General features: G+C 49.8%; 6 protein-coding genes across 10 annotated transcripts; 3 read left to right on the top strand and 3 right to left on the bottom strand.

Moving 5' to 3' along the window:
• Positions 1-6216: 6216 nt before the first annotated feature.
• ZNF579 (zinc finger protein 579) lies at positions 6217-9619 on the top strand. The gene is made up of 2 exons (XM_063091850.1): positions 6217-6289; positions 7500-9619. The coding sequence occupies exon 2, from the start codon at positions 7502-7504 to the stop codon at positions 9191-9193; it is 1692 nt and encodes a 563-aa protein (XP_062947920.1). The 5' UTR covers positions 6217-6289; positions 7500-7501; the 3' UTR covers positions 9194-9619.
• Positions 9620-30683: 21064 nt separating this feature from the next.
• On the top strand, positions 30684-38152 carry SBK3 (SH3 domain binding kinase family member 3). The gene is made up of 4 exons (XM_063088594.1): positions 30684-31582; positions 32122-32272; positions 32746-32948; positions 36136-38152. Exons 1-4 carry the CDS (start codon positions 31538-31540, stop codon positions 36820-36822), a joined length of 1086 nt encoding a protein of 361 aa, XP_062944664.1. The 5' UTR covers positions 30684-31537; the 3' UTR covers positions 36823-38152.
• Positions 38153-38931: 779 nt separating this feature from the next.
• Positions 38932-44035, top strand: SBK2 (SH3 domain binding kinase family member 2). 2 transcript variants are annotated; one of them, XM_063089615.1, is made up of 4 exons: positions 38932-39020; positions 39801-40055; positions 41912-42114; positions 42648-44035. In XM_063089615.1, exons 2-4 carry the CDS (start codon positions 39803-39805, stop codon positions 43236-43238), a joined length of 1047 nt encoding a protein of 348 aa, XP_062945685.1. In that variant the 5' UTR covers positions 38932-39020; positions 39801-39802; the 3' UTR covers positions 43239-44035. The 2 variants fall into 2 exon arrangements, with proteins under 2 accessions (XP_062945685.1, XP_062945687.1); XM_063089617.1 differs by having other exon boundaries at positions 38984-39076.
• Positions 44036-51513: 7478 nt separating this feature from the next.
• Positions 51514-83475, bottom strand: SSC5D (scavenger receptor cysteine rich family member with 5 domains). Of its 2 annotated transcripts, XM_063089667.1 has the most exons (14): positions 83213-83475; positions 82659-82685; positions 82008-82316; positions 81626-81736; positions 81279-81392; positions 80570-80878; positions 77718-78035; positions 76934-77113; positions 69639-69956; positions 67668-68204; positions 67268-67582; positions 66892-67056; positions 56648-56812; positions 51514-53713 (listed from the first exon to the last, which is right to left on the bottom strand). In XM_063089667.1, exons 1-14 carry the CDS (start codon positions 83235-83237, stop codon positions 51903-51905), a joined length of 4704 nt encoding a protein of 1567 aa, XP_062945737.1. In that variant the 5' UTR covers positions 83238-83475; the 3' UTR covers positions 51514-51902. The 2 variants fall into 2 exon arrangements, with proteins under 2 accessions (XP_062945737.1, XP_062945738.1); XM_063089668.1 differs by lacking the exon at positions 82659-82685.
• Positions 83476-84252: 777 nt separating this feature from the next.
• On the bottom strand, positions 84253-86991 carry NAT14 (N-acetyltransferase 14 (putative)). Of its 3 annotated transcripts, none has more exons than XM_063090606.1 (3): positions 86791-86991; positions 86283-86403; positions 84253-85523 (listed from the first exon to the last, which is right to left on the bottom strand). In XM_063090606.1, exons 2-3 carry the CDS (start codon positions 86352-86354, stop codon positions 84975-84977), a joined length of 621 nt encoding a protein of 206 aa, XP_062946676.1. In that variant the 5' UTR covers positions 86355-86403; positions 86791-86991; the 3' UTR covers positions 84253-84974. The 3 variants fall into 3 exon arrangements, with proteins under 3 accessions (XP_062946676.1, XP_062946677.1, XP_062946678.1); XM_063090607.1 differs by lacking the exon at positions 86791-86991 and adding an exon at positions 86566-86774; XM_063090608.1 differs by lacking the exon at positions 86791-86991 and adding an exon at positions 86574-86774.
• A 678-nt stretch (positions 86992-87669) lies between these two features.
• On the bottom strand, positions 87670-94767 carry ZNF628 (zinc finger protein 628). Its single transcript, XM_063090589.1, has 2 exons — positions 94606-94767; positions 87670-91015 (listed from the first exon to the last, which is right to left on the bottom strand). Exon 2 carries the CDS (start codon positions 91008-91010, stop codon positions 87747-87749), a length of 3264 nt encoding a protein of 1087 aa, XP_062946659.1. The 5' UTR covers positions 91011-91015; positions 94606-94767; the 3' UTR covers positions 87670-87746.
• Positions 94768-104495: the final 9728 nt, after the last annotated feature.

Below are 104495 nucleotides of genomic sequence, written 5' to 3'. Positions count from 1 at the left end.
CACCCTACGAAAAGTCCCCTCCCCCTAGACTCTACCTCCTGGCAACCTTACACCCTACATCAGACCCCTAGAATAGAACCTGCTCATCAGAGAATGGGTCTGCTTTTCCTGCATGCTAGATTACATTCCTGTACTGAGTGTTTATCCTGTGACAGGCATTGTAACCCCTTCCGGGGATCCAAGAGTGAATGAAATAGATAATTCCTGCCCTCCTGGAATTTATACCGTAATGTGTGGCTGATGGGAGTGGGGAAAAGAGGAATCAAAGAAATGAAGATGATTTCAGATGACTGAGCACTCCGAAGACAATTAGGAAGGTATTAAGAGAATGGCTGTGCTATGCCACCTTAGGTGGGCAGGCTTCTCTGCTGAGGTGGCACTTCATCTGAGCCCAGGGCACAGAAGGAAAGTGAGCCCAGGGAGGAGGGATGAGATGAGGCCGAGAGGCAGGCAGAGGTCAGATCATGCAGAGCCAGGTAAGCCAAGAGAGGCGTTTGACTGTGTTCTCTAGAAGCAAGGTTTTAAGTTGGGAAGGATGTGAGCATCCTTGCACTTTATCAGGATTCTTCTGGCTGCTGAGTGGGAAAGAAACCGGAACACAGAGAGTTGAAGCATTAGAAGGTTACCAGGAGACAACTGAGGGGGCACAGGCCAAAATGATGAAGAGAAATGGATGGATTGAAGACGAATTGTGGAGATCAAATGCAGAGGGCTGGTTGTGTGCATGTGTGTGTTGAATGGGGTGGGGGGAGGGGACATTGGAATAATGGAATAATTGGATAATGGAAAGAGAGGAATCAGGAGTAACTGATTGGGTGGTGGCACTTTGTATTAAGACCAGAAAACTGGAGGACAAGTTTAGGTAGGGGCTTAGGGGAATCAAGTGTTTCTCTTGAGCCTCTTAATAGTATATTGGCAGTCTCTAATGAGATTGAAGATGTGCATATCCTGCAATGCAGTAATTCTATTGCTAGACACAAATCCTATAGTAATTCATGTTCACTTGCACCAGAAGACACGTATGAGAACGTTCACAGCAGCAATATTTACAGCCCTAAACACAGAACAACAGAAATGTCCATCAACAGTACAATGGATAAATAATGGTGCTATATTGTGCAATGGGATACTATAAAGCAACGAAAATGAATGAGCTGCAGATAAACACAACTGCATATATGAAAGTTACAAAGAAGCTACACACATAGAGCATGATTCCATTTAGATAACGTTCAAGAGCAAGCAAAACTAAACTATAATATTGTTTAGTACGCATTGTGGGTGGTAAACCATACAGAAAAGCAAGGAAAAATTTTTCTGTAAAACTCAGAACAGTAGATTGGACGAGTTCAGTTCGGGAGGGGACATCCGGGAAGCTTCTATGGTTGCCAACGGCTGGCACGTTCTCTCTCTGAATCTAGTAATCATTTTATAATTATCTATTGAACTGTGCGTTTGTCTTGTGCACTTTTTATCTGTGCATATTATATTTCACAAGGAAAAAAAGTGTTCAAAGGAAGGAGACATTCTAGGGGGGAAGGCAAGTAAGAGTTTGGCACTCAAGGAGGGCTTCTTGGCTGGAGATCCACAGGTGCCAATTTGAAAAGGCTCCACCCTTGAGAACAAAGTCAGCCCCCCGGGGACGCTAAACTTGAGATATTCTTCTCCACTGCGCAACCGCCACCCAGGAACCAGATTTACTCCTTCTGGGTCAGGAAAAATAAAATCATCTCCCTTAAAGGAACAAGGCCCGCCCCCTTAGGTAAAGGTACCGCCCCCAGGGACGAGGACCGCCCACTCAGAGACCGGCTTAGAGACAGGCGAGGCCTCGGGAGATGAGCGCCTGGTAAAGTGCCAGGGTTGTCATGGAGATGGCCGCCAGCTAGTGAGTACTGAATAGGGACCTCAGGAGGCTGAGGCTCCCACCCACTCACCTCCACCACAATCCTTTATTTTCTGAGACAGTAGTGAAAGGGACTCATACCATTTCCTGAGTCTCCCAAGTGCCAGGCGCTGGGCTGGACGCTGTACATAATTCTTCTCACTGTGGCCCTATTTTATAGATGTGGTCATTGAGGTAAAGGCGGGAGGCGGGGGAGTGAATTCGATCCTGAGGGTAATCTCAACCTCTCCAAAGCATTGATTACTAGCCAGACGCTGGTGACTCCCGTGCCTCTGCTGGAGGAGCAATGAGGCTCTAACTCCTGCATGCAGACCGTTGGAGCCAGCCATCTTCACGTCTACCTCACCTGCTCATCTCCCCACCACCTCAGTCTGCTGCCTTTCAGGGGGCGGCCCCCCATCCCAGTACTCGAAGCTCGAGTATGCCTCACTCGTCCCCATTCTTCACCCCTCTTTATTCAACCACAAATATTTGTTGACTCTCTTATCTGTGCCAGGCATAGTGCTGCAGGCTGAGCAGTTGAGCAAACAGGCAAAACAAGCCCCTGCCCTCATGGAGTTTATATTCTAGCGGGTGGGGGGAGACAGGCAATCAATGAGTGATTCCTAAGCGGCCTAATGTTTATTTGCGATAAGTACAATGTTGAAAATTAAGGCAGGGTAAGGATTTAAGGATGACAGGAGGGCTATCTCATCTAGGGTGGACAGGACGGGTGTCTCTGAGGAGATCTGAAGGAGTGAGGGAAACAAAGGAAGCTTTATGGAGATGTAGAGGAAGAGCGTTCTAGGTAGAGGGAACGGCAAGTGCAAAGGCTCTGAGTCCAGAAAGAGCAAAGAGGGGCGTGTGGCTGGAGTAGATTGAAGCAGAAGGAGAGAGGTAAGAAATGAGAGGGAGACCCCGGAGGGCGGAGGTCCAGACATGTAGGGCCTTGTGGGTGGGGATGCGGGCAGGGATGGAGGTTACAGGGGAGAAGGTCTGGTTTTTATTCCAAGCGAGAAGGAGAGACACTGGAGGGTGTTCGGCTCAGGAGCGACGTGATGATTCCCGGGTGCTGGACGAGAGGGGGGCCGGAAACAGGAGAGCCCATGAGTAGATGGTTGAAGTGAGACTGGCATCCAGGAGTACAGCCCGGAGCCAATCAGCGCCAGGCCCCGCCCCCTGCCTAGGGAACCGCCTTTCCGGCCTGAGGTCGGCGGGGCGCGTACCCCCTCTCTCACCTGGACCTGCGCCCCGCCCCCTCCCCGCTCTGGCCTCGGACTCCGCCGCATCCGGCCCAACCTCCACGCGTGTCCCACAGGAATTTCTCTAAAACATTAATCGGATCATGTGACTCTCCTGCTTAAAGCCTTTTCAGTGGCTTCTCAGTGCACTGGGAATGAGTCCAAGCTCGGCCTGGCCTAGGAGGCCCGGCACAGGCGCTCCGTGCAGCTCTGGCCTCTCTCCACCACACTGGCCGCCTTTGATGCCCCTGCTCAAGACCCCAAATCCTACCCCCAAGTCATAAGCCCCCTTCCACGTGCTGTTCTGTCTGCTTGAAATTTTCTTTACTGTCACCTCGATTCCTGGATATGTTTTTTCTTCTTCTTCTCCTTCTTTTCTTCCTCTTCTTCTTCTCCTTCCTTTTTTAAGAAAAAAATCTTTCAAAGCTTCAAAATTTGGATGATAAAATCACACATGCACACCCCATGTATATACCCAAAAGAACTGAAAACAGCTGTTCAAACAAAAACGTATACACCGATGTTCATAACAGCCCTATTCACAATAGCCAAAAGAGAGAAACAACCAAAATGCCCACCACCAGATGAATGGATAAACATAATGTGGTATACTCATAGAATATTATTCAGCCATAAAAAGGAATGAAGGGCCGATAGGTACCGCAACATGGATGAACTGCCAAAACTTTATGCTAAGTGAAAGAAGCTAGTCACAAAAGACCACAAATTGTATGATTCCATTTATATGAAATGTCCACAATAGGCAAATCCGTAGAGACAGAAAGCTGATTATTGCTTGCCAGGGGCTGGGGGAAGAAAGCGATGGGGAGTGACCATTTAACGGGTACAGAGTTTCTGTTTGGGTTAGTGAAAAAGTTCTGGAACTAGATAGCGGAGACTGTTGCACAATATTGTGAATGCACTTAATGCCACTGAATTGTACACATTAAAATGATTAAAACTGTAAATTTTGTGTTATGTGTGTTTTACCAAATTTAAAAAGTTAGCACGCGCGCACACACACACACACACACACACACACACACACACACACACACACACCCATATACTAACTGCCGGCTCTGAAATATTAGAGATACACCTGATTCCCCATAGACCTCTTTCTCCAAGATCTGATTGTCCTACCCTAAATTTGGTACTTATTTCTATGCATATTTTTGAACTTTTAATCCATATGTATATATCCTTAAAATTATAATATCACTGACCTGGTGCTTTTAAAAATCTTGTTCCTGATCTACTATCATTTCTCCTATCTATTTGTGAAGCTGAAATCTTACCAAGACTCACTAGCTTTGAAACTTCTTACTACCTCACTTTCATTCTCTGTAAAAAGGGGAAAATAATAAGTTTCCCACTTAAGGTAAGGAGGAGTAAATGGGTTCATATTTGTAAAGCACTTACAAAAATAAGCTATTGTTTAGTTTAATTTTATTGATCTCCATTTTTTTCATTTTCCTTTACATTTTTGAGTATATAACACAGTCACATAGTTTCAAATTCAAAAACTACAAAAGGGTAGAGGTTAGTAAGTTTTAGTCCTGGGAGTTAGACGATGTTGCCAATTTCTTCTCTCTTCTTGCAGCTCTTCCCACACAATCCACTGATAAACAAGCACAGATAGAACAGGCTGCAGGCTGTTCTCCACCTTCCTTTTTTTAATCCCCTTCAGGATATCACTTGGAGCCTTTCTGTATTTTCACACAGTGAATTTCTTCCTTCTTTTTTATGGACACACAGTATTCCATTCAGTGGATCAATCATGATTTATTACTCACATCTTCTACAGATGAACATTCAGATCATTTTCAGTCATTTGCGGTGGCAATATTGCAATGATTAACCTGGTACAGAAATCGTTTTGCACGTTTCTGAATAGATCTCTCAAGGATGAATTCCTGCAATTGCTGGCTCATTAAGGCTGTTCCAAATTCTACTTGCCTCAGCCATGTAAGAAAGGACCTATTTGTGCACACTCTTGCCAACAACGTTCGGCATGAATTTAACCTTAAACAAAAAGCATCAAGCTGCAGGTATACTACTGCAACATGCCTTTTCTGCTCCCCATTAGGTTTTTGAGATGTAGCAACGTTGGTTTCTTCCTGCAGGTTTCAGGTGAAACATTATTGCCTCCAGGAAGACTTCGGGAATCATCTCCACTCCCAGTGTGAGCTCAGCTCAATGCCTTATCTGTTCTCTGCATTCCCACAGCATCCAGTTTTCTGCATTAGAGTGCAGGCACACACACACACACACACACACACACACACACACACACACACACACACACACACACACACCAAACACCAGGAGTATAATTGATCTGTCTGCTTCCCCCATCAGATGGTGAGCTCCATGCAGACATGGTCCAATAGCCTCTGTTTTTGCCACTGTCGCTCTAGCACCAAGGACAGAGCTAGCCCATAGTAGGTGCTCAGTAAATACTGGTTGTTTAGGATCAAGTGAATATATATGAGTATATGTAGCAAAATAGATGAAGAGCTGGCCTGTAGTAGGTGCTCAGTAAATACTGGTCGCTTAGGAGCGAATGAATATATGCAAGGGCTTATCACAGAAGGGGAAACTGTGGCTCAAAGAAGACAGTCACTCGCGCATGCAGCCAAGTGAGAGCAGGAGCCAGGTTTTATCCAGAGTGGCTGTACTTTCTGAAGTCTCTTTCATCTCCCTCCCCCGGCCACCCCCCTTACCCAGCACAGTGCCTGGCACAGACAGGACTTGATAAATGTGTATTTGTTGAAGGAATGAATGAACATGTGTGTCTGTTGAGGGGGGAGAGTAGTTGAGCCCAGCCTCCAAGGCCCCCAGCCTCTTCCTCTCTTTGGGAGCCCAGAAGACTGGCCCCCAGTCCCTTCCACTCTCAGGACCCAGGAGTCCAAGCCGACCTCCCTCCCCGCCCGCCCCCTGGGTCTCGTGGACCTCCTGCTTCCGGCTCCCCAGCCAGTCTTTTCTCTTTCTGGCTTCCACGAGAGGCCAGGTTTCCGGGGGGAAGACTTAGGCGGTGACACCGAGCCCAGCCTCCTCCTCCACCCCCCACCACGCTCGGGGGGGCCCCCCTCCCTCCCTGCCAGCACTGTCCGCGTTTGGCCGGCCGCTGGGAAGGAAGAAAGGAGCAAAGGAGGCGGAGGTAAGAACTGGGTGCCCAGCGACCAGAGCCGAGCCCCAGGCCCCAGGCTGAGAAATGGGCAAGGCCTCGACCTACGGCCCCAATTCTGCTGATCATGCCTGCGAGGAACCGCAAGCTGGGCCAAGAAGGAGATCGGTCCCTCTCCAGGACTGACCCCCAGCAGCCTTCCTCCTGGGTCCAGGGGTCTGGCCCTCAGCTTCCTCCTCCTTCCTGGAGATTTTCAGCAGATGGGTCCCCAGCCCACTCTTCCCCCTTGTCTTAGGAGCCCAACCCCCTCCTCCACTGGGACCCAGGAATCTATACCTCCTACACACAGGAGTCTAGATCCCCCATCCCTTCGTGTCCCAGACCAATGAGTCCCAATCCCCAGCTCCCACCTCCCTCAGTCCCATGAGTCCAGGCCCCCAGCCTCCTCCCTATTCAGACCAAGACCCTCCTAACTCCCTGGCCTCTCCCAGCCCCTGGCCTCTCCCAGCCCCTGGCGTCTGGGCACACACGCTCCATTTCCCGGGCCTCCCGACTTTGAATCTCATCCCCTCCACTAGGGCCCCCTGGGCTGTTTCCAGCCCCTCCCAAAACGTTCAACCCCTAGGCCCTGGAGCCAAAGCAGTTTGCTGACTTTGTCTCCCTCTGTGTCTCTTCTCTCTGTATCTGTCCTGTTCTCTTCTCTCTGTCTCCCTGTCTTTTCCTACCTCAACCCTACCATGGTCCTTCTGATCTCTGTGTTTGCACTGTCTCTACCTCTGGGTCTCTAAATCTCTTTGTTTTCTCCTCTGTGTGTCTCTGTCTCTCTCTGCTGGGTGTTTCTCTCTCTCTCTCCGTCCCCCTGCCTCCCTCCCTCCCTCCTTCCCTCCCTCTCCCTCTCCTTTTCTCTCCCTCTGTTCTGTCATTCCCCATCCTTTCTGTTTCTCCTGGTCTCTATCCCTCCATCCCTACTTCTCTGTCTTTCATGTCTGTCTTTTCCTGTCTCTCTTTCCTTCTCTGTCTCTGATCTCTCTCTCTCTCTCTGTTTGTCTCTCCCTCTCTCGCTTCTACGTCTCTGTCTCTCATGTCTGCCTGTCTCATACCTCTCTCCCCACTTTCCCTGCCTGAATATCTGACCCTCTCTCTCTCCATCTCTGCTTGTCTCTGTCTCTGCTTCTTTCTCTACCACACCCCACTCACCTCCCTTATCTCTGCCCCACCGCCCATCTTTCCTTTCTCCCCACAGGCATGGATCCTCAGCCCCCTCCACCTGCCCAGGGCAGCCCGCCTCACCGTGGCCGAGGCCGGGGCCGTGGCCGGGGCCGTGGTCGTGGCCGAGGCCGTGGCAGAGGGGGCGCTGGAGCCCCTCGGGCGCCCCTGCCCTGCCCCATCTGTGGCCGCCTCTTTCGCTTCCCCTACTACCTCTCCCGACACCGGCTGAGCCACTCGGGCCTCCGGCCCCACGCCTGCCCGCTGTGCCCCAAGGCCTTCCGACGGCCTGCCCACCTGTCCCGCCACCTGCGTGGCCACGGGCCCCAGCCTCCGCTGCGCTGTGCCGCCTGTCCCCGCACCTTCCCAGAGCCCGCCCAGCTCAGGCGCCACTTGGCCCAGGAGCATGCAGGTGGCGAGGTCGAGCTGGCCATCGAGAGGGTGGCCAAGGAGACGGCCGAATCCAGCTGGGGCCCGCAGGAAGAGGGCGTGGAGCAGCCCACCACGGCAGCAGCGGGGGCTGCGGAGGATGAGGCGGCGTGGCCCCCGACGTGGCCCACTGGGGAGCCCGCTGCGCCGGCGGCTCCCACGAGCGCTGAGCCCCGGGAGTCAGAGCAGGAGGAGGCCGAGGCAGGGGCCGCGGAGTTGAGGGCCGAGTTGGCGCTGGCGGCCAGAAGGCAGGAGGAGAAGCAGGTCTTGCTCCAGGCCGACTGGACGCTGCTGTGCCTGCGCTGCCGCGAAGCCTTCGCCACCAAGGGTGAGCTCAAAGCGCACCCGTGTCTGCGCCCAGAGGGCGAACAGGAGGGCGACGGGGGGCCCCCGCCACGCCCCAAGCGACACCAGTGCTCCATCTGCCTCAAGGCCTTCGCCAGGCCCTGGTCCCTGTCCCGCCACCGGCTGGTCCACTCCACCAACCGCCCTTTTGTGTGCCCAGACTGCGGCCTGGCTTTCCGCCTGGCCTCCTACCTCCGCCAGCACCGCCGCGTCCACGGTCCGCTCAGCCTGCTGGCCCCGCTGCCCGCAGCCGGGAAGAAGGACGACAAGGCCTCGGCTGGACGGAACTCAGGGAAGGGGCCGGAGGGGGGCGAAGGGGCGGGATGCGGGGCTGGCTCCGAAGGAGGAGGAGGGCAGAATGGAGGGGACGCTGCCCCGGCCCGGCCCCCCGCCGGGGAACCTCGCTTCTGGTGTCCCGAGTGCGGCAAGGGTTTCCGGCGCCGGGCACACCTGCGGCAGCACGGGGTGACCCACTCGGGGGCACGTCCCTTCCAGTGTGTGCGCTGCCAGCGGGAGTTCAAGCGGCTGGCAGACCTGGCCCGCCACGCGCAGGTGCACGCCGGGGGCCCGGCCCCGCACCCGTGCCCGCACTGCCCGCGGCGCTTCTCGCGCGCCTACAGCCTCCTGCGCCACCAGCGCTGCCATCGAGCCGAGCTGGAGAGGGCCGCCGCGGAGAGGGCCGCCGCGCTGCAGGCGCTCCAGGCCCAGGCCCCTCCGTCACCACCGCTGCCTCCACCGCCCCCGAAGGCTGAGCAGGAAGAAGGGGTCCAGTTGCCCATCGTACGCATCAAGGAAGAGCCGCCCTCCCCAGGGACACCACCCCAGTCCCCGCCTGTCCCCCCTGTCTTCCTCAGCGCCTCCTGTTTCGACAGCCAAGACCACTCAGCCTTCGAGATGGAGGAAGAAGAGGTAGACAGCAAAGCTCACCTGCGCGGCTTGGGAGGCCTGGCCTCCTGACCCTCACACCCAGCCTCCGCCGCTCCATCTGAGCTCCCCGGTTTGCAATATGTAGGAGGGAAGTTGAAGGAGAGACACCTCCTCTGTCTACCCGCCCCTCCCCTTCAAGCCCTTGACACTAAGGAGAGGGGAGCCCTGGACCACCCCTCCCTCCCCATGACCCACCCCCAGACCCCCTGATGCTGGTTAGGAACTTCTCACCCCAACATGTGTCTTAAGGCAGAACGACTTGGAAAAGGAGGCGGAGGACAATTGGCCAGAGGGATGGAGACTGGTAGGGACGCCCCTGCCTGCCTATTCCCCCATTATACACACTGGACATCAACACCTCTTTGGAACTGCCAGACCCTGGGGGTCCCCAGTGAGCAAAGGTCTATCCTCGTCCCTTTGTCTGTCTGTGAATAAATGTGAGTTCGTGAAATCCAAGAGAGTGAGGCTGTCTGTGAAGGTTGGGGCTGGTGAGGGAGTCGGGTGAGCTGGGATTTGTCCAACAGGCTCTGAGTTTGGGTTCAGAGCAGGAAGGATACAGATACCCATATCAGGGAACATCGGGCCCTCAAGCAAGCAAGAAGCCCACCTACCTTGGGTTGAGAAGAAACAGGAATGTGAGTAGATTACCATTACAGCTGCCCTATGGAACGTCTCCATGCATTTATTCAGCAAACATGACCATGTTCTTGCTCTGTGCCAGGCACAGTGCTAGGTTCTGGGCATACTGAGGAGAAGAAAACCAATCCCCTTCCCTTTAGGAGCTGGAATTCTAGAGCCGCACTGCCAATAGAACTTTTACAATGATGGAATGTCCTAGATCTTCACTGTCACAGAATCCACTAGCCACACGTGGCTGTTTCTGTTTAAATTCAGAATAAGTAAGTTTAAAATAATTAAAATGAAATAAATTTAAAAGTTCACTTCCTCAGTAAAACAATTTCAAGGGCCAAATAGCCCCATGTGGGTGGTGGCTGCCATATTGGGCTGCACAGATCTAGAACATCCCATTATTACGAAAAGTTCTAACAGACAATGCTGCTCTAGATAATAAACTAATGTACAATATAGCATCTGGGATTGATAAAGGCTACTGAGAGAAAACTGTGAGACACTGATGATAGAACAAGGTTGGGACTGGTAAGGTGACTTTTGATTTGAATGAAGATGAAAGGAACCATTTGCGTGAAGAGAATGCCATGCAGAGAGAACAGCAGGAGCAAAGGCAGTGATGTGGGTACCGCATATCTGAGAAACTGCAAGTAATGAGGAATGGGATGGAGAGTTTCATTTTCTACAAAACTTCTGGATTGATTTTTTTTTTTTTTCCCCGCATTTGTTTAGGCCCTAGGCGTGGAGTGGGGAAGAATATCTCCAGGCCAATTCCTTAAACCCCTTTCTCTTTCTGTTGACATCTTGCCTTCAAGGGCTCTCTTTTGCCCTGTGTAAATAATAACATTGACTACTTAGGTATCTTTGCACCTGCATGGAAAGGCAAGAGAGGGGCAAGATCATCCCCACTTTCTGGGGTGACAAACTGAGGCTCCAAGAAGAAAGGTAGTTCCCCTGGTGTGACAACACCAGATGGAGTGAAGGAGGGCAGAAAGCCAGGAAGATGGTCATTGAAGGTCGAGGTGGGGAGATGATAACCACCCAAAGCTTTGAAGAATTCCCACTGTCAATTATTTAAGACTTCTTGGCTGAGCCCTTAGAAAAGTCTCAGAGCATAGTCAGTGTCAGTATGTGTTAGTTTGTCTGATTATTGCTCTGTTCAAGCCCAGTGCTGGATGTTGAGGTAGAGTGTTGGATGAGACCACTTGGGTACCTGCCCTTGTGAAGATAGTCCACCTCAAGAGATGGGCAATATTATTGGCACAAATAAATTAGGGTTACCAGATGAGGCTGGTTCCCTAAAGTACTAGATCCTATGAGAAGCTGTAACTAAACCTCAAGTGCTGGAGAGAGGGGACCCGGAGTATGCTTTTATTACATCAAGGCCACTCCCTCCCCCAGGAACCTTCAGTAGCTCCCTATTACCATATCCATATCCTATTACCGTTAACAAACCTATGTAGTGAGAGCCTACGATGGCCGGACACCTAATCAGCACAACATCGTGGACAACACCCATCAAGGGAGGGCATTATACATTCCCACTTATAGAAGGGACAAATTGAGGCTTAAAGTGAAGAAGTCATTTGTCCTATTACTTCAGTACTCACTCCCACAAATTGAACCCTTTGTATTAAATGATTTACTTTGGGGGGGCTGGCCAATTAGCTCAGTTAGTTAGAGTGTCATATTGGTTACACCAAAGTCCAGGATAAGGATCCCTGTATTGGCCAGCCACAAAAAGAAAAAAAAAGTTTCTTTGTGGAAAGGGCCAAAGACAGTGCTTGGCAGCTTGGCACCTGGCAAGAAGTCATTGCTGTTGTTGCTTTGTTCTTCTTCTTCTTCCAGGACGGTATATATATGATCTCAGTGAATCCTCACTGCCCCACTGGAAGGTAGGAAACATCCTCCCCATTTTCTCCCTCCCAGAGAGGGAGTCCCTAGTCCAAGATCTCACAGCTACAAAATGGCAGACCTGGGATTCAAACCCAGGCTGACTGGCTCCACATCCTGAACCTTAGTCAGGCCAATATAACCCTCACGATTAGCTCCTACCACAAAACCCACTTTCCAGCCTCCTGCCAACATGCATCCTCAACTGCAGGCCCTGGGAGCCCCATCCCCATCATCTTCCCACCATCTTCCCCTGGGCACCCCATGCACTAACTCTCCTTTAAGGATCTGCTGCTTCTGGAGAAAAACATCCTCAGAACAAAATACGGAACATATGAAGAGGAAAGGGCCTTAGAGAAGGAGCCCAGTTCTTCAATTTTGCAGGTGAAAAAGCTGCATGGGACAGACACAGGAAATTAAGTAGCCAAATGATGATGATGATGATTGAAGTAATAGTAGTGGTTGTGTATTGAACTCTATCACTTATCTTTTGCTGTGCTGAGCATTTTACATAAAGGATCTCAACCACAGTTGTTAATAATAATAATAAAAACACATTTCTTGAGTATTCACCCTATGTCTGTTTCTAAGAGGATTACACAGATGAGCTCATTTAATCCTCACAATAGCCCCATAAAATAGAGATTATGATGGGCTTCCTTTTTGTTGTTGTTGTTGTTGTTGTTTTGTTTTGTTTTGTTTTTCTCAAACAGCTTTATTGAGGTATTTACATACCATAGAACTCACCCACTTTAAGTGTACACTTCAACGATTTTTAATAAATTTACAGAGTTGTATAACTATCACCACAATTTAATTTTAGAACATTTTCATCACCCCAGAAAGATCTGTTGTGCCCATTAATAGTTATTTTCCATTTCCACCCCCAGGTCCTGGCAACCACTAATCTGCTTTATGTCTCTATGGATTTGCCTACTCCGGACATTTCATATAAATGAAATGATGCAGTATGTGGTGTTTATGACTGCTATCTTTCACTTAGCATAATGTCTTCAAGGCCCATCCACACTGTAAATTGTATCAATACTTCATTCCTTTTTATGGCTGGATAATATTTCACTGTATGGATAGAACACATTTTGTTTATCCATTCATGCATTGACCGGTGTCTGGGTTGTTTCCACTCTTTGGCTGTTTGAATAGTGCTGTTTATAACACACATGTCTTGGTGTGGACATATGTTTTCATTTCCCTTGGGTAGATTTCTAGGAGCGGAATTGCTATTATGTATGGGAAGTCAATGATTCACTTTTTAAGAAAGTGCCAGACTGTTTCCCAAAGTGGCTGTACAATTTACAGCCTCTTTAGCAATTGTAAGAGTTCCCTACAGGCATCATTTTTCCGAGAAGGAAACTCAAGTACAGAGATGTGAACCCGCTTAGCCAAGGACACGTGGCTATGAGTAACATTGTTGGATATGACTCCAGGCATTGTGGTTCCAAAGACTGTGCTCTTAACTCTTATACAATGATTCATCCTTACTCCATTCATTCATTCATTCATTCATTCATCTTAAAGTGCTGGACACTGTCCTAGGTGCTACTTATTCATTGGTTAATGAAATAGACAAATCCCTTTCCACACGGGGCTCCCATTCTAGTAAGAGGAGAGAGAAAACATAGCAAACGAGTAAATTTTAAAGCATGTTAGTAGGGGACAAATGCTATGGAGAAAGGTAATACAGGATGAGAGAGGTAGGAACTGCAGGTCTATAGAAGCAGGAGCTGAGGGAGAGCCATGCAGATAACTGGGGACATACCCCAGGGGGAGGACACAGCTGGTGCAAAGGTTCTCAGGTGGGGATGTGACTGGTATGTTCAAGGAGCAGAGAGGTCAACATGGCTGGAGAAGAGTGAGGGAAGGAATGAAGGAGTGGTAGGAGAGGAGATCAGGGAGGTGATGGGTACAAGATTGGATAAGGACTCACAAAGACTCCGGTTTCTACTCAAAGTGAGATGAGAAGCCTTGGAGGGATTCATATAGAGGCTGACAGGATTTGACTTTTCTTTTTCCTTTTAGGGTGTTACTAAGAAATTTTAAAAACATATTAAAAAAATGAAAGAAATGTAGAGCGAACACCTATGTACCCTAGATGGGTACCCTAGAGTCTACAATGAGCATTTTGCTATATTTGCTTAAAAATGAACCTGTCCTCTATGTGTTCATCCATCCATCATCCTCTGCTATCCAACCATTCATCCATCTATCCATCCATTATCCACCCATCCTCCATCATCCATCTATCCACCTACCCATCCATCTCTTTTTTAAATTAATAAGCTTTATTTTTTAGAGCAGTTTTAGATTCACAGCAAAATTGAACAAAATGTACAGAGAGTTCCCATACATCCATCTTTTCTTATTTATTTCAAAGCAACTTGCAAATATCAGTGCACTTCACCCCTAAACACTTCAGTATGCATATTACAACAAGGTCACATATTTAAGCATCTTGTTCCTGGCAAAATTTAGAGTGAAATGCACATATTTTACATGTTAATGCTTGATGAATTTTGACAAATACATACACCTAAGTAGCACAACCCCCCTCAATTGGCTTAACAGATTCTGTCTGGCTTCTGTTTGAAGAATAGTTTGATGGGGAGGGGTGCAAAAGTACTCGTAAGCCCACCCGGTTTTCTTTTTTAAATAACCTTTTTCTTTTAGAAATATTTTAGATTTACAGACAAGTTGCAGTGATAGTAGAGCTCAAATAGACCCCCTCACCCAATTTTCCCTAATGTTATCATTCTCGTTACCACGGTACATCTGTCAAAGCTGAGAAACCAACATGGGTACATTACTATTAACAAAATTCTGCCCTTTATTCAGATCTCACTAATGTCCTCTTTCTGTTCCAGGATCCCACCTGGGATATCACATGGCATTTCATCATCATGTCTCCTTAGTCGCCCCTTGTCTGTGACTGTTTTTCTGCCCCCCCCAACCCTTCCCCCTTTTTTTAATGGCCTTGACAGTTTTGAGGAGTCAGAAGACCACACACAAAGTGCCCTTCTCATCCTGTCCCATCCTATTAGGAGGTACGTGTTAGCCACATAACTTATCACCGATGACGCTAACGTTCATCACCTGGCGGAGGTAGTGTTTGCCAGTCTTCTCCACTGTAAAGTTACCCTGTCTCCCTTTCCAAACTCTACCCTTAGTAAACAAGTCACTAAATGCAGCCTTCAGGAGGAAGTGGGTCGGGGGAAGGAATTGAGTTCCACCTTCTGGAAGTGAAAGTATCTAGACGAATGCTTTGGAATTCTGTAAGGGAGACTTGTCCTTTCTCTCTCCCTTGTGAATTGCTCATTCAGTCGTTTATTTGTATCAGCATGGGCTCACGGATATTTATTTTATACTTTGGGTTATAGTCCAATTTAATGTTATTTATTTCGTTGAAGACCACTTGTTCCCGTGCCAGGAGCTCTCAAGAAGAAAGCAAGCCGTGCTAAAGGAGAAGCAGGACTTAGGAGAGAGATGAGAGATGTGACTTCACCTAGGGTGCAGGAAGAGGGTTTCCGAGTAGGAGTAACGTGAGACTTGATCCAAACGAGGTAGGGAGCTGAGCGGTGAAGCGCGAGACGGGGCACCCCCACTTTCCAGAGATCTGAGGCACCAAGGGGACCGTCGCCTGCCGGCAGACACCCAGCGATGAAGAGCTGCACCTGCAACCCAGCGCCCACGCCGGACGCACGGCGGGGCCACCTGCTTGCCTCGTGCCCGCCCGCCCACCGCCCTGCTGCCGGCCTCCCTCCGGGGCAAGGTGTTTGGAATTCAGCCTCAGAGGCCAAGTCCTGGCACCTCCTCCGGGCCCCTTATCTCGACACGCCCAGCACTGCGCCTGGCACAGACCTGTGCTCCGTAAATATTTGCTGCCACTCGCCCGCCTTCTCCCAGCTTCCCCAACCCCCGCCTCCCTTCATTTCCACCGCTGGGTCTTTGCCCAAGCTGTGTCCTCTCCTAGCAAATCAGCTCTTCGGTCTCAAGGACAGAGGGTGGCATTCATGGAAGCAGATGTGGAATCAGGGAGAGAAAAGGGACCCACCCGAGGTCACCAGGAGATGGAGGGATGGAGAGAAACAGAGATAAAGAGAGAGGGAGGGAGAGACAGAGAGAGACAAAGGGGAAGACAGAGGGAGAGATAGAGAGGAGGAGAGAGAGGAAGTTGGGCCACCTCCAAACTTCTAATAATAGGATAATAATTGTAGTTACTATTTATCGCACTCGCCAGTGCCAGAGACTTCACACACATAATTAGTTTGTTTAATCTCCACAACCCTGTTGGTTCCTAGCACAAGCCACACTCTCCACTCCTCTCACAGCCTTTGACAGGAATGACCTCTTTGCCTGGACTGACACCCCACCCTTCCTTCCCTTCAGCCCTCCCTTTAAATGCCCGCCCCCAGGAGGCCTTCCCTACCCTCTTCTACATCCCATCTCTCTGTATAATCCCTGTTGTAGATGGAATTCTAAGACGGCCCCCAAGACCTTTGATCCTGGGGTGTACATGTCCTTTGTCCCAATTATTCAATCAGATGCTGATCTAGGTGCTGCTGTGAAGGGTTATCACAGGTGGAATTAAGGTTCCAAATCAGCTGACTTTAGAAGGGGAGATAATCTTTGGTAGGCCTGGCCTAATCAGGTGATCCCTCCAAAGGAACAAGACTATTCCTGAAGAGTGAGGGGGATGCAACACAAGGGAGCGTCTTGGATGCTGGCTGTGAAGGTGGAGGGGGCCACATGGCAAGGAATGCAGGCAGCCTCTGAAAACCAAGAAGAGACTCCAGCCAATAGCCAGCAAGGAAATGGAAACCTCAGTCCTACAAACACAGGAACTGAATCCTCCCACAGCGTGAATGAACTTGGAAGAGGACACCGAGATCCAGAAGAGAACCCAGCCCAGCCGACACCTTGATTTCAGCATTGTGAGACCCTGAGCAGAGAACCCAGGCATGCGGTACCAGATTCCTGACCCAACAAAACCTGAGCTAACAAACAGGTGCTTGCAGCTGCTTCATTTGTGGTCATTTGTTACACAGCATAGAAAATGAATACACTCTCCCTGCTTTCTTTCTTTCCTGGCACCCACCATCAAAGTTAGTAGCTTTCTTTCTTTGTTTTTTTTTGTTTTGTTTTGTTTTTTTTAAAGATGACCGGTAAGGGGATCTTAACCCTTGACTTGGTGTTGTCAGCACCACGCTCACCCAGTGAGCAACCGGCCATCCCTATATGGGATCCGAACCTGTGGCCTTGGTGTTATCAGCGCCACACTCTCTCGAGTGAGCCACGGGCTGGCCCAGCTTTCTTTGTTTGTTTAATCAGTTCAAGTCCATCCATCTGTTTTAGTTTCCCAGGGCTGCCGCAACAAAGTGCCACAAACGTGGTGGCTTAAAACAACAGAAATGCATCATCTCATAGTTCCAGAGGCTAGAAGTTTGAGATCAAGTTATTAGGGCCATGCTCGCTCTGAAACCTGTAAGGGAATCCTTCCCTGCCTCTTCCTAGGTTTTGGTGGTTTGCCAGCAATCTTTGGCATTCCTTGGCTTGCAGTTGCATCACCTCAATCTCTACCTTCATTATGACATGCATCCTCCCTGTGTGCATGTCTGTGTCCAAATTTCTTTTCTTTTCTTTTTTTAAAGATGACCAGTAAGGTGATCTTAAACCTTGACTTGGTGTTGTCAGCACCACGCTCTCCCAAGTGAGCTAACCAGCCATCCCTATATAGGGATCTAAACCCTTGGCCTTGGTGTTATTAGCACCACACTCTCCCAAGTGAGCCACAGGCCGGCCCTAAATTTCCTTTTTTTTTTTTTTTTTATATGGACAACAGTCATATTGGAATAGGGCTCATTCTACTCCAGTGTGACCTTAAATAGTTATGTCTAAAATAACTATTTCCAAATAAAGTCACATTCTGAAGTACTGGAGGTTAGGACTTTGCCATATCTCTTGGGAAGACACTAGTCAACCCATAACACCATTCTACCTGCGTGTTCAATTTATCAGGGTGTGAATCTTGGTTGGGTTTTACCATCGGGCTTCTTGACCCTAGAACCGTGCCTGGCCCATAGTACATGCTCAAAAATCTTTCTGTTATATCATCCAATGAGTTATTTTTCTGGGCCTCTTTCTTCATCTGTAAGGGGGGCAAAGCCACTTTCCTCGCTGTTTTCTTCTCATTTACTCATTGGTTTAGTTGATCCATTGGTGGTCCACCACCCCTCACTAGAATGCAAAGGTCCCTGTGTGGTTCACCATCATGACCCCAGTGCCTGGTGCACAGTAAATACATAGAAAATAATTGTTCAACAGATGAGTGAGGTGAAGATCATAACCTATACTACCCCCATTTTAGAGAGTAGAAAACCGAGGCTCAGAAGCATCTCGTGACTTGTTCAAGGTCACAGAGAGAAGTAGTGGAAAGGGTTTTAGTCAGGACTGTCTGACTGTTAACATCAGAGCCTGTTCCAAAAATAATAGCCAAGAGCTGACACTTATATACTACTTACTAGGTGCCTATTAGTGTTCTAAGTCTTTTATATGTTGTAATACACAGCTTCTAACATGGTCCCCAAATGATCCCTGCCTCCTTGACTTCCCCTTCCCTTGTTTACTCCTAATAAATAGAGTAGGGGAAAAGCGATAGAATGTCATTCTCAAGATTAGGTTATAAAAGTCTGTCTTGCTGGTAATATCTCTCTTTCCCCTTCTTGGCTTACTCACTGTGATGAAGCCAGCTGCCATGCTGTGAGCTGACCTATAGAGAAGCCCACATGGCAAGGAACTGAGGGCAGCCTCCAGCCAACAGCCAGAGAAGATCTGAGACCCTCAGTCCACAGCCTGTGAGAACCTGACTCTAGCCAACAAGCACACAAGTGAGCATGGAAGCAGGTCTTCCCCAGTCAAGTCTTCAGAAGAGACCCCAGCCCTAGTCGATGGCTTGATGGCAGCCTTGTGAGACCCAAAACAGAGGACACAGCTAAGTTGTATCCAGCCTCCTAACCTGGAGAAATTATAAGATAGTAAATGTGTGTTGTTTTGAGTCGCGAAGTTTTAGGGAGTAATTTGTTATGCAGCAGTAGAAACGAATATGCATGTATGAGGGGGGTCTTCAAAAGTTCATGGAAAGATTTGAATAACCTTTTGATTCTATTTTCCCACAAACTTTTTGAAGTACCTTTGTATTAACCCATTTAATTTCCATAACAAGCTTACAGGCTACATACTGTTATTCTCTCCATTTTACAGATGAAGAACAAAGAGGTGTAGTTGTTTGCCCAAGGCTAGTAAGTGGTGGGGCTGGGGTATAAAACCAAACAGCCTATGGCTGGCCTGTGGCCCACTTGGGAGAGTGCGGTGCTGATAACACCAAGGCCCAGGGTTCGGATCCTATATAGGGATGGCCGGTTCACTCACTGGCTGAGCGTGGTGCTGACAACACCAAGTCAAGTGTTAAGATCCCCTTACCAGTCATCTTTAAAAAAAAAAAACAGCCTGACTCCAGACTTCATGCTTTTGACCACCACATTGTTGTTGTTGTTGTTGTTGTTGTGTTGTTGTGTTGTTACATTGTTATTAAATAATACCTAACATTTATTGATAGCTTTACCCTTAACCAGTCCCTTTGCAAGGCTCTCTCTCTCCATGCTTCTGGTCTTCATAATCATTCAATGTGATATAACTTACCCAAGTTTAATTTTCTGAGAATCACTCATATTTTTAAATTTCAGTTAGAATTTGAACAGACCAATAACAATAAAGGAGATTGAAGCTGTCATCAGAAGGCTCCCAACAAAGAAAAGCCCAGGACCAGATGGATTCACAGCAGAATTTTACCAAACATTCAAAGAGGAATTGACACCGATTCTTTACAAACTACTCCAAAAGATTGAAACAGACGCAAATCTCTCAAACTCATTCTATGAAGCAAACATCATCCTGATACCAAAACCAGGTAAGGATATAACCAAAAAAGAAAACTACAGGCCGATATCCTTGATGAATATAGATGCAAAAATCCTCACTAAAATACTAGCAAACAGAATACAGCAACACATACGTAAAATTATTCACCACGATCAAGTGGAATTCATCCCCGTGATGCAAGGTTGGTTCAACATATGCAAATCAATAAATGTGATAAACCATATTAATAAAGTCAGACACAAGGACCATATGATCATCTCTATACATGCTGAAAAAGCATTTGATAAAGTTCAGCACTCATTCATGACAAAGACCCTCTATAAGTTAGGTATAGATGGAAAGTATCTCATCATAATTAAAGCCATATATGATAAACCCACTGCCAATATCATCCTGAATGGGGAAAAGCTGAAAGCTTTTCCTTTAAGAACAGGAACTAGACAACGATGCCCATTCTCACCACTCCTATTCAACACAGTGTTGGAAGTACTAGCCAGAGCAATCAGAGAAAAGAAGGAAATAAAGGGCATCCAGATTGGAAAAGAAGAAGTCAAATTGTCCCTGTTTGCAGATGACAGGATCCTGTGTATCGAACAGCCTAAAGCCTCTACGAAAAAACTCTTGGAGTTGATAAATGATTTCAGCACAGTAGCAGGATACAAAATCAATACACAAAAATCAGTAGCATTTCTTTTCTCCAATAGTGAACATGCAGAAAGAGAAATCAAGAAAGCCTGCCCATTTACAATAGCCACCAAAAGATAAAATACTTAGGAATTGAGTTAACCAAGGAGGTGAAAAATCTCTATAATGAGAACTACAAACCACTGCTGAGAGAAATTAGAGAGGATACAAGAAGATGGAAAGGTATCCCATGCTCTTGGATTGGAAGAATCAACATAGTGAAAATGTCCATACTACCCAAAGTGATCTACAAATTCAATGCAATCCCCATCAAAATTCCAATGACATTTTTCTCAGAAATGGAAAGAACTATCCAGACATTTATATGGAACAATAAAAGACCACGCATAGCCAAAGCAATTCTGAGTAAAAAAAAATAAAGCTGGAGGCATAACACTACCTGACTTTAAGCTATACTACAAAGCTATAATAACCAAAACAGTATGGTACTGGCATAAAAACAGACACACTGATCAATGGAATAGAATAGAGAATCCAGAAATCAACCCACACACTTACTGCCATCTGATCTTTGACAAAGGCACCAAGCCTATTCACTGGGGAAGGGACAGGAGAATGAAACTAGTCCCATACCTCTCACCAAATACTAAAATCAACTCAAAATGGGTTAAGGATTTAAATGTACACCCTGAAACAATAAAACTTCTTAAAGAAAACATAGGAGAAACACTTCAGGAAATAGAACTGGACACAGACTTCATGAATATGACCCCAAAAGCACGGGCAACCAAAGGAAAGATAAACAAATGGGATTATATCAAACTAAAAAGCTTCTGCACAGCAAAAGAAACAATTAACAGAGTTAAAAGACAACCAACAGAGTGGGAGAAAATATTTGCAAAATAAACATCTGACAAAGGATTAATATCCAGAATATATAAGGAACTCAAACAACTTTACAAGAAAAAAACAAGCAACCCAATTAAAAAATGGGCAAAAGAGCTAAGGAGGCATTTCTCTAAGGAAGATATACAAATGGCCAACAGACAGATGAAAAAATGCTCAACATCACTCAGCATCCGGGAAATGCAAATCAAAACTACACTGAGACAAGAAGCTCAGTGATCTCCAAGCAGGGTAAATGTAAGCAAAACCACACGTAAGCACATCGTAATCAAACTGCTGAAAACAAAGACAAAGACAAAAATCTTAAAAGTAGCCAAAGAAATATTCACATACCTTCAAAGATGACAACGGACTGCTCAACAGAAATGAAGACAGAAAACAATGGAATGCGAGTAACTGAAAGAAAACTGCCCTCTTATAATTTTTTAAAATCTTAATGATGTTTTATTTAATGCAATATATTAAAAATATCGTGATTTCAACAACAACAACAACAAAATACTACACTGAGATACCATCTAACCCCAGTTAGGATGGCTAAAATCCAAAAGACTCTGAACGATAAATGCTGGCGAGGTTGCGGAGAAAAAGGAACTCTCATACATTGTTGATGGGACTGCAAAATGGTGCAGCCTCTATGGAAAATGGTATGGAGGTTCCTCAAACAATTGCAGATAGACCTGCCATATGACCCAGCTATCCCACTGCTGGGAATATACCCAGAGGAATGGAAATCATCAAGTCGAAGATATACCTGTTCCCCAATGTTCATCGCAGCACTCTTTACAATAGCCAAGAGTTGGAACCAGCCCAAATGTCCATCATCAGATGAGTGGATATGGAAAATGTGGTACATCTACACAATGGAATACTACTCAGCTATAAAAACGAATGAAATACTGCCATTTGCAACAACATGGATGGACCTTGAGAGAATTATATTAAGTGAAACAAGTCAGGCACAGAAAGAGAAATACCACATGTTCTCACTTATTGGTGGGAGCTAAAAATAAATAAATAAATTCACACACACACACACAAAAAAAAAAAAAAAAAAAAACGGGGGCAGGGGAGAAGATATAACAACTGCAATTCCTTGAAGCTGATATGACAAGCAAACAGAAAGGACATTGTTGGGTGGGAGGAGGGCGAGGGAGGAGGGAGGGAGGTTTCGGTGATGGGCCACAATAATCAACCACATTGTATATCGACAAAATAAAATAAAAATTTTTTTTAAAAATTTCAGTTAGATAGTGGCATTATTGGCAGTCCTTGACTCATAGCACATTGTGCTCACAAGTCCTTGCTTCTGCCAAGCTGCAGCCTGACAGGGAGAGAGGTGCACAACCTACTGCCTATCTTCCACCTTCTGATCACCTACAGCAGCCTCCCACTGGCTGAACCCAAATAGAAGCCAGATGGAGTTCCAGTGTCCATACCTTCCAGTCAGAAAGGGTCACCTGGACAGAGAAAAGATGCAGATGGACAAACAGCAAGCAGCCAGCATATCCAGAGTGCCTTCTCCTCCCTCACCACATATGCAATGTGTCGAAGGATTGTTCTTTACATGCCACAGAGACTCGTGGGCTTATCTCTTGGGGCTATACAGCCAGAAGAGGAATCCTCAGCCTTGGGGATTTTATTTCCACTAAGATCTTCCATCTCGTTCACCAGTGTACACTTCCACTCGCAATGGCTAAGAGTCCCCATTTCCCCACATCTTCAACCATGTCCTAATTTCTGCCTATTAGATGGGTGTCAAATGGAATCTCCCTTCAGTGGCTTCCATGTTAGGGGGGGTGGGACAATAGGAGTGGTCTGCCCCAGATACAGGCAATAAAGGGTGCGTGGGCTGCAGAGGATATAAAAACAGTAATAAAATCAAGTAAATGTTTGGTTTGCTTTTCACTTTCTCAATCCACTGGCAATTGTAAAACAGCATTGGTAACAAAATATTCTTCTCTGAAAAAAGCATCGTTTGTTGGTCTAAGTTCTAAATATTTTCTCCTGTTGTTATCATAGAGTTTTAGTTTAGTTTTGTTTTGTTTTTGGAGGCTGGCTGGTAAGGGGATCCAAACCCTTGACCTTGCTGTTATAACACTGCACTCTAACCAGCTGAGTTAACTGGCCAGCCCCCACCATGCAGTTTTAAATATATACATTCATATGTATGTATGTGTGTGTATATAGTTAATGTTTATGTACAGATATAAAAATATATATCCACATACGTGTGTATATGTGTATATGTGCATATATAATTAGAACATTTTTATTATTGTTTATTACTTTTCCTTTAATAAGCATTGTATTGTACACAAAAGTTAATTTAGGAAAATAGTTTTACGGTCGGTCCCAATATACGAAGCTCTGCTACACATATGCATTTTGAGAGTAAGTTCACGAGGGTTAGAATTATTCACATTCACTACATATGCAATTTGTGTCTGCACCACCCATGGCGCTACCTATTCCTGCTTTGTTTAAAATGGTCATTTCGAAATAAACACAGTTATTGTGAAGATGAAGACGAGCTGGAGTAACTGATTCTGTCCTTCTATGTGACAACTGGAATTTGTATTTGTGTATAGAGTTTAAAATGACAAAACAGAGTGCCAACTGTGAGGTGTAAATTTCTTTATTTGGTAAGTGCAAACATCGCACCCCTCATGCCCCTTGCCCCACCACCAAAGCCCCCCCCAATCTGCTTCCTGTCTCTATAGATTTGCCTATGAGAGCTGGTTGTTGGTTTTGCTCCCTGCTTTATCTCCAGAATGTGCCACTCTGCTTGATATATGGTAGATAGGTAGGCACTCGATAGTTATTTAATTAATATCTTTGTTTTAATTTGAATCCAAGCCACGACTGGACTAGCTTCTCTTGCTGTTCTCGTTTACCCATTCACTGAGTCTCTGCTTGGAGACCTCTTCCCTATTATCCCATCAGGACTGTTCAGAGACACTTTCGGGCTCTCCTTTGTCACCTCTGTTAAAGCAGGTACACCCTCTTTTATAATTGCCTGAATCTTTGTCTGTGGCACCTTCCAGACACCTCCGGGCAAGGATAGAATCTGTTTGTCTCCCTGTGCCCAGCCCCAGCTCAGGGCTCAGCATATGGAAGTCCCCAGGAAAAGTGTATTGAGTTTGAATAGAAAACAAGAAAAGTCAGCAACCGTGATCATACATCTGCCCTTAGCTCCTGGCTCACAAACACCTACAAATAGCAGAGTGGTGGAGGGTGTCAAATGCAGAGTCTGATGGCTCGAGTTTGAGTCCCAACTTGGCCATTGACCCGCAGGAGAACACAGGGCAGGAGACTTAATCTCTGCAAGTCTACCTTTCTTCAGCTATGAAATGAAGCTAATAATAGCCTCCCCCCACCCCCAGGGCCACTTGAAGATTAGCACAGGGTCTGGTAATACACAGAGTTCCGTAAATACTAGCTATAATTATTATTAACCACACGGGATTTACAAAGCCATTATAACCCCACTGCATTCGGCCTTCCGTTCATCTCATTCCACACACGTTTCCTGAGAATGACCCCGTGTGTCTCAGGCACTCTGAGTCCTTCTGTGTGACTGGAGTGTTGGGTGATGTAGGACAGGGCTGGAGATAAGACAGAGGAGGTGCCAGCTCCAGAAAGGCTCAGAGGCCAGGCTGGGGAGCTTGGACTCTATCCTGAGGGCAATAGGGAGCCATGGGAAGCTATTGAGGAGAGGGACCAGGTCAGAACTGAGATTTAGAAAGATGCCTTGGGGTGGTGGGTGGGGCACTGCAAGGGAAAGACCGAAGGCCAGGAAGAGGCTCAGGCGATGGTGCACCTGGGACAGAATGAGATCTGGAAAGCAGCCCACTGGGAATGGAGAACGCAATGATTCTTAGCCTGTGGTCTCCAGACTTTTAGAGAGATCCACAGATGGGCTTTAGGGAGGTCTGTAATTCCTGATGCTGCCTGCCAAGTTGCGTGTTTCTCTTTTCACAAAAGTAAAATGAAACGAGGTGAAAATAATCTCCATGATATGTGCTGTTTTACTCAGTACAGTTGTTTCTCCTTACTCGTGGTAGCTGTGTTGCTGAGAACACCAGCCGGCAGGTACTGAACCATTTGCCCATGGGGGAAATACAGGGATAGGTTTCTGCAAGTCTCTGGTCACAACATTTGCATCAGCCAATCAATATATAACTATGTTTATTTGTGTGTTTCTGGTTTTTTTGTTTTGGTTTTTTTGTTTGTTTTTGTTGGTTGGTTGGTTGGTTTTTCGTTATTTTCTGGTTTTGGGGGTTTTTTGTGTGGCTCACTAGTCATGTTTCTGTTTAAAGACACATTTTAAATATATATTGTTGATTCATTGACATTGAACTCACAGCCAACAGAGTTACAACTCTTGTTCCTGAACAAAGCTGATCCAACACACAAATATTCTCCATAAGGCACTTGAGGGCTTAGTGTTCACTAGACGGCATATCAGCACTACGTTTGGGGCCATTTTAAACTGCAAAATCACCAGCAAAAAGCACAAAAATGTGAACATCGTAGCACTAAATAGACCGCGAAATGGACATTTGTTTACAAGAGGAGACTGAAACAAAAAGGTACAGCATCACCTCTTCAACCTCTGCTGAAAACGTGTGCGTCGGCAATGCAAATCTTTTGCAATTCTGTGCATGCCGGCAAGAGAGCTGTGATTTTGTTGCTCCTGTTTTCCTTATTACTATTCATTTATTTATAATTGACAAATAAAATTTCCATATATTTAGGGCATACAACACGATGTCTTGAAATATATATACATTGCGGAATATCTAAATCACACTAACTAACGTATGTATTACTTCATGTATTTATTTGCAGTGAGAACACTTAAAATACTCTCAGCAATTTTTTGTGTACAATTCACTGTTATTAACTGTAGTGCTGTGATGATTAATTTGGGGGTTAGAAATAAACTTTAGCAAGTGGGTGAATTCGCAAATACAGAATCTGTATGATTGACTGTATATCCAGAACATTATCATGTCAACATGTAATTGATATAACAAACATCAAAGAGATAGTTTACATTCTCTTTTTCAAACTTGGAACCTATTTTTCACTTACAGTACATTTCAGTTAGGAATAGCCATGTTTCACGTGCTTAAGAGCCACACGTAGCGAGTGGCTTCTGTATCACACATTGCTACTCACTCTAGCTTTCTTCAGATTCTCAAAGGGATCTATGAAGTAAAAATAAAATAAAATAAAAAGCCAACGCCAGGTACCACCCTGGAGAACAGTGTGGCAATACCTAAGAAAGCTACACATTCTCCTATCTTTCGACCCAGGAGTTTCACTTCAAAGCTGATGCCCCCAGAGAAAATGTGCCATTTAGCAAGGCAACATGTATAAGAATATTCTTTGCACCCCTGGTTGTAAGAGCACAATATTGGAGGAACCTAAAATGTCCATCATCAGAAGAATGGATCTATCAGACAGCATGTCCTTGCACTACAACATTAAATATCTTTGCAAAGGGAAGAACCTAAGCTACCTGTAACAGCAGAGGGGAAACTCACAAACATAGTATTAAGCTGCTGGGTACAAAAGCAAAGTACAGAAGGTCACAGACTATTTATACAACATTAAAAACATGCAAAGAGATACTCTATAGCAGTTGTGGATTTATACATATGTAGCAAATTTTATTCTTAATCAAAGAATAACAAACACTTCATTGGGGATAGAGGTTACTTCTGGGAGGAAAGGAAAGGATTTGGGGAGGGTAGTACACGAAGAATTCTGACTATATTTGGGAAGTTATATTTCTTTAAAAGGACAGTGGGGGCCGAGCCCGTGGCGCACTCGGGAGAGTGCGGCGCTGGGAGCGCAGCGACGCTCCCGCTGCGGGTTCGGATCCTGTATAGGAATGGCGGGTGCGCTCACTGGCTGAGCGCCGGTCACGAAAATGACAAAAAAAAAAAAAAAAGGACAGTGGATATGTGGATACTCATTATACTGTTGACGCTCATTCTTTTGGGGGGGATATTTTTGGTGTGTGTATACATAAAATATGTCATTGCATGGAGAATCACAGCAAAGTTTTGTGCTGTGTGTGAGCTGGTCAGAGATGATAAGAGTTGGCACACGTGGCCCATCTGTGCTCAGAAAATAACATAGATCGTGAAGATTAAATGAGATGGGTATGTGAAGCCCCAAAGCAGTGTCTGACCCGTAGTCACTGCCATAAGAGTATTTGTTAGTAATAAGAACAATAACATTATTAAGCATTCACTCTATACTCAGCGTTATGGTTCATGTTTTCATCCATTAATTTATTTGACAGTATTTCAACGTACATATGAACAAAGGGGTGTCAGGTGCAATAGAGAGAAAATAGCATTTCTACACCGTTTCAAAAACAAGAGTGGAGGCAGCTCAGCTTTCATTGCAAAGGTTGGTTGACTGCACTGGGATGATTGTGAAAGGCCCAGATTTTGATTTACTAGTTTGTAATCTTATTCTTCCTAGAACCACTCGAATCAATTTAATGTTACAACTTCTTTCCTTTTCTTTATCTTTTTATTTATTTATTTATTTATTTATTTTTGCCCTGAGGATGCGATGAGAGGGAGGGTGGGTTAAGCTGTCAACTGCACAATCGTTGAAGGGTAAATTAATCTTTTACAGGATCTTTTTTTTTTTTTTTTTAAAGACGACCGGTAAGGGAATCTCAACCCTTGGCTTGGTGTTGTCAGCACCACGCTCAGCCAGTGAGCCAACCGGCCATCCCTATGTAGGATCCGAACCCGTGGCCTTGGTGTTATCAGCACCTCACTCTCCCGAGTGAGCCACGGGCTGGCCCTACATGACCTTTCAGTACATGTTTTATTCGTTAAATTTATAGTTATATTTATGTATTTTATTCATTAAAATATATACTGTATACATAATCTATATTATACATAAGGCATATACTATAGTACATATAATTTAACATATAATGTGTGGTAGTATATATAAAATCTAATATAATTATATTAGATATAATATCATTGTGATGTATATTATATTATGCATTATAAATAATAAATGTTTCTTTAACAATAATGCTCTGGGTAGAAGCTGTGATTACCTTCATTTCATATAAGGGGAAACTGAGGCACAGAGGCAGTTGGACTCTTGTCAGTGTGCACTCACTTGGCCAAGAGGGGACAAAACCAGGAGAGGGTCACAGGACAAGCCCTTGGGGGCTAGAAGGCAGGAGGCATAGAAGGAGGGAGGCAGGTGGCCCAGAGGCCAGCTTTAAAGAGGGGTGTGTTTGTGCACGTGCGCACGCCTGTGTGTACCCTATGGCCAGGACTGAAACCTCCCCCGCCCGCCCACACCTGTGTGCCGAGGTCACTCTGGGTGACCCCTCAAAGTGGTGTTGCTAAATGGGGAGGTGCAAAGCTCCCTGGATCATCAGGGAGCTTCTGGGGGAGGGCTGGGGAGGCTGAAGGCCTGCAACGTCCCCTCTCACTCTCTTCCCAGGGGACCCAGGTGGCTGGCTCTCTAGCCTGACCTTTCAGCTCTAGAGGAGCAGCTGCTTCTGCATTCCCTAAAGCCTCCTGCACATGCACAGCCAACGCCAGTCCCCAGTGGAGGAACTCAGCTTGAATCAGTCACCCGAGGTCTGTCTCACAGAAGCTGCTGGGCTGGAGACAAAGAGCAGCCTGAAATCCCCAGACCCTCATGGAGTCCCAACTCTGCCTCTCACTGGCCGTGTCTCTATGGCCAATGGCTCTGCTTCTTCATGCCTCAGTTTCCCCATTGATAAATTGGAAACCATCATTCTACTCACCCAAGGTTTGTTGGGAGGACTCCACAAAGCTTTAGGTGAATAAATTAAGAAAGGGAGAGAGAGAGAGAACCTAGGGCCTAGCACCCAGTAAGCATCCAGTAAATAGTCATCATTGCATTATTTATTTCATTATAAACCTTTGAATTAGTAACACATGCTCTTGGGAAATATCCAAATAATACAAAAGGCACACTGATAAGAAGTTTCCTGAAAGCCATGTACAGATAATGATTCCTGACCCAACTAATGCAAATAAAGGACTTTTTTGAAAAAACTGGGAGAAATTGGATGCAAACTAGTTATTAGCTAATTTTAAGGAATTGTTGTTAACTGGAAATTTTCTTTTCTTTTATAGGGATGGACACCTTAGTGTTTGGGCACAATTTATCATGATGCCTGTAGCTTACTTTATGACTTTTAGCTTTTTATGAGGGAAAACTTTAAGCATAACCAAAAATAGCAAGAGAAGTAAAATGAACCCCTCGTTCCTGATTAGTAACACTGTCTCTCCGTTCCCTGCCCCCCCATCTAACCCCTACACACATACTTCTATTTTCTTTCACTGGAGTATTTTAAAGCAAACACCAGACAGCATATCATCTCCACGCACAAAAGATTTCAATACATTATTTATTTTAAAATAATCTGTGCCCCCATGGAAAAAAGATCAAGCGAATATGACAACACTTCTGAGGTCTAGTCCATGGGCCGAAGGGTATTCATGACAGCGTTCTTTCTACTTTTCTGTGAAATTACAACTTTTCCCAATCAAACCTTAGACAAGTCAAAGAGTAAAGGAAGTTCTACCACCTCTCTGCCCCGACTCCAGACCCACCCAGCTCCCCAGGGACAACCACCACAGCCAGTTTCCTGTGGATCCTTCCAGAGCCTCTGAGTAAGTGTTGCTGCTGTGTTTTTATTAATAGCAAGGTTGTAGTAGTAGTGGAAACTCGAGTGGAGCAGGCATCAGGGCTGTGAGTCACACAGACCTGGCCCAGGTCCCAGTCCACTTCTAACCTTGTGTTAGGTAATCCGCCCCTCGGAACCTCAGTTTCCTGCTCTGTAAACTGGGGATAAATCCTGAACCTTTGGGCAGCTGCTGGAAGGATCCACTGTAAAGTCCCCCTGCACAGAGCCAGGCTCAGGACAGGTGTTGAGGGCAGGAGAGCACCTCTTTCCCCAGGGCCTCTCCCAGCTATTTGAGCTTGTGAGTCTTGTGGGAGAAGGGACTGGGGGCCTGGTCTCCTGGGTCTGGAAGAGGAGGATGTGGGTGCAGGAGTCTTGATTTGAGGGAGGAGAGGGCTGGGGTTCTGGGTCTTAGGGAGGAGGAGCTGGGGCCAGAATTCTTGGTATTAAGCAACTAGGCTTTGGGAACAGTCCCCCTGGTTTTGGACACCAGCCCTCCCAGCACCTGGATGGAGGCAGAAGGCACTGAGCTCTGGGTCTGTCATCCCAGCTAAGGTGAGTGGAGGGGTCTGTCCCACCTTTTTCCTATTACTCAGGCCTGGCCCTTGGGGGTTCACAATATGTTTTGTCCCCTCTGTCCTGGGACCAGAGCCCAGAGGCCAAGCTGGTCTAAGTTTGGAAGGGGGAGGGAGGGGGGATGGCTCAGAAGGGGTGAGGGAGGGGTGTGGGGGGACAGGATGTTTCTGTGTCTGAGCTGTCACACACACCCCTGTCCCGGGGCCCAGAGAAAGGGAGGGACAAAAGGCTCTAAGAGAGAGCGTTGGGAACAAAGAAAGGAGCAGAGAGAGACGCAGAGACACTGGGGAGAGGAGCAGAGCCACCCAGACAGGGCCAGAGAGAGAGGAGGAAACAGGCAGAAAGATGGGGGAAGGCAGAAAACATAGTGTGGGGGCACCCCAGTAGACTCAGTGGCCAGACAGTGGGAAGAGTGTGGGGACAAGGGACAGGGGCCGGGCACCAACAGAGACAGGACAGGAAGAGCGACGCCTACGCCGGAGACACAGGGTGATATAGAGGCAGCAACAGGGTGGGTGGTGCAGAGAGACAGAGAGACAGACAGAGAGAGGAGAGAGATATTCATATAGAAGAAAAGAGAGACAGAGAGGAGAAAGATTGAGAGGGAGAGAAGGAGAGAGAAAAGAAGAGAGAAAGACACACAAAGAGACAGAGAGGAGAGAGACAGACTGAGAGACACAGAGAAAGGAGAGAGAGATTGAGAGAAAGGTATTCATATAGAAGGAAAGACTGAGAGGTTAAAGGCAGGGGAGAGAGGGTGTGAGGAAGGAAAATAAATAAACAGGGAAATACAGAGAGGGACACATACCCAGAGGGTGACAGAAAGAGGTGGAGAAGGTCAGAGAAATCTTTTGAGTGAGGCAGCTTCAGACAGACACAGCGTGAGACTGAGGCTGACCCCTTCAGACGAGCTCCCAGACTTTGGCTCTTCGTGGCAAGGACCTGTTGGGGCAGGGGGCGGGGGTGGGTAGGGAACTGGTTGCTTTGGGGGGAGCTCAGACAAGGGGTGCCTTCCCAAGGGCCAGCTGACACCAGGTGACCCTGAGATGGAGCTAAGGGCCTCCAAGATCCCCGAGGATGGAGACCCAGAGGTGAGAGACGGGAGACAAGGAAGGAAGAGAGAGAGAGACCGAGAGGAGCAGAGAAGTGACACAGAGAGCCAGAGGGAGAGAAACAGAAAAAAGGGAAACAGAGAGACCCCAGAGACCCAGACATAGGGAGAGAGAATAATGCAGACCCGAAAAGACACAGCAAGACTGAGGACCCCAGAGAAATGGACTCAGAAACAAGAACTGGACACACAGGAGAGAGGATAAAGGAGACAGAGACGGGAAGGGGGTGTGCACTGAGGATGCAGCCCCCGTTGGGGCTGGGGCTTCTGGTCCACTCTCATGATGGGTGCAGGTGGGGCCCCTGAGACAATGACCCTAACCCTGCCAGGACAGAAAAACAGGTGGCCCAAGACTAGTTTAGTCATTGTGACTCATCCTTCTCTCTGGGGACAGTGACCCTTGTCATGTCTTCCCACACGCACACCTCTGCCCCTGGGCTGGACCTCCAACCTCCCTCCCCTGCTGCTCTCAGTAGACCCCAGACTCACCACCTCCTCACCCCTCCCCCTCTCCTGCAGGAGGACACAGCCACGGCCCTCCAACGGCTGGTGGAGCTGACAGCCACCAGGGTGACACCATTGAGGAGTCTGCGCACCCAGTATCGCCTCATCCGAAAGCTGGGCTCTGGCTCCTATGGCCGTGTGCTCCTCGCCCAGCCTCGCCGAGGGGGTGAGTGCACCCACCCAAGGGTAGACTCCCAAACTTCCCTATAACATGGGTTCTGAGAAGCCACCCAGACAGGGAGCTGTTGGGGACCGTTCTTGATGGGGACTCTCAGAAAGTTGAGTTCTGTGATCTTCTAAGAAACAGAGGTCACCCGGGGAGAGTGAGTGGCTTGCCTCAGATCCCACAGCAAGGCAGGAGTGCAACTTGGATTGGAACCCAAGTCACCACCACGTCCCCTACCTTATGCGAGGAAACTGAGGCCCAGAGAGGGTCAGGCAGTTGTGCAAGGCCTCAGCAGACTGACGCAGAGCAGGAAGGGTCCTCAGGGAAGCTCTGCTCCAACCTACACTTCACAGATGGAGAAACTTATTTTGCCCATGAGAAGTCGAGGCTCAGAGAGGTTAAGCAGCTTGTGTAAGGTCCCACAGCAAGACCAGAGCCCCCTGAGTTCCCCTCTGACCCCATCTCCCTGGCAGGTCCAGCTGTGGCTCTGAAGCTCCTACGTCGGGACTCAGTCCTGAAAACCACCTTCCTGAGAGAGTTCTGTGTGGGCCGCTGCGTCTCCTCACATCCAGGCCTGCTGCAGACTCTGGCAGGACCCCTGCAAACCCCCCGACACTTTGTCTTCGCCCAGGAATATGCGCCCTGTGGGGATCTCAGCGGGATGCTTCAGGAAAGGGTGAGGCAGGCAGGAGACAAAAGTTAGGACTGCTTATTACAGATCTAACTCTGTCCCAAACCTCATTTCTTCTTTTTTTTTTTTTAAAGATGACCAGTGAGGGGATCTTAACCCTTGACTTGGTGTTGTCAGCACCTCGCTCTCCCAAGTGAGCCACGGGCCAGCCCCTCCAAACCTCATTTCTATCTCCAACCCTGACCCCCAAATCAGTACCCAACCCAGCTCTGCCCTGAGCCCTGAATGACCTCCCATTTCTAATTCTCAATGCAGTTCCATGCCTGACCCCAACCAACCTTAATCCATTCAATTATCCAAACAAGCTTGGATGGGCAGAGAGCTGGGACTGGGGTTGAGGATGGATTGAGGATGATGAGGGGGATGAGGATGGACACAGAGTTGGGACTTTAGTTGGCATTGGGATTAGGGATGTGCGCATAGATGGAGTTTGGTGGGTTGAGTTAGGCTGGTAGTGCACATGGAGAAAAGCATGGGTGGGGTTGCAGAGGGAGTCAAAGATGGTTGAGAATGGGTATACAGATTGAGTTGGAGATGGGCTGTCATGGGGTTTCCTCTAGAAAGGAGACCAGGTCGGGACTGAATCCATGAGATTCTAGAGCCTCTTCAGTTTGAAGATTAAAAGGGAAGATATTTTTAGGAATAGACTTTGGGTTTGAGATGGGATTGGAGATAAATGGAAGGAAGGGGAAGGAAAGAAGGAAGGAAGGACGGAGGATGGATGGAGGGATAGATAAATGGATAGAAGGAAAGATGGGTGGATGGATTGCATGGATGAGTGGAAGTATGGAAGTAGAGCGGATGAATGGGTGGATGGAAGGGTGGGTGGATGGAAGGATGGGTGGATGGATTGCATGGATGAGTGGAAGTATGAAAGTATGAGCGGATGGATGGGTGGATGGAAAGATGGGTGGATGGATTGCATGGATGAGTGGAAGTATGGAAGTAGAGCGGATGGACGGGTGGATGGAAAGATGGGTGGATGGATTGCATCGATGAGTGGAAGTATGGAAGTAGAGTGGATGGACAGGTGGATGGAAAGATGGGTGGATGGGTTGCATGGATGAGTAGAAGTATGGAAGTATGAGCGGATGGATGGGTGGATGGAAAGATGGGTGGATGGATTGCATGGATGAGTGGAAGTATGGAAGTATGAGCGGATGAATGGGTGGATGGAAGGGTGGGTGGATGGAAGGATGGGTGGATGGATTGCATGGATGAGTGGAAGTATGAAAGTATGAGCGGATGGATGGGTGGATGGAAAGATGGGTGGATGGATTGCATGGATGAGTGGAAGTATGGAAGTAGAGCGGATGGACGGGTGGATGGAAAGATGGGTGGATGGATTGCATCGATGAGTGGAAGTATGGAAGTAGAGTGGATGGACAGGTGGATGGAAAGATGGGTGGATGGGTTGCATGGATGAGTAGAAGTATGGAAGTATGAGCGGATGGATGGGTGGATGGAAAGATGGGTGGATGGATTGCATGGATGAGTGGAAGTATGGAAGTATGAGTGGATGGATGGGTGGATGGACGGATGGGTGGATGGATTGCATGGATGAGTGGAAGTATGGAAGTATGAGCGGATGAATGGGTGGATGGAAGGATGGGTGGATGGAAGGATGGGTGGATGGATTGCATGGATGAGCAGAAGTATGGAAGTATGAGCGGATGGATGGGTGGATGGATTGCATGGATGAGTGGAAGTATGGAAGTATGAGCAGATGGATGGGTGGATGGATTGCATGGATGAGTGGAAGTATGGAAGTATGAGCGGATGAATGGGTGGATGGAAGGGTGGGTGGATGGAAGGATGGGTGGATGGATTGCATGGATGAGTGGAAGTATGAAAGTATGAGCGGATGGATGGGTGGATGGAAAGATGGGTGGATGGATTGCATGGATGAGTGGAAGTATGGAAGTAGAGCGGATGGACGGGTGGATGGAAAGATGGGTGGATGGATTGCATCGATGAGTGGAAGTATGGAAGTAGAGTGGATGGACAGGTGGATGGAAAGATGGGTGGATGGGTTGCATGGATGAGTAGAAGTATGGAAGTATGAGCGGATGGATGGGTGGATGGAAAGATGGGTGGATGGATTGCATGGATGAGTGGAAGTATGGAAGTATGAGTGGATGGATGGGTGGATGGACGGATGGGTGGATGGATTGCATGGATGAGTGGAAGTATGGAAGTATGAGCGGATGAATGGGTGGATGGAAGGATGGGTGGATGGAAGGATGGGTGGATGGATTGCATGGATGAGCAGAAGTATGGAAGTATGAGCGGATGGATGGGTGGATGGATTGCATGGATGAGTGGAAGTATGGAAGTATGAGCAGATGGATGGGTGGATGGATTGCATGGATGAGTGGAAGTATGGAAGTATGAGCAGATGGATGGGTGGATGGAAGGATGGGTGGATGGATTGCATGGATGAGTGGAAGTATGGAAGTATGAGCGGATGGATAGGTGGATGGAAGGATGGATGGGTGGATGATGAAAAGAAGCAAGGAAAGATAAACAAATGGATGTTGGATATTAAGTAATTGAATAAATTATTGGATTGCTGACCGACTGGTGGAATGGATGTTGGGTGGATACATTGTTGAGTGCTATTTGCTGGACGACTAGTTTCACGGATGGATTGCTGGCTGGCCAGCTAGCTAGCTGAATGGATAGATTTAATCAATTGTTTGATGAAGTAAACTGGGCACGTTAGAACAGGGTCTGAGTTAGAGATGAAATCTAAACTAGTACTGGACTAAGATTAGAGTTAAGTCTGAGTTCTCACCGGAGAGAATCTTGGTGGTCAGTTTAGAGGAAATGTATAAGAAATGTTCTGAGTGGGTTTGAGCGTTAGGGTTAGGAGAATCTTTGAAAGAAGCTAAAAGAAAGAGCTTCTGGTTAGAATTGCAGTTTCAGTGGGAAAAAACATCTGGGATTTGGTCTAGGGGAGTAAGATATGGGTGCCGGTTGTGGCTGAGGATGACCTGGAGAAAGTCTTTGGGAGGGTGTCATATGAACACTGGAGGTAGCCGCTGGCCTGGTGTTCTAGATTCTCGAACCCCAAGAGTCAGAACCTTTAAGGATTAGGAATCTAGAGCCTTTCAGGGTGATTAAGAGATAACTGAGACATCCTGACCTTCTTCTCTTTCCTTGACCTCAGGGCCTCCCAGAGCTACTGGTGAAGCGGGTGGTGGCCCAACTGGCTGGAGCCCTGGACTTCCTCCACAGCCGGGGACTAGTTCATGCAGATGTCAAGCCAGACAATGTGCTGGTCTTCGACCCTGTCTGCAGCCATGTGGCCCTAGGTGACCTGGGTCTGACCAGGCCAGAGGGCAGCCCAACCCCTACCCCACCAGTGCCACTGCCCACAGCGCCACCAGAACTCTGCCTCCTGCTGCCACCCAACACCCTGCCCCTGCGGCCAGCCATGGATTCCTGGGGCCTAGGAGTGCTTCTCTTCTGCGCTGCCACCGCCTGTTTCCCTTGGGATGTGGCACTGGCCCCTGACCCCGAATTTGAAGCCTTTGCCAGCTGGATAACCACCAAGCCCCAGCCATCTCGGCCACCACCACCCTGGGACCAGTTTGCATCCCCAGCTCTGGCCTTGCTCCAGGGGCTTCTGGACCTGGATCCTGAGACTAGGAGCCCCCCACTGGCTGTCCTGGACTTCCTGGGGGATGACTGGGGGTTGGAGGAGAACAGAGAGGGACTTGGGGGTTTGGGGAGTGTGTCCTATGAGGATGAGGAGGAGGGGGAAGAGGGAGGATCGAGCTTGGAGGAGTGGACAGATGAGGAGGAGGATGACAAAGGTGGCGGGAGGATGGGGACAGATGGGGGAACTCCCTGACCAGGTGACTGAGACGGGTGGCCAGAGCCTGGGCCAAAGGCCCCCCCCCCCAGTCCCCATGGCCACCTGGATGGGGAGACAGCTGCTCCCAGGAGGACAGAGAGGACACACACTGCACCTCTCCCTGCTGAAGGCTGGACTCTCTCCCAGCTGAGGACTCAGGAGTCCAGGCCCCCAGCCCCTCCTTCCTCAGGCCCAGGAGTCCTATCCTCCATCAAGGACCCTTCCTCTTCCCTCTGTCCTAAGTGTGTCTTCTTGAAGGAAGGCATTGTTCCCCCTATAGAGAGTTTCTGTACTGTGGGGACATGTTCAATGTTTATCTTGGAGTTCCAATGGGATTACTCCTCTCCTCTAAGACCTAGGGTAGCTCTCACTGTCCATGGCACAAAATCTAAATTGCAGGATCTGACACTATGTAAATCTCACCCTTCACCTCTCCCATCTCTCTGGGCTCTGGGTGACATTATAGGAGTGACTCATCCACTCTAGACCTAAATCTACACATGCACGTGTGCGCGCACACACACACACACACACACACACACACACACACACACACACTTTGCTGATGGCAGATTTTTTTGCATGTCTTGTGGCCTCTACCAAGAGCACATTCCCATCAGCCCTGTGATGCCAGAAAGTGGCCCCAACCCCCAGCTCTGTCTGACCTTCTCAAGAGCTTGTATCAGAGCAATCTATGTTTCTATCTTTTTCGGGATGGGCCTAGTCTCTTTCATTTCTAGATCTTTCCAGGCTCTGGTCCCACAAAGCACAGAAAACCATGATCTGTGATTGTCCAAGCTCCATCTCGTCTGTTTTCCTCAGACCTGTCAATCGTAAGAGCTAGGACTAGTTCTAATGGATCTCGTTATTCACCCGAGCTGGCCTGGGTGTCCTATTGTCCCATGCCACTTCCCTTATAGCACATGGACCCCTCACTTGTGATGGTTCCTGTCTGTAGGATGATGGCCAAGTGGACCTGATTCTGTGACCCCAGCCACCAGTGGAGGGTCAGGAACTGCACTGTTTCGCCCACAGGAATTTATGCTTTCTCGATTTAAAAGTGTACTAACTAAATTCAACATGGTATTCTGGACTGGATCCTGGGACAGAAAAAGGATATTAGTGGAAGTGCTGGTGAAATAGGAACGGTCTGGTGTTTGGCTACTTGTTAACAACTTAGTTTTGACCAACGTACGGTCAGGTGTGTGAGATGCTAACTGTGGGGGAAGATGGGCGAGGGATACACAGGAACTCCCTAAACGATTTTTACAACTGTTCTGTAAATCTAAAATTATTCCAAAATAAAATTTTTATTTCAATTAATAAAGTGAGTTCACATCGGTCATGGTGCTATAAACCTACTGGGTAGGTGCAGCTGTCCCAGAAAAAGGAGGGAACCCATACAAAGTTCCACTGCAGGCCAGGGCTGGGGGACTTTAGGGAGTGACTTAATCCCCCTGTGCATATAGCAGAGAAGTGCTGGGTGGTTCTTATTCCTACTGTACTTGTTCATATTATTTCTATTGTTATTCTTCTCTCGGTATTCAGGAGGACCCCCAGCCTCCCTTAGACCCAGGAGTCCAGAATCCCAGCCCCTCCCCCTCCTTTAGACCCAGGAGTCTGGTCCCCTTGTAGAAGATGAAATCATTTATCTAACCCTCCCCTGCCTTGACCCAACCCAGCTGCCCCCATCAATGTTCCATTGACAGGTCAGACACAAGTGTTAGGAAAGGGGTGTCCAGGGGACCAGACACTGGGGTCCTGTTTGGGGAAAGGATGAGACAATGAGATTCCAGAATGATGCAGTGAGAGATGACCTCAGGCTTGGGGGGGAAGGAGAGAAGCAGGTGGTGCAGCAACTGGGAAGAGAGGGACCCTGTGGGGGAGGGGAGGTCTATATTCAGTGCCTGCAAACTTCAAATGGCCTGGACTCCTGAGTCAGCGGGAAGAGGGCTGAGCTCCTGGGTCCAGTGCATTTGTGTAACCACAGACAGTTCTAGGAGTCAACGCACGATGTCGCTCTGCTCACAGTCGGGGCAGAAGGTGCAGGGCTGGGGCGGGGCCGGGGGCGGGACTTACGACCCCCAAGGTGGGGGCGGGGTCTTGCTCCTGGGCAGGCTCCTGCTGGCATGGGCTCTAAGTGCCGGGCACTGACCACAGCAGGCAGCCGAAGAGTCGGGCAAGCCTTGGAGAAGGTGAGGTTGGAGGTCTGAGCCCTGGTTAGGTGGAGAGCGAGGTTAAATGGCCTGAGGTGGGTAGCGCCTAAGAGTAGAGACAGTCAGGTGGCCAGAGTCCTGGCGTCCCTCAGAGAAGCACAGGTTGCACCTTGAGGCTGTAGAGTGGTTGAATGTCAGGGGAACAAAACGCGGGGTCCCTAGTTGTGTGAGTTGTTTGAGGTTCCAGGAGAAGGGTGAGCTGGGGGTCTGGACCCCTGAAGGAGGAGGGCTGGGCTGTGAGAGTTATACTGCAGGCCTGGGACTGATCCCAAGTGCTTGCTCCCATGGAGGACCCATGTGTCCCAGGCCCTCTTTGCAAAGCCCCACCCTACCAGCCCTTGGGGGCAGAGAGCACCTGTTTGCTCTTAGGAGACAGAAGCTACTCATCCAACCCCAGGGCCCAAGTCTGTTTGCTTTGGAAACAAGATGGGGGTGTCTCCAGTTATATGGTTCATCTTTCACCCTTAGTCCATTGGGTGGCACAGAGATGTGGGGGCAGGGGACATCTGTGAACTCTTGCTTCGCCCCACCTCACACCAGCAACTGGGCTCCCGCTCCTCAGAGACCTTTCACTAGGAGGGAGACTGAGTCACAATGGGAAGTGGCAATGAGCCCCCAACCCCTCCTCACATTCTCAGGAGTCCATCCCCAGCTCCTCCTCCTTCAGACCCAGGAGTCCAGGTCCCCAGCCATCCACCCTTGGGCCCCAGGCCTCTTGAGATCTGAGCCCTGGGCCACCCTCTGTGCCTGTCCTTGCAGAGATGCCCGGTAAGCAGTCAGATGAGGAGCCGGTGGAGGTGGGGGCTGCAGAGGACGGAAGTGAGGAAGGCCTAGGGGGCCTCACCGCGGAGGAGCTTCAGCAGGGCCAGGAGGCCGCCCTGGCACTGGAGGACATGATGACGCTGAGCGCCCAGACCCTGGTCCGAGCTGAGGTGGATGAGCTCTACGAGGAAGTGCGTCCCCTGGGCCAGGGCCGCTTTGGCCGTGTCCTGCTGGTCACCCACCGTCAGAAAGGTAGCAGGGCCTGGGGTCGTGGGGTACAGCTGGGGGCTGGGGATGGACCCAGGGGGAAGTTAGTCAAAGCTGGGAATCTGGTAAACCCGAATCAAGTCTTACCTCTGCCCCTTCCAAGCTGTGTGTTTTGAGGGAACTCCCTTAACCTTTCCGAGCCTCGGCTTCCTCCTTTGAAAATGTGGGTAACAATTCCCACTTGAAAGAACTGCTGATTCTCCGAGCATATATCGATTGTTCTACTTGTTGGGAACAATGGTGGGTAAAACAGTGTCCCCACCCTCGTGGGCCCCACATGTGACTGGTTTAGTGGTCACTGTGGGATAATTCAGAATGCTGCTGTCTGCCAAGTACTTAGCAAAACCAACACAGTGGGTATGCAGGACAAGCTCCCCCCGTCCTCTGGCACCTTTCTGCCAAGCATGAAACCGGGATACTATGGATAAAACTTGGAGTCAATCTCAGTTCAAGACACACCTTCTGAGGTGACCCAGGGGCTCAACCCTGTGCTGGGGGGTTCTGGAGACCCAGAGATGAATCTGAGCCAGTCCCTGCCTTCAAGGAGCTCCCAGAATACATGGGAAGAGAAAGTGTGTACTGATTTGCTAGGGCTGCCATAACAAAGTACCACAGACCAGGTGGCTTCAACCACAGAAATACATTTTCTCATAGTTCTGGAGGCTGGAACGCTGAGGTTAAGGTGTCACAGGGTTGGTTTCTTCCTTTGGTTTGTAGATGGCCATCTTTTCTTTGTGTCTTTACATGGTCTTCCCTCTGTGCGCATCTGTGTCCTAATCTCTTTTTAAAAGGACACCAGTCAATTGGATTAGGGCCCACTCTAAGGAACTCATTTTACCTCTTTAAAGACCCTATCTCCCAATATGATCACATTCTGCAGCACTGGGGGTTAGGACTCCAACATATGAATTTGGGCGGGGGACACAATTCAGCCCATAACAGAGAGATGCAAAGAGAAAGAGAGATCCAGACCTGGGTCCTTGTAGAACATGGAGGCATGACCAATAATGGGGGAACAGAGGCATTATAAATGGGGCCTCATCCACTTGGGTTTCATTGAATGTACATTTTGAGGCCTTCTGAATGCCCGTCCCTGAGCTGGGGGTGCAGGAAAATATAACAGTCTTTGAGGAGCTCATGGTACAGTGGGGAGCACAGATGTGCAGAGATCATTAAAAGAGAGGGTAATGTGTGCTGTTAGGGCAATAATCTAAGACATTGTAGACACTTAGAAAAGGCACTGCCGCATTCAGCTGGAGAGTGGAAGGGGAACGTTGGCATTTTAGGTAAGGAGGTGACCTTCCTCAGTCACACGCAGCCTCATGATGGGCAAAGTTGGGCTCTGGAAGCTGATGGCTAAAAAACCGAAGAAACCAGCTGTTGCTGTCTTTGGGGAGTTTACATTCTAAGAAGTCGTTTCCACACATGACAAAATTCGTAATTCCTTAATTGGATCTATTACCCAGTGCAGGTTATCTTTTCCCCAACTGCCTCAAACATGCCTTTTTGCCTCACGTGTGGATGTACTTTCATCAGGAGCCAAATGAGGTCACTGGAGGTTCTGAGTTCAGTTTTTATGGTATCCCTCCATCTACTCTAAGACAGCCGACTTCTGAGAAAGCAGAGTAAAAACTCACTAAGCGCTATTATTAGTAGAACCACTAGTAAAGCTGTTCAGGTGGGCTTGGTAGGGAAATGGGAACTTGGGGAGGTGGAGATAGGATATGGGGAGGAGAGTCCAGGCTGAGAGGCCAGCGAGGGTACTCACAGGGGAGCAGGCAGCTGGCCCAGGTGACCCCTGGCTCTTGCACACCTCCCACATCTGTCTCTGCTGCCCCTAGGCACGCCCCTGGCACTCAAGCAGCTCCCGAAGCCCTCCACTTCCCTCCGTGGCTTCCTGTATGAGTTTTGTGTGGGCCTCTCGCTGGGTACCCATTCGGCCATCGTAGTGGCCTACGGCATTGGCATCGAGTCAGCCAACTCCTACAGCTTCCTGACAGAGCCCATTCTGCATGGAGACCTCATCACCTTCATCCAGCCCAAGGTGGGTAGGTGGACCCTGAGCATGCCTCCAAGAGCCTCACAGAGATGCCCCGAACAACTTGGACCTCAGGAATCACATTCACTGCATTAGGCCTCACTGGACCTTACCTAGTCCCCCAGATGCCCCTCTTTGGGTCCATAGGACTTGTGGAATTGTTAAACCTCTTTGGAGTTCATTGACATCCCCGAACTAACACTATACCCTGCTGAGATTCACCAGGCCTCACTGGGTGATGCTAGGCTTTACCACGCTGACAGGCCTCTTGGGTCACACAAGACCTCCCAGGGGCTCGCAGGCCCCACGGGGCCACATTGGGCTTCACAGAGACTCATAGGCCTCACGGAATCACAGATGGCCTCATGAGGACTCACATTAGGCCTCACTGGAGCCAACCCATTTTAAGTCCTTCTTACTAGCCTCCTTAATTCTCCCTGAGCCTGCTTCCTCAGGCTGAGGAGAAGATCTATCATCTCGGTGCCCTTCCAGCCCGCAGCCAGGTCGGGAAGTGGACTCTGACCCCCTGTCCTCTGCAGGTGGGCCTCCCACAGCCCGCAGCCCAGCGCTGCGCAGCCCAGCTGGCCTCGGCCCTGGAGCACATTCACTCCCATGGCCTGGTCTACCGGGACCTCAAGCCGGAGAACGTGCTGGTGTGTGATCCGGCCTGCCAGCGTGTCAAGCTGACCGACTTTGGCCACACACGGCCCCGAGGGACCCTGCTCCGCCTGGCTGGGCCGCCCATCCCCTACACAGCCCCTGAGCTCTGTGTACCCCCACCCCTCCCCGAGGGCCTTCCCATCCAACCTGCCCTGGACGCTTGGGCTTTGGGGGTCCTGATCTTCTGCCTCCTCACTGGCTACTTCCCCTGGGACCAGCCCCTCGTGGAGGCTGACCCCTTCTACGAGGACTTCCTCATCTGGAAGGCCTCGGGCCAGCCCCAGGACCGTCCTCAGCCCTGGTTTGGCCTGGCGCCCACGGCAGACGCTCTCCTGGGGGGGCTGCTGGACCCTCACCCCCGAAAGAGGAGCCCTGTGAGCTCTGTCAGGGGATTCTTGGGGCAACCCTGGAAGCAGCAGGATGGGGAGGCTGAAGGGGTGGGAAAGGCGGAAGAGAAGGGCGGACAGTGAGAAGGGCCTGGGGAGGCTCAGAAGAAAAAATGGATCCCACAGGCCGAGACCTCCTCGGCCTGCACTTACTGGCTTTTAATTTCTCCTCTGTCTGTTTTCCTCTCTATCTCTTGTGATCTTCCCTTCTACGTCCTCCTCTCTCTCCTGTCTGCCGTCGGCATCCTTCCCTTGGTCTGCAGGGGTCTCTGAGACCTTGTGTCTCCGTATCTGTATCATCTTCCCCAGGGCCTGTGCATTTGCGGTCCCTTTGCCTGAGATGCTCTGGGCTCATTCCCTTACCTCCTGCATATGGTCAATGTTTCTGTCTCACCTCCCCAGTGAGGCCTTCCGTCACCCCCCAATGTAATACTTCAACCTGCCCCCACCACTCCACTCCTACCCCACACTCTACTCTGTGTTCCTTTGATCTGTGACGCGCATCCTCTTCTAACTGTGATTTATTTCTCGTGCTTGTATTGTGAGCTCCTAGAGGGCAGGGGTCTTCGTCCCTCCTGTTCACTGATGGGCCCCACATACTGGAGTGATGCCTGGCCTGTGGCAGGTGCTCAGAAAATGGTTGTGAAATACACGAAACCATCTGGTTTGCCACCGCCTCCTGTCCGTGTGCCTCTTGGACTCTTTGTCCCTTTCCTCCTGCCCTTGTCTTTCTCTTCTTGTCTCTTGCTGGCTTTCACTCCTGCCTGCCTCTCTCTGCCCTTTTTCTTCCAGCCCTATGCTGGGGCGTTGCCCTCTTTGTGACGTGCTTTACCTTCTCTCACCCCAGCTGCTCTCTGCGAATAAAGTCCATCTGGCACTTACATGCTGGTGATACTGCGAGTCTGTCAGCTTGGGAGAGAGGAGAGTGTGCATGTACATGAGTGGGCATTGAACAGCATGCTGTGGAGGAGAGAGAGAAAGAGAGAGGGAGGGAGAGATGGAGAGAGAGATGCAAAGGAAGAGAGAGACACACAAGAGAGATACAGAAGAAGAGAGAGAGAGACAAAGAAGGAGGGGAGAGAGAGATACAGAGGAAGAAAGAGAAAAGGAGAGAGAGAGAGAGTGAGGGTCTGAATGCACCTCCTGTACATGTGGCCTCTGTATCCATGGGTTCTGTATCCTCAGATTCAACCAATCACGGATCAAAAATATTTGGGGGGGGGGGGGAAGGATGGTTGGGCCTGCACCGAACATGTACAAACTTTTTTTCTTGTCATTATTCCCTAAACAATACAGTATAATCACAGTTTACATGGCATTTATGCTGTATTAGGAATTATAAGTAATCTAGAGATGATTTAAAGTATATGGGAGGATTGCATAGCTTATATGCAAATACTATACCATTTTATATCAGGGACTTGAGCATCCACAGATTTTGGTATCTGTAGAAGGGTTCCAGAACCAGCCTCCTGAAGATACCAAGGGATGACTGATATGTGGATGATAATATGATTTTGTGCGTCTATGAGTACTTGAGCCTGTGTGTGCCGACGTAATTTTGTGTATGTGTATATATGAAGGTACTTTTAAAAGTTCGTGGAAAAATGGAATTAGAAGATAATACAACTCTTCAACTTTTTGAAGTACCTTCATATGTGAGATAAAATGAAAGTTTAAATGTCTCTCACAGTACATGGATGATAATATGATTTTGTGTGTGTATTAGTCCACTTTCTGTTGCTTACAACAGTATATCTGAAACTGGGAAATTTATAAGGAAATGAAATGTATTCCTTATAGTTGTGGGGACTAGGAAGTCCAAGGTCAAGGGGTTGTGTCTGGTGAGGGACTTCTTCCTAGTTAGGACTCTCTGCAGAGTCCCAAGGTGACACAAGGCATCACATAGCAAGAGGGCAGGAGCACGCTCACGTGCTAGCTCAGGTCTCCTGTCTTCTTATAAAGCCACCAGTTCCATTCCCATGATAACCCATTAATCCATTAATCCATTCATGAAGACAGAGACTTCATGATCCAATCACCTCTTAAAGCCCCCCCACTCCCGCTGCCACACTGAGGATTAAGTTTCAACACGAGCTTGGAGGAGACAAACATTTAAACCATAGCAGTGTGTTCACAAGCATTTGAGCTTGCATACGCCTACAAAATTGTTTTTGTATGTGAGAAAGAGAGAGCGAGAATGGGGGTTTGAATACATCTCATTCTGTGTGTGAACATCAGATCTGTGTTTGTGTTTATGAGACCTTGAGTCTGTGTGTGTGATGTGCATGTGTGTGCTGTGTATGTGTAACCAGGGTAAGAAAGGTCATGCAGGCACCACAGCCCGTCACCACCTGGGCCCTCCCTCCTTCACACCTTCCCCCTCTCATCCTGGCCCCTTCTTGGCAGCCGCCCTGTTTGAAAACACTCTGTCTTCCTCTCTGTGCCCTCCTTGGCTGCGGGCCCAGAGCAAGGCTACAACTCAGGGCTGGATCGTGTGTCAGGCTCTCTCTCCCTGGCCCCTGCACACGCACCCAGTGCCCCTGCTGTGGCCACAGAGGTGTTGCTTGGCAGGGGCCAGGATACAGCATGTGTGCCCAAATAGAATGACCCCAAGGACCCTTTGAATCTAGATTCAGCCAGAGAATTAGGGATGTAAGTCCCCATCCTGGGCAATCTGGGTGAGCTTCCTGGAGTAGAGGGTCATTGGACAGAATAAGATGGGGGGCGTTTACAATGGGGCAGGGCGAAGCATGTATCAAGAACTCCTTCCACCTTATCTGTGAATCTGAAATAGCCTGAGCAATTAGGCCAAGAATGTGTCCCAAGAAAGCTGGAGGTGGCTGAGATGAGGGTGGTGCTGACTGAGAGAAGAGAGAAGACAGGCAGGGGGTACGGGGAGGTTGCACAGGGTGCTAATTGGTGGTGGCAGCTGAGGATTAACCAGGAGGTGATAATGACCCAGCAGGGGGCTGAGTAGCAGGTGAGGAGGACACGAAATTCCCAGGAAGGGCCCGAAGAGGGTGGGGGCAACACTAACTTAGTAATGCTTAGTGCTAATAGTATTCTTAGCACTAATTAGATAGTGCACAGGATGCATCTGCTCATGGACATGACTACACTAAAGCAGTCCCTTGGATTCTACCCATTTCACGGATGTGGGGGCTCAGAGCAGCTAAGGGTCTGCCCCAGCTCATACAGCGGGTCAGTGGCAGAGCCAGGATTTGAACCCAGCTTGCTCCTGTGCAGCATCCCTGCTGTTAAACTGAAGGGGTGCCCTGCCATCGTCAGCGGGGGAAGGGGCTTGGGGGGGTTGGGGGTGTGAGTGAGTGTGTGGGTGGGTGTGAGTGTGAGAAAGTGAGGGTGAAAGAGCAAGTGGGGGAGAGTGTGAGAGTGACACAGTGTGAAAGTGTGAGAGTGACTTTGAGAGAGTGTGCGAATGAGAGTTGTGTGTGCACGTGAGTGTGAGAAACTGAATGTGAGAGAGTGGGTGTGAGTGTGAGAGTGTGAAAGTGAGAGAGCGAGTGTATGCTACGGGAGATTAAGTATGAATGAGTGTGAGATTAGTGTATGCGTGTGAGGCTGTGTGTATCAGAGCATGCACGTGTGTGAGAGTGCGTGTGAGGGTGACAGAGTCAGTGTGAGTATGTGTGAGGGTGAGTGTGAGAAGGTAAGTGTAAGGGAGTGTGTGTGTGTGGATACAGGCGAGTATAGAAGTGGGAGAGTGAGGGACGAAGGGCAGTGTGATTGTGTGAGAGCATGTGTGTACATCTGCAGAAGTGTGTTTGAGTGAGTGGGATATGTAAGCATGAGAGTGTGAGTGTGTGGAAGACAGTTGTGTAACACATGACGGTGTGTTGGTGAGGTGGTCATCCCTCCCTTGGACGAAACAAGTTGGGGCGCCTGAATGGCAAAGACAGAAAAGGGAGGCTGCAAAAGCCTTCAGGCCCACCAAACAGCTGCACTCAAAAGACAGACAGCCAGGAGTGCTGGCGAGGATGTGGGGAAGCTGGAACCCTCACACGCTGCGGTGGAAAGTAAACAACGGTGCACCCGCTTTGAAAGACAGTCTGGCAGTCCCTCCACAACACTGAGTTATCATGTGACACAGCAATTCACTCCTAGGGATCTATGCAAGAGAAATGAAAACATGCGTCCACACAAAAAGTTCCGCACAACTGTTCACGGCAACCCTATTCATAGCCAAAGAGTGGAGACAATGTCGTATATCCATACAATGGGATATTATTCAGCAGCAAAAAAGAATGAAATACCAATACATGCTACAACGTGGGTGAATCTTGAAATCATTATGCTGAGTGAAAGAAGCTGCCACAAAGAAGCACATATTGTACGAGTCCATTTACATGAAATGTCCAGAGCAGACAAATCCAGAGAGACAGAAAGTAGATTAGTGGTTGCCAGGATCTGGGGCTGTTGGGCGGAAAATGGGGAGTGACCGCTGATGGGTACAGGCTTTCTTCTTGGAGGACAGTGGTGGAAATGTTCTAAAGTTAGATTGGGGTGAGTGTTGCACAATTCTCTGAATATACTAAAAACCATTGCATTACACACTTAAAACAGATGAATTTCATGGGATATCAATAAGGCTGTTTGTGTGTGTGCGTGTGTGTGTTTGTTTTAAAAAAGTTTCCAGGATAGGTGTTAACAGCTCAGCATTTCCAACATGCTCCCACTCTGACCTTGATCAAGATCTTTTCCTTCCCCAAGCCTCTGAATTCTCATCAAAAAGGAGAGGAGAGGGGAGGGGAGGAGCGGAGACGGGAGAAAAGAAAAGAAAAACGAAAAGAATAAGACAAGAGAGGCTGGTCCACTTAGCTCAGCTGGTAAAAGCACAACCTTGTAACACCAAGGCCAAGAGCTCAGTACCCCATACAGGTCAGCCTCCAAAGACCTTCAAAAAGAAAAAGACCTCCTTCCTTCTAATAGTTCTGAATTCAGGTCCTACTCATCATGAACTAAGCTCTCACACACACAAACTCAAAATTTCTCTTCGCTTTTTACAGAAAAGACCATTGAGACCCACATAGGGAACCTACTCTCTAAAGGTCATAAAGCCAATAGGGGCAGAAGCTGGATTTGGACCCAGCTCTGACCTGATTCCAACGGATTTGCTCTTAACTTGCCACTCAGCATTCCTAAAGTGCACCTGGGCAGGTGATCACTAAGGAAATTCTGGGCTCCCCCTAACGGAGGAACCCCAAGCTTACAAACAAGAAGGGCCGGCTACAAAATTTGTGAGTATCCAGTGCAAAATGTAAATGTGGGGCATCTCGTTAAAAAAAAAAAAAAAAAAAACAGATATGCTTTTTCCTCTCTCTCTCTCTCTGTCGATACCACCACCACCACCAGAACCCATCCAGCGAAGTGGGACTTCACATGAGCCAAAGCTCAAAGCTCCAAGCTCCCCCCCCCCGGCTCACGTTCCACTGTCCCATCAGCCTTCACTTACAGAACGCAAAATCAAAAATTGTGAAAAATGTCAAAACAGCTACCACAGAGCATTAACCCTGTGCAACTGCACCCAGCCCACATCCTGCTTGCAGGAAAGATTTCATCCAAGATCTAGAAAAGGAGACAGGACTTGCAAGACCTCTGTAAACTTGTATCTTTGGCAATAGTTCATTTGCTGTTTGATGAATCACCACCCCATCTCATTAAAATGGAGATTCTGATTTGGTGGGTCTGGGGCAGGCCTGAGATTCTGCTTGTCTAACCAGCTCCCAGGTGAGACCAATGCTGCTGGTCCATGGGTCACATTTTGAGGTGCAAGAAATGAGAGAACATGATTTTAGGGTATTGATCCAGCATTCTGGCTAAATTCTTTTATTATTCTTCGGGCTTTTCTATGTCAACAGTCATAGCACCTATAGAAAATGACAGATGTATGTCTTCCTGTATATCCTTTGTCTGATTAAGGAAGTCCTCTCTGCTCCTACTTTGCTCCGTGTGTGTGTGTGTAAACCGTGAATGGGTGTTGAGTTTTGTCAAGTGTTTCTTTTCTGCATCAGTTGAGCTTGCTAGGCCTATGCAGCTACCACTCTAGGCTTGTTGCAAGCTGGCGGGCAAAGGATCGAGCTCAGCTATCCCATGGGAGGTGTCCAGGGTCAGGGCCTGCAGTGGGTGGGGGCTGGCCACCCATCCTGGCCGTGGGCCCTGGGGCCAGATGTTTGGGCTTAGCTGCCTGGCCAAGCAGGGATAGAGTGACTGGGTAATTAAGCACTCGCTTCTTCAGGGCTGGCAGAAGGTGGCAGGGGGTGGAGGGACTTTGGGCCAAAGTGCCCAACAGCCACCCTTCACCTCTGGTTCGCAGAGAGGGGCCAGGAGCATGAACCCCAAGCTGGGCGCTCTGGTACTTTGTGCGTCGAGGCGGGGGGAGGGATGACCCAGACCTAGGGTTCACCTGCTCTCACTTGGAAATGGAAAAGGTGACTTTTTCTTCCAAGTTGGGTTGCCATACTGTGACCCCTTAACTATCCAGGATAGGAAGTGGCAGGCAGGCAGAAGCTCTCCCTCAGCCCTCCCCAGGGTACCAGTCAGCAGTTATTTAAGTCTCAGGGCTTAATGAGATCTGGGGAACAGAGAATTCTCTGCGTGCTCCTTCGCCTCTTGGCAGAAGCAGACTATCCATCTATCAGGACCCCCAGACATTATCCCTCCCCCACCCCCAAGCAAGTAACTGGACCCTGCTGGCCTTTGCAGGACTGCGGGGGCGCCAGCCTCCATCACCTTCCACGACCTCTGAGCCAAGCTCTGGTCTGGGGAGTGGAGGAAGGGAAGGGAATGGTTTCCTGCCTGAGGTTGCAGGGGCCAGAAATGGAGTGGGGGGACATCTTCCAAGCCAGCCCCCAATTTACAGCCTGGCAAGCTATGGCACAGAGACAGGAAGGGGCCTGCCCAAGGTCACTCAGGGAGGGGCAGTCATGGAAGCCCTAATTCGGAACCCCAAGGCAGGGTTAAAGCAGAAGAATTTGCATTACATTATTCTGGGTTTGAGTCTTGGCTTTGCTGTGTGGGCTTTAGCAAGGGGCCTGTCCTCTCTGAGCCTCAGAGTCCTTTCTGAAATGAGAATCAAGGTTCCTCCCTTGAAGGGCTGTGGTGAGGACTGGATATAGTACATTAAGAGTACCCACAGTGCCAGGCACAGAGTACAGTTGGCGTGGTCATGATCACCCTTGCTAATTGAGCACATACTACATGCAAAGCTCTGTCCTTACACACTCTACTCATTTAATCCTCACAACAGCCCTATGAGGCAGGTGCTATTAGTATATCCAATTTACAGGTGAAAAAATGGAGGCACAGAGAAGGGAGGAAAACTGCCAGAGTTCCACAGCCAGGACGTGACTGAGCCAGGACTTGAACCCAAGTTGGTCTGACAGGCACTGTCTTAAGAGCAAAGGCCCTGGCACCAACCAAAGCTTCACCATATGTTTCCTGAATGATCTGGAGCACATGACCAAACTTCTCTCTGCCTCAATGCCCAGATCTTCAAAACAGGTATAAATATGAGGGTATTTCAAAAAGTTTGTGGAAAATTTGAATTAACAGATATAAAATTAAAATTAGGAGGAATAAGTTCTGGTGTTCTGTTGCACAGTAGGGTGACTATGGTTAACAGTTACGTTTTGTATATTGCATAATAGCTAGAGGAGAGGCTTTTGGATGTTTTCACCACAAAGAAATGATAAATGCATGAGGTGATGAATACATTAACTACCCTGACCTAATCATTAAGCAACATATACATGTATCAAAACATCAGGTTGTACTCCATAAGTATGTGCAATTATAGTGTGTCAATTAAAATACATTTTTTAAAAAGATAATATGAATCCTTCCATGAACTTTTTGAAGACCCCTCATACAATAATCACTTTCACATGATGAACACTTACCAAGAGCCAGACCCTGTGCTAAGTACTCTCATAGGTATTCATTTATCATTTAATCATCACAGAAACCCCATGAGGCATGTACTATTATTATCTCTCTTTATAGTTTGGGAAACTCAGACCAAAAGGTTGAGTAACTGGCTCAGGTTCATTCCCAGCAAGGACTCAAACTCAGGTATCCAAGCTCAAAAGTTTACCCTGCTGTGTGCTGAACTGTGGTAACAGTACCTACCTTAGCAGGCGTTCGCAAAGATGAAATGACATCATGCCTGCAAAGCCCTTAAAACAGAGCCTGACACATAGGAAGCACCCAACAAATATTAGTCATGATGATGATGGTGGTGCACTCATTCATTCAAGATATTTATTGAGTGTGTACTGTGCGTCAGCCTCTGTTCTAAGAGCTGGGCGTACATCCCTGAACAACAAAGGCTCCTGCCCACATGGAGCGCCATCATTGTCATTACGACCCCCATCATAATAATCGCCACTGTGATCTTTATCACCATCATTGCCATCATGTTATCACCATCATAATCGTCACCATCATCACCATCTTCATCACTACCACCACCATCATCACCGCCACCATTATCATCATGACCATCACCATCACTGTCATCGCTATCATGATAATCACCGTAATTACCACCATCATCACCACCACCTTCCACAGCATTTGATATTCACAAATCAAGATCAATCTGTGATTCTCTCTCTCCAGGGTTCTCCTAGTCCCCCAGAAACATCATTCACATCTTGTTTTAATTAGATACTTTGATTTTCTTTTTTTGGCTGGGAATGTCTTAAACACCCCAAATCCTGGAGAGGGTCACACATCTCCCCTGAGAGGCCTCTCCTCCTCCTCTGGGGTGGTGGTGGTTGGCACAGGTGTGCTGAGGGGCCAGGCCACCTCTGCCAGTCTCTTTACAGCCTTGCCCAGCTGCCCCAGACCCCGAGTGGCCTCCACCAGCTGGGTCAACCCCAGTTTCAGGGCTTGGCGCTCCTGCTGGTCCTGTTCTAGGACCTGGGTCAGCCTCTGCAACTGGCTACCCACGTCCCTCACAGCGGCCACCAGCTCCACCAGGGCAGGTGGCTCACAAGTCATGACCCTTATAGGTGGTGCTGGGGCCACACATGGGCCAAAGGAAGCTGGGCTGTGACCAGGGGTTGGTGCTAGGGTGAGGTGGTCAGGGGGAGGTTGATCCAAGGGGTGGGCCATGGAGGAGAGGTGGAGGTCAGGGGTCACAGTAGGGTGGGAGGCTGAGTGTGGGGTCTGGGTAGGTAGAGGTGTAACTTTGGGGCTCTGGCTTCTGGGTGGTTTGAAGTCCTCAGTGGACAGCGGGTCCATGCTTGGGGCTGGAGAGGGCTTGGAGGGGTTGGACTCTGCGGCTGGAGAGGGCTCTAGGGATGTGGAGGTGTGAGCAGCAGGTGCCATGAAGGTCAGTCTGGGCTTGACTGTCTGTGCTGGAGTGGGAGAGGGCAGTTCTATTCCCAAGGAGGTTGCAAAGGACTTAGTAGTGATGATGGGGGTTGAGGTGGGATCAGGAATCATGGTAAATTGAGTAGTGGTGGGTTGAGAAATTGTAGTGGGGTAAGGGGTGGTGGTGTGTTGAGGGGTGGTGGTGTGTTGAGGGGTGGTGGTGTGTTGAGGGGTGCTGGTGGGGTGAGGGGTGCTGGTGTGTTGAGGGGTGGTGGTGTGTTGAGGGGTGCTGGTGGTGTGAGGGGTGCTGGTGTGTTGAGGGGTGCTGGTGGGGTAAGGGGTGGTGGTGTGTTGAGGGCTGGTGGTGTGTTGAGGGGTGCTGGTGGGGTGAGGGGTGGTGGTAGGGTGAGGGGTGCTGGTGTGTTGAGGGGTGCTGGTGTGTTGAGGGGTGCTGGTGGGGTGAGGGGTGCTGGTGGGGTGAGGGGTGCTAGTGTGTTGCAGGGTGGTGGTAGGGTGAGGGGTGATGGTGTGTTGAGGGGTGGTGGTGTGTTGAGGGGTGCTGGTGGGGTGAGGGGTGCTGGTGTGTTGAGGGGTGATGGTGTGTTGAGGGGTGGTGGTGTGTTGAGGGGTGCTGGTGTGTTGAGGGGTGCTGGTGGGGTGAGGGGTGCTGGTGGGGTGAGGGGTGGTGATATGTTGAGGGGTGGGGGGGGACTGAGGAGTGGTTGGGGGGTGAGGGCTTGTGGAAGGGTCTGGGGATCCAGAAAGTTCTGGAACTGTATTGGGGTATGAAGTTGTGTCCAGGTCTGAGGTTGTGTCAGATTCTGGGGTCAGCTTTGAGGTGGGAGAAAGGCTGGTCACCTCTGACGGTGCAGAGGGGTCAGAGGTCAGCTCTTTGGGCAAGGTGGGTGGTCGAGTGGGTGAGAGCTCTGGAAACTCACTGGAGTCAGGGGTGGACAAAGTAAGGTGAGGGGTTGTCAAGGTGAGGTCAGGATTCACCCAGGAGGCAGGGTCTGGGGTGGGTGGCGAAGTGTCAGGAGGGTCAGAGGTTGCCTCCCGCGTTGAAGCTGATTCAGGGATGAGCTGTGGCCTGGAGTCAGAGGTCAGCGGGGGACCTGGGGGCCCTGGAGAAGCCGAGGGATCTGGGGACGAAATGGGGGGTGCTGTCCTGGCTGCGGTGGGTTGCAGGAGCCAGCGCTCGGCCCACGGTTTCCTCTGGGAACCTGGAGGAGGAAGAAAGACGGACGGACGGCCTGAGGTCAGTCTGACCCGCCCACCTCGCGTCCCGCCCCGCCCCTCGAGAATTCGACCAATGAGGAGGCGCGGAGGCTCGTGACGTCATGGGTCGCCGGCAGACTTCACCCGGCCCTAGTGCCCCTCCTTCCCACCTGCTCGAATGACTCCAGGCGCCACCTGGCGTCCGCTACTGCAGGAGGATGTGAGGACGCACAGAAGCCGGGAGGCGGCAGTCGCGGAAGCCAGGGGTGGGGGGGACGTTAGAGGGTGTGGAAGCACGCGGGGTGCTGTGGAGGATGCCGGGATGCGCGGGAAAGCGGGGAGAGGGGGCTGCAGGAAGGTGAGGTGAGGGAAAGATGCAGAAGGAGAATTGCAACAAGGGGGTGGGGCGCTTTGGGATGCGGAAGCGTTAGGGAGTGTTCAGAAAGGTGCAGAATACAGGAGGATTCTCAGACCGCGGGTGGGGCGGGGGATGGGGGAGCAGGGGAGGAGGCAGGGAGATAGGAGAGGGCGTAGAAGGGTAATCTTAGTAATCAAGATAAATATTTTTATGCAACATGGTTAAACTATCAAAATTAATGCAAAGGATCCACGATGAACAAAAAGTTAAAATTTTAACCAAAGGCTAGTTCTGGCCGGGCTGGGATTAGGGTGAGTGAGGTGGGTAGGATCTTGTCTTTAGTTAAAATTTTGATATTTAGTTCAGCGTGGATTTTTTTTTTTTTTGCATTGATTTTGATTGTTAAAAATATTGTTATTACGATATTATTTATTTGATTACTGCGTTTTTGGTGCCCCCTTAAATTTTGGTCCCAAGTAGAGTTAGGAGCCTCAGCCTCTTCTCGGCCTGGCTATTTTATCCCCTTTTTACAGATGAGGGAAATTAGGCCAAGAGGGTAGGTAACTTGCTGAGGTCACAAAGACACAGTTCACAAGTTGCATGGACAAGATCTGAGTCCGAGTTGTTTGTATCCAGAGTCTACAATATGCGCTGATCTGCGCTGTTCAATACGGTAGCCACTGGCCACATGTAGCTTCTGAGTACTTGAAAAGTGGCCAGTGCAAATGAGGAACTAATGTGGCATTTTTCAAAATGTTGATTCGCTTAAATTTAAATAGTCGCTTGTGTTAGTAGCTACCATATTGAACAGCACAGCTACAGAGATTTCCACTTGTTCCTGTAGGGTATTTGAGGCACATCCTTTCCCCTGTCCTTTGAAGGGTTGGAGAAGTGGTTAAGTAAAAGGCTTGGCCTCAAGCTGTCCAGGTTTAAATCCCAGCTCCATCACTTCCTAGCAGGGTGACCATGGGCAAGTTACTTAACTGAATCTCAGTTTCTTCCCCTCCTATAAACCATAGATGATCAATGTATTTCTCTTGTAGAGTTGTCATGAGGACTCAGGGAGATCATGGTTGTAAAAAATACTTAGCACAATGCCTAGCATGTAATAAGCTCTCATGATTATCGATGTTGTCAGTCATTGATGTCTGTGCCTCAATTTCTCTCATCTTTGAAATGGGCATATTGATAGACCTACATCATAGGGCTCATGTAAATGTTATGAGGAGTGTATGTGCTCAATAAATGTTAAATGTTTTTAGTTATTATTTCAAGAATCTTGACTTAGATATTGTAGAGACTCAGATACCTAGAATAGTAATGGTTTTTAATTTTTCAGACTCAAGGTACAGAGAACTACATTAATCTTACTCCTCAGCACATTGTCATCAACAGTCCCTGCAATGTCTCCTTTTGTTTTATTTTATTTTAATTTGAATCTTCTTTATCCCCAATCTCCATCCTCATCACCTTCTCCCATAGGCACATCTGGCCTTAAACATGCATGTGTCCTTATAAAATATACAGTGTTTTATAAGCGTATGTGTGTTTTTGTGTTTGTGCTTTTAGTTTTCTCAAATAACATTCAGCTGGAAATCTCACTTGTTTTTGTGACATTTTTCCCTCAATATTATGTTGTTAACACCCACCCATGTTGCTGTATATACATCTAGTCATTGTTTGAGCTGTAGCATAGAATTCCATTACATTTCTCTTGTGCACTGCCCTAATGTTGGACACTACTTGCCTCCAACTCCCTGATACTTAATTTTACTAAATACTGCTGAATTGTTTTTATTGAATAGCTATACCCAGTGGGAGTGCCTGTCTCCTCATATCCACCCACACTTGGCATTCACTGCCTTTCTATTTTTCTCCATGCTTGTATTTGTTTTAATTTGCATTTTCTGACTCATTATGAGTATAAGCATTTCTTTTTTTTTTTTTTTTTTGTCTTTTTCGTGACCGGCACTCAGCCAGTGAGTGCACGGGCCATTCCTATATTGGATCCGAACCCATGGCGGGAGCATTGCTGCGCTCCCAGCGCCGCACTCTCCCGAGTGTGCCACGGGCTCAGCCCCAGTATAAGCATTTCTACATCTACTCAGCCATGTGGGCTTTCCTTTCGGTAAATCACCTGTTTATATGTTTTGCTCATTCTTGTTTAGGGTTTCCTACCATTTTCTTATTTGTCAGAGTGATTTGCATAGTCTAGGGTAGGGTTTCTCAACCTCAGTACTATTGACATTTTGGTTGGATGATCTTTTGTTGTAGGGAGATGTCCTGTGCACTGCAGGATGTTTAACACCATCCTTGGCCTCTACCCATTAGGTGCCAATGGGTTGCCTCTCTGCTTCCACATGACAATCCAAAATGTCTTCAGACATTGCCAAATGCCCCTGGGGGGCAAAATCGCCCTTAGTTGAGGACCATGGGTTTACATTATAAGCCCTTGTTTGGGGATGTATTTCTGTTGGGTCTTCCTGGGGTAACAGTTGGGTTACCACTAGGGAGTTGGAAGTCCATCTCTCTACCCCACAACACATACTCCCCAGTCCTCCACCCCAGCCACATGTCTCACCTGTGTCCTCATGGATTCTTAGAGCTGGAGAGGGGTGACCTGGGCTCTTGGTGGTGCTAGTGGTAAGAGTGGGTCCAGGTTTGCCTGCGATTGGGGTTCCCTTGACCAGGCCCCGTCCTGAAGGTGTGTCCCACGTCCAGGGAAACTCATAACCATCTTTGTCACCTTGAGAGATAGGGGGAAGAGGGTTGAGTCTTCAACTTCCCTTTGTGTGTGACTCTCGTTGTTCCCACTGGGCCCCAGCCCCAGCTCAGGCATCATCCTGTCTCAACCGGACCATCACTTCTACCTCCTCCCTGTTCTTGCCTCCACCTTAATGATTCACTTGGGATACTCTGAATTACCAATCACAGAAACTGTGATTAAACTAGTTCATAAAATAAGGGCATTTATTATTTAAATTCTGAGGCCCCTGCCCCTACTTCTTCTTTGTTTCTCTAGGGGGGGAAAAGTAATATCTTTCTTAATTAACAGCCTGGAATATTTATATAATATTACTTTTCCTTTTTTTTTTTTTTTGGGATATGCTTGGATAATCTCTATATAGCAACAGTCTTATACAACATAAATTTATAATTATATATACCATTTTATTTTATTTTTACTTTTTTATTTTTATTTTTATTTTTGGCAGCTGGCTGGTATGCACATATACCGTTTTATTCAGGGAGAATGCAGAGACAATTTAGTCTTCTAGCTTGGTTGATCAAAAACCTGATTTTAACAACAGCTTTCTTGAGATATAATTCATATACCCTACAATTTGTTAACAAAGTATGCAATTCAATGGTGTTTAGTATATTCATAAGGCTGTGAGGCCATCACCATAATCAAAATTAAGAACATTTTCTACCATGCTAATGCAACATGATAATAATAAGAGAAACTGTGGGGGTGGGGAGAGGTGTATTGGGACTATCTGCACTTCCTGCTCAATTTCTCTGTAAACCTAAAACTGCTATAAAAATAAAGTCTATTTCTTAGGAAAAAAAATTAAGAACATTTTCATCACCCCAACAAAAAAACTTCATACCCATTACCCTGTCATTCTTACTCACCTGAATGATCAAATCAACTTCCTCTGTGACCTTGTCCCCCCACCCCACCCCAACGCTGTCCTTAGAGGCCTCTTTATAACACACAGACCTGCCCTAAACGTTTTCATGAGTCCTCATTACTTGTAGCATAAAGTCCATATGCCTTATCTTCCTTCAAAAACTTCCCCTGAGGGCTGGCTGGTTAGCTCAGTTGGATAGAGCACAGTGTTAAAACACCAAGGTCAAGGGTTTGGATCCTCACATCAGCCAGCCACAAGAAAAAAAAATCTGCCCCCTACCCACTTCTTCAGCATCATCTCTTACCATTGCCTCATCCCACACATGCTCTTCTCACATGGACGCCTCACCCTGAGATATTCACACCTCTGAGCCTTTTCCCATACTGTCACCCTCACCTGGAATTTCCTTCCCCTCCATTTTCTATCCAAGTAAGCCCATTAAGACATTTTTCTACTTGGCACACAAAGGCAGAGGACAATGTCCAAGATCCCAGGCAAGTTAGTCATGGTCACCTTGAGCTCGGTGGCTAGCCGTCCTAATTACAAAAATCCCTTGCTGTGTTACCTGCTAAAAATATATTACATGCTAATAGAACAAGAGTCAATTTCACTCCGATGCCCAGCATCATGGACACCTCAGTCACACCTTCATATTAACAACCATTCTTAATTAAATACCTTTCCCATTCCTATTAAACACCTTAAGAGGGCTTTCCGGTCAAGATGGCAGAATAGATGGTCCCCAGTGTCACTCTCTCCCACAAATCAACTAATTTACAACTATTAAAAAGCAATGACAGCCAAGCTGGGGCCGCCAGAGCTCAAGAGAAGAGGAGGAGAGACTACGGAGTGCATAAAGGCCAGAGAAGCCACGATGAGAGACAGAAAAAACCTCTCCAACCGATTCGAGCACTGGCCACTTCCCAGCTGGAGCTGCTGAGTGCACAGAGCAGGAGGTGGCAAAAGCCACAGCTATGCCCTTCGGATGAAGCTGCAAGGTGGTGGCAGGGGAAAAGAGGGCCTTAGTGGCCCCCAGGCCAGCAAGACCACTAATAGAGTTCCCGTGGACCCACATAGGAGTGAGGAGCCAGAACAACTGAAAAAAGGAGCCACTCAGAGGCCAGTGAGTCATCGCAAGGGACCAGCATACAGCCCCTTCCACGGGAAGTGTTTGTAGCACGGGTGTTGGGGGAGACAGGCCCACCAGGGGAACACTGGGACACAGCAAGGACAGCTGATCTGCCCCCCAATCAGCATAGGACCACTCAGAGGAGACTGGTCAGGAACATAGAATTGCATGGGGTACATTTTGATGAAGACTGACCCAGACCAGTGTTTCCACACAACCCAGGTGCATTGGATTTCACTAAACCTGGAAGTCCTATAAATTCAACCATTAAAACCTGAGCTGCCCAAAAAGCCTTCCCCGGAGAATCAACAGCAAAGCAGCAATTTAGCTCAACCACAAGGCTCAAGTGCTGGTCCCCACAGCAAGTTGCCCCACTTTAGAAGTAAGCAAAGGATAACAAATTAGTTCCAGTGCAGAGTTTAAGAGGTGGGAACAGCAAATAATCCAACACAGAACTGAAAGAAAAAACAAAGTACTCACAACCAGAGACAAAGTTTGATACTAACTAGTAAAGGTCTCATTTCACCAAAAAATACCTATAACACCTAGAAGGACTGGAAGTCCCCTGGGCTACCAAGCCAGAAAGGGGGGACAACCAGGCACAATGCCAGCACCACGGGGCCTGCCCAGGGTCCAGAGGCATTGACCCTCCTTCCACAACCAGACACACGGCCAGCGCCAAGGAGCAGGCCAAAAACATCACCTCCATGTGGGCGGCCCACCACAGCCACCACAATAACCATGGCTGCCATGAAAGCAGCTAGATGCCACACCCACCATGCAGGTGGTCTACCAGCCACCGGAGTGCATTGACACAAGGAGAGTCAGTAGCCATGACGAAGGATAAGAAGACGATGTCTCTCTCCACAAAGCCCATTCCAGAGTGACAGAGGAAGCATCTGCTCTGCGATAATATTGGGGGAACTGAACTCACCTCTCAGCCTTGGACAGATCATCTAGGCTACAAATTAACAGAGTAACCATTACTATTTCAGGAGAGAAGAAATCTAGGGAAATTAGAGGGGGGAGGGGGAGGGAGAGGGGGGTGGGGCGATACTGGAAAAGGGGCATAAAGAATAAGTACGATTTGTAACGATATATATGCTAGTAATATTAATTTGATCCACATATGTCAACATTGAACCCACAAACTATGTATAATAAATGATGATTCAATACAAATTAAAAATTAATTAATTAATTAAAAATTAAAAACTAAAAAAAAGAAAATACCTTAAGAGGATAGCAATGAAATCCTACCAGATGGTCACACTCATTAAGAAATTTTTAAAACCATTAGTGAGGGGCCAGCCCGTGGCTCACTCGGGAGCGTGTGGTGCTGGTAACACCAAGGCCACGGGTTCGGATCCCATATAGGGATGGCCGGTTAGCTCACTTGGGAGATTGTTGTGCTGACAACACCAAGTCAAGGGTTAAGATCCCCTTACCGGTCATCTTTAAAAAAAAAAACAAAAAACCATTAGTGATACTATTCATTTAAAAAATTAAAAATGAAAAGAAAGTTTAGGAAAAAAAACCTATTAGCGGTAAATCACTAAAGATTTCTTTCCAAGAGTCTGGTTTTTAGGAGAACTCAATAAAGAACACAAATTGAAGCTGTCATCCTGTTAAAACGTCAGCCCACCAATACAGACATCCTCCTGGGTATACTTGAAATGTACTCTAAGATATTGCCACCCGCTCATGGTCCGTATGTGTGAGACTGATTAGATTCTTTTCATTAAAATATACTTCCTCCTGAAAAAAACAAGCAATATTGTATAGTGACAGCCCATGTAAGCGCAATCAGAGGCAGCTGCTGTAGGAAATTTGGCTTATCGTTCTCACACATGTATTTACACCTTAACTATATACATATGGCTCCTTAACACCATACTTTCTACATGTTTTGCTTCCTGTAACTAGTTTAATACTGTGCACATATACATAAGTACTGCGCAGCTTGCTTTTTCCATCCAACCTCATGTTTCTTTTTTTTTTTTTTTAAAGATGACCGGTAAGGGGATCTTAACCCTTGACTTAGTGTTGTCAGCACCACGCTCTCCCAGTGAGCTAACTGGCCATCCCTATATAGGGATCCGAACCCGTGGCCTTGGTGTTATCAGCACCACACTCTCCCGAGTGAGCCACGGGCCAGCCCTCAACCTCATGTTTCTGAGGCTGTAAGACTGCCTGGCTCTGTCCCTTCCTAGCAGGATGAGCAAGTAACTTAACCGCTCCATGACTCTGTTTCCTCATCTGTAAAATGGGTATTATTATGGCATCCAGTTCAGGGGGCTGTAGGGCCTGGCACATGATAAGCTATTCTTTGCATTAAAATACATATAACTCTTGTTCATTCTTTTTTTTTTTTTCTTTTTGGCAGCTGGCCAGTACAAGGATTGGTTCATTCTTTTTAACCTCTAATATTCCATTGTATGAACTTACAACCAGTAATTTATCTACATGCCTGTTGATGGTATTTAGGTTGTTGATGTTATTTTGCTGTTACAAATATGACTACAGTGAACTCCTTGTGCCCATGTCCTCGGGCTCATGAGCAAGACTTTCTCGACACCTAACTGTAGAATTGCTGTGTGGAAGGCAGGTATATCTCCCTAGATATTGACAAACTGCTCTTCTAAGTGGGTACAGATTCTCACTTCTGCCTTTATCCTACATATTTAGTGCTGTCAGACATTTTAACTTTTGCCAGTTAAATGGGGAGAGGGTACCTGGGGAAGCTGCTGATTTGCTACAGATGATCAATCTGAAGTCCAGAGGGGGCAAGGAACTTTCCCAAGATAACACAGATAAGAGGCAGCATCAGGCTTTAGACACAAACAGGTCTACCTGGTTCTAAATGGGGTCCTCTTTCCCTCTAGGTACATATCCCACAAGTCTCACGTCACTCCTTCCCCAGTAAGCTTTTATTCATCCCTTAGGATTTGGTTCAAAGATCATGTCCCCAGGAGCCGCCCCCCCGCCCCTCCCCAAGTGAGATCATGCCTGCTATATGCTCCCTGGATTCTTCAGAACTAATTCTGTCCTTCCCACTCTCTGTGGCTGGAGCAGTTAAAGGTGTGGAATCTGGAGTTTGAATCCAAGCTCTACCTTTTGCTATCCTGACCTCTTTGTACCTCGATTTCCTTATCTGTAAAATGGGTCTAAGGATAGTACTTATCTCAGAAGGTTGTATGGGCAGGAAGGAAGTTAAACCATGTGATGCACTTAGAATGTTGCTGGCAGGGCAGGCTGATTAGCTCAGTTGGTTTGAGTGTGGTGTTATATCACCAAGGTCAAGGGTTCAGATCCCCACACCAGCCACCCATCAAAAAGAAAAAAAAAAAATGTTTTCTGGCACATGGAGCACACTCAATAAATATTACTCTCTAAATATATCATACACAATAAATATTAGCTATATATATATATATATATATATCATATTCCAACCTCTAAACAATGTTGTGTTTAATCTTGGATCCTCTTCTCTCTGCATAACTTCATACAGTGATAACCTACAACAATATTCCAAATACCACAAGTCATCCCACTTCTTCAACTGGATGTGGTGGGAACTACATCAGACATAACTATCTGTGTAGCCTCATCCATTCCCACAGCTTCAAGTTCCATCCCGTTAAGTTATATCCTCAGCCCAGAAGGAGCTCCTTGGAGCTCCAGTATTGCATAGCTAATGTCTCCTGATATTTCCACTCTGGTTCCTCTGCATCCACCCCACAGTGTTCCCTGATCCAGTAAAAAGTGGATCCCCATCCCTTACCTCCCTCTCAACCCCCACCTAACCCATCACCTGACCCTTCATCTCAACCCCCAGGATATGTCTTGAATATATCCACATTTCTCTCAGTCTCCACTGCCAGCCTGATTGGGGCACTGTCACCTCTCCCCTGGACCTCCTGGTCTCCCTGCATCCACTCTTGCCCCTACAGCTTATTCTCATCTCATTGCTGACGATCATCCCTACTTACCACTCCATTCCAGTCCCACTGACCTCATTGCTGTTTCTCAAACCAGCTGAGCATGCTTCCACCTCAGGACCTTTGCAAATGCTGTTCCCTCTATATGGAGCACTCTTCAACCATATATTTGCACGCTTTATCCCTCTCCTCCTTGAGGTCTTCACTTAAATGGCAACTTCTTAGTAAGGTGTCTTTTGACCATCCTATTTTAAATTGTACCCCTCACTTGCTTTGTTCCTTAATGCTATGTTCCCAGTGGTTAGTCCACACACCCACCACACAGTAGGCACCTGACACATGAGTTGATGTCTGTATTTCCAAATTCCATCATCCAGGAAGCCTCAAGAAATGTTGCTTTGAAGAACTGAAAAGTAAAAATCTGAACTCCATAAGCCTCTAGTATCATCTCCTGTACACTCTCTCTAGACTTACACTGTGGTCTCTCATTCATTCATTTATTCATTCACTCAGTGAATATGTGAAAAAGTCTCTACTGATTTTCAAGCATTTCCTAGACCCTGGGGATACAAGACAGATCCTCGGTAGACAGAATAATGCCCCTCCCCAAAGATGTCCATGCCCTAATCCACAGAACCTGTGAATATATTACTTTACATGGCAAAAGGGACTTTGCAGATGTGATTAAGTGTCCAGACCTTGAGATGGCAAGATTATCCTGGATTATTCAAGTGGGCCCAATATAATCACATAAGCCGTTAAGATCAGAAAACCTTTCACAGTTGCAGTGAGAGAGAAAGATGTGAAAACAGAGGAAAAGTCAGAGAGACGCGCAAGGTTGCTGGCTTTGAAAAAGGAGGAAGGCGCCATGAGCTAAGGAATGCAGGTGGGCTCTGAAGCTGGAAAAGAAAAGGAAATGGATTCTCCCATAGATCCTCCGAAGGGAACACAGCCCTGCTGACACTTTAATCTTAGCCCAAGGACTCTTGTCAGACTTCTGACTTACAGAACTGCAAGATAATTCGTTCATGCCACTAAATTGGTGGTGATGTGCTATGGAAGCAATAGAAACTGATACAGTTCCTTTAGAGAGTTTAGAGCTAGCAGAGATTAACAATGCCAATGCAAATTTCTGGCCATGCATATTTCTCCCCTCCAGACTTTGCTCCTTAGAGAATTCCCATCCTTCTTGAGTCTGCTGGTGAAATAAGACCATCTCCTCTGTGAGGTTTTCCTTGATTTCTCTATTATAACCACTCCTTCCCGGTAATCCTGCAGCTGTTGTTCATTTTCAGCAAATAACTATAACAACCAATGTGTTGCAGTTTTAAATATTTCACACATTGCTTCCAACAAGCACAATGTCACCCAGTTAGTTCTAATCCTGGTGAAGCCACCACTGGTGGAGGAGCCAAACCTGGTGGAGGAGCTGGATTCCAGAACTGGTGCTTCTAATTATTTCAGCATACATCGTTCCCAATCCAACAAGCACGTGTGAAACCGTTTAAAACGGATTCCAACTCTGGCTCCTGAGTTAAATTTTAACATCTCTCAGCCTCACTTTTCCCCCCCATCTGAAAGACGGGTGTAGCAATGGGACTTCTGTCACCCGGTTGTTGGAATCGTGCCTGCCTAGCACAGAGTGAGTTCTCCTTGAGTCTTTCCAACAATCCTGGATCCTACCCCCCCCAACACACACACTTTTTCCAGAGGAAGAAACGGGGGCTCAAAGAGGCTGTCATTTTTTCAAGATTATATTTCTACTGAAGATACACGTTCATGCCTGTTGTCTCTCCCAGTCCCCACCCTCGCAACTCCCTCCAAGTCTTCCTGTTATTAAGGTTGTACATATGACTCCCTTGATATTTCCCTCGTGCAGTCTGTAATTCTGCATTCATTTGTGCTCATGTACTGCCTTCTCCCCCACTGGGAGGGATCCCCCAAGGTGGGACTAGGCTGCCTCCTTAGCTGCAGGAGCCCAGCATTTGATTGTCTCTGCCACGAGGGGGCACTATGGGACAGGGAGGCCTCGCTGAGTGACAGAGAACAAAGGTTCTGGAACCCTGGCTACCCTTGAACAAGAAGCATCACCTCGGTTCAGGAAACTGGGATGATGGGACCTAACTCATCACTTGAGTCCCCCCACTCCAAGTCACTGCGCCTCCAGGGCCAGCTCCCTCCTTCCCTTTCCCCTATGGCAAGGCTATTTCCTGAGACTTGGTGCGCTTCTCCCAGCTTTCATTACCATGCCATGGGCCAGCTGGCCAATCAGAAGGCGCAGCATTCTGTGACATCACGAGGAGCGAGGTAGAGGAACGCCTGCCCTGCCACCCCTCGATGCCCGCCTCACCCCGCGTGCGCATGCGTGCTGAACGCCAGTAAAAGGCGGGAAAGGACGCGGGGTCACAAGATCCTCCTAAGGGGATGAGGAAGGGTGAGCCTCTCAGGAGAGAACAGGCAGAGGGGCGCAGAGCAACAAAGGCAGAAACCAGAGCAGATCTAGACAGCGAGCAGGGAGAGAGACCGGAATGGATGGAGAATGTGAGAGAAACAACTAGTGCAATAGTGAGAGTAGAAATGGTGATGTTTGGGGGAGGGAGTGAAACGGTCCATGAGGGAAACGGGTGGGAGCGGTGAGAGCGACAGGAGTGGTGAAAAATGGGCAGGAGAGGTAGTGAGACAACAGAGGAAAAGATGCAGACCATGGGAAAAATGAGAGAGGGAGGAGGAAAGAGAAGAAAGCACGTGGGAGAGACAGACTCGGAGAAAGGGATGCTAAGAGACAGAAAAGAAAAAGAACAGAAAAATGAACCCTGGGGGGAGGGGGATGCAGTGAGAAATGGAGATGACGAGAGTGTGAAATTGGTAATGAGGAAAAAAAAAACAGGAAGACACAGGAGAAAAGATAGGAGAGAAACTGACTGTGAAAAACGGTGAGAAATAAAGATCATGAAGGTGAGAAATTGATAACGAAAGAGTAAAAAAAGAGAAAAACGTGGGAGAAAACATAAAGAGAAATTGATTATGAAAAAGGTAGTCAGAAACAGAGGTACTGAGGGTAAGAAATTGAAAGAAAAAGACACGGGAAAAATGATGGGAGAGTGAAACTAACAATGAAAGAAAAAATGAGAGATACAGAGGAAACAAGATAGAGAAACTGACCATGGAAAAAATGGACCATAAGAGATGATGTGGATGAGAAATTGAAAATGAAAGAAAAAAGAGAAAGACGGAGGAAAAAAGAGAAACTGACCGTGAAAAATGGAATGAGAAATAGAGATGATGAAAAATAAAATGCTTAAGTAAATAATGAAAAATAAAATAAAGAAGAAGATGATGAGGATAAGAAATTGAGAGAGAACGAGCAAGAGTGTGAGAAAGAGGAGCAGAGATGGATTGGGAGAGGCCCTGGCAGTCATGGACAGAAGGCGACAGAGGCAGAAAAATGGGTGGGAGAATTTGCCAGTGGTGGCAACATGGGGGCCAGGGCGGTTCAAGGTCCTGGGTTTGGCAGCAGAGATGAAAGGTGACAGGGAGACAGGGGCCACGGAGCAAAGAAGGACAGAGCTGTGGCACTAGAGGCTGACCCCACTGGTGAGAGGGAGGGGATGAGGCCTGGGGACAGGCAGAAAAGAACCTGGCTCCAGGTATCCCCACTCACATCTGAGCCACAGTATGGCCTGGACCAGAGCATGAGCTGTGAGAGCAGGTATGGTTTCGCTTTGCTTTGGGTAGCCCTTGGCCATGGGGTCTGGGGGGATTTCCACTAAGGTCCTAGATCTAGAGGCCCAGGCTCGTGTATTATGGCTACTTCTTGGCATACCTTGTTGGTTTACTTGAGGACCATGGGTTCGGGGTTTACTTGAGGACCATGGGTTCAGGGTTTATTGAGCCTGGTCTGATCTCTCAGAGAACCTGGTGGTCTCCTTTTCTAGGATCTGCAGGAGAGTATTATGTTCCAAGGAACACAATAGAGTCTCTGGAGCCAAGAAAAACATGTCTGGGGTCTGAGCCCTAGACCAGCTCATTTAGAAGGGTCTTTCTGGAAAGCTCTGCAGCAGGGGGAATGGAGGTTTAGGGAGGTCCCTACAGCCACCCCAGTTATGCCCCTCACCTGTGTCTGGAAGGTGCCTTGTAGCTGGGGAGGGAGTCCCTGGGCGTCTGGTGGTGCCCCAGGAGAGAGTGTGTCCAGGTACTGCTGTGGTGATCCCCTTGGCAAGGTCCTCTACTGAGGTGGAGTCCCAGGTCCAGGGGGGATAGTCATCATAGTCTGTGTATCCTTGGGAGAAATCGGGACAATGGTTGAGCCCTGTCTCCTGTCTCCTTGCTGCTACTCCTCCCTCCCCTTTTGTAATCTTCTGGAGCAACTCTGGGATCCTCCCACCCCAACCCCCTCATGCCCAGTTCTTTACATTCCACCATGATGCAGTCACCCTGCCCTACCCCGACACCATTCCCTTGGTCACCTCCCCCAGGCCAATCCCTGATACCAGTGCAGGTGAGCCCCACGTCTTCCTCATGGTCACAGTTGTGCTTCCCCCATCCCCCCGAGGGGCAGTCGCTCAGCGAGGCTTCGTTTCCCTTACAACCCATGTCATCCAACCAGATGGGCCCAGTCCCAGGGCCATAGTGGGTTTTGCCCACTCGGGGCCGGACCTTTCCACAGCCCAATTCCCAGCAGGCCACAGTGGCATCCCGTAGGTCCCAGCTGTCATCACACACTGTCCCCCAGCGTCCAGCATGCCACACTTCTAGCCGGCCGGCACACCGGTTGGGTCCGTCAGCCAGACGAACACGGACAGGGCCTGCCAGTGGAAGGCCCTTAGGTCAGGAGGGGAGGGTCAGCTCTTCCCTTCATTCCCCTGTCCCCTGCACATTCCCACCACTCACCTGATTCTCCAGTGGCGCTAGCAGTAGGGGAAGGGCCTGGGTCTTTGGATGACTCTGGAGATCCTTCTGCTGGGATTTTGGCAGATGGCTCCAGGGAGGCCTGAGGGATTTGCTTGGTGGTGGCCTCAGAGGTAATATCTTGGGGACCTTGAGTGGCCCATTCTTGGTGGGCCTGAGGAGTCAGCGTTGTGGTGGTGTGTGAGGTCCGTCTGTGAGGGGCATCAGTGGCCAGGGTGGTGGTGATCTGTGAGGTTATTACTGGGGGGCTTTGGGTGCCTCGGCCCCTGGAGTGTTTAGTGGTTGGTATCACTGGGGATTGAGTGGTTGGTCTCTTTGCATTTTTTGTCACCCATTTCTTAGTACTCTTAGGTATTTTCTCTGGGGCCTTAGTGGTTGTTTTCTTCAGAACACTGGAGGTCAGACTTGGAGAGGGCTTGGTGACCAACTCTCCCGGGAGCCAGGCATCCCGATCTCTACCCATTCCAGGGATCCAGCTCCAGCTGAAGGGGTCTGAGATGGAGTCCAGTCCAGGAGGCCCTAGAAAGTGGGTGAGGAGGAAAGAGTAGAAGGAAACACCATGATGACCAGATCATCCATGCAGGCCCCTCCTTCTCTCCAGGCAGTCACCTAGTTCCCATTCATGCATCATTCATTCATTCATTCATTCACGTCACAGATATTTATCGAGCACCTCTTATGAGCCACACACTGTGTTAGACCCTGGGATACAATATCAAAGCAAAGATAACACTGTCCCTTGCCTTCTTGGCACTTACAATCTAGATGTGACTGACCCCTTTTGCCCCCTCACAACCGACCTTCTCAAAACCGTAGCTTCTGCTTCACATCACAGCTTCACATCCTATACCTTTTGATGGGTCCCCATACCTCTCTGTCAATTCCCACTAACAACCAGAGCGGTACACCCAGGTCTGACAGGCCATTCCCTGGCTTTAAATCCTTCTGTGACTCCTCATTGTCCTCAGGAAGAGGGAGAAAGGGCCTTAGCTTCAAGCAGTGTTAATGACTCCATCCTTTCAAGACATCACTATTCATCTTACATCTTTCTGACAATCACACGTGTACAATAAAGGATTAACCTTGCCCAAAGAAATGTTTCACCTTTTACCCCTATCTCCTGGGAGATGACTTCTTCTTTTTTTTTTTTTTTTTTTTTTAATAAAGATGACTGGTAAGGGGATCTTAACCCTTGGCTTGGTGTTGTCAGCACCATGCTCAGCCAGTGAGCCAACTGGCCATCCCTACATAGGATCCAAACCCACGGCCTTGGTGTTATCAGCACCACACTCTCCCGAGTGAGCCACGGGCCGGCCTGTGGGAAATGACTTCTAAGCCCTTGGAATGTCTTGCCTGCTAAAAGAATCTTTGTTTACCTGGAAGATTTGGGCCATGCCAGATAGTCTATTTTAACAATGTGATTTATGGTCAGCCATGTAGGCAGTTAGCCCTGTCTATGTGACCAAGTCCCTACAAAAACTCTGGACACCGAGGCTCAGGGGAGCTTCCCTGGTTGGCAGTACTTTATGTGTGCTGTCACACACTGTTACTGGGAGAAGTAAATGTTGTCCACACAGCTCCACTGGGAGAGGACAATTGGAAGCTCATGTCTGGTCTCCTAAACTCTGCCCCATGTGCCTCTTTTCTTGGCTGATTATAATGTGTCCTTTCATTGTAATAAGCCATAACCTTGAGTATAACATCTTCTCCAATTTCTGTGAGTCCTTCTGGTGAATTATTAAACCTGAGGGTGGCCTTGGGATCCTCCCAAATTATAGCACGTCACATGGGTTTGCAATGATTTGTTTGTGCTTTGCTTTCCTTCCATGAGCTATGAGTTTCTCAGAGACCAGGACCATGTTCATTCCATCCCAATGTTAGTGCCAATGTGAGCTCCCATTCCCTTCTCCAGGAAGCCCTCCTGGAGTAAGTGGATGGCCAGGGCCTCCTTACCGGTGCAGGTGACTCCAACATCCTCATTGTGAGCACAGTTGTGCTTCCCCCAGGGAGCAGCAGGGCAGTCAGAGAGTGAAGCCTCAGTCCCCACACAGCCCACATCGTCCAGCCAAATAGGGCCTGCGCCCCAGCCGAAGCGGCCAGCAGCAGGGTCTGGCTGCCGAGGTCCTCCACATCCCAGCTCCCGGCAGACCACAGACGAATCGCGCATGTCCCAGCTATCATCACACACAGTCCCCCAGCGCCCATCATGCCACACCTCCAACCGGCCTGAGCACCTGCTGGGCCCAGCCACCAGGCGCAGCTGGGGGGACCCTGGAGTAGAAGAGACCCAGAGAATTAGAGAGTCAGAGAAGCCATCCAGCCTTCCAACTCTTCATCCACCTTTCCCTTTCTCCATCTTCCTTTCCATTCATCCAACCATTCATCTGTCTAAGTTTTGCCTCATTCATCCAGCCTTCCAGGTAGCAAGTATTTATTGAGACCTTTTCTGTGCCATTTTCTGCATTGGGCACAAGAGATAAAGAGTCAGGCACAGTCTGGTGGCTCCTCAAAAAGCTAAACATAGAATTACTATGTGATCCAGAAATTCTACTACTAGGGATAGACCCAAAATAAATTGAAAACATATACTCATACAGATACTTGTATGCAAATGTTCATAACAACACTATTCACTATAGCCAAAGGGTGGAAACAGCCTAAATGTCCCTCTGTGTTTGAATGGGCAGACAAAAGGTGGTATCGGTCCTGGCAATGATTTCACGGAAATGACCGCAAAAGCACAGGCAACAACAACAACAACAAAAATAAACAAGTGGGACTACATCAAACTGTAAGGCTTCTGCACAGCAAACAATCATCAGAGTGAAAAGGCAACCTATGGAATGGGAGAAAACTAGTTGCAAACCATACATAAGGGGTTAATCTCCAAAATATATAAGGAACTTCTATAATTCAATAGTAAAAGTAATAATAATAATAACCCTATTAAAAATTGGGATAGGGACTTGAATAGATGTTTCTCCAAAGACAATACACAAATGGCCAACAAGTATATGAAATAGTGTTTATCACTAACCATTAGAGAAATGCAAATCAAAAGCACGATGACATATCACCTTACACATTTTAGGATGGTTGTGGTGAGGATGTGGAGAAATTGGAACCCTTGTACACTGTTGGTGGGAGTACAAAATGGTGCAGCCACTATGGAAAACAGTATGGAGATTCCTCAAAAAATTAAAAATAGAACTGCCATATGATCCAGCAGTCCCACTTCTGGGTGTCTATCCAAAAGAACTGAAATCAGGATCTTGAAGAGACATTAGCACTCCTAGGTTCATTGCAGTACTATTCACAATAGTCCAGATGTGGAAATAACATAAATATCCACTGACAGTTGAAAGGATAAGAAAATGTGGTGTATACATACAATGAAATACTATCCATCCTTTAAAAAGAAGGAAATTCTGCAATATGCAACAATATGGATGAAGCTTGAGAACATTATGCTAAGTGAAACAATCCAGAAAGATAAATACTGCATGATCCTACCTATTCAAGGCATCTAAAATGGTCAAATTTAACACCAAGATCAAGGGTTTGGGTCTCATAGCGGCCTGCCACCAAAAAATTTTTTTAAAAAAAAAATAATAATAATAATAAAATCGTCAAATGTATAGAATAAAAGAGTGGAATGGTGGTTTCCAGGGGTTGGGGAGAGGGGAAAATGGGGATTTACTAATCAACAGGCATAAAGTTTAAGTCAAGCAAGATGAATAAGCTTTAGAGATCCACTGTACAACATTGTACCTATAGTCTACAATAATGTACTATACACTTAAAAATTTGTTAAGAGGGTAGATCTCATATTAAGTGTTCTCACCACAAAAAAATAAAAGAGAGTGTGGTGCTGATAACACCAAGGCCGCGGGTTCGGATCCCTACATAAGGATGGCCGGTTAGCTCACTGGGTGAGTGCGGTGCTGACCACACCAAGTCAAAGGTTAAGATCCCCTTACCGGTCATCTTTAAAAAAAATAAATAAATAAAAAATAAAAATAATAACAAACCAGAAAGTGATCTGTTCATACAATGGAATATTATTCAGTCATAAGAAAGGAATGAAGCACTGATACACACTACAATGTAAATGAACCTTGAAGACGTTATGCTAAGTGAAAGAAGCCAAACACAAAGAGCCACACAGTGTATGATTTCATGTATGTGAAATATCCAGAATAGGCAAATGCATAGAGACAGTGATAGAGTTTGATATGTTGTCCCCCCAAAGCTCATGTTGAAATCTGATCCCTAATGTGGAAATATCAGGAGTTATTTAGGTAATGGGGGGCGAATCTCTCATGAATACATTAACATTCTCCCTGCAGGGAGAGGGTAGTGAGTGAGATCTTACTCTATTAGTTCCCACGAGAGTTGGTTGTTTAAAGGACTCTGGCACCTCCCCACCTCTTGTTTCCTCTTACCATGTGATCTCTTTGTACCTGCTGGCTGCTGCCCTGTGGCTTTCTGCCATGAGTAGGAGCAGCCCAAGGCCTGTTCCAGATGCAGCTGTCCCAGAATTGTGAGCCAAATAAACCTCTTTTCTTCATAAATTACCCAGTTTCAGGTATTCTGTTATAAGCAACAGAAATGGACTAATACAAAAAATTTTAATGCTGTGGATTGATTGAACTGTGTCCCCAAAGTTCATACATTAAAAGCTTAATTCCAACTGTAACTGTTGAGGATGGGAAATCCTATTATGGTAGTTGAAAGATGGGGCCTTGAAGAGATGATTAGACTGTAGGACCATGCCATAGTGAATTGATTAATAATGGTGGTCAGGGGTGTGGTTCTGAGGGCTTTAAAAGAAGAGTACATGAGAGGTTACTCTCTCTCTGCTCTGCCATTTTCAAACATGTGAGCTCCCTGGGTCACTATCACCACCACCAAGACCCTCACCAGATGTGTTCTCTGGACTTTGGACTTCCCAGCCTCCAAAACTGTAAGCAATAAATTTCATTTTCTTGATAAAATATCCAGTTCCAGGTATTTTGTTATAAGCAACAGCAACGGACTAATACAGACAGAAAGCAGATTAGTGGTTGCCAGGGGCCGGGGGGAGGGGAAAATATGGAATGACTGCTTAATGGGTACAGGGGTTTTCTTTGGGGATGATGAAAATGTTCTGGAGCTAGGTAGAGGTGGTGGTTGTACAACATCCTGAATGTTCTAAATACCACTGAGTTGTACACTTTAAAATTGTTGATTTTTAACATGTTAGCGAATTTTGCCTCAATCAAAAAAAATTTTTTGTCTGTGTCCAGAGGCTTTTTCCATGCAATTGTTCAACAACTTTTTGTGTGTTTGTTTGTTTGTTGTTGTTGCTGTTGTTTTAAGAGTCAGGCATAGCCTCTGCCCTGAAAAGCTCACAGTCTTTAGAGAAAGTAGTATGCATACACTTAATTACAACTCAGTGAGCTAACTGGAACAGTGGGAGTACAGATGAGGCAAGGCAGAAACACAATGAAGGGAAGGAAAGAAGAATTCTGCCCCAGGAAGCTGGGGAAGGCTTCCCAGAGGAAGTCACTTGAAAGAAGGAGTGAAAGAGAATCCAGGCAGAAGGAAGAAGGTGTGCTGGGATGGATGGGGAGCAGTTATGTGATTGCAGCCTTCCCTGCAGTTCCCACTGGTCCTCCTAGAGCTACCCAGAGCAGTAAGACCTCTGACCTGGGTCCCTCAGGCCCTTGATGGGCTAGCAAGGAGGAATGAACCAGCCAAAGTTTGATGGGGCCTGTTGCAATTCATTCAACAAATATTTCCCCACCAGCTGCTCTAGACCTGACCTTATGTGGAGCCCAAAACAAACAGTCCTCTTTACCTTCACCACCCTGTGAAGATAAGATAGAGAGAACCCAGGGAGGATGACTTCACCATGGAGGAACAGTTGAGCTTGGCTTAGAAAGATAAGGAGTTTGTTCAAGCAGATAAAAAGGAAAAGGTCAATTGTGTTCCCTGAAAAAGATATGTTGGGGTCCTAACCCCCAGTACCTCAGAAGATTACCTTATTTGGAGATAGGAACTTTAAAGAGGTAATCGAGTTAAAATGAGGTCATCAGGGTGGGTCCTAATCCAGCGTGACTGAGGTCCTTATAAAAAGAAAATCTGGACACCAAGCAGACACACACACAAGAAGCCATGTTGAGATGAAGGCAGAGATCAGGGTGATGCATCTATAAGCTACGGAAGACCAAAGACTGCCAGCAAAGCCCCAGAAACTAAAGGAGAGGCATAAAACAGATTCTCTCTCACAGTCCTCAGAAGGAACCAATCCTGCTAACACCTTGATCTCAGACTTCCAGCCTCCAGAACCACAAGGCAATGAATCTCTGTTGTTTAAGTTGCCCAGTTTGTAGTACCTTATTTTGTCAGCCACAGCAAACTAATATAGGTCCCGCACCCAGGTAGATGACACAGCACGTGCCAGACCCAGGGCAAGGAACAGCATGGTGTATTGGGGAGAACAGCAAGTTGTTAGAGCCTGGGGATGTGGAAGGCATGAAGGACTTTGAATTCTCTGCCAAGAAAATGAGACCTTATCATATCCATGATGGGGAATCCCTGAAGAACTTGAAGCAGGGAAATGAAAGCCTCAGCTCTAAGTTTCAGAAAGCTTGGTCCAAGGTAGGCAAAGGTCCAAACTGGACAGGGAGAGACTGAAAACAAAGCCTGCTCTAGGGGCAGGGAGGGTGATGGAGCAGAGGGAATGGAAGCTTTAATGAGTAGCAATTAGAAGGGAGACAGAGAAAGACAAAGGTAGTCTGCACCATCTTGGAGACTCTTCCTTGGAAGACAGCCTTCAGCATGCTCCTTCCCTTCTGGGTGAGGCTGGGGTGGTAGGGGGTGTTCCTTGAGTGGAAGTGCTGGGCAGGAGGAAGAAGACAGGCAGAAGCCCTTTCTTCTAGCTGAATGAGATTCAAGCATAAAGCAGTGGTTAAAAATCTGGGTTCTACAAAAACAGTCTGGTGGTTCCTCAAAAAGTTAGACATAACCAAGGTCAAGGGTTTGGATCCTCTTACTGGCCAGCCAACAACAACAACAAAAAAGTTATACATAGAATTACCATATGGCCCAGCAATTCCATTTCTAGGTATAAATCCAAAAGCACTGAAATCAGGGACTCAACCGAATACTTGTACACTAGTGTTCATAGCAGCATTATTCATGACAGCCAGAAGGTAGAAACAACCCAAGTGTTTATCCACAGCTGAATGGAGAAACAAAATGTGGTCTATACACACAATGGAATATTATTCAGCCTTGAAAAGGAAGGAAACTCTGACACATGCTACAACACGGATGAACCTTGAGGACACTATGCTGAGTGGAATAAGCCACAGAGGGACAAATACTGTATGATTCCACAGAGGGACAAATACTGTACTGGATTCATCTGTATGAGGTACCCAGAATAATCAAAGTTATAGAGACAGAAAGTGGAATGGTGGTTGGCAGGGCTGGGGGAGGGAGGAGGGGGAGGTAGTGTTAAATTGGTATGGGGTTTCTGTTTGGGATGATGAAAAGTTTTTGGAGATAAATGGTGGTGATGGTTGTATAGCAATATAAATGTAATTAATACCACTGAACTGTGCAGTTAAAGGTGGTTAAAATGGGAATTTTTATGTTTTGTATATTTTACCACAATTTTTAAAAAGGAATGTGGGTTCTGGAACAAACTGCCTTCACATGAATCCTGGTGTTTCCATCTTTTAGCTGTGCTCCCTCATTTGTAACATGGAGACCAGTCACTACCTGTACCGTAATTGGCATTACCTAGACTAAGACATGAAGAGAACTTGGAACAGCATCAGGCAACACGAGGCAGTAGATGCTCAATAAATGTTAGCTATTATGATTATTCAGAAAAAGGAGAAAGAGGCCTTCAGTAACAGTGACCACAGTGAAAACAAGTCACCTTTTGTTCAGCCTTCTCCAAGCTTGAGGAGACAGCTGTGTTAATCATGCCTTTCTGTTTTGTGTATTTCTGATGCTTGGACACCTTGGGGCCTTGCTGAGGTTGACAGTAGTGCCCCTCCCAGGGCTAGCTAATTCCCAGAGATAGTAAACAACTTGGGCTTGAGCGGTTACCTCAACTTTGAGAAAGGTTTGCCTTTCATATGCAAACCAACCACTCCAGAGCCTTTACAGGGATCTTACCCTCTGGGCCGCTGTCCACCTGCCCTCATCACCCTAGGGTCAGGTAGCAAACAACTAAGGCTAACCCTTATGTCTGAGAGCCTGCTGAAATGATTCACACTAACTGATACTAAACCAGCTTACCCTGCCTCACCCATTCCTTTTCAAAGAATCCACAATAAAAAAAAAAAATCCACAATAAAGCCTGCTGTCCACATTTCCCCCTCGCTCCCTCTGCCTCCTGACTAGCTCTGGTGCTTCCCTGTGTGGTCTTGTGCGTTGTGACATGTCCCCTCCTCTTGGGAACTGTGACAAACTGTCTTTTCAATGGCCATCAACTCCTGGTCTGTTGATCTCACCATAACTGAATAACAATAAAACATATATATATATATATATATTTTTTTTTTTTTCCTTTTTGTGACCAGTAAGGGGATCGCAACCCTCGGCTTGGTGTCAGCCGCACCGCGCTCAGCCAGTGAGCGCACCAGCCATTCCTATATAGGATCCGAACCCGTGGCGGGAGCGCCGCTGAGTTCCCAGTGCCGCACTCTCCCGAGTGAGCCACGGGGTCAGCCCAATAAAACCTATATTTTAAAACAACACCCGTCATTGATCAAGTCCTTTCACTATTCATGGGAAGGAAGCAAGCCAAACCATTTACCCCCATTTGCTAAAGAACTAGAGGCTCAATCAAGTTGAGGGAATTCTTGAGCAGGGCTGATACTGGGAGCTGGCCAGAGTACCCTGTGACGGATCTCACGGCCAGACCATGTGGCACACATGGGAAACTCGATGCCTGATATATCAGACTCTCAGCCCACCATCCTTTTCTCCTAACCAGGACCAGCTACAGAATTTGCGGGGCCCAGTGAATAATGAAAAGGCAGGGACCCTTGTTCAAAAATTATAGATTTCAAGATGGTGTCAGCAGAGTATTAAACCAATCACCTGTCCTTCTGAGTGAGGGATCCTGTGCTCTGTTTCCCACCTTTCTCTTTGCAAGAGGGCCCCCCTGATACAGTCTTGGTGCTGGGGGAAAGAAACAGAAGCAAGGACCCTGTTTTCTTGGGGACGAGCAAGGGACTCACCGGCTTCCGGTCCAGGCTCCCGAGGGGCAGCGGGAGAGTCTGGAGGAGGTAAAATGCCTGCTGTCCCTGGGGCCTGGCTCACCGTAGTGGCCAGGGGCCTGGATGCTGCCTCCCTGGGCATTGTTGAGCCGTTGCTCTGCACTGCAGGGGCCGTGGGAGGGACATAACCGAGGGGCATGCCTGGGGCAAGAGGGAGAAATGATTAGCACCCACCTGCCCCCCATGCTGCTGGGCTGCCCCCACACCCTCCCATCTCATCCGTCATTGTTCCTCCGTCCTTTCAGATGCAGGCGCACAGAGGTCTCTTCCTGCTGAACCTCTTCCCCAAACATAGCCTAAGCCTTTGACATCCCTGACCTGGGAAGAGCACGGTGTGACCGGAAATAAGGGAGTAGAGAGAGCAGAGGGTGGGGGTAGCTTGAGGGTAACAGAGGAGAGGTGACCTTACACAGAGGAGATTGGTTTTTGTTGGGGGCCAGGAGGTAGGGCCAGTGGGGGCTGATATAGGACTGAGGCTCAACATTGGCACTATGTCCACTTGGGGCTATTTCCATTCTGTCATGGGGGGCTGTCCTGTGCCTTAGGATGCTGAGCAGCACCCCTGGCCTCTACCCACTAGATGCCAGTAGCACCTCCAGCCCCAGTTGTGAAGTGGGAAGTCTGGACTAAGAGTGACGGGCAGGTAGGTACAAGCCACCCACCCCACCTCTTGCCCCTCCATTTCAGGTGCCCGCACACCCCCCTCCCAAACCCTCCCCCAGGGCCCCTGTTCACGCCCCCTCACCATCACACACAGCCCCAGCGTCCTCACGATGGTGACAGTCATGCTGGCCCCAGGGCCGCGATGGGCAGAATCGCAAGGCCGTCTCGTTTCCCCGACACCGAAGATCATCCAGGATGATGGGTCCAGCCCCCTCCCCAAAGAAGGCGCCCCCAGGGGCGGCCAGCGCTCCCCCACAGCCCAGCTCTCGGCAGGCCACTGCGGCATCACGCAGGTCCCAGGCGTCGTCACACACTGACCCCCAGCGCCCACTGTGCCAGACCTCCAGGCGGCCAGCACATCCGTGGGGGCCGTCGGCCAGGCGCAGCCTGGGAGCTGGGCCTGGATAGGGAGAGAGGGAGGACAGAGACACAGGAAACTAGAATGGACAAGCTGGGACTAAGTTACAAGCGCAGGAAACTGGGATGGATGAGCATGTACTGAGTTACACTCAGGAAACTAGGGTAAATGAGCTGGGATTAAGTTATGTGCAGGTCTCGCTTCATCCCAAAGATGACGCTGGAAAGCAGATGTTCCATCCTCAGTTTGCAAACGAGGAAAAGGCTTTGAGATGGGAAGTCGTTGGCCAATAGTCCTACTCTGGTTCACACCCCACCCCCCACCCCCCGCCATGTCCCTCCCTGGTGGGTGGGGGAAGGGAACTTGGAAGTCTGACTCTGATCCCCTAAAAATCCACCTCCCATGCCTGGCTCTCCCCTCAGCCCTTCTCCCAGCTCTCAGCTGTGGATTCCCAATCCTATAAAGCAGAATTTCTTAACCTCATTACCCTTGACATTTGGGCTGTTCATTGCAGCATCCTGAACCCACCAGAAGCCATTAGAATACCCCTCCAGTTGTGACAACCAAAAATGTCTCCAGACATTGCCTGATGTCCCCTGGGGAGTAGAGGTTGGGAAATCCCCACCTCCCCCCAGCTGAGAACCACTGTCTACACGTTAACCTCTTGTTTGTCTTAGCGCACATTTCTGTTGGGTCTTTCTGGGGTATGGGTTGGGTCACCACTGGAGGATTATGGAGTTCATCTCTCTACCCTCCAACATGGGGTGGGGGCAAAATCACCCCTAGTCACTGCTCTAGAGAAAAGAGCAGAACTAGAGAGGAGTCAGACAACCCTGCCTTTCATTTCCTCATCTGCTATGAGAATTAAATAAGATGTTGGTAAAGCTCTGAGCTTTACTGGGCACCTCAGTACCACTGATTCATTCATTTCTTCTCCCCAGCAACTTCACCCTCTCCTCTCCGGAGCCTCAACTTACATCCAGTGAACTCTGCTCTGAAGGCCCAGCTTCTGCCCCCACAGGCTTTCCACAGTATAGCACATGAAGGTGCCACCCCCCCACTGACCCCACACAAGCCTTCTCTGCCCCTCACTCCCTCTCCAACCTCTCTGTGCCTAACATGTGTCCTCCTGGTCCCCATTCCCACCACATCCCTCCATCCAGCTGTACAGTGGGACTGATGTGGGGTTTGGGTCCGAAGAAACCCAGAGTGGTTAGGGCAGGCCCGTGGCTCACTCGGGAGAGTGTGGTCCTGATAACATCAAGGCCAAGGGTTCGGATCCCTGTATAGGGATGGCCGGTTTGCTCACTTGGGAGAGCGTGGTGCTGACAACACCAAGTCAAGGGTTAAGATCCCCTTACTGGTCATCTTTTAAAAAAAAGAAAGAAAAGAAACCCAAAGGGGTCAAGTTCTGGGTCTCAGGTCTGCTAGGTGTATGACCGTGGGTCATTTATGTTACCTCTCTGAGCCTCAGTTTCCACATCTGTGAAGACAGGAGCAAGAATACACCTCACAGGGCTGCCCTGAGGCTAAGAGAGGACCCAAGTGAAGCACCCAGCATGCTGCTCACTCAGCACATAGTAGGGACTCAAGTCAACCTTGTTCTCTTTTCTCTTTCCTGTAGAAAGACTGATTTGATTTAAGCATTTCCTACCCCCTGCCTGGGTAGGCCCCTCCTGTACGTGCCCTGCCCCACCACTTGTCAAATGCCTCTGCCGTTGCCCTTTGCCTGCTTCTCTCTTGCAGTCGACGGACTGTAAAGTCCAGGAGAGTGAGGACTGGGTGTCTCTCATGAGGTTTCCATGCCCTGCTGTGGATGGTGTGTAGTGAATGTATGTGGGAGAAAGAAAAGGAAAGGAAGGAGCCCCTAAGCCCTCATTCAAGCCACCCCCACCCCCAGCCCTCTGCCCAGGTTCTATCCCACGTCTAAGAAGAACGGAGAGGGGAGGGACCGCCAGGAGAGAGCTAGACCCCGTGCTGAGGGGTATATGTGTGTGAAGGGAGGTAGAGGGCCACCCGTCAGTGCCCCCCACCCAGCTCAGTCTCCTTCCACGCCCCGAAGGCACTACCCTCCCTCCCTCCTTCCCACCTCAGCTCCCTTGAGAACAGGGGAGGCAGCAGATGTTGGCCCACAGAGACAAGAGACCTCAGGGAACCAGCTGGAATGGCATCAGAGAGGGTCCCCTGACAGTTGAAGAGGCTTGGAGAGCATTGGGGATGGGAGAGCCAGCTGAGTGGCAGAGGGCAGGCACTCAGGGACTCAGCTCAGGCCTGTAAAGGGGCATTCTTAGCCCCCTTGCTCCACTGCAGAAACTGAGGCTCAGCGAGCCAGTCAGTGGCCCAGGGACAAGACCAAGCACTGAACCGAAGCCTCCAACCTCCACTCCTTCCATTAGTAACTGCAGAGGAGGGAAGGGGTTGAGGAGCTCCGTAAAGCAGGTGTTGTGACCTACCAAGAGTGGGGCAGGTGGGGGACAGGCCTGGGACCAGACCCTCTGCAGCTTCCTGAAGCAGGGAAGAGAGAGCTGGGATCTAAGGAAGGCAGGGAAGGAGGACCACCCCCAGCCCCAACGTACCTGTGCAGACCAGCCCGGCGTCCTCACTGTGGTCACAGTTGCTCCGACCCCAGGGGCTTCGGGGACAATCCCGGAGGGCCTGCTCTCCTCCTCCACACCCCACGTCGTCCATCCACACAGGCCCCACGCCGGGCCCAAACCTGGCGCCTCCAGGGGCGGCCAGCGCCCCCCCGCAGCCCAGCTCCCGGCAGGCCACAGCGGCATCACGAAGGTCCCATCCGTCGTCACACACAGTGCCCCACCGTCCACCATGCCAGACCTCCAGGCGGCCAGCACACCCGTGAGGGCCTGAGACCAGGCGCAGCCGCTCTGTGGGGGCCGGCAGGGAGGGAGGGGGATAGTGACGGGGTCTTGTCTGACTGCAGCTTGGGAGAGGCAGGTTCAAACACTCTCCACCTTGTTTTTCACCTGGAGAAACTGAGGCCCCGAGGAGGGCGTAGTTGCCTGAGACAACTCGGCAGCCGGCCAGTTAAGGGGAGAGAGCCACAGTCTGAGTCAGGCAGGACTCCTTGTCTACTGATGGGGGTGGGAGCAGGGAGAAGAGGAGGAGACCAGGCCTGACTTTCTGAATCCTGGAGGGAGGTGAATGTGGGAATCTTTCCAGGGCCACAGGTTAAGAAGAGGGTGCCTGGCAGGTCCCCAGTTTGGCAGGGCCTAGGGTCTCACAGCATCCAGATTTGAGTGCTGGGGAGGTCTGCAGGGAGCTTACCTTGGCGAGGGACTCCCGTCGTCAGCAGAGGGGCCCGCGTGGACTTGGCCTGCTTGGGTGGCCGGGGGCTCTTCTTCCGAGAGCCACTCTGGAGGCTCCCAGCTGGGCGGGGAACTGGGAAAGGAGATAGCCAGGAGGTGAGGAGCTGAGCTGCTCGTCCTTCCTCCCACTTGGGAGGCTGGGGTTCTCTTTCCAAGGGTCCGAAGTGATGGAAGACTCTTTGGGAGGCAAAGGAGACCATGGGAACCCATCTGTTCACTGGGAAACCTTAGTGCAAACATCCCTCTCCCCCATGGCTGAAGCAGGAGCAGGGGATGGGGTGGGGTGACCAAGTTTTCTGGGCTCACCGTGAGTCACAGGGGGCTCCTCTGATCCAGGGCTCAGCTCCCCTGACAACCCCAGCCACTGGTCCCCATCCAGGGATGTGGAATCATCCCTTGAGTTAGCCACGCGCTGCCCTGTGGGAGGGAACAGAAGCTATGAAGAGAGTAGGGGGAGTAGAGAGGTCATTTGGGTCTCTGGGAGAGGGGCAGAGGCTGGGATACCTGGGTCTCTGGGGTTCAGAAACAAGTGATTGTAAGTTGGAGGGAGACACCTGACTTTGGAGGGAACCAGGGGTTGGGTGTCTCTGGACTGCTAGACGCTCAGATTTACTGGGGCTAAGGACTTGGGGTCCCTGGGTCATCTCTAGAAGAGATGCCCCTGAAGGAAGGGTGACAGTCTCCTCACCTGCACAGACAACGCCTGCGTCTTCCTCGTGAGAGCAGATATGGGCCTTCCAGCCCCGGTGGGAGCAGAGGCCCAACTGCCCCTCGCTGCCCCGGCAGGCCAGTTCGCTGAGCCACACAGGCCCTGCGCCCTCCCCGAAGAAGGCTCCACCGGGGGCGGCCAGCGCCCCCCCACAGCCCAGCTGCCGGCAGGCCACAGCGGCATCTCGAAGATCCCATCCATCGTCACACACGGTGCCCCAGCGTCCACTGTGCCAGACCTCCAGGCGGCCAGCACACCCGTGGGGGCCGTCAGCCAGGCGCAGCCGCTCTAGGGGGCGGAGGAAAGGCTATGACCCCAGGGAGGGGCATCCCTGGGGCCTGAGGGCCAGGGTGATAGAAGTGGCTGAGGTCTGTTCTGCAGGGTGCAAACAGGAGGTGGCAGCTGTGGTCACTGGACCCTGGACCCAGACTCCTGGATGCTCAGACAGGATTGTGGAGAGATGCTGGTTCCCAGGTGCCCAGGGGATCTAGCGGGGAGCAGAGGCTGAGCCTAGTGGAATGCAGGGTGGCCAGGGACCCAGAGGGAGGGTGAGGCCAGGCCTGGTGTGGGCAGAACAGGAAAGCTTGGAGCTGGGCGAGGCCAGATGGGAAGAGTGTCTGGGGCACTTACCAACAGCCTGGATCCCCACCAGTGCGGCTGGAAGGGAGGTTGGAGGGTGGGACAGAGTGAGGGGCAGGCCCAAGGTGGTCCTTTCTCCAGCACAGACCCCTTGTCTTGAACACACACACACACACACACACACACACACAATTCTCACACCTCTGAACCAGAAATCCTATTGCTGGGAAGCAGAACTCTGGGCAGAGGCTGGGATAAGATGAAGGTCCCTGGGACTGGTGAGGCTCCAGATGTCTGGCCCCTGAAATCAGGGCTGGGGACCAAGGCCTTTGTACTCCCCCAGAGGCTTAGCTAAAGGTCAAATGGCTGGGTAATTCCCCACAGGGTCAGGGCAGGGGGCAGGTCCCTTGGGTTCCTAAGAGGGCAGGATGGGGCATGCAGAAGGTGGGATCCCTGAGGGATTAGGCAGGGCAGGCCAGATGTCAGGGTATTCCAAAGCACCAGGGACTGAAGTCCCAGAAGTCTGAGTCCCCAAACTGGTGAGCTAAGGGGTCAGAAGTGGGGGCCCAGGCCCCTTGAGTCCCCAAGGAGAATGAATCACTCACCAAGGAGGCAGGCCAAGACCCTCATGTTTGCAGAGTCCAGAGCAGGGGACAGGGTGAAAGGGGAAGGAGAGCAGGAGAGGGGTGGAGGAGGCAGCCACAGGAGGGAGGGACGGAGGGAGGGAAGCGCCTGCCGAAGGCGCCCTGGACCCAAGGAGGAGCAGCAGGGGCTGGATGCTTTGCCAGGAGGAAGAGAGAGGCTGTGGGGAGGCGGCAGGGGACAGGAGGTGGGGCGGGGAGGGGGCTGGCCAGCGGCTGAGACGTGGGGAGGAAGGGGGTGGCAGGCAGGAGGGAGGGTGTCCAACTGCAAACACCCACACAGGAGATGGCCAGGCAGGCTGTAGCCAGAGACAAGCTGTGCTCAGAGATGCTTAGGCGATGGCAGGCTGCAGGGAAGGGAAAGAACAGGGGTGCTCGTGGGGGGGACAGCACAGGCGGGATGGGGTGCCCAACCTCCTGCCTCCTTTCTCGTCCAGCCAGGGAAACATGGTCGGACCACTGCTGGGATTGGGGGCCAGGCAGATCTGGGGCTCTTGGTGCAGCAGCAAGAGGGCTTGCAGCCAGACACCAGGAGGGACTTCCTGGATTAAGAAGAGAGACTGAGAAACCCCTCTCCATTTTCCCTCTCCCTATCCCTGGTAGATTTGAATGTGAAGCTGCCATTCCCCCATCTGAGAAAGGAGTGCTTGAACTTAAGTGTCCCCAGAGAGAACTGGGGTAGGGGAAATGGTAAGAGGGTCAAGGCTTGGGTGGGAGAGGGGGGATCTCCACACGCTAATGCACACACTCACACACACACTCCCTCTCCACACTAGGCAGCTGTGAGGTGGAAAAAATTCGGTAATGGGGATGGTGACTCAGAAGAGCTGGCAGGGACCAGGGCTGCCCGTGAGCTCATTGCCTCCCCTTCTCCCAGTCCAGCACCACCACCCCCACTCCACCAACAATTAATGTCAAGTTGGGGAAAGGAGGAACCAGACAGAAGGGGGTGGGGGTGGGGGTCGAGAGACAGACTGGAAAAGGCATCAGAGACGAGACAGGCGCACAGCAGTTTCAGGCTTTATTAACAAACGGGTGTAAAAAACCAGATGGGTCTGGAGGAAGGGAGAAGGCTGCCCCTCTCAGATGTCGACCTTCCCGGAGAGAGGCTGGCCCTGGCCCCTACTCCCCAGGGCAGTCAACCTCCCCTGTAAAGGTGCCTGCCACTGGCCTCAGCACACTCATCCCCTCCAAGGACAGGCATCCAACTCCCCCCGCCCATTCCCAGGGAGACCTTGTTCCCTTTAGGGGTGCTAAATCCTAATTCTCTCCTCTCTTGGCACATACTTGCTCAGTCTTTTCTCCCCCCTCCCCAAATATATCTCCCAGGGCTGTAGCACAAACAGTACAAGCTTTGCAGACAGATGGACCAGGCAGATTTCTCAGTGCAGACAGAATCTGAGGCAGGGGTTGGACAGGCTGACCTGTGCTCAAGAAGGGAAAGAGGGATTCATTCCACTCTGAGAAGTTCAAACACTACAGACTTCACACTGTGGGCAAATGGGCAGACGTCAGGCTGCTATGGTGAGGTCTCTTGCCCTCTGCAGGCCTCAGTTTCTGGGCCCTGAGTGGGCTGGGGAGTCACCGAAGGAGTGGATGTAGAAGTGCCTGGCACACAGTAGGCGCTCATTAGGTGCTGGCTTCCCTCCTTCCCTCCCTCCCTCTCCATCCTCCCCAGAAGGCCGTGGTGAAGGGAAGTTCCCTTCCCTTGCTCAGGGGTCTGAAGTCACAGGTCTTTGCTGAAGTCCCTCACCAGCATGTAGCCCATGCAGCCCCAGCCCCCCTCGGCCTCGTAACCACAGCCCTCCAGCATCCCTGCCACCCCCCAAGCGGCCACAGCCACTGGGACCACCAGCCGGGCCCGGGGCTCCCCCATACCCCCTGCCCATGCTCGAGCCCGCGACTCAGCAAAGGCCAACAGCCTCCTGCCCACACCCCGGCGACGGTGCCAACGAGAGACAGAGAGGCGGGTGACCCGGGCCCCATCCCCAGCGTTGGTGCCTGGGGCCAGGGCCAGGACCCCACACACATCGCCAGAGCCCCGCACGGCCACCCAGGGACCCCCCAGGCCGCTCGGTGGAGGCAGTGAGCCCCACCGGGCACGCAGGCCCAACTTCACAGCCGCCACTGCCAGGAACACTGGCAGGAGGAGGGCCAGGGCAAAGGAGGCCAGGACGAAGCGCAGGCCGCTGCTGGCCGCAGCCAGGAGGAGCAGGGCGGGGGGCCGCGTCAGGGCGTGGAGGGCCACGCGGTTTTCTGTATCCTTCACACCAGCCTGTGGGCAGGAGGGGGGCGGGGCTCAGCCATCCATTACGCTAGGGTCCCCAGGACTAGGAGAGGAGGTGGATCCTGCCTGGGACAGGGGTGGGGGGCTGTCAAATGAGAAAGGAAGTCTGCATGACTAGAAAGTCACAAGTCTGGAACATTAGGGTTGAGTGCAAGAATGAATAAGAGAATGAATGGATGATCTATGAATGAGTGAGTGAATGAGTGTATTAAGAGCTGTGGGGTCACTCAATTCAGTGGAGATGCTGGAGTGAGGCACCAGGGAAGTTACCTTTGAAGGGTGAGGAGGCTGGAACATGGTGGGGGAACTAGAGTAGGGGATGGCAGGAGTGGAAGCTGGAGGAGGGACTGCAGAGACAAGCTGAGGCATGGGCTCTGCTTTGAAGAATTTGGGATAGGAGGCACAGTGTGGGCTCTTGGGCCGGCATGTAGGACAGAATGGATGCAGGAAGACCAGGGAGGGAGTTGGTGCCGTGTTCCTATTGGAGCCAGGGGGATGAACACCCAACCCCCACACCCCTCTAGCTGCTAAAAACCTTCTTGGCTCCCAGGATGGCTGACGTTCGGGTAGGACAAAGGCACTACAGAGAGAAGGGGCCATGCAAGGAAGTAGCTTAGGAGGAAAAGATCCCCCTGGAGAGATTTTGGCTGGCTCAGGTGTGTGGGAGGCGGGTGGCTGAACCCACTTATTAACGCTCCCACCCCTGGCCACCCCCAAGCTCACTGGTGACCCTGCAGGGCCTCTCACCTTCAGCATCTCCAGCACCAGGGGCTTTTCATCTTCCCTCATCTCCCGCACTGACAGGTGGCTGGGGGCCATGGCAGCCCCCAGGCCCCCACCCCCCAGGAAGAGAGTTGGCGTCGTGCACCTGGTGAAAACACAAGTACGTCAGCGTCAGGTGGGCACCTCTGTCCCCAAAGCCCCCCAAGGTGTGGAAAGCAGCAGCAGCATTTCCCAGATCGGGACACTGAGGATCTTCCGCAGTCCCCTAGCGAGTACCGTGCGGGACAGGTGCCTCCCTCCCCCTTACCCAGCGACCTTTTAAAGTCTCCCGGGATTCAGCTCTTTACTCCTAAGTATGCGCTGTGGCTGCCAACACCTTGCAGCACGGGGCTCCCTCCCAGGCACCGGGGCTGCCCTGGGGGTCCACAAACCCCAAAGAACGGACCATTACTGTCTCCTCCCCAGTCCCCAGAGCCCCTCTCCCCCACAGTCGTCTTCCTCCCGCGTCACAAGAGCAAGGACTTGAAACCACCTCCACGGGTCGCTTCAATCCTTTGACAAGGTGGGGGGGCAGGGTCGGGAAGGGGGCGCCGGCGGAAGTGACGTGCAGACTCGCGCGCGTCGCGGGGTGCGGGGCGGCGCCGGCTCTCAGCCTTAGCAACTGTTGCCAACCTTCACCAGCTGGGGGGCGGTAGAAGAATGGGGTCGGCTGGGGAGGAACGGAGGCCGGGAGCTGTGACACTGCGGAGGGCGGAGGGAAGGTTGGGGGTGACCTCTCCGATCCCTGGAGGAGCAATGGGGAAAAGAGAGCAGGGGAAACCGGAGCAGACACGGTGGGGGAAGGGACGGGGAGCGGTATTTACCCGGCCCGCGGAGGGTTAGAAAAAGCTGCAGCAGATATTCCCTAGTTGCTAAGCAACCTGAGCGCGAGGAAGGGGCGGTGATGGAAGAGGATCTATTCTCACTGGTGCCGAAGCCTTTTCGGTAGAGGCCGGGGGCCACTCAGCAGCCTGAGCCCACTAGCACCAAAATGTCCCTGCCCCACGGACCTCCACTCCAACCCACGGGGCGGCCGGGCTTGCAGTGCCATTCTCTCCCTACCCATTTTTCAGATGAGGAGAGGGGTGACAGAACCAAGATTCTGATTCCAAAGCCTCCCAACAATGGTAACTACTGCGTCCCTTTATACATATATATATACGAAAAGGGAAACTAGGTCTCACATAGGAGAAGTGACTGGCCCCAAGACACAAAGCAAGTCATCTGTGACCCAGGAAGCAAGAGTTAGGACTCCAAGCTCCCAGGCAGGGGCAATGACCATGACACTGGCCCCTTTCTCCCATCCCACTCCCCCGAAAACAACAAAACAAAGGAAAGAAGATTCTGGGACTTTATTAGCAAGCCCAGCCTGCAGCTCCCCTCCCAGCCCAGCCACGGCAGTGAGTCAGGGTCTCTGTATGCAGCGGGAAGAGGTACCAGTGGGTCTCCTCAAAATGTGTGCACCAGCTGGACTGCGGGTAGAGTTTGGACAATCTGAATGGAAGGCAGGCCCTGTGGGGTCATGATCCCAGGCCCAGCTCCTGCAGGGACCACTTGTACCATCTGGGGCGTGGCAGCCGCGGGAAGCACTGCAGGGGCAGAGGCTGGGCCAGGTGGTGGTGGGGCCAGGAGCTGCAGCGTGGCAGCGCCTCCCCCAACGCTGCTGTTCTCCAGCAGCTCAGTGGCTGGGGCACTGCGAATGATGAGGAGTTTCTGTCCTGGCGGGCCAGGGGCAGGCGGCTCAGTCAGTGCAGGTGGAAGGGTTTCTACCTCCTGCACACAGAGGCGGGTCTGCTCCCCATCTGTGCCACTCAGCACCAGCACACTCTGCAACCCCTCATCCATTTGCAGTGTTTCAAAGAGGACATCCTGGACCACACCACTGCTGGCCTCACCATCCCCACCCTCACCAGAACCTGGGCCCGTGAGCAACTCCTCAGCTGCCCCACTCTGAACAACCAGCAGGTTGGGGGCCTCAGCAGTCATAGCTCCCCCACTGGAATTGGAGAGCTGGCTAGCCACGGGCTGGAGCTGAACTGTGGTCACTTCCTGTGCAGGCTGGAGCTGGACCGTGGTCACTTCCTGTGCAGGCTGGAGCTGGACCGTGGTCACTTCCTGTGCAGGCTGGAGCTGGACCGTGGTCATTTCCTGTGCCGGCTGGAGCTGGACCGCTGTCACTTCCTGTGCAGGCTGTAGCTGGACCGCGGTCACTTCCGGGGCTGACCGGAGTGGCTGGAGCTGGACCCCACTCACTTCTTGCAGCCCCGCCTCCCCAGCCACTACATTCTGCAGAACAATGAGGCCCTGCCCTCCCCCGCTGGCCCCTGTACTGCCTCCTCCCTGTACCCCCAGACCTCCAGGGCCTGGCAGCCAGACTACTCCTGTCCCCTGACCAGCCTTCCCCACCGCCCGGGGACCCTGCCTTGCACGGTTGCCCCCACCCCCAGCACTGGAGGCCGGTAGCAGGATGAGCTTGGGGGCTGCCGGTGGTGGCAGAGGTGTAGGGGGCTGGACGCTGCTGGGGATCAGCTGGAGGCCCTGAGCAGTCTGCACCAGGAGAAACGTCTGGGAGTTGGGGGCTGCTGGGCCCAAGGTGGGGGCGTGGGCCGTACCCCCAGCCACCTCGAGGGAGAGTGTAGCCTGGAGGTGGGGGAGGACATGGACATCTTGGGTGGCCTGTGGGGCTGGGGTGGCAGCCAATGGGGCAGGGGGCTGGGGGCCGGCAGTGGGGGCTGCGGTGCTGGAAGCCCTGTTGGCTGGGGCGTGCGTCCTCAGGTGTCGCTGCAGGTAGGCGGCCATGACGAAGCCGCGACCGCAAATGGAGCAGGCAAAGGGGCGCTCGGCTGAGTGGGTGCGCTGGTGCAGCAGCAGGTTGGAGGAGTGCGTGAAGGTCTTGGGGCAGAGCGGGCAGCGGAAGGGCCGCTCGCCCGTGTGCACGCGCTGGTGCTGCCGCAGGTTGGAGGTCTGGGCAAAGCTCTTGCCGCAGACGCTGCAGGCGTGGGGCCGCTCACCCGTGTGCACATGGCGGTGGCGCCGCAGGCATGATGTGTTGCGGAAGGCCTTGCCGCACTCCCCGCAGGCGTAGGGCCTCTCGCCGGAGTGCAGCCGCAGGTGGTACTGGTAGTGGGATGACCACTTGAAGGTGAGGCCGCACTGGCCACAGGTGAAGGCCCGCAGACCCGTGTGCACTCGCTGGTGGATGGCCAGCAGGGAGGAGCGCTTGAAAGCCTTGCCGCATTCGCCGCACTGGTAGGGCCGCTCACCGGTGTGGTCCCGCAGGTGATAGCGCAGCCCCGAGGAGCCCTTGAAGGCTTTGCCACACTCAGCACATTTGTAGGGCCGCTCTGCGGAAGCCGGGGTGGGCTGGGGCGGCAGGGAGGCCGGGGCAGCAGGCGCGAGCGGCTCCTGTGCACAGGTGACCTCTGCGGCCTCGGCCTGGGGGGGCGGGCGCCCTGCTGCCGCCTCTTCCACGTGGCACTGCTGGTGCTCCAGGAGGCTAGCCAGCTGTGGGAAGGCACCGTCGCAGCTGCCGCAGCGGAACGCCTGCCCACCAGCCGCCCCGTGGCTATGCTGGTGGCGGGAGAGGCCTGCCACTGTCCGGAAGGACTTCCCACAGGGGAGGCAGGCAAAGCCAGGGGTAGCAGCAGCAGTGGCAGGAGGGGGCTGCGGTAGAGGGGACGGCGGGGACAGTGAAGGCGGGGGGTCAGCCCTGGGCGTCTCAGCGGATGTGTCCTGGCGCTGGGGTGCCGCCTCAGGCCCAGGGCATGGTTGGTGCTCCATGAGCAGCTCCTCGCTGCCAAAGCCCTGCTCGCAGCCGTCACAGCGGTACACCAGCTCCACCGTGGTCTCAGCCGCGGCTAAAAAGAGCTCAGGAACCACCGGCGGGGGCGGGGGCGGTGGGGCCGGGGGCGCAGGCGGGCTGTGGGACTGGAGTTGCGGCTGCAGGTAGGCGTCAGACACCAAGACCTTGCCGCTTCCGCAGGGCTCGCGAGGCTGAGGGGGCGAGGCTGAGGAGGCAGGGGTGGGGTCTGGGGCAGGGGCGGCCCCGTGGGTGCGCTGGTGCAGCAGCAGGTTGGAGGAGTGCGTGAAGGTCTTGGGGCAGAGCGGGCAGCGGAAGGGCCGCTCACCCGTGTGCACGCGCTGGTGCTGCCGCAGGTTGGTGCTCTGTGTGAAGCTCTTGCCGCAGATGCCGCAGGAGTAGGGTCGTTCGCCTGTGTGCACGTGGCGGTGGCGCCGCAGGCTGGACGAGTTCTTGAAGGCCTTGGGGCAGTCCGGGCACGGGTAGGGCCGCTCGCCTGTGTGCTGCCGCAGGTGGTACTGGTAGTGGGATGACCACTTGAAGGCCAGTCCACACTGGCCGCAGATGAAGGCCCGCAAACCCGTGTGCACACTGCGATGTATCTGCAGCAGGGAGGAGCGCTTGAAGGCCTTGGGGCAGTCAGGACACTGATAGGGCCGTTCGCCAGTGTGGCCCCGCTGGTGGTAAAGCAAGGCTGAGGAGCCCTTGAAGGCCTTGGGGCAGTCCGGGCACTTGTAGGGCCTCTCTCCAGTGTGCGTGCGCTGGTGGTGCAGGAGCCGGGAGGACCACCGGAATGACTTGCCGCACTCCCCACACTCATACTGGGCTGCTGGGGCGGGGGCTGCAGGACCGGGCTTGTCCCCAGACCCCTCCACTGTAGAGGCAGGTGCCATGTCCGCGTGTGAGCCTACCATCACACCTGGGAGAGAGGTTCTGGGTCAGGGGTGGGCTGGCACTCACCCTCTCCTCTACCCACACACTGAATCATCTCAATCCCAAAGCCATATTCGGGCCCCTTAAGTGACAGGGGCCACCTCCCCTGGTCACCCACGCTTCAGGGGACCTCCATTAGGATGAGAGTTTCCAACAGTTCAGGTTTTTCCAGGACTGAGGGGATGCCTGGGATGCAAGACTTTCCCAGGACTGAAGGGATGCCTGGGATGTGAGTACTAAAAACAGAAACGTCCCAGCAAACTTGGACAAGTTGGTCACCCTCCTTAGGATGCTGGACATCTCCTTCAGGAGGCTGGACAGATTGGAGAAGAAGCTAAGCACTGTGTTTAGGACTATGTTCATTTCTTCTAAAGATAGGCAGTGTCCTTGAAGAAAACAAGCAGGGGATCTCTCCAATATCCTGGCCTTGTTCCTTGACTGCTATCCCTCTCAAGACCTTATCCAACACCCCGCCTCAACACTCACTCCCACTGCCATACCCTAAACCTTTTCAGTCTAATTAAAGCCTTTTCATGATCTTAGCCTTGAGCATCCCACTCTCCACCACCATCCAGCCTTCCAGTTCACTTCCTCTTTGTACTCCAACTCCCAAAATCCCTACACTCCATCAGATCTACAATCCACTGATCCTGTGGACTCTGCACCCTCTGTCACCATCCACATCCTCGCTTCCCACCTTAGCCAGCATAAATGCTGTGGGTGACCATTACAGTAACTCCCTTGCCTACCCCCAAAGCTGCCTGGCCTCAGTCTCTCACTTTGCATTCATGCCCAAGAATCACCTTTGCCCTGCATGGCTACATTTTTCTGGTCCGTGCACTGCCTCAGGTGACTACTTGGCATGCTTTTCTCCTCAAACTTCCAGCACCTTCTTTCCCCTCTTGCTCTTAGCAGGCAAACGCCATTAATCATATCACTGAAGAAAATAAAAGCAATCAGAAGAGAATGTTCTCACGTTCCAACCACTTTACTTGTAGTTCTCAAATGGGGCTAACTGTGCCTTCCACCCCTGGGGACATCTGACAATTCCTGGAGACATTTTAGTTGCCTGATTGTCAACTAGAGAGGCAGGTGCTGCTGGCTTCTAGTGGGTAGAGACCAGGGATGCTTCTCAACACCCTACAATGCACAGGGCAGCCCTACAACAAAGAATGACCAGTCCAAAATGTCAGTGGTGCCAAGGTTGAGCAACCCTGCACTACCTATCTGCCTAACCCTGTGCCTACAGACTCTGACCCCCCACCTACATTCTCAATTTTTCCTCATTTCCTGCACCATTCCCATCAGCATACCCACAAGCTATGTCTCCCATCTTTTTAAAAAAACTTTTCACCCCACTTACCCCTCCAGCTACAGCCTCGTTTCTCTCCACCCTTTATAGCAAAGCAACTCAAAAGTGTCAACCTGCCCTTTCCCAACTCAAACCACTTTGGTCATATACTTGTCCCCACTACTCCACCCCTGGCCTCCATGGTACTAATTCCTTCTGCTCAGTCTGCAAGGGCTCACTGAGTCACACCTTGCTTAAACCACCTCCCCTTGGCTTCCAGGATACCACACTCTCCTGTTTTCCTCCTCTTTCACTTGTCACCCTTTCTCAGTCTCTGGTCTGGTTCCTTCTCATCTCCCTGACCCTAAATGTGGGAGAGCCCATGGCTCAGTGAACCTATGGTCTGCTTCTTTATCTACACTCTCTCCCTAGAATCCCTCACCCACTCTCAGGACTTTACAACCTATAAACAAGATGACTCCACATGTGTAACTCTATATGACCCCTATACCTCTTCTTTGAACTCCACAACCCCTGCTAGACTGTGCCATTTTAGTGCCTAATATGCACCTCAAACTTAACATGCACAAAATCTAACGCCAGTTTTTTGTGCCTGCTTCCCTCCATCCCACCAAAAACAAAAACAAACAAACCCGACTTGACCCATAGTCTTCTCCACCTCTGTAAAGGGCAGCTCTATTCTTCCTCAAGCCAAAGGCCTTGGGTCCTCCTCACCTCTCTCCTGCTCTATAACCAATCTGTCAGCAGATGCCTGCATTCCAAATCGAACATATTCAGAATCTGGCCACTTCTCACAAGGCCCCCACTTTTGTCTGAGACACCACCATCTCTCTCCTAGGCCTCCTGCCAATGGCCTCCTAACACATCTCTCTGTTTCCACCCTTGCCCTTCCTACCCCACAGCTCCCATTTTGGAGCCTGTTGACTTCCAACAGCCTGTGGCCTCATGCCCTCCTTGACTTGTTCTGCTAGCCTTCTGTCCCTCATATCACTCTAGCCACCTAGCCTGACTAGGCAGGCCTGCTCCCACCTGCAGACACTTGCCTAGTACCCCCTTCCCTCCAGCCTCCACAGCTCTCTACCTCATCTCCAAGTCTTTGCTGAAACCCCTCAGTGAGACCTTCCCTGACCACGTTATTTAAATCTACAATCCCTTTCGACACTCCCTATTCTCTTCTCCTGCCTCTTTTTTTTCCTCCATAGCGTTTATCACCTTCTCATGTACTACACAGCCAGGGTTTTTCAACCTCAGTAGTACTGAGATTTGGAGCCAGACCAATCTTTGTCAAGGAGGGCTCCTGTGCATTGCAGAGTGTTTAGCAGTATCTCTGGCCACTAGCAACCACAACCCTGAAGTTGTGACAACCTAACTGTCTCCAGATGTTCCCAGACCAACTCTTGCCTATTAAGCCTTTCTCTACAGTATCCACAAAGCTCATTTCTGCACTTCCAAGTCTTTGCTGCAATGTTGCTCTGTGGAGCAGTATGGCCCCCATTTTAGAACCACCACAATATAACAAAAGTGCTGCCTGCCTTATTCTCCATGCTAGACGGTCAACACCATGGAAACACGGACCTTTGTATCTCAGTGCCTACAATAGTCTGGCAGAGTGTGCGCTCAGTAAACATATTTTGAATGAACGAAGGCTGGGCATCCCCTTTGGATTGGCTATTTGGATTTCCTTTTAAAAAGATGAGTGACCTCTTTAAGATATAAGCAAGTCCTTTTAAGAGACTAATGATCCCAAGAAGCTGCACGTGCCTTTGAGAAGGCTGGGCATCGCCTCAAAGAGATATCCGTGCCCTGGAAGAGCGGGGACCCATCTTTGCAAATAGAGAGCATCTCCTTTAAAAGGCCAGACCACACCCTTCCAGCGGGCTAGACTTCCCCTTTAAGAAGATTCTCGTACTGCAAACCTATCTGCACCTTTGTAGAGCTAAAGTAGGGATCGCTTTGAAGCAACCAAGATACAGAATACAGAAGTTTTTCCCTCAATGTCTGGGAAACTCACTAGCTGTTACTGAAACAATCCCCTTTCAGAAGGTGGGGGGGGAGCGGGAAGTTTTGTAAAATGCAAAGCCTGCTCCGCCCTCTAATTGCAGCCCCTTGCCCTTTAAAAGGGCGGAGCCAGCCCTCAGGACAAAAGTCGGTGGTAAAATAGCAACCTTCCCTTTAAGGCACCCCTTCCGGTTCCACGCTCGCCGATTCCTCAACGTCTCCGCCCTTCGGTCCCTCCCCCCACTCCCACCCCTCCAGTCTCTCACCTGCGGCCCCGATCGGGGGAACGAGGGAGAAAAGCCCCGGGACCTTCCCGCAGGGGCCGACGGGAAGGTGAGGCCCCGGCAACGGCCGTGCAGGAGCCGGGGCCGGGAAGGGGGGCGGGGCAGGGGCGCGCTCCCTCCCAACGGTCCCCGGCGCGAGGCACCCAACCTTTATCAGCGGCCTCTCGCGCACACAAACCCAGACGTCGCAGTCTGTGCGTCATGACGCACGTACGCCGAGTCTCCTCCCCGGCCCCTCCCATTGGCCGCCGTCGCTTCGAAGCGCATCCGAACGCCGATGGCGCGGGGCATCCTGGGAGTTGTAGTTCTCTCAGATGTAGTCCCGGACCCCAACTATCAGGTCCCCGTGGCGGTGGCCCGGGTCAGCCAAGGCCAGGGACGGCCGGGTCCAGACACGGGGTCTTACGTTCTCCTTTATTAGTCTCGATTCACTCTCATCTGTAGAAAAATTCCTCCCAGACAGTGCGGTTCAGAAGCAGGCCCCGCGCACCAAGGGTGTGGTCGCTCCTACGGGGAAACTGAGGCCCGGAGTGATTCCCGCCCTACTGAGGTCCAAAGTGCTCGGGGTTTGGGGGCGTCTTCTGAATGCACCCTCGTGCGGACGCTGCGGGAACCTAATCCCTGTTGAGGGCCACCCAGGGAACCCGGGATCCGGAGCCTCCTTCCTTATACGCCTGGAGTTTTAGGCGAAGACTGAGCAGCCCCAGATCCCCAGCTGGCTTCAGCATTCGAGCCACACTGGTTTTTCTGCAGCTCGTCCAACGCAGGATTTCTCAAGCAGGGCACTAGTGACATTTAGGATGAAGCATTATTTACTTTGGAGGATGTCCTGTGCATTGGGTTTACCTAGAAAGAAACTGAGACCAAACACATATAGCGAGATTTATTGAGCCAATATGACTATTGCAACCGGGGAAAACACAGAGATCAGGACACCATGAAAAATGCGCTCCGAAGGAGTCCAGCAGAGCTTAGCATTGTATAATGACAAGAAGGGGGAAGAATCAAAGGAGAGAGGGAAAAGGACAGCCCTTCTAATCACTTCATCAGTTTTTCTATTAGTTGTACATGACTTATAGATTTGGGATTGTTACTAGGATACATTGTAAATGCAGGGATCTAGGTAGGGTAAGGGTTACAAGAAGCATTCTAGGATATTCTGTGCCTTTCTGGTGCCATCATGTTTGCTTCTAAGTAAAAATGGTCATATGATAACGTTTTGCAGGACAGGTGGACATGACTACTGACTTATCCCAGATCTCCCAAGGCACTATAATTTAGGTGATCTGGTCAGTGCAGATTTTTTTTTGTTATCAATTGTAGGGTGGTCAGCAGTATTCCTGGCCTCCACCCACTAGGTACCAGTAGCAACACACACACACCCTCCCTTATGAGAACCCAGGATGTTTCCACACATAGCCAAATATCCAGTAGTTAAGAGCCACTGTGCCAAGGCAATCCCCTTCAGCCTAAGGGCCATTCTGCATGCTGTTTCTCAGACCAGAAGGCTCTTCTACCCCTAACCCATCCTGCCCATCTCCTGCTAGAAAACCCCCTATGCTAGGCGAGGTTCCATTTTACATTTTTAGCAGCATTTACCTATGTTCCAGGACAGCAAGGACCTGATCTATCTTTGCCACCCAAGTGTCCTGAACAACCAGTGTGGGGCCTGATCAAGAAGCACACAGTACTTGTTTGTTGAATGAGGGAATTTTTACAACCTCACGGGCAGTTTCCCAAGTCCCCCAGGCAGGCTCCAACTCAGGATTGGTCCTCCCTGGAGGAGGCAATGATACAGTTCCCATTTGTACAGGGAAAACAGACTCCTTTGTTTTGAGTATAAAAATGTGGACAGGGACAGACACATGCTAAGTCCCCTCCCCAAGAGTGCCCACTACCATCTATGATGATCTCCGGTCACTCATGCCATTATATAAGTTCCTTTACTTCAGGTGGGCGGGGCCTGTGGATATGATGAACATCACTCCTGTGATAGGTTATGTTGTATGGCAAAGGTGGAGGAGTCCTGGTAGATGCAATTACGACTCCTACTCAATTGACTTTGAGTTAATCAAAGAGAAATATGATGGTTAATTTTATGTCTCTACTTGACTGGATGGGATGCCTAATGTATTACTCCATTTCTGTTGCTTATAACGAAATACTTAGAACTGGGTAATTGTGAGAAAATGAAATTTATTGCTTACAGTTTTAGAGGCTGGGAAGTCCAAAGTCCAGGGAAACACATCTGGTGAAGGTCTTCCTTGGTAGCAGCTTTACAGCAATGCAGGGGTCTCACATAACAGAAAATGGTGGAGCAGAGAAACTCTCACATGCTCTCCTTTTAACGCCCTCAGAACTACACCCCTGGCCACCATTATTAATCCATTTATTACAGCATAGTCCTACAATCTAATCACTTCCTCAAGGTCCAACCTTTAATCAAAACAATAGGATTTCCCAATCGCTCAACACTGTCACAGTGGAGGCCAAGTTTCCAATATCTGGAACTTTGGGGGACACAATTTAAATCTCAGTGAGTTTGGGGAGACATTCAATCCATAGCACCCAGATATCTGGTTAAACGTTATTCAGGGTGTGTCTGTGAGGGTTTTTCCAGAAGCAATTAACTGGCAGACTGAGCAAAGCAGCTGGCCTTCCCCAGTGTTGATGAGCATCATCCAATCTGTGGGAGAGGGTGGAATGTGATCTCTGTCTAAGGGCTTGAGCTGGAACATTGATCTTCTCCTGACCTCAGGGGCCCTGATTCTCAGGACTTCAGACTTGAAGTGGAATCTACACCATTGGCTCTCTGGTTTTTAGGCCCTCCAACTATACCATTGACTTTCCTAGGTCTCCAGCCTGCAGGCAGCAGATTATGGAACTTCTCAGCCTCCATAATCACACACACCAATACCTTATAATAAATCTCTTTCTGAAGAGATGTATGTATATTGATATATCTATCAATATCTCGCTATTGCTATCTATGTATCTAGGTAAAGAGATCAATAGATAGATAGATCTCTAGATAGATAAATCTACAGATAGATCTATAGATAGCTAGATCGATAGATGATAGATAGATCAGGAGATGATAGATCTATAGATGGATAGATACATAGACAGGCAGATAAAGATAGCCTGTTGGTTCTGTTTTTGTTTCTTTGGAGAACCCTGGCTAAGATAGGAAGATTATCCTGGATTTATCTGATCAAATCAATCAAGTCCTTTAAAATTTCATCTAGAGGTCAGAGATGCGATGCATCAGAGATTCTCCTGCTGGCCTTGAAGACATGAGCCTCCATGGGTTCTCTAGATGTAAGAAAATTAATTTTGCCATGAGAGCTTGGGAGAGGACCCTGACCTCAGATGAGATCGCAGCCCTGGCCAACAGCTGGATTGCAGCCTTATGAGACCCTGAGCAAAGAACCCAGCTAAGCCGTGATGCCTAAACTCCTGGCCCATGAAACTGTGAGATAACTTGTGGATGTCGTTTTAAGCTATTATGTTTGTGGTAATTTGTTATACAGCATGGATAATTACTACACTCATTATATTAGTTTGCTTGGGTTGCCATAACAAAGTACCACTGACTGGGTGGCTTAAACAACAGAAACATATTTTCTTCCAGTTCTGGAGACTGAAAATCCAATATCAAAGTGTCAGCAGGGTTGGTGTCTTCTGAGGGTTCTTTCCTTGGTTTGTAAATAGCCGTCTTTTTGGGTTCTCTCCTAGAGCCCCCAGAAGGGAACACCTTGTTCTAAGCCTATAAAACCCATTTTGGACTTCTGACTTCCAGAATGGCAAGAGAATAATTGTGGGTTTTTTTGTTTTGTTTCTGTGTCATGTGGTCTTTCGTCTGTGTGTGTGTCCTTCTCTTTTTATAAGGACACCAGTCAGATTGGATTAGGGCTCACCCTAATGACCCCATTTTAACTGAATTACCTCTTTAAAGACTTATCTCCAAGCTGGCCAGTTAGCTCAGCTGGTTAGAGCACGGTGTTATAGCACCAAGGTCAAGGGTTTGGATCCCCTTACCCACCAGCCACCAAAAAAACAAAAAGATAAAGACTATCAAATACAGTCACCCTCATTGGGATTAGTCTTCAACATATGAATTTGAGGGGACACAGTTCAGCCCATAGAAGTTAACCCCTCTGTATTTGGGTTGGGAACACTAGGGTGATACATTGTGACCTGCCATCTGTACATTTTTATAATAGATTTTAAGGGAAACAAAATCCCACTGGGACAGGATGAGAGAGGGAGAAGATGTGTAGGGTGCAGGGAGGGAGGGACAAGCCTGGTCTGGGCTCCTGGCCTGGCTCTGACACCTCAGTTTCCCCCTCTACAGATTGGAAGGGGATTGTGGGGTGGGTGTTGGAGTGAGCAGAACTAAAGTCATGTTGGACCTAAAACCACCTGTGCTTCAAGGAAGAGGGGGGATTTTTAAAAGCACAGTTTTTTAATTTCTCCACTCTTTCTTCCCATTCCGCGGACTTTTCTTATCTTGCTTGCTAAATAGAAAACAAGGCTGAAAAGCAAATCAGTACTTTGCAAAGCTCACAGTTCTTTCTCTGAGACGTGTAGAGTTTTGAAAAGTGATCAAGGCCAAATATCTGGAAGTTGACTTTGGGCATCAGCCAAGTTAACCAGAGCTTTGCAAAGATACTTGAAAAGCTTTGCAGAGAAATTGATTCCATTCTGGAGCAAATCTAAGTCTTGCAGGGCCCTGAGATAACAGTGAAGATGAGAACAGAGGCCTTGGAGAGACTTTGCACCTGACTCCTAGACATGGACCCCTCATAGCTCATGTCCCCTTCTCTCCTGCTTTTCACTTCCCATGTTTCATTCCCTCAACCCCTCTAAAAAGACCGCTCAGTATACTTAAGTCTTTGAGATGGGATAGCCTACCATCTCCTTCCGCTGAATACATCTGCTTTTCTTAACACTAGCCATTTGGCTTCTGAGTCTTTTTCTTTCCTTCTTGAGGGGGTGGGCAGCCGGACCTGAGTTTGGTAACATGGGATCTCCACATTCCAGGTACAGCGAGGCCTGGAAAGGAGGTTGGGGGCAGGGTCCTGAGGTGTGGGCACTACCTCTGTTCCAAACCCATTATAGCTCCCCATCACTCTTACCTTCATAGCCCAACTCCTACCTGGCCTGCAAGGCCCTGCAGATCTGCCCGCTGTCCACTTCTCTGATTTCACCTTCTCCATTGCTCTTTCTCTCATCCCTTTCTAGCTCCCTCCTGCTTTGGGGCCTGTGCACTCCCTGCGCCCTCTGCCTAGGGAGCTGCTAGCTGCCACTTCTCCTGTTCAGGTTGCAGGACAACTGTCACCTCTTTAGAGAGGGCTTCCCCATCAGAAGCAGATCCTGACCCTACTTCCATCCAGCCTTCATCTTACTCTCTTATCTTAGCTGAGCTGGTATTTTCTCACTTGCCTATTTCTTGACATCTCTGTCCCAGACTCCTGCAGGGACAGACTGTGCTTGTCTTGGTCGCTGCTGCATCCTCAGTCTCTTCACATAGTAGATGTCCACCAAATGTCTGTTGAATGACTACATCCACCCCACCATTTCAAGGGCTGGGAAGGGAGAAAGGAGGCTGGTGAATACCTTCCAGCACCTGGAAGTGCATGTCCTTGACAAACATTGGATGCAGCCAGCCCCCAGCTGTGAGCCATTATCATCAATGACAAGACACAGAAGAAGGGCCCAAAAGTCCCAAGCTGCCTCATAGTCCAGCCCAGACTCCCAGCACGAGCCAGGATGTTGGTGCCCCCTGGTGGAGCATCCTGAGGCCAGAGCCTGCAGGGCGGTCGCCTTTGTGCATGTTCCCAGCCTGGCCTGGCATGGGATAGAGCTGGCCAGCAGATGTTGCTCTTGGCTCCTGGGGCATGGAGTGCAAGTTGCCACCTGGAGCTGGGCTAGCGAAGGTCATGCCCCAGCCATGGGGCGGAAGCCCCTTGTTTGCCCTCAGGGTTTGAGTCCTGCCCTCCAATTCTCTAGAGTTCTTGAGGTGGGCCACTCCCCTTGACCCCTTGCCAAGGAAACCTGGACTGCCCCCTCCTCCACTCTGGGCCTGAGAGCCAGAGAGGAACAGCACAGGAAACCCTCCAGGCCATCCCCCAAACCCCAATACCACAAGCATGTCCCAGACTCATGGACATCACACAAACACACACACCTCTGCCCTGGCCCAGACAGACAGATTGAGAAAGAGACAGGCTGAGAGACAGAGAAAGTGAGAAGTATTCAGCGTTGATGAGACAAACACTGAGGGAGACTCCAGAGACAGTGAAAGAGACAGACAGTGAGAGGAGCTGAGAAGGACACAAATGGTGGGAGATAGAGCCAAAGAGACAATGAAGAGGAGCAAATTGTAGACTAACCAGGGAGGGACAGAAAGCCAGGAGGGGCTGAGGAAGAGAGGGAGAAGGAGACAGAGATGGAGAGACAACAAAGGAGCTAAGAAAATTAGAAACAACTGGCAGCAAGAGACCAAGGGGCAGAGGACAAGAGGTCATCATGGGCGCTGGAGACCCCTGGAAACACCCAAGAGAAACAGAGGAGGTCCTCCATATCCGTGACACAGACACCTGCCACACCAGCCCCACACCCCTGCCTGTGGCACACCACCCCATGCAGTGGTGATACTGGACATGGGAAGGTTAACAGTCAACTTGTACCTGCCACGGCTAGAGGACCACACGAGATGTCTGGCTGTCCTACTGCAACTAGTCTCCCTGTGCTTTGCTGCCCACAACACACACACAGGACCTCTGGCAACATCATTGGGCAGGTGCTATAGACTGAATTGTGTCCCCCCTAATTCATATGTTGAAGCCTTGACTCCCAGTGTGACTGTTTCTGGAGATAGGGCCTTTAGGAGGTAATTAAAGTTAAATGAAGTCATAAGTGTAGGGACCTAATCCGATAGGACTGTGGCTTTAAAAGAAGAGGAAGAGCTAGCTCTCTTTCTCTCTTCCTCTTGCTTCCCCCTACCCCTACCCCCCCCACCACGATGTGAGGACACAGTGAGAAGGTGGCCATCTGCAATCCAGGAAGAGGACCCTCACCAAGAACCAAATCAGCTGGCACCTCGATCTTGGACTTCCCGCCTCTAGAACCATGAGAAAATAAAATAAATTTCTATTGTTTAAGTCACCCAGTCTGTGGTATTTTGTTATGGCAGCCCAAACTGGATATTTTCATCTCAAGACCCTTCACTTAATTACTTCTGCAAAGATCCTTATGGTCTAAAATGTCATCTCCTCCGCCCCCCACACACACATAGGTTGAAGCTCTAACTCCCAGTCCCTCAAAATGTGACTGTATTTGGAGATAGGGTCTTGGAAGAGATAATTAAGTAAAATGAGGTCATTAGTGTGGGCCTTAATCCAACATGACTGGTGTCCTTACAAGAAGAGATTAGGACACAGACACCCACAGAAGGAAACCCATATGAAGACACAGGGAGAAGATGGCCATTCCACAAGCCAGGGAGAGGTCTTAGAAGAAACCAGCCCTGCTGACACTTTGATATTGGACTTTCAGCCTCCAGAACTGTTTAGGCCACCCAGCCTGTGCAACTTGGTTATGGCAGCCTTAGCAAACTCACACAATCCTTTTCCCAAATAAAGTCACACTCACAGGTTCCACTTCAGTAACAGAACCAGGATTTGAACCCAGGTCCTCTGGCTCTGGCGTCATACTATTACCCACTAGTCCCAGCCCCATTTTGTGCATATAACTTGCTCAATCCTCTCAGCAGCCCCATGAAGCAGGCCATCGAAAAACAGGTGAGGAAACAAGTGCAGGACAGGGCCCAGCTGGCCAGCCACTCATCTTCAGCGACATTCACTAACCTGGCCCTACCTGGCTCCATTTTGCAGATGGGGAAACCAGAGCCCAAAGGGAAACAAACCTTGTCTGGGCTCACGTAGCGGAGATGTGAGAGCCACAGCCCCCGCCCCCCACCAAAGGCAGGAAAGGGGGTTTGGGTAGGGGTTCCCACTTATCCCCCACACCCATACCCCCTTCTCACGGTAAGACTGAGAATAACCATGGATTAAATTCCAGCTCTGCCATTGTGACTCTGGGTGAGTTCAGTTTTCCTTCAGAAAATAGGGATAGTCCATCCTTCCTGTCCAGTGCCCAGGTTTGAGGGTGGGGTAGGGTGGTGTTTTCAGTCAGTTGCTCCATAAGCTCCTAAACCCAGGCTTAGGGTCTAGGCACTGGAGAGGGTGGGGACTGGGGGGGGGATGGGAAACATCCCTACTGTTCTGGGTCTCTCTCCATGTGCATATGTTGGGGGCGCTGAAGGCAGCTCCAAGCCCTGCCTCAGCAGCTGGAAGCGCAGGCCTGAGTGAACCATGAACTTGAAGAGAGCCCAGGAAGAGCCACTACTGAGCCTGAGTCTCCCCTCCTGTGATCAACTGAATAAGGGATGGAATTGTTAAGGATCCTGAGATAGGGAGATTATCCTGGATTAACTGGGGTAGGGGATGGGGGGTCTGATATAATGTCATTTTAAGGGTAGGGAGGCAGGAGGGTCAGAGGTGGAGAAGGAGATGGGATGACAGCAGGAACAGACGTTGGAGTGATGCACTTTGGAGATGGAGGAAGAGGCCACAAGCCAAAGGATTCTGGCAGCCTCTAAAGCTGGAAAAGGCAAGGATTGGATTCTCTCCTAGAGCCCCCAGAGGGAACACCTTGTTTTAAGCCTATAAATCCAATTTTGGACTTCTGACTTTCAGAATGGCAAGAGAATAATTGTGGGTTTGTTTTTTTTTTAAGATGACTGGTAAGGGGATCCTAACCCTTGACTTGGTGTTGTCAGCACCACGCTCTCCCAAGTGAGCCACGGGCCAGCTCCTAATTGTGGGGTTTTTTGTTTTGTTTCTGACAGCTAGCTGGTAAAGGGATGGAACCCTGGACCTTGATATTATCAGCACCATGCTCTAACCAACTGAGCTAACTGGCCAGCCCAAGGTGTATTGTTTTAAACGCTAAATTTGTGGTAATCTGTTACAGCAGCCAGAGGAACCTCACATGCTTCCCAACGCAAGTCTATATGGGTGAAGGTCAGAGCAAACACTGAGGCTGCCACACCTACCAGCCCAGCTCTGACTTGGACCAACGCCCTCCCAGAAACAAGAGGATCCAGCCCCTCCACCCTGCCCACATCTCAGCCCATTCTCTGCCTCCCACAAACACCAGGGGCTCCGAATCCCTCAATAAAATGCCTTGGGGGAAACCATGCCTGTGTTTTCTCCTTTCTCACCACAGCCAGATGCCATTGTGCTGGGGAGTGGGTGGGGAGGTGGGGGTAACAGAGGGTTGAGGAGTTGGGGACAGCCCCTCACCTCACCCACCTCTCCTCTCCCCAGCTCACTCCACCAGCTCAGGTTTGAACATCAGGATTTGGCGTTGACACCCCAGAAGTCAACCCCTTCTGCCCGCTGGAGACCTTGGGCTCTCACGAGCCCTTCTCGATCCTCAGTTCCCCTTAAAGGTGCTGGGCCTGGAGCAGAGGGAGGGAGGGGCGGGCAGATGTGTCTGGAGGTGGGTAAGCCGATGCAGGACCCAGGAGCGTCTCCCTCTCCTTCCCAGCACACGCCCCCTCCCAAGACTCCAATTAAGGGTCCTCAACGCTAATCGCTGTAGTTGACTCAGCTTCTGCCCTCGCCTCCCTAACGAGGCCTTTGTCCCCTTAATTGGCTATCTCCAGGAGCTTTTTTCTGCCCCCCCCACTTACGCACCCCTGTCCCATATCCCAGGTCCAGCTATGTGCTAATTGGGCAACTGGGGGCACAGAAAGCCCCCTCCTCTCCCTGTCCCCTTGCCTTCCTATATCAGCCCCC

This window comes from Cynocephalus volans, chromosome 3 (genome assembly GCF_027409185.1).
Source record: "Cynocephalus volans isolate mCynVol1 chromosome 3, mCynVol1.pri, whole genome shotgun sequence".
NCBI lineage: Eukaryota > Metazoa > Chordata > Mammalia > Dermoptera > Cynocephalidae > Cynocephalus > Cynocephalus volans.
The sequence above is the reverse complement of the archived record's forward strand: the minus strand, read 5'-3'. Positions and strand labels throughout refer to the sequence as shown.

What these genes read in the sequence shown, in the direction of transcription:
- ZNF628 (XM_063090589.1), bottom strand. Translation starts at nt 91,010, where the DNA reads ATGGTAGGCTCACACGCGGACATGGCACCTGCCTCTACAGTGGAGGGG.
- ZNF579 (XM_063091850.1), top strand. Translation starts at nt 7,502, where the DNA reads ATGGATCCTCAGCCCCCTCCACCTGCCCAGGGCAGCCCGCCTCACCGT.
- NAT14 (XM_063090606.1), bottom strand. Translation starts at nt 86,354, where the DNA reads ATGGCCCCCAGCCACCTGTCAGTGCGGGAGATGAGGGAAGATGAAAAG. An exon ending in TGGTGCTGGAGATGCTGAAG is followed by an intron (nt 85,524 to 86,282) that starts GTGAGAGGCCCT and finishes TCCTGCCCACAG; the next exon opens with GCTGGTGTGAAGGATACAGA.
- SBK3 (XM_063088594.1), top strand. Translation starts at nt 31,538, where the DNA reads ATGGAGCTAAGGGCCTCCAAGATCCCCGAGGATGGAGACCCAGAG. An exon ending in CCGAGGATGGAGACCCAGAG is followed by an intron (nt 31,583 to 32,121) that starts GTGAGAGACGGG and finishes CCTCTCCTGCAG; the next exon opens with GAGGACACAGCCACGGCCCT. An exon ending in CGCCCAGCCTCGCCGAGGGG is followed by an intron (nt 32,273 to 32,745) that starts GTGAGTGCACCC and finishes TCTCCCTGGCAG; the next exon opens with GTCCAGCTGTGGCTCTGAAG.
- SBK2 (XM_063089615.1), top strand. Translation starts at nt 39,803, where the DNA reads ATGCCCGGTAAGCAGTCAGATGAGGAGCCGGTGGAGGTGGGGGCTGCA. An exon ending in GGTCACCCACCGTCAGAAAG is followed by an intron (nt 40,056 to 41,911) that starts GTAGCAGGGCCT and finishes TGCTGCCCCTAG; the next exon opens with GCACGCCCCTGGCACTCAAG. An exon ending in TCACCTTCATCCAGCCCAAG is followed by an intron (nt 42,115 to 42,647) that starts GTGGGTAGGTGG and finishes TGTCCTCTGCAG; the next exon opens with GTGGGCCTCCCACAGCCCGC.
- SSC5D (XM_063089667.1), bottom strand. Translation starts at nt 83,237, where the DNA reads ATGAGGGTCTTGGCCTGCCTCCTTG. An exon ending in GGTGGGGATCCAGGCTGTTG is followed by an intron (nt 82,317 to 82,658) that starts GTAAGTGCCCCA and finishes TCCGCCCCCTAG; the next exon opens with AGCGGCTGCGCCTGGCTGAC. An exon ending in CGCTGGGGCTGTGTGTGATG is followed by an intron (nt 77,114 to 77,717) that starts GTGAGGGGGCGT and finishes CTCTTGCCCCAG; the next exon opens with GCATGCCCCTCGGTTATGTC.